Below are 131,753 nucleotides of genomic sequence, written 5' to 3' on the forward strand. Positions count from 1 at the left end.
AGCTAATCTTTAATCTCCACTGCTGCAACATCCACGCAACTTCCATCAGCTAATCTGTAATCTCCACTGCTGCAACATCCACGCAACTTCCATCAGCTAATCTGTAATCTCCACGGCTGCAACATCCACTCAACTTCCATCAGATAATCTGTAATCTCCACGGCTGCAACATCCACTCAACTTCCATCAACTAATCTGTAATCTCCACTGCTGCAACATCCACTCAACTTCCATCAACTAATCTGTAATCTCCACTGCTGCAACATCCACTCAACTTCCATCAGCTAGTCTGTAATCTCCAATGCTGCAACATCCACTCAACTTCCATCAGCTAATCTGTAATCTCCACGGCTGCAACATCCACGCAACTTCCATCAGCTAATCTGTAATCTCCACGGCTGCAACATCCACTCAACTTCCATCAACTAATCTGTAATCTCCACGGCTGCAACATCCACTCAACAACTTCCATCAGCTAATCTGTAATCTCCACGGCTGCAACATCCACTCAACAACTCCCATCAGCTAATCTGTAATCTCCACGGCTGCAACATCCACTCAACAACTTCCATCAGCTAATCTGTAATCTCCACGGCTGCAACATCCACGCAACAACTCCCATCAGCTAATCTGTAATCTCCACGGCTGCAACATCCACGCAACAACCTCCATCAGCTAATCTGTCATCTCCACGGCTGCAGCATCCACTCAACTTTCATCAGCTAATCTTTAATCTCCGCGGCTGCAACATCCACTCAACAACTTCCATCAGCTAATCTGTAATCTCCACTGCTGCAACATCCACTCAACAACTTCCATCAGCTAATCTGTAATCTCCACTGCTGCAACATCCACTCAACTTCCATCAACTAATCTGTAATCTCCACTGCTGCAACATCCACTCAACTTCCATCAGCTAGTCTGTAATCTCCACTGCTGCAACATCCACTCAACTTCCATCAGCTAATCTGTAATCTCCACGGCTGCAACATCCACGCAACTTCCATCAGCTAATCTGTAATCTCCACTGCTGCAACATCCACGCAACTTCCATCAGCTAATCTGTAATCTCCATGGCTGCAACATCCACGCAACTTCCATCAGCTAATCTGTAATCTCCACTGCTGCAACATCCACTCAACTTCCATCAACTAATCTGTAATCTCCACTGCTGCAACATCCACTCAACTTCCATCAGCTAGTCTGTAATCTCCACTGCTGCAACATCCACTCAACTTCCATCAGCTAATCTGTAATCTCCACGGCTGCAACATCCACGCAACTTCCATCAGCTAATCTGTAATCTCCACGGCTGCAACATCCACGCAACTTCCATCAACTAATCTGTAATCTCCACTGCTGCAGCATCCACTCAACTTCCATCAGATAATCTGTAATCTCCACTGCTGCAACATCCACGCAACTTCCATCAGCTAATCTGTAATCTCCACTGCTGCAACATCCACTCAATTTCCATCAGCTAATCTGTAATCTCCACGGCTGCAACATCCACTCAACTTCCATCAGATAATCTGTAATCTCCACGGCTGCAACATCCTCTCTACATCAGCTAATCTGTAATCTCCACGGCTGCAACATCCACGCAACTTCCATCAGCTAATCTGTAATCTCCACTGCTGCAACATCCACGCAACTTCCATCAGCTAATCTGTAATCTCCACGGCTGCAGCATCCACTCAACTTCCATCAGCTAATCTGTAATCTCCACGGCTGCAACATCCACGCAACTTCCATCAGCTAATCTGTAATCTCCACGGCTGCAACATCCACGCAACTTCCATCAACTAATCTGTAATCTCCACGGCTGCAACATCCACGCAACTTCCATCAGCTAATCTGTAATCTCCACGGCTGCAACATCCACGCAACTTCCATCAGCTAATATGTAATCTCCACGGCTGCAACATCCACGCAACTTCCATCAGATAATCTGTAATCTCCACGGCTGCAACATCCACGCAACTTCCATCAGCTAATCTGTAATCTCCACGGCTGCAACATCCACGCAACTTCCATCAGCTAATCTGTAATCTCCACGGCTACAGCATCCACGCAACTTCCATCAGATAATCTGTAATCTCCATGGCTGCAACATCCACTCAACAACTTCCATCAACTAATCTGTAATCTCCACTGCTGCAACATCCACTCAACTTCCATCAACTAATCTGTAATCTCCACTGCTGCAACATCCACTCAACTTCCATCAGCTAGTCTGTAATCTCCACTGCTGCAACATCCACTCAACTTCCATCAGCTAATCTGTAATCTCCACGGCTGCAACATCCACGCAACTTCCATCAGCTAATCTGTAATCTCCACTGCTGCAACATCCACGCAACTTCCATCAGCTAATCTGTAATCTCCATGGCTGCAACATCCACGCAACTTCCATCAGCTAATCTGTAATCTCCACTGCTGCAACATCCACTCAACTTCCATCAACTAATCTGTAATCTCCACTGCTGCAACATCCACTCAACTTCCATCAGCTAATCTGTAATCTCCACGGCTGCAACATCCACGCAACTTCCATCAGCTAATCTGTAATCTCCACGGCTGCAACATCCACGCAACTTCCATCAACTAATCTGTAATCTCCACTACTGCAGCATCCACTCAACTTCCATCAGATAATCTGTAATCTCCACTGCTGCAACATCCACGCAACTTCCATCAGCTAATCTGTAATCTCCACTGCTGCAACATCCACTCAATTTCCATCAGCTAATCTGTAATCTCCACGGCTGCAACATCCACTCAACTTCCATCAGATAATCTGTAATCTCCACGGCTGCAACATCCTCTCTACATCAGCTAATCTGTAATCTCCACGGCTGCAACATCCACGCAACTTCCATCAGCTAATCTGTAATCTCCACTGCTGCAACATCCACGCAACTTCCATCAGCTAATCTGTAATCTCCACGGCTGCAGCATCCACTCAACTTCCATCAGCTAATCTGTAATCTCCACGGCTGCAACATCCACGCAACTTCCATCAGCTAATCTGTAATCTCCACGGCTGCAACATCCACGCAACTTCCATCAACTAATCTGTAATCTCCACGGCTGCAACATCCACGCAACTTCCATCAGCTAATCTGTAATCTCCACGGCTGCAACATCCACGCAACTTCCATCAGCTAATATGTAATCTCCACGGCTGCAACATCCACGCAACTTCCATCAGATAATCTGTAATCTCCACGGCTGCAACATCCACGCAACTTCCATCAGCTAATCTGTAATCTCCACGGCTGCAACATCCACGCAACTTCCATCAGCTAATCTGTAATCTCCACGGCTACAGCATCCACGCAACTTCCATCAGATAATCTGTAATCTCCATGGCTGCAACATCCACTCAACAACTTCCATCAACTAATCTGTAATCTCCACGGCTGCAACATCCACTCAACTTCCATCAGATAATCTGTAATCTCCACGGCTGCAGCATCCACTCAACTTCCATCAGCTAATCTGTAATCTCCACGGCTGCAGCATCCACTCAACTTCCATCAGCTAATCTGTAATTTCCACTGCTGCAGCATCCACTCAACTTCCATCAGCTAATCTGTAATCTCCGCGGCTGCAACATCCACGCAATTTCCATCAGCTAATCTGTAATCTCCACGGCTGCAGCATCCACTCAACTTCCATCAGATAATCTGTAATCTCCACTGCTGCAACATCCACGCAACTTCCATCAGCTAATCTGTAATCTCCACGGCTGCAACATCCACGCAACTTCCATCAGCTAATCTTTAATCTCCACTGCTGCAACATCCACGCAACTTCCATCAGCTAATCTGTAATCTCCACTGCTGCAGCATCCACGCAACTTCCATCAGCTAATCTGTAATCTCCACGGCTGCAACATCCACTCAACTTCCATCAGATAATCTGTAATCTCCACGGCTGCAACATCCACTCAACTTCCATCAACTAATCTGTAATCTCCACTGCTGCAACATCCACTCAACTTCCATCAACTAATCTGTAATCTCCACTGCTGCAACATCCACTCAACTTCCATCAGCTAGTCTGTAATCTCCACTGCTGCAACATCCACTCAACTTCCATCAGCTAATCTGTAATCTCCACGGCTGCAACATCCACGCAACTTCCATCAGCTAATCTGTAATCTCCACGGCTGCAACATCCACGCAACTTCCATCAACTAATCTGTAATCTCCACTGCTGCAACATCCACGCAACTTCCATCAGCTAATCTGTAATCTCCATGGCTGCAACATCCACGCAACTTCCATCAGCTAATCTGTAATCTCCACTGCTGCAACATCCACTCAACTTCCATCAACTAATCTGTAATCTCCACTGCTGCAACATCCACTCAACTTCCATCAGCTAGTCTGTAATCTCCACTGCTGCAACACCCACTCAACTTCCATCAGCTAATCTGTAATCTCCATGGCTGCAACATCCACGCAACTTCCATCAGCTAATCTGTAATCTCCACGGCTGCAACATCCACGCAACTTCCATCAACTAATCTGTAATCTCCACTGCTGCAGCATCCACTCAACTTCCATCAGATAATCTGTAATCTCCACTGCTGCAACATCCACGCAACTTCCATCAGCTAATCTGTAATCTCCACTGCTGCAACATCCACTCAATTTCCATCAGCTAATCTGTAATCTCCACGGCTGCAACATCCACGCAACTTCCATCAGCTAATCTGTAATCTCCACTGCTGCAACATCCACGCAACTTCCATCAGCTAATCTGTAATCTCCACGGCTGCAGCATCCACTCAACTTCCATCAGCTAATCTGTAATCTCCACGGCTGCAACATCCACGCAACTTCCATCAGCTAATCTGTAATCTCCACGGCTGCAACATCCACGCAACTTCCATCAGCTAATCTGTAATCTCCACGGCTGCAACATCCACGCAACTTCCATCAGCTAATCTGTAATCTCCACGGCTGCAACATCCACGCAACTTCCATCAGCTAATATGTAATCTCCACGGCTGCAACATCCACGCAACTTCCATCAGATAATCTGTAATCTCCACGGCTGCAACATCCACGCAACTTCCATCAGCTAATCTGTAATCTCCACGGCTGCAACATCCACGCAACTTCCATCAGCTAATCTGTAATCTCCACGGCTACAGCATCCACGCAACTTCCATCAGATAATCTGTAATCTCCATGGCTGCAACATCCACTCAACAACTTCCATCAACTAATCTGTAATCTCCACGGCTGCAACATCCACTCAACTTCCATCAGATAATCTGTAATCTCCACGGCTGCAGCATCCACTCAACTTCCATCAGCTAATCTGTAATCTCCACGGCTGCAGCATCCACTCAGCTTCCATCAGCTAATCTGTAATTTCCACTGCTGCAGCATCCACTCAACTTCCATCAGCTAATCTGTAATCTCCGCGGCTGCAACATCCACGCAATTTCCATCAGCTAATCTGTAATCTCCACGGCTGCAGCATCCACTCAACTTCCATCAGATAATCTGTAATCTCCACTGCTGCAACATCCACGCAACTTCCATCAGCTAATCTGTAATCTCCACGGCTGCAACATCCACGCAACTTCCATCAACTAATCTTTAATCTCCACTGCTGCAACATCCACGCAACTTCCATCAGCTAATCTGTAATCTCCACTGCTGCAACATCCACGCAACTTCCATCAGCTAATCTGTAATCTCCACGGCTGCAACATCCACTCAACTTCCATCAGATAATCTGTAATCTCCACGGCTGCAACATCCACTCAACTTCCATCAGCTAATCTGTAATCTCCACGGCTGCAGCATCCACTCAACTTCCATCAACTAATCTGTAATCTCCACTGCTGCAACATCCACGCAATTTCCATCAGCTAATCTGTAATCTCCACGGCTGCAACATCCACGCAACTTCCATCAGATAATCTGTAATCTCCACGGCTGCAACATCCACGCAACAACTTCCATCAGCTAATCTGTCATCTCCACGGCTGCAACATCCACTCAACTTCCATCAGCTAATCTGTAATCTCCACGGCAGCAACATCCACGCAACTTCCATCAGCTAATCTGTAATCTCCACGGCTGCAACATCCACTCAATTTCCATCAGCTAATCTGTAATCTCCACGGCTGCAACATCCACGCAACTTCCATCAGATAATCTGTAATCTCCACGGCTGCAACATCCACGCAATTTCCATCAGATAATCTGTAATCTCCACGGCTGCAACATCCACGCAATTTCCATCAGCTAATCTGTAATCTCCACGTCTGCAACATCCACGCAACTTCCATCAGCTAATCTGTAATCTCCACGGCTGCAACATCCACGCAACTTCCATCAGATAATCTGTAATCTCCACGGCTGCAACATCCACGCAATTTCCATCAGCTAATCTGTAATCTCCACGGCTGCAACATCCACTCAATTTCCATCAGATAATCTGTAATCTCCACTGCTGCAACATCCACTCAACTTCCATCAGCTAATCTGTAATCTCCACTGCTGCAACATCCACTCAACTTCCATCAGTTAATCTGTAATCTCCGCGGCTGCAACATCCACGCAACTTCCATCAGCTAATCTGTAATCTCCACTGCTGCAACATCCACGCAACTTCCATCAGCTAATCTGTAATCTCCACGGCTGCAACATCCACTCAACTTCCATCAGCTAATCTGTAATCTCCACTGCTGCAACATCCACTCAACTTCCATCAGATAATCTGTAATCTCCACGGCTGCAACATCCACGCAACTTCCATCAGCTAATCTGTAATCTCCACTGCTGCAACATCCACGCAACTTCCATCAGCTAATCTGTAATCTCCACGGCTGCAACATCCACGCAACTTCCATCAGATAATCTGTAATCTCCAGGGCTGCAACATCCACGCAACTTCCATCAGCTAATCTGTAATCTCCATGGCTGCAACATCCACTCAACTTCCATCAGATAATCTGTAATCTCCACTGCTGCAACATCCACGCAACTTCCATCAGCTAATCTGTAATCTCCACTGCTGCAACATCCACTCAACTTCCATCAGCTAATCTGTAATCTCCACGGCTGCAACATCCACTCAACTTCCATCAGCCAATCTGTAATCTCCACGGCTGCAACATCCTCTCTACATCAGCTAATCTGTAATCTCCACGGCTGCAACATCCACGCAACTTCCATCAGCTAATCTGTAATCTCCACTGCTGCAACATCCACGCAACTTCCATCAGCTAATCTGTAATCTCCACGGCTGCAGCATCCACTCAACTTCCATCAGCTAATCTGTAATCTCCACGGCTGCAACATCCACGCAACTTCCATCAGCTAATCTGTAATCTCCACGGCTGCAACATCCACGCAACTTCCATCAGCTAATCTGTAATCTCCACGGCTGCAACATCCACGCAACTTCCATCAGCTAATCTGTAATCTCCACGGCTGCAACATCCACGCAACTTCCATCAGCTAATCTGTAATCTCCACTGCTGCAACATCCACGCAACTTCCATCAGCTAATCTGTAATCTCCACGGCTGCAACATCCACGCAACTTCCATCAGCTAATCTGTAATCTCCACGGCTACAGCATCCACGCAACTTCCATCAGCTAATCTGTAATCTCCACGGCTGCAACATCCACGCAACTTCCATCAGCTAATCTGTAATCTCCACTGCTGCAGCATCCACGCAACTTCCATCAGCTAATCTGTAATCTCCACTGCTGCAGCATCCACGCAACTTCCATCAGCTAATCTGTAATCTCCACTGCTGCAACATCCACTCAACTTCCATCAGGTAATCTGTAATCTCCACGGCTGCAACATCCACGCAACTTCCATCAGCTAATCTGTAATCTCCACTGCTGCAACATCCACTCAATTTCCATCAGATAATCTGTAATCTCCACGGCTGCAACATCCACGCAACTTCCATCAGCTAATCTGTAATCTCCACTGCTGCAACATCCACGCAACTTCCATCAGCTAATCTGTAATCTCCACGGCTGCAACATCCACGCAACTTCCATCAGATAATCTGTAATCTCCACGGCTGCAACATCCACGCAACTTCCATCAGCTAATCTGTAATCTCCACGGCTGCAACATCCACTCAATTTCCATCAGATAATCTGTAATCTCCACTGCTGCAACATCCACTCAACTTCCATCAGCTAATCTGTAATCTCCACTGCTGCAACATCCACTCAACTTCCATCAGATAATCTGTAATCTCCGCGGCTGCAACATCCACGCAACTTCCATCAGCTAATCTGTAATCTCCACTGCTGCAACATCCACGCAACTTCCATCAGCTAATCTGTAATCTCCACGGCTGCAACATCCACTCAACTTCCATCAGCTAATCTGTAATCTCCACTGCTGCAGCATCCACGCAACTTCCATCAGCTAATCTGTAATCTCCACTGCTGCAGCATCCACGCAACTTCCATCAGCTAATCTGTAATCTCCACTGCTGCAGCATCCACGCAACTTCCATCAGCTAATCTGTAATCTCCACTGCTGCAACATCCACTCAACTTCCATCAGCTAATCTGTAATCTCCACGGCTGCAACATCCACGCAACTTCCATCAGCTAATCTGTAATCTCCACTGCTGCAACATCCACTCAACTTCCATCAGCTAATCTGTAATCTCCACGGCTGCAACATCCACGCAACTTCCATCAGCTAATCTGTAATCTCCACTGCTGCAACATCCACGCAACTTCCATCAGCTAATCTGTAATCTCCACGGCTGCAACATCCACGCAACTTCCATCAGCTAATCTGTAATCTCCACGGCTACAGCATCCACGCAACTTCCATCAGCTAATCTGTCATCTCCACGGCTGCAACATCCACGCAACTTCCATCAGCTAATCTGTAATCTCCACGGCTACAGCATCCACGCAACTTCCATCAGCTAATCTGTAATCTCCACGGCTGCAACATCCACGCAACTTCCATCAGCTAATCTGTAATCTCCACGGCTGCAACATCCACGCAACTTCCATCAGCTAATCTGTAATCTCCACGGCTGCAACATCCACGCAACTTCCATCAGCTAATCTGTAATCTCCACGGCTGCAACATCCACGCAACTTCCATCAGATAATCTGTAATCTCCACTGCTGCAACATCCACTCAATTTCCATCAGATAATCTGTAATCTCCACGGCTGCAACATCCACGCAACTTCCATCAGCTAATCTGTAATCTCCACGGCTGCAACATCCACTCAACTTCCATCAACTAATCTGTAATCTCCACTGCTGCAACATCCACGCAACTTCCATCAGCTAATCTGTAATCTCCACGGCTGCAACATCCACGCAACTTCCATCAGATAATCTGTAATCTCCACGGCTGCAACATCCACGCAACTTCCATCAGCTAATCTGTAATCTCCACTGCTGCAACATCCACTCAACTTCCATCAGCTAATCTGTAATCTCCACTGCTGCAACATCCACTCAACTTCCATCAGATAATCTGTAATCTCCGCGGCTGCAACATCCACGCAATTTCCATCAGCTAATCTGTAATCTCCACTGCTGCAACATCCACTCAACTTCCATCAGATAATCTGTAATCTCCACTGCTGCAACATCCACGCAATTTCCATCAGCTAATCTGTAATCTCCACGGCTGCAACATCCACTCAACTTCCATCAGCTAATCTGTAATCTCCACTGCTGCAGCATCCACGCAACTTCCATCAGCTAATCTGTAATCTCCACTGCTGCAGCATCCACGCAACTTCCATCAGCTAATCTGTTATCTCCACTGCTGCAGCATCCACGCAACTTCCATCAGCTAATCTGTAATCTCCACTGCTGCAACATCCACTCAACTTCCATCAGCTAATCTGTAATCTCCACGGCTGCAACATCCACGCAACTTCCATCAGCTAATCTGTAATCTCCACTGCTGCAACATCCACTCAACTTCCATCAGATAATCTGTAATCTCCACTGCTGCAACATCCACGCAATTTCCATCAGCTAATCTGTAATCTCCACGGCTGCAACATCCACTCAACTTCCATCAGCTAATCTGTAATCTCCACTGCTGCAGCATCCACGCAACTTCCATCAGCTAATCTGTAATCTCCACTGCTGCAGCATCCACGCAACTTCCATCAGCTAATCTGTTATCTCCACTGCTGCAGCATCCACGCAACTTCCATCAGCTAATCTGTAATCTCCACTGCTGCAGCATCCACTCAACTTCCATCAGCTAATCTGTAATCTCCACGGCTGCAACATCCACGCAACTTCCATCAGCTAATCTGTAATCTCCACTGCTGCAACATCCACTCAACTTCCATCAGCTAATCTGTAATCTCCACGGCTGCAACATCCACGCAACTTCCATCAGCTAATCTGTAATCTCCACTGCTGCAACATCCACGCAACTTCCATCAGCTAATCTGTAATCTCCACTGCTGCAACATCCACTCAACTTCCATCAGCTAATCTGTAATCTCCACTGCTGCAGCATCCACGCAACTTCCATCAGATAATCTGTAATCTCCACGGCTGCAACATCCACGCAACTTCCATCAGCTAATCTGTAATCTCCACGGCTACAGCATCCACGCAACTTCCATCAGCTAATCTGTAATCTCCACGGCTGCAACATCCACGCAACTTCCATCAGCTAATCTGTAATCTCCACGGCTACAGCATCCACGCAACTTCCATCAGCTAATCTGTAATCTCCACGGCTGCAACATCCACGCAACTTCCATCAGCTAATCTGTAATCTCCACGGCTGCAACATCCACGCAACTTCCATCAGATAATCTGTAATCTCCACGGCTGCAACATCCACGCAACTTCCATCAGCTAATCTGTAATCTCCACGGCTGCAACATCCACGCAACTTCCATCAGCTAATGGGGCGTTATACTTTTGTGTAATGGACCTTAAGAGGTTAATACACGTGGAACCTCTGACTACCGAATTCCAGCTCTTGTGAGCACATATATCCCATAAGGACTATACTCCTTTGTTTCCCACCACTGGAGGACATTTCATGTACAGTACATATAGGGGACATTTCCTGTACAGTACATATAGGGGACATTTCCTGTACAGTACATATAGGGGACATTTCCTGTACAGTACATATAGGGGACATTTCCTGTACAGTACATATAGGGGACATTTCATGTACAGTACATATAGGGGACATTTCATGTACAGTACATATAGGGGACATTTAATGTACAGTACATATAGGGGACATTTCCTGTACAGTACATATAGGGGACATTTCATGTACAGTACATACTGTATAGGGGACATTTCATGTACAGTACATATAGGGGACATTTCCTGTACAGTACATATAGGGGTTACAGCGCAGTCCAACTTTATTTAAACTTTTTGGGGATTTTCCCACTGTTGTGTGTTTATTGATTGTTTTCCGGTGGGATCAGAGACTTGTAACTGCAGCATTGCCAGGGGTCCATATTACACAAGGACAACGTTCTATCGGACCCATTCTGTACGGTACCACGCCTGCTTCACTGCGGGTCTCAGTTTAAGTAGTCACAGGAACATTATATTCCTTATTGGAATTTATTCCGTTTTTTTAGTTTTTTCTTTTAATAAAATGCTGTGTTTTATATATACAGTACCTGGTTCTTTTGCTCATTCAAGAAACTTGGCACACCACGCACATCCATTTCATTTCTATGAGCCTAAGTGCCCCCTACATTTTTTACATACTTCACTATGAGATTTTGTGCCGTTTTTCTCCTTTTCTTATCCAAATAAACCACATTTTATTTCACTGCCTTGTTTTACCTTGTGTCCGATCCCTTAAATATAAATATTTTTAAAGACCTGGTCTCCCGAGACACTCACTGTCTGTTATCCGGACCTGTTACCGGACTCACTCACGTGGGGTGTTTGCAGCCACGTTTGAAGAAGCCGGGTTTCAAGTAGCATACAGTGCTGGGGTTTAAAAGGGAGGTGGGAAGACTATTGAATTACTGATCATCTTTTTCTTCTCTTCTCAGGTGAAACCATATTTGAATTGTCTGTCTCCAAATCATCCCCACTTTTGACACTTGGGCAGGACAACACCCTTTTTAGAAAAGCCATCTGTTTTAATGTCCCTCACGTGTGTTAATTAAGTTTTCTGGGTTGAACTTAATTCAGTCAGGTGACATTTTAGACCTATAAAACTGAAAACCCAGCAGCCTGTGCTGTTTGCAGCCAGGTTTGAAGTAGCATACAGTGCTTTGGTTTAAAAGGGAGTTCAAAAGGAGCGAAAAAGTGGACAACCCCCGCCGGCCCTGACTCCTGCATCTGATCTACGCTGGAAAGGAGGACGTTATCTATCCCAGACTGCGCCTCTCAGCGCGTTACTATCGCTGTGATGCCGCCGCTGCTATTTATATTTGCTGTGACCTCACTTCTTCTCACATTATGCACTTCCTTCCACCAGCCTCAGTATGTCTCTAACTCTATTCATATATCTCCATCTCTCCTTCCTTCCTTCCCCACTTCTCTGTTCACATGAACTCCTTTCTTACCTGCGCCCTCTGTCACCACACAGCTATACCCCCTGCACTAAAACACACCCCTACAAATCATCCTCGCACATCCTCTTTCTATCCATGCTTCTCCTCCTCGCTTCTGGGGATATCTCTCCCAATCCTGGTCCCTGCCTTATTTCTACTTGCTCTCGTCCTCGCCTCCCACATGCAACTTCTACTCCTTCTGGTGTCAACCCCTCCAACCTCATACCCATCCCCTGCCACCCTCCCTCCTCTCTCCCTTTCTCCTGTGCCCTTTGGAATGCTCGCTCCCTCTCTAACAAGTTCCTCTCTGTGCATGACTTCTTTCTCTCTCACTCCCTGCTTCTCTTTGCTATAACTGAGACCTGGCTCACTCAGTCTGACTCTGCTCTGGAAGCTGCCCTCTCCTATGGTGGCCTTTCCTTCTCCCACACTCCGCGCCCTGATGGCCGGGGTGGAGGCGTGGGGCTCCTGCTCTCCTCTCTCTGCTCACCCCCCACTATTTCCTCACTCACTAACTCACCCCCACTATTTCCTCACTCACTAACTCACCCCTCACTCTTTCCTCACTCACTAACTCACCCCCACTATTTCCTCACTCACTAACTCACCCCCACTATTTCCTCACTCACTAACTCACCCCCACTATTTCCTCACTCACTAACTCACCCCTCACTCACTAACTCACCCCCACTATTTCCTCACTCACTAACTCACCCCCACTATTTCCTCACTGACTAACTCACCCCCACTATTTCCTCACTCACTAACTCACCCCACTATTTCCTAACTCACTAACTCACCCCCACTATTTCCTCACTCACTTACTCACCCCTCACTCACTAACTCACCCCCACTATTTCCTCACTCACTAACTCACCCCCACTATTTCCTCACTGACTAACTCACCCCCACTATTTCCTCACTCACTAACTCACCCCACTATTTCCTCACTCACTAACTCACCCCCACTATTTCCTCACTCACTAACTCACCCCCCACTATTTCCTCACTCATTTACTCACCCCTCACTCTTTCCTCACTCACTAAATCACCCCTACTATTTCCTCACTCACTAACTCACCCCCACTATTTCCTCACTCACATACTCACCCCTCACACTTTCCTCACTACTGTATTTCTCCTTCTGCCTCACACTTTCCGTTCTCACCCCCTGCTCTACATTACTTTGAGTGCTACTTCCTCCCTGTGACTCTCCAGTCCCTCTCTCTTACCACGCCTGCCTCTTCTCCCTCTATCCAGGGTCCCTCGGGGTTACTGTCAGTGGCAGGATAATGAGCGGGCGAGGCGGAGATTTCCAGCTCATTAGCTGTAGTTATGGCTGTTTAGTTCAGCAGCTCAGAGCCCAGGTGTGTGTGCTCCTCAGGCCCCTGGGGACTGGCAGGCCCAGAGCTCGGCATCGTTGCTAAGATTCACCTTGAGCTGCACAGTTCATGCAGCACGTCCTAAAACAGCACAGCCCCGGCCACCTCAGGTAGGGGGTTCAGTAGTGCATACGGGTGCCAGGTAGACCCTGGGTCACCGGCCACTGCAGCAATGAATACCTTGACCCATATGATGTCCCATCGTGTGGAGAGGCTGAAGGAAGAGGCAAAGATGGAAAAGGAGGAGATCCAAGCATGGAGCAAGCCCATGGAAAACACTGTAAATCCCAGGTATACGGGAGAGAGAAATGCATAGTGTGAGAGGAGAGAGGCGCAGAGGGTAAGGAGAGGGAGGCATGGGAACGTATGGGCTGCATTCAATATGCTCTGAGGATGTCGTCTCCCGTGCTGGAGAAGAGGTCTGCTCCATTCTAATGAAAGGGAATAAGATCTTCTCCGGCATGGGGAAAACGGTTTCACAGCCTATTGAATAAGGGCCAGATTGTGAAGGAGAGAAAGCAGAATGGAAATGGAAAAGGGGAGGTAAATGGGGGGCGACACAGGCAGGACGAGGTCGGAACTAATTGGGGACAGAGAGAGTTGTAGAGTGAAAGAAAGCTAGAGAAAGAATGATGGGGAGGAAGAGTGGCAGAGGGTGAGGAGGAAGAGTGACAGAGGGTGAGGAGGAAGAGTGACAGAGGGTGAGGAGGAAGAGTGACAGAGGGTGAGGAGGAAGAGTGACAGAGGGTGAGGAGGAAGAGTGGCACAGGGTGAGGAGGAAGAGTGGCACAGGGTGAGGAGGAAGAGTGGCAGAGGGTGGGGAGGAAGAGTGGCACAGGGTGGGGAGGAAGAGTGGCAGAGGGTGAGGAGGAAGAGTGGCAGAGGGTGAGGAGGAAGAGTGGCAGAGGGTGGGGAGGAAGAGTGGCAGAGGGTGGGGAGGAAGAGTGGCAGAGGGTAGGGGAGGAAGAGTGGCAGAGGGTGGGGAGGAAGAGTGGCAGAGGGTGGGGAGGAAGAGTGGCAGAGGGTGGGGAGGAAGAGTGGCAGAGGGTGGGGAGGAAGAGTGGCAGAGGGTGGGGAGGAAGAGTGGCAGAGGGTAGGGGAGGAAGAGTGGCAGAGGGTGGGGAGGAAGAGTGGCAAGAGGGTGGGGAGGAAGAGTGGCAAGAGGGTGGGGAGGAAGAGTGGCAAGAGGGTGGGGAGGAAGAGTGGCAAGAGGGTGGGGAGGAAGAGTGGCAAGAGGGTGGGGAGGAAGAGTGGCAAGAGGGTGGGGAGGAAGAGTGGCAAGAGGGTGGGGAGGAAGAGTGGCAAGAGGGTGGGGAGGAAGAGTGGCAAGAGGGTGGGGAGGAAGAGTGGCAAGAGGGTGGGGAGGAAGAGTGGCAAGAGGGTGGGGAGGAAGAGTGGCAAGAGGGTGAGGAGGAAGAGTGGCAAGAGGGTGGGGAGGAAGAGTGGCAAGAGGGTGGGGAGGAAGAGTGGCAAGAGGGTGGGGAGGAAGAGTGGCAAGAGGGTGGGGAGGAAGAGTGGCAAGAGGGTGGGGAGGAAAAGTGGCAAGAGGGTGGGGAGGAAGAGTGACAAGAGGGTGAGGAGGAAGAGTGACAAGAGGGTGAGGAGGAAGAGTGACAAGAGGGTGAGGAGGAAGAGTGACAAGAGGGTGAGGAGGAAGAGTGACAAGAGGGTGAGGAGGAAGAGTGACAAGAGGGTGAGGAGGAAGAGTGACAAGAGGGTGAGGAGGAAGAGTGACAAGAGGGTGAGGAGGAAGAGTGACAGAGGGTGTCTCCTTCTCCCCAGCAACCGAACACGGGCTTGGATCCTTGACCCCTCGGGAGATTGGTACTATTCCTGGCTCAATGTCATGGTCATTCCTGTCACTTACAACTGGGTCATCATCATCTGCAGGTAACAGGACATGTGGTATGGGATAGGGACACAGGAGAGACACATGAACATCACTGCAGGTAACAGGACATGTGGTATGGGATAGGGACACAGGAGAGACACAGGAATATACCTGCAGGTAACAGGACATGAGGTATGGGATAGGGACACAGGACATGTGGTATGGGATAGGGACACAGGACATGTGGTATGGGATAGGGACACAGGAGAGACACATGAACATCATTGCAGGTAACAGGACATGTGGTATGGGATAGGGACACAGGAGAGTCACAGGAACATCACTGCAGGTAACAGGACATGAGGTATGGGATAGGGACACAGGAGAGACACATGAACATCACTGCAGGTAACAGGACATGCGGTATGGGATAGGGACACAGGAGAGTCACAGAAACATCACTGCAGGTAACACGACATGAGGTATGGGATAGGGACACAGGAGAGACACAGGAACATACCTGCAGGTAACAGGACATGAGGTATGGGATAGGGACACAGGACATGAGGTATGGGATAGGGACACAGGACATGTGGTATGGGATAGGGACACAGGACATGTGGTATGGGATAGGGACACAGGAGAGACACATGAACATCATTGCAGGTAACAGGACATGTGGTATGGGATAGGGACACAGGAGAGTCACAGGAACATCACTGCAGGTAACAGGACATGAGGTATGGGATAGGGACACAGGAGAGTCACAGGAACATCACTGCAGGTAACAGGACACCTGGTATGGGATAGGGACACAGGAGAGTCACAGGAACATCACTGCAGGTAACAGGACATGAGGTATGGGATAGGGACACAGGAGAGTCACAGGAACATCACTGCAGGTAACAGGACATGAGGTATGGGATAGGGACGCCAGGAACTTTTGTAGTATAACAGTAATTTATTCGTGTCCCCCAGCACAGGGACCGCTCATGCACACGTTGCATTATATTGCATATCGGACAGACATGAATACGGTTCTTCCATCAGTGCCCACTCACTGTAATAAGACCCGTGCTCCCCTCCTTCATGGTTTGGGACATTCCTCCTTGTTATCTCGGTAATTCTAGACCCATTGGGGATCCTAGTGGGTCCTGTATACTGTACGTTACCCCAATACTTTTAGTCTTTATGGCACCCGGGAACGCTCGTTACTGAGGCCCTCTGTCGCATGCCATTTTTATACTTTGAGACTTATACTGGACTCCCTTAGTCTTCTCCTGGGAACCTAATTAACAAGAGCACTATCCTTGTCTACAACATAAAGTAAGGGGGCCTGGTCTATACTATTACTTTAATAATATGTCTATCTACTCTCCCCGAGGCTCCTCTCTTCTTGTCCTCCTGGAACCTGACCTTCTCGAACCTTCCCCTTCCCTTTTATACTCTCTGTGATGAGATGTGATCCACCGATTCTAATACTCTCTGTGATGTCAAGATCCCATGGCAACCCAGGGTGGGGCCTTACACACCCTAACCATGCTAGTAACCGTTTAGGCGGGGGGTTGCACTTGCAGAAATGCTCTGACAGTGTCACCGTGTAATACGGCGCCTAATCACTGTATTAACCCTTCTTGTCCCCAGGTCCTGCTTCACTGAGATGCAGCACAGATACCTGTCCATCTGGCTGAGCTTGGATTACCTGTGTGACCTCCTCTACCTGATGGACATTATCGCTAACTTCCATACAGGTGAGTATATTCCCGGCAGAGACACTCACACTCCGACCCTAACGCTCAGTTATTGACCTAACGAAGTGTTAACTTAAATGAACGCCTCGTTAAGAGCGAACTGTATCTGCAAAGCTCACTAACGGGTCATTGCGTAGCTATAACGGAGGTTAGTGATTATGATGCAGAAGAGATGTTCCCTGTAACAGCGCATATCCACGGGGCTCCGTTATCGTTATCGCTGCGTTACTTAGGTCAGACGTACAGGGGGTGTTATCTCCCTCCACACTGAAATAGGAGATATGCTGGAGAGGGAGGGAGGGAGGGGGGAGGGAGGGAGAGAGGGGGGAGGGAGGAGGGAGGGAGAGAGAGAGGGAGGGAGGGAGGGGGAATCCTTTTAGCATATATCCTAGGTATCTTCACATGTTGTTGGAAGGTAGATTTTAGGGGATACATACTGTATATATCACTTGGGGTCCTAGCCTCTGGGATTTCTCTCTCTCTCTTGAGACCTCGCTCTCGCTTGAGATTACTAACAGACGTGGTTTTGGCATAAAATTAGCTTTGTGGATTTGCGTTAATCTCGTGGAATATAACGTCTGTTACTGATTTGGATAATATGACGGTACGAGCCCGGAGGTAATGGAGTTCTGTGTATCTGGGCCGCAGTTCTGTACTGTACCTAGGCTAGATCTAGACCCCGCGTCAGACTGAGATTTAGGTATCCAGTACCTTTGCTTTAAAATGATGATACCCCTTTCAGTGCTGCAATATTTAGTTACAATATGCTTTTCTTAATGTCCATTTAACTATTAATTTATCATGTTATTTTGCACATTCAGGTTGCAATGGGAAACTGTAACATGTATCCGGTGCCTTCCAGGACACAGTACATGTATAATGATTACCATGCCCTGGCCCCCTCTGATTCTCTGTCCTCCACCCTAGGGTTTTTGGAAGAAGGTATCCTGGTGACTGATAACATTCAGATTGCCAAACGCTATGTGGTCTCCTCTAAGTTCCGCTGGGACCTGCTGTCCATGCTCCCCACTGACCTCCTCTACATTAAGCTTGGCCTCCATACGCCAGCCGTACGTGTCAACCGCTTCCTGCGCTTCCATCGGCTCTTCGAGGCCTGTGACCGCACTGAGACGCGTGTCTCTTACCCCAATGCCTTCCGCATCTGCAAGCTAATGGCCTACATCTTCGTGGTCATCCACTGGAACAGCTGTGTGTACTTTGCCCTGTCCAGTTACATTGGATTCGGCAAGGATAAGTGGGTCTACCCCAATATCTCAGACCCGGATTTTGGGCGTTTGGGCCGGCAGTATTTGTACAGCTTCTACTTCTCCACCCTCATCCTCACCACAGTGGGGGACATCCCCATGCCCATGCAGGAGGAAGAGTACCTCTTTATGGTGGTGGATTTCCTTATTGCTGTTCTTGGCTTTGCCACCATCATGGGCAGTATGAGCTTGGTCATCTCCAACATGAACAGCGCCGATGCTGCCTTCTACCCAAACTACGACCTGGTGAAGCTGTACCTTAAGATGCACAAAGTCAACAAGAGCTTGAAGAAGACTGTAATCACCTGGTACCAGCATCTTCAGATCAACAAGAAAATGACCAATGAGAACCAGATACTGCAGAACTTGCCGGAAAAGCTGAGGGTGGAGGTGGCGGTCAGCGTCCATATGCCCACCCTCAGCAAGGTCCAAATCTTCCAGAACTGTGAGAAGAGTCTCCTGGAAGAGCTAGTGCTAAAGCTGAAGCCACAGGTCTACAGCCCCGGGGAGTATGTGTGCAAGAAGGGGGACATTGGGCGAGAGATGTACATCATCAAGGAGGGGAAGCTGGCTGTGGTCGGAGACGATGGGGTGACGCAGTTTGCCGTGCTCGGGGAGGGAAACTACTTTGGGGAGATCAGCATTCTGAACATTAAAGGTAACTGAGGGGTGATGGGGTTTGGGGGTTCTCACCAGGAACTTATTGGGAGTTTTTCAATAAATTGTCCTCATCAATGTGCTGTCCCTTCAAAAATAAAATCCTGGGCAAGGCAAAAACGGACGTGTTGTTAGAAATACGCAGGGGATTATTTAGCAGAGACCCCACATGCACGCAGCTCACTCTTATTAGTTATACGAGAAGAAATAGCCGGCCCAGACCTCACTAATGTATATGCAGTTACTAGCACTGTGCTACCGCGTAAACACGGATATGAAAGCATGAGAATGCAACAAAAATGTGTTTCTTACAGCAAAACAGACTGCACGTCTCATTTAAAGTCCCACTAGGTTACCCACATCTACATATATATCGTGAATGTTTAGTTAACATTCAAAAAAATTGTTTTTCATGCTTTTCTTGTTAAAAGATCAACGTAGGATGGGCTGGACGCAATAACTAAGCGAAAGCACTCCACAACTCACCGGGGTAGTGAAAAAATGTAATTTTTTTTTATTAAACTACATTAAAAACAAATTAACAAACTACAACAAAACAGGGGGATGGCACTCCCACGCGTTTCACGCTTCCACAGCGCTTTCTCAAGCAGTTTTCTTGTTAAAAGGCTGTTATTGCCGGTTCAGAGATGTCAACATCTGAGGATTGAAATGAGTGAGATTTCACTTCTGGACCAAAGTGACATTTTAATGAAGAAGTGACGAGTCTTTAGTATTGAGACAGCATCAATGTTTATGAGACGCTGATGCTAAAAAATCAGCAAGACCATATTATACTGAAGCACATAACTACCAAGGTCTGAGAACCCAAATAAAGGAAACCCTTAGCTGCCAGAGGAGATCGCCAATGTATTGATCTGTAATATCGGCCCATTGATCTGTAATATCCATATATTGAGCTGTAATAATCACCTATAGATCTGTAATATCCACCTATAGATCTGTAATATTGGCCCATTGATCTGTAATATCGGCCCATTGATCTGTAATATCGGCACATTAATCTGTAATGTCCGCCTATAGATCTGTAATATCCGCCCATTGATCTTTAATATCCGCCCATTGATCTGTAATATCCACCCATAGATCTGTAATATCCACCTATAGATCTGTAATATCGGCCCATTGATCTGTAATAGCCACCTATAGATCTGTAATATCCGCCTATAGATCTGTAATATCCGCCCCTCTGGCTATAAACAGGACCATGGAATAATTCTGATTTCATACTTTGAATAAATGAAGTCTCTGCTTCTTTGTGCCCCTAGTTTGGTAATTCCCTCACTCCACCTCATATGCTATAGGACTGGGACATATAGGGCCAGAAAGATGTAGTTATTCCCATATACAGGCCATACAGTGAGTGGCAGGGCACAGCCATGTGCGGGTAGCAGGAGGTAACTAATTATCCTGCAGAAATAACACCTGTGCTTTCATACCTGTAATATAAAGACATCCGACCAACACGTGCACTTTATTTCGGCACTGATTTGTGACAATTACATTACTTACACTGTGGTACTTCCATTGCTTACACTGTGGTACTTCCATTACTTACACTGTGGTACTTACGTTACTTACACTGTGGTACTTACGTTACTTACACTGTGGTACTTACGTTACTGACACTGTGGTACTTACGTTACTTACACTGTGGTACTTACGTTACTTACACTGTGGTACTTAGGTTACTTACACTGTGGTACTTACGTTACTTACACTGTGGTACTTTCGTTACTTACACTGTGGTACTTACGTTACTTACACTGTGGTACTTACGTTACTTACACTGTGGTACTTACGTTACTTACACTGTGGTACTTACGTTACTTACACTGTGGTACTTACGTTACTTACACTGTGGTACTTACGTTACTTACACTGTGGTACTTACGTTACTGACACTGTGGTACTTACGTTACTTACACTGTGGTACTTACGTTACTTACACTGTGGTACTTACGTTACTGACACTGTGGTACTTACGTTACTTACACTGTGGTACTTAGGTTACTTACACTGTGGTACTTAGGTTACTTACACTGTGGTACTTACGTTACTTACACTGTGGTACTTACGTTACTTACACTGTGGTACTTACGTTACTTACACTGTGGTACTTACGTTACTTACACTGTGGTACTTACGTTACTCACACTGTGGTACTTACGTTACTTACACTGTGGTACTTACGTTACTTACACTGTGGTACTTACGTTACTTACACTGTGGTACTTACGTTACTTACACTGTGGTACTTACGTTACTTACACTGTGGTACTTACGTTACTTACACTGTGGTACTTACGTTACTTACACTGTGGTACTTACGTTACTTACACTGTGGTACTTACGTTACTTACACTGTGGTACTTACGTTACTGACACTGTGGTACTTACGTTACTTACACTGTGGTACTTACGTTACTGACACTGTGGTACTTACGTTACTTACACTGTGGTACTTACGTTACTTACACTGTGGTACTTACGTTACTTACACTGTGGTACTTAGGTTACTTACACTGTGGTACTTAGATTACTTACACTGTGGTACTTAGATTACTTACACTGTGGTACTTCCATTGCTTACACTGTGGTACTTCCATTGCTTACACTGTGGTACTTCCATTACTTACACTGTGGTACTTCCATTGCTTTCACTGTGGTACTTCCATTGCTTACACTGTGGTACTTCCATTGCTTACACTGTGGTACTTCCATTGCTTACACTGTGGTACTTCCATTGCTTACACTGTGGTACTTCCATTGCTTACACTGTGGTACTTCCATTGCTTACACTGTGGTACTTCCATTGCTTACACTGTGGTACTTCCATTGCTTTCACTGTGGTACTTAGATTGCTTACACTGTGGTACTTCCATTGCTTACACTGTGGTACTTCCATTGCTTACACTGTGGTACTTCCATTGCTTACACTGTGGTACTTCCATTGCTTACACTGTGGTACTTCCATTGCTTACACTGTGGTACTTCCATTGCTTTCACTGTGGTACTTCCATTGCTTTCACTGTGGTACTTCCATTGCTTACACTGTGGTACTTCCATTGCTTACACTGTGGTACTTCCATTGCTTACACTGTGGTACTTCCATTGCTTACACTGTGGTACTTCCATTGCTTACACTGTGGTACTTAGATTGCTTACACTGTGGTACTTAGATTGCTTACACTGTGGTACTTCCATTGCTTACACTGTGGTACTTAGGTTACTTACACTGTGGTACTTAGATTACTTACACTGTGGTACTTAGATTGATTACACTGTGGTACTTACAAACACTTGGCATCAATGAAGAACTCCTGTTGGTCAAAAAAAGCAGCAATATCAAATACTCTGCTTATTTTGTAACATTATTTGAACCCAGTTCTGCTTTGAAAGGTATCACAACCTGCAATGAAGTTATGTAACTCATCCCTAAGAGAAAGCATGACGTAGCTGATTATAAAGATCTCTTAGTCCCTCAAGCTCCTCTCATATCTGATCTGTGACTTTCTGATTAGGTAACACAGCTGGGAACCGGAGAACGGCAAACATAAAGAGCATCGGCTACTCGGACCTGTTCTGCCTCTCCAAGGAGGACCTAAAAGATGCTCTGACCGAGTACCCTGATGCCAAGGCCATCCTGGAGGAGAAGGGGCGTGAGATTCTGATAAAGATGAACAAGCTGGACGAGAGACTGGCGGCCGAGCTCGCGGCCAAACAGCTGGACATAGAGACCAAGGTGAGAAGGCTGGAAGGGAACCTGGATTCCCTGCAGACTAAACTGGCCCGGCTCCTGGCTGAACTGGAGTCCAGCGCTGTGAAGATGTCCCTCAGGATCAACCAACTGGAGTGGGTGACGAATCTGTGGGAGGACGAGCCTCCCGAGGGGTCCGAGGCTATCGCATGAGCTTCTGTAGCTGGTGCATGGACCTGCCGGTGGGACAGGCATGATGGACATATAGGATTTGGTCAATGATGGTATTCTGTGGACGGCAGAGTTAGTTCAGAATTTCATGGGGAGGAAAAGCATCTGGTTTAACCCACAGATTGGGGCCTCCACGCGTGGCACACGAGCCTCGGGAGATGTGGGAGAGAGGAGGTCCGACAGAAACAGAAAACATGCATAATAGTCACACATGAGATACTCGTAGAGTTACAGGTCAGTAATGAAATAAAACTAAGGGAGCAGACACATAGATAAGGTTAGAGTACCATCAATACCCTGGCACACCTAAACGCAGTGAGATTGTATATCCTGATTTTAAGGCCCCGATTTTAAGGCCCCGATTTTAAGGCCCCGATTTTAAGGCCCCGATTTTAAGGCCCCGATTTTAAGGCCCCGATTTTAAGGCCCCGATTTTAAGGCCCCGATTTTAAGGCCCCGATTTTAAGGCCCCGGGGTATTAGACAAGTTTCTTTAATAATGACAAACATCTGAAAACGATTCTCAGAGAGGCCTGGCAGGGAATGCGGGGCGTGGTTTCAGCGTCCGGGTGTAGGGGGCACAGGGATGGGGGAACTGTTTTCAGGGATAAAGTAAAAAAAAAAGATAATGGTTTCCGCTAATGATGAGGACGCTTCCCGTATCAATCAGGGGATTCGCCGAGTATAGTCGCTTTACCTTCCTATTGGTTAGGTATTAAAAGTTCTTTTATAAACTCTCCTAATACATACAGCACTGCATACACCGACAGCAGAATACATATCCATACAGATCCATACAGATCCATACAGATCCATACAGATCCATACAGATCCATACATATGAATTATTTGTACTAAATCCCATCCCCGCAGAGTGATTGCTGGTGTCGCTGCCGCGCTGGTTAGAGGTCATGTGACTGAGGGTCACGCAGCGTGAGGATTCCGTGCGGAACCCGTCGCCGAGCTGTAAAGCACATGACTAGGACACCAGTAGGTGGCAGTATGGAAGCCTCCTAACATACTGTATGCTCTGTACTGTACAGAGAACACATCACAAGCATGTATTTCTATATCCTCCTAACATACTGTATGCTCTGTACTGTACAGAGATAACACATCACAAGCATGTATTTCTATATTCTCCTGTGACAAAGTGATGGTGTGAATAGAAAGGCGCTAGACATTAAAAGTGGTCACTAACTATAAACTGACTAAATAAGTGAAACAAAAATAATTGAACAGTGGTGAATCTTAGTGCAAATAAATGTACAAATAAATGTGATATGAGAAAGGTTGTGAGTCCCTGCCCAAACCCTCCGACGGGGCACGTATACACTCGTCCCCAAATGCCCAAACCCTCCGACGGGGCACGTATACACTCGTCCCCAAATGCCCAAACCCTCCGGCGGGGCACGTATACACTCATCCCCAAATGCCCAAACCCTCCGGCGGGGCACGTATACACTCATCCCCAAATGCAGAAACCCTCCGGCGGGGCACGTATACACTCATCCCCAAATGCAGAAACCCTCCGGCGGGGCACGTATACACTCATCCCCAAATGCAGAAACCCTCCGGCGGGGCACGTATACACTCATCCCCAAATGCAGAAACCCTCCGGCGGGGCACGTATACACTCATCCCCAAATGCCCAAACCCCCCGACGGGGCACGTATACACTCATCCCCAAATGCCCAAACCCTCCGGCGGGGCACGTATACACTCATCCCCAAATGCCCAAACCCTCCGGCCGGGGCACGTATACACTCGTCCCCAAATGCCCAAACCCTCCGGCGGGGCACGTATACACTCGTCCCCAAATGCCCAAACCCTCCGGCGGGGCACGTATACACTCATCCCCAAATGCCCAAACCCTCCGGCGGGGCACGTATACACTCGTCCCCAAATGCCCAAACCCTCCGGCGGGGCACGTATACACTCGTCCCCAAATGCCCAAACCCTCCGGCGGGGCACGTATACACTCATCCCCAAATGCAGAAACCCTCCGGCGGGGCACGTATACACTCATCCCCAAATGCCCAAACCCTCCGGCGGGGCACGTATACACTCATCCCCAAATGCCCAAACCCTCCGGCGGGGCACGTATACACTCGTCCCCAAATGCCCAAACCCTCCGGCGGGGCACGTATACACTCATCCCCAAATGCCCAAACCCTCCGGCAGGGCACGTATACACTCATCCCCAAATGCCCAAACCCTCCGGCGGGGCACGTATACACTCATCCCCAAATGCCCAAACCCTCCGGCGGGGCACGTATACACTCATCCCCAAATGCCCAAACCCTCCGGCGGGGCACGTATACACTCATCCCCAAATGCCCAAACCCTCCGGCGGGGCACGTATACACTCGTCCCCAAATGCCCAAACCCTCCGGCGGGGCACGTATACACTCGTCCCCAAATGCAGAAACCCTCCGGCGGGGCACGTATACACTCGTCCCCAAATGCAGAAACCCTCCAGCGGGGCACGTATACACTCGTCCCCAAATGCAGAAACCCTCCGGCGGGGCACGTATACACTCGTCCCCAAATGCCCAAACCCTCCGGCGGGGCACGTATACACTCATCCCCAAATGCCCAAACCCTCCGGCGGGGCACGTATACACTCATCCCCAAATGCCCAAACCCTCCGGCGGGGCACGTATACACTCATCCCCAAATGCCCAAACCCTCCGGCGGGGCATGTATACACTCGTCCCCAAATGCCCAAACCCTCCGGCGGGGCACGTATACACTCATCCCCAAATGCCCAAACCCTCCGGCGGGGCACGTATACACTCATCCCCAAATGCCCAAACCCTCCGGCGGGGCACGTATACACTCATCCCCAAATGCAGAAACCCTCCGGCGGGGCACGTATACACTCATCCCCAAATGCCCAAACCCTCCGGCGGGGCACGTATACACTCGTCCCCAAATGCAGAAACCCTCCGGCGGGGCACGTATACACTCGTCCCCAAATGCCCAAACCCTCCGGCGGGGCACGTATACACTCGTCCCCAAATGCAGAAACCCTCCGGCGGGGCACGTATACACTCATCCCCAAATGCCCAAACCCTCCGGCGGGGCACGTATACACTCGTCCCCAAATGCCCAAACCCTCCGGCGGGGCACGTATACACTCGTCCCCAAATGCCCAAACCCTCCGGCGGGGCACGTATACACTCGTCCCCAAATGCAGAAACCCTCCGGCGGGGCACGTATACACTCGTCCCCAAATACCCAAACCCTCCGGCGGGGCACGTATACACTCGTCCCCAAATGCAGAAACCCTCCGGCGGGGCACATATACACTCGTCCCCAAATGCCCAAACCCTCCGGCGGGGCACGTATACACTCGTCCCCAAATGCAGAAACCCTCCGACGGGGCACGTATACACTCGTCCCCAAATGCAGAAACCCTCCGGCGGGGCACATATACACTCGTCCCCAAATGCCCAAACCCTCCGGCGGGGCACGTATACACTCGTCCCCAAATGCAGAAACCCTCCGACGGGGCACGTATACACTCGTCCCCAAATGCAGAAACCCTCCGGCGGGGCACATATACACTCGTCCCCAAATGCCCAAACCCTCCGGCGGGGCACGTATACACTCGTCCCCAAATGCAGAAACCCTCCGACGGGGCACGTATACACTCGTCCCCAAATGCAGAAACCCTCCGGCGGGGCACGTATACACTCGTCCCCAAATACAGAAACCCTCCGGCGGGGCACGTATACACTCGTCCCCAAATACAGAAACCCTCCGGCGGGGCACGTATACACTCGTCCCCAAATGCCCAAACCCTCCGGCGGGGCACGTATACACTCGTCCCCAAATGCAGAAACCCTCCGGCGGGGCACGTATACACTCGTCCCCAAATGCAGAAACCCTCCGGCGGGGCACGTATACACTCGTCCCCAAATGCCCAAACCCTCCGGCGGGGCACGTATACACTCATCCCCAAATGCCCAAACCCTCCGGCGGGGCACGTATACACTCGTCCCCAAATGCAGAAACCCTCCGGCGGGGCACGTAGACACTCGTCCCCAAATGCAGAAACCCTCCGGCGGGGCACGTATACACTCATCCCCAAATGCAGAAACCCTCCGGCGGGGCACGTATACACTCGTCCCCAAATGCAGAAACCCTCCGACGGGGCACGTATACACTCGTCCCCAAATACAGAAACCCTCCGGCGGGGCACGTATACACTCGTCCCCAAATGCCCAAACCCTCCGGCGGGGCACGTATACACTCATCCCCAAATGCCCAAACCCTCCGGCGGGGCACGTATACACTCGTCCCCAAATGCCCAAACCCTCCGGCGGGGCACGTATACACTCGTCCCCAAATGCCCAAACCCTCCGGCGGGGCACGTATACACTCATCCCCAAATGCAGAAACCCTCCGGCGGGGCACGTATACACTCATCCCCAAATGCCCAAACCCTCCGGCGGGGCACGTATACACTCATCCCCAAATGCCCAAACCCTCCGGCGGGGCACGTATACACTCGTCCCCAAATGCCCAAACCCTCCGGCGGGGCACGTATACACTCATCCCCAAATGCCCAAACCCTCCGGCAGGGCACGTATACACTCATCCCCAAATGCCCAAACCCTCCGGCGGGGCACGTATACACTCATCCCCAAATGCCCAAACCCTCCGGCGGGGCACGTATACACTCATCCCCAAATGCCCAAACCCTCCGGCGGGGCACGTATACACTCATCCCCAAATGCCCAAACCCTCCGGCGGGGCACGTATACACTCGTCCCCAAATGCCCAAACCCTCCGGCGGGGCACGTATACACTCGTCCCCAAATGCAGAAACCCTCCGGCGGGGCACGTATACACTCGTCCCCAAATGCAGAAACCCTCCAGCGGGGCACGTATACACTCGTCCCCAAATGCAGAAACCCTCCGGCGGGGCACGTATACACTCGTCCCCAAATGCCCAAACCCTCCGGCGGGGCACGTATACACTCATCCCCAAATGCCCAAACCCTCCGGCGGGGCACGTATACACTCATCCCCAAATGCCCAAACCCTCCGGCGGGGCACGTATACACTCATCCCCAAATGCCCAAACCCTCCGGCGGGGCATGTATACACTCGTCCCCAAATGCCCAAACCCTCCGGCGGGGCACGTATACACTCATCCCCAAATGCCCAAACCCTCCGGCGGGGCACGTATACACTCATCCCCAAATGCCCAAACCCTCCGGCGGGGCACGTATACACTCATCCCCAAATGCAGAAACCCTCCGGCGGGGCACGTATACACTCATCCCCAAATGCCCAAACCCTCCGGCGGGGCACGTATACACTCGTCCCCAAATGCAGAAACCCTCCGGCGGGGCACGTATACACTCGTCCCCAAATGCCCAAACCCTCCGGCGGGGCACGTATACACTCGTCCCCAAATGCAGAAACCCTCCGGCGGGGCACGTATACACTCATCCCCAAATGCCCAAACCCTCCGGCGGGGCACGTATACACTCGTCCCCAAATGCCCAAACCCTCCGGCGGGGCACGTATACACTCGTCCCCAAATGCCCAAACCCTCCGGCGGGGCACGTATACACTCGTCCCCAAATGCAGAAACCCTCCGGCGGGGCACGTATACACTCGTCCCCAAATACCCAAACCCTCCGGCGGGGCACGTATACACTCGTCCCCAAATGCAGAAACCCTCCGGCGGGGCACATATACACTCGTCCCCAAATGCCCAAACCCTCCGGCGGGGCACGTATACACTCGTCCCCAAATGCAGAAACCCTCCGACGGGGCACGTATACACTCGTCCCCAAATGCAGAAACCCTCCGGCGGGGCACATATACACTCGTCCCCAAATGCCCAAACCCTCCGGCGGGGCACGTATACACTCGTCCCCAAATGCAGAAACCCTCCAACGGGGCACGTATACACTCGTCCCCAAATGCAGAAACCCTCCGGCGGGGCACATATACACTCGTCCCCAAATGCCCAAACCCTCCGGCGGGGCACGTATACACTCGTCCCCAAATGCAGAAACCCTCCGACGGGGCACGTATACACTCGTCCCCAAATGCAGAAACCCTCCGGCGGGGCACGTATACACTCGTCCCCAAATACAGAAACCCTCCGGCGGGGCACGTATACACTCGTCCCCAAATACAGAAACCCTCCGGCGGGGCACGTATACACTCGTCCCCAAATGCCCAAACCCTCCGGCGGGGCACGTATACACTCGTCCCCAAATGCAGAAACCCTCCGGCGGGGCACGTATACACTCGTCCCCAAATGCAGAAACCCTCCGGCGGGGCACGTATACACTCGTCCCCAAATGCCCAAACCCTCCGGCGGGGCACGTATACACTCATCCCCAAATGCCCAAACCCTCCGGCGGGGCACGTATACACTCGTCCCCAAATGCAGAAACCCTCCGGCGGGGCACGTAGACACTCGTCCCCAAATGCAGAAACCCTCCGGCGGGGCACGTATACACTCATCCCCAAATGCAGAAACCCTCCGGCGGGGCACGTATACACTCGTCCCCAAATGCAGAAACCCTCCGGCGGGGCACGTATACACTCATCCCCAAATGCAGAAACCCTCCGGCGGGGCACGTATACACTCGTCCCCAAATGCCCAAACCCTCCGGCGGGGCACGTATACACTCGTCCCCAAATGCAGAAACCCTCCGGCGGGGCACGTATACACTCATCCCCAAATGCCCAAACCCTCCGGCGGGGCACGTATACACTCGTCCCCAAATGCAGAAACCCTCCAGCGGGGCACGTATACACTCATCCCCAAATGCAGAAACCCTCCGGCGGGGCACGTATACACTCGTCCCCAAATGCCCAAACCCTCCGGCGGGGCACGTATACACTCGTCCCCAAATGCAGAAACCCTCCGGCGGGGCACGTATACACTCATCCCCAAATGCCCAAACCCTCCGGCGGGGCACGTATACACTCATCCCCAAATGCCCAAACCCTCCGGCGGGGCACGTATACACTCATCCCCAAATGCAGAAACCCTCCGGCGGGGCACGTATACACTCATCCCCAAATACCCAAACCCTCCGGCGGGGCACGTATACACTCGTCCCCAAATGCAGAAACCCTCCGGCGGGGCACGTATACACTCGTCCCCAAATGCCCAAACCCTCCGGCGGGGCACGTATACACTCGTCCCCAAATGCAGAAACCCTCCGGCGGGGCACGTATACACTCGTCCCCAAATGCCCAAACCCTCCGGCGGGGCACGTATACACTCGTCCCCAAATGCCCAAACCCTCCGGCGGGGCACATATACACTCGTCCACCAAATGCCCAAACCCTCCGGCGGGGCACGTATACACTCGTCCCCAAATGCCCAAACCCTCCGGCGGGGCACGTATAAACTCATCCCCAAATGCCCAAACCCTCCGGCGGGGCACGTATACACTCGTCCCCAAATGCAGAAACCCTCCGGCGGGGCACGTATACACTCGTCCCCAAATGCCCAAACCCTCCGGCGGGGCACGTATAAACTCATCCCCAAATGCCCAAACCCTCCGGCGGGGCACGTATACACTCATCCCCAAATGCAGAAACTCTCCGGCGGGGCACGTATACACTCGTCCCCAAATGCAGAAACCCTCCGGCGGGGCACGTATACACTCATCCCCAAATGCCCAAACCCTCCGGCGGGTCACGTATAAACTCATCCCCAAATGCCCAAACCCTCCGGCGGGGCACGTATACATGCGTCCCTAAATGCAGAAACCCCCCCGGCGGGGCACGTATACACTCGTCCCCAAATGCAGAAACCCTCCGGCGGGGCACGTATACACTCATCCCCAAATGCCCAAACCCTCCGGCGGGGCACGTATACACTCGTCCCCAAATGCCCAAACCCTCCGGCGGGGCACGTATACACTCGTCCCCAAATGCCCAAACCCTCCGGCGGGGCACGTATACACTCGTCCCCAAATGCAGAAACCCTCCGGCGGGGCACGTATACACTCATCCCCAAATGCCCAAACCCTCCGGCGGGGCACGTATACACTCGTCCCCAAATGCCCAAACCCTCCGGCGGGGCACGTATACACTCGTCCCCAAATGCCCAAACCCTCCGGCGGGGCACGTATACACTCGTCCCCAAATGCAGAAACCCTCCGGCGGGGCACGTATACACTCGTCCCCAAATACCCAAACCCTCCGGCGGGGCACGTATACACTCGTCCCCAAATGCAGAAACCCTCCGGCGGGGCACATATACACTCGTCCCCAAATGCCCAAACCCTCCGGCGGGGCACGTATACACTCGTCCCCAAATGCAGAAACCCTCCGACGGGGCACGTATACACTCGTCCCCAAATGCAGAAACCCTCCGGCGGGGCACATATACACTCGTCCCCAAATGCCCAAACCCTCCGGCGGGGCACGTATACACTCGTCCCCAAATGCAGAAACCCTCCGACGGGGCACGTATACACTCGTCCCCAAATGCAGAAACCCTCCGGCGGGGCACATATACACTCGTCCCCAAATGCCCAAACCCTCCGGCGGGGCACGTATACACTCGTCCCCAAATGCAGAAACCCTCCGACGGGGCACGTATACACTCGTCCCCAAATGCAGAAACCCTCCGGCGGGGCACATATACACTCGTCCCCAAATGCAGAAACCCTCCGGCGGGGCACGTATACACTCGTCCCCAAATACAGAAACCCTCCGGCGGGGAACGTATACACTCGTCCCCAAATGCCCAAACCCTCCGGCGGGGCACGTATACACTCGTCCCCAAATGCAGAAACCCTCCGGCGGGGCACGTATACACTCGTCCCCAAATGCAGAAACCCTCCGGCGGGGCACGTATACACTCGTCCCCAAATGCCCAAACCCTCCGGCGGGGCACGTATACACTCATCCCCAAATGCCCAAACCCTCCGGCGGGGCACGTATACACTCGTCCCCAAATGCCCAAACCCTCCGGCGGGGCACGTATACACTCGTCCCCAAATGCCCAAACCCTCCGGCGGGGCACGTATACACTCGTCCCCAAATGCAGAAACCCTCCGGCGGGGCACGTATACACTCATCCCCAAATGCCCAAACCCCCCGACGGGGCACGTATACACTCGTCCCCAAATGCAGAAACCCTCCGGCGGGGCACGTATACACTCATCCCCAAATGCCCAAACCCTCCGGCGGGGCACGTATACACTCATCCCCAAATGCAGAAACCCTCCGGCGGGGCACGTATACACTCGTCCCCAAATGCCCAAACCCTCCGGCGGGGCACGTATACACTCGTCCCCAAATGCAGAAACCCTCCGGCGGGGCACGTATACACTCATCCCCAAATGCCCAAACCCTCCGGCGGGGCACGTATACACTCGTCCCCAAATGCAGAAACCCTCCAGCGGGGCACGTATACACTCATCCCCAAATGCAGAAACCCTCCGGCGGGGCACGTATACACTCGTCCCCAAATGCCCAAACCCTCCGACGGGGCACGTATACACTCGTCCCCAAATGCCCAAACCCTCCGGCGGGGCACGTATACACTCATCCCCAAATGCCCAAACCCTCCGGCGGGGCACGTATACACTCGTCCCCAAATGCAGAAACCCTCCGGCGGGGCACGTATACACTCATCCCCAAATGCAGAAACCCTCCGGCGGGGCACGTATACACTCGTCCCCAAATACAGAAACCCTCCGGCGGGGCACGTATACACTCGTCCCCAAATGCAGAAACCCTCCGGCGGGGCACGTATACACTCGTCCCCAAATACAGAAACCCTCCGGCGGGGAACGTATACACTCGTCCCCAAATGCCCAAACCCTCCGGCGGGGCACGTATACACTCGTCCCCAAATGCAGAAACCCTCCGGCGGGGCACGTATACACTCGTCCCCAAATGCAGAAACCCTCCGGCGGGGCACGTATACACTCGTCCCCAAATGCCCAAACCCTCCGGCGGGGCACGTATACACTCGTCCCCAAATGCCCAAACCCTCCGACGGGGCACGTATACACTCGTCCCCAAATGCCCAAACCCTCCGGCGGGGCACGTATACACTCGTCCCCAAATGCCCAAACCCTCCGGCGGGGCACGTATACACTCATCCCCAAATGCCCAAACCCTCCGGCGGGGCACGTATACACTCGTCCCCAAATGCAGAAACCCTCCGGCGGGGCACGTATACACTCGTCCCCAAATGCCCAAACCCTCCGGCGGGGCACGTATACACTCGTCCCCAAATGCAGAAACCCTCCGGCGGGGCACGTATACACTCGTCCCCAAATGCCCAAACCCTCCGGCGGGGCACGTATACACTCGTCCCCAAATGCCCAAACCCTCCGGCGGGGCACGTATACACTCGTCCCCAAATGCCCAAACCCTCCGGCGGGGCACGTATACACTCATCCCCAAATGCCCAAACCCTCCGGCGGGGCACGTATACACTCATCCCCAAATGCCCAAACCCTCCGGCGGGGCACGTATACACTCGTCCACCAAATGCCCAAACTCTCCGGCGGGGCACGTATACACTCGTCCCCAAATGCAGAAACCCTCCGGCGGGGCACGTATACACTCGTCCCCAAATGCCCAAACCCTCCGGCGGGGCACGTATACACTCGTCCCCAAATGCAGAAACCCTCCGGCGGGGCACGTATACACTCGTCCCCAAATGCCCAAACCCTCCGGCGGGGCACGTATAAACTCATCCCCAAATGCCCAAACCCTCCGGCGGGGCACGTATACACTCGTCCCCAAATGCCCAAACCCTCCGGCGGGGCACGTATACACTCGTCCCCAAATGCAGAAACCCTCCGGCGGGGCACGTATACACTCGTCCCCAAATGCAGAAACCCTCCGGCGGGGCACGTATACACTCGTCCCCAAATGCAGAAACCCTCCGGCGGGGCACGTATACACTCGTCCCCAAATGCAGAAACTCTCCGGCGGGGCACGTATACACTCGTCCCCAAATGCAGAAACCCTCCGGCGGGGCACGTATACACTCATCCCCAAATGCCCAAACCCTCCGGCGGGTCACGTATAAACTCATCCCCAAATGCCCAAACCCTCCGGCGGGGCACGTATACATGCGTCCCCAAATGCAGAAACCCCCCCGGCGGGGCACGTATACACTCGTCCCCAAATGCAGAAACCCTCCGGCGGGGCACGTATACACTCATCCCCAAATGCCCAAACCCTCCGGAGGGGCACATATACACTCGTCCCCAAATGCCCAAACCCTCCGGCGGGGCACGTATACACTCGTCCCCAAATACCCAAACCCTCCGGCGGGGCACGTATACACTCATCCCCAAATGCAGAAACCTTTTCTCTCACAATCCAGAGGGAGCATAAAGGGAGAAAAAACAGCAATGCACAGCGATCCAAGTGTGCACAGCGATCCAAGTGTGCACAACGATCCAAATGTGCACAACGATCCAAGTGTGCACAGCGATCCAAGTGTGCACAACGATCCAAGTGTGCACAGCGATCCAAGTGTGCACAACGATCCAAGTGTGCACAGCGATCCAAGTGTGCACAGCGATCCAAGTGTGCACAGCAATCCAAGTGTGCACAACGATCCAAGTGTGCACAGCGATCCAAGTGTGCACAGCGATCCAAGTGTGCACAGCGATCCAGTGTAGATGACATTAATATGTGAATGGATTCAGATATTGTCCTGGCTCTTCTGTATCGCCTACTCACAAGATTCACGTGGTAATTAGGGCAACGCCAGTAAACTGCGATATGTGTATTCTTCTAGTCAGGTGAGGCTGTGCTTCAGCTCAAAATACAGCGAGGAGAAGGGACGCAAAGAATAGAAATATAGCGCAGATCAATACGGTGAAAGGTAAATATTTATGTAAAATTTAAAAAATGGGCACTTACAAAAAGCAAATTAATAACAGCATATATCACTATTGTGAAAGCAGGGGGATCACCCAGGGCCGTGGCTCACCACACCGCCTCCGCTGGACGCTTGTTGTATTCAAATGGACGCTCCTTGTGTAGTTTTTTTGCCTCCCGATCACTTGCAGGGGCTCAACTCCGTCGCGGTCTCCGGGATGATGCGTCACTTCCGGTTTGGCTTCAGTGGGCCGTTGGAAGTGCGTCTCTCTATGGCAATAGGGGGTTAATCATGTCACTAATAAAGGCATTATACCCGGCAGATTAACCCTAAATCGCATTGGGACTGAACGGGTTAACTGTATGTGCACCACACTGATATGTTTTCCACTACACCATCTTTGTTGTACCCATTTTGCAGCTCAATCCCTAGCTGCAGTAATAGAAATGTATGTGAACTGTGCCAATTGGTTTTGCGACACATGGGGGAGCTGCGAGTGCTAAACCAAGCGCTGATTGAAGAAGCATGGCTGTGTATGGGTGACTGCTTTGAAACATAGGTATCACTTTCCAAGCTCTCAACCTCGTACCGCAAGGTTAATTGAGTAAGTGGTTTGCGGTTTAGCTGAATTGGTTTTCTGTCAAAATGTATCAGTTCCCTTGTTAGCTTCATAACTTGAAAGGGGGAAAGTAAATTGACGTGAGAATGGGGTTAAACCGCAAACCACATCATAGCCCGTTCAATTAAGTAAGCTAACTCGCATTAAGAGTGAGCTGGCACTCTAATTTTTGGAATGCAGCTAAGAATAAAGAAACCATAAACACACATATAAAGTTTATTGTAGTGGCATAAGCAGAACATACTTTATTAATAAACTGTATTGTACTGATGGTTTTAAATGTACAAGACGGGAGTTTTTTTCTGTCAGCTCGGGAATAAATTCGTTGACATGCAAGTATGTTAAGGATGAATGAACTGAGGGATTTCTCAACTCCGGACCTCAAAGGCACCCTGCAGAGGGGTGTCTCAATGTCTATGAGAAGTCCGGATTTGAAAAGCCTCAGCAATCCTAGGTGTTAGGATGACCGGGATATTTTAAGTGCCAGATACCGGTGTAAAATATGCGTACTTCCCACTTGGTGGCCAAACCCCAGACTCGGTGTCGCCAGGTAAGGGGAGGGTCCCGATATGCTAATGAGCCAAGGTGTGACGTTAGCGCCTGCTCCGTGCAAACCGGGGCGCAATTTCTACCCTTTCTGCAGACTACTGGCAAGTCGGGGATAGGTGGGAGAAAGGTTCCCACGGGCGGGATTAGTTATGCATGTAAGGTATAGGTCCCTCAACCCTATAAAAATGCCTGCTGGCCAGACCCTAGGAGATTCACCTAAGATTCACCTGATTTGACCAAGTTCCAGTGTCAGCGGTTCCGGAGTGTGAAGGGTTAATTTACATCACAACGAAGATTTACACCCTCTTCTGGAATTCGTTAGAGCTAAGGGTTCCCGATCGAACCCTGTAAGGACTGAACACACTTTTCCCTGTTGGCGGAAATATAGGGGTGGCAACTTGTGCCCCTAGCCAGGAATTACTACACGGATCCTTTTGCGCACCCGCTAGCATGCGTGCAGGGGTGCCCAGAGACTTTGTTTCATTCCAACGACAATTGATTTCATTCCCCCATCCCAATCGTGTTTTATTAAGTGTATATTGTGAAGATTCTGTGAAGATAAATTACAATTTATTTTACTCAACTTGTGTGCTCACTGCAGAATCCCAGTATTAAGGTGTGCATAAGACCTGGTCTCCCGTGACAGGCTTATTTACTGGTGGCAGCGGTGGGACGCTGACTGAGCCTATGGTATAGTCTCCTGCGGGATTCTATAACATAGTGGGGGAAACTCGTAGATTGCGTGCTCTCCAGACAAGGGGTAATTTACACACACTTCACAAGAGCACGAGATAATTCACGTTGCCAGATGATCCCAGGAGGGGGACGAGAACGGAGCACAGCCATGCAATAAAGGGTAATCCGGGGCTACAGCATGGTGCTAATGAAAAAAATCTTTAATGAGCACAAGACAACATGGTGCAGACAAAATAAAAAAAACACTCTGACGCGTTTCACGCGGTACACAGCGCTTCGTCTCTGACACGTTTACATTGAGTAATTTCAGAAAATAGGCAGATGGGCACACTGAGGGACACAAACTAGTTTATTAATAACCCCAATAGTAGGATCAGAACAGACATATCCACAATATAACACGCAAAAAACGTTAAAAACGAAATCAATGGGCTAGGAGGGGGACAGGAACACAACGTATCAACACTGTGCAGCCTAAAGTGAGGGTCTGGACTAGCGTGAGTGAGGTGAGTCTATCCAGCAACCTGTCAGGGCTCTGGCAGTGTTTGTGGCCCTCCCTCAAGGGAGTTGTGTGAAAGACTATACCTCTTACTTCATTAGGGAGTAAGGGAAGAGCAAGGACAGCTTCTAGGGCCCTGACTAGGAGTGGTGTCCAGGGACTTCCTTTGGGTTGGCAACCTGAGATAAGTGGCTAGACGACCGGCCACTATGATGGGCGGCTGTCCATGTATGTTGACAATAAAGGATGCCAAAGAAAGAGATCGCTTCTGTCCTGTGTGTGGAGTCACTTGGGAAGAAGGTGCACATAGAGGTTCTCTTTCAGAGACTCCTCCCTGCTACGCTGGGGGTCTGGAAGAGATGGAGGCGCTGTACCATGAGTGAGTATAACTCAGCAATACCTCATAAACCAGTCCTGATGCTTTTCCCCATAATACCATCAAGCGGGAGACTCAGGAGTCATGTAAGCCAGCAGGTGCACCACACTAGTATGCCATGTAACAGGGATAAGAGTCCACATAGGGGGGGCAATATGAGATTGGCCCAGGCAAACACCGTTACAACATATACACTTGTTCAATTGTAAATAACATGCTTGGGTCCAATGTAACTATATGTGCATACTTAATCAATCATTGCAGGTGTTACACACCAAGTCATTAGCTGAAGGGAGGTTTAAATAGTACCCTCCTTCAGCTGACGTCACACTCCTTGAGAAAGAGCAGTCTTGCTCGAAACGCGTGGGAGGAGGATTCCCATTTTTGTTCGTGTCTAGTATCCTTTTTTATGTAGTTTAAATAAAAGGTTTTTATTTTATTCTTGCTGGTGAGTCTCAGTACATATCAGGAGTGGCTGCTGCATCGATTTTTCTTCTTCTCCTATTTAGAGTTCCCTGCACCTAGGCAAGTCTAGTTTCCGACCCCAGACCCCCAGTAAGTGTGTCTTTCTACCCTAGACCCCCAGTAAGTGTGTCTTTTCATCTGTATTTTGTGTTCTATTGTGTGTAAGCGAATTTGTGCGAATTCATTTCCATTTATTTCATTACCTTGTTTTGCTCATTGAATGATCCCAGTTAAAAAGGTGCAAACTGCCTGGTCTCCTGTGACAATATTGAGGATGTAGCTGCTTTGCAGATGATTTAATCACTTTAAAATCACTTTGAAAGCCAATGAAGTTGTCACGCTTCTTGCAAACCGTTTTTAAGTGACAGAGCGGCCGTTTAGCCCAAGGTCCGTGTAATGGAGAGCAGGATACACAGGTCAGTTTTCCAGTGTCCTTCACTAGCTCATAAAGTAGAAGTGATGGTGGTTGTGCGTGGAACGCGGTGAGACACCCGATACCGCCCCGCGCGCCCTCCCCCGTGTTATCCCAACACCTGATGGCTTTAGCATTGGTCCTTGGAGGTTATATATATAGATGCAGGACCGATAAGGCAGCATCAGTTCCAGGATGTAACGGAGACAGAGGCTTCTAACTAACCCCCGGCTCCACGCGGACAGAAACCGTCTGTAAAGTCAGCGGGCGGGAGACGAAATAATATCCCCCAGGGATGGGCTCAACTTAACTCCTTCACTGCCACACACTGCAGAATCATAGAATGACACGCAGGGTGCTGGGACAGGCGCTGGCAGGGAAGGGGTTACAGGACAGGCCCACATGGATGGGAAGAAAACTCGTATCTTTTATTTTTTGGTAGAGAAATGTCACTTTGTTTTGGGTTAAAAGTTGTGCTTTTCAGCTGGGACTCTTAACCCTTTCTCTGCCAGAGGATAGGACGAGTACAGCCGGTCCCTGTCTCCACCCTCAGCCCACGCTGCAGCATACTGTCCCGTCTCCTTATTTACCCTGAAACCACGGACAGACCGGGGGGTGCCGCTCTGTTCTTCCGGATCGCCGGGATCACAGCGGCCTATCCTTACACTGTAGTACTGTGTTTACCACCACTTCTGCTGGGAGGCAGTTGCATGTAACTACTGCTTTGTTTGTCAGTCGATAAGACGTTTCTCCCTTCTCCCATCGCTGTGCAGTGTATTACTGGCCTTTTTGGTGGTGAATGGGGTTAAATAGAAAAGGCATTAATAACAGATCTATTATCACAGTCATTCATTCCCTTTCCTCCTAGGTGCGGCTACAGTTTTAACTTTTCTTCTTATATCCTGCATGTAAATTATATATACCCCTTACTCCACTCCTCCTCATCCACCTGTCTTCCCCCCATCCTCACACCCCTCCTTTCCTCGGATCCCCCCTGTCCTCACATCTCACCTGTCCTCCCCCCTCACATGTCCTCATCAACCCTCCCCCATCTCCATATCCTCACCCCCATCTCCATATCCTCACCCCCCTGTCCTCATATCCTCACCAACCTGTCTTCATATCCTCACCCCGTCCTCATTTCCTCACCCACATGTCCAAATCATCACCCCCGTCCCCATATCCTCACTGCCCTGTTCTCATTTCCTCACCCCCTTCTCCATATCCTCACCCCCCTGTCCTCATATCCTCACCCCCATCCTCATACCCTCACCAACCTGTCTTCATATCCTCACCCCCCCCCGTCTTCATATCCTCATCCCCCTGTCCTCATATCCTCACCCCCCGGTCCTCATACCCTCACCAACCTGTCCTCATATCCTCACCCCCATCCTCATACCCTCACCAACCTGTCTTCATATCCTCACCCCCCCCGTCTTCATATCCTCATCCCCCTGTCCTCATATCCTCACCCCCCGGTCCTCATACCCTCACCAACCTGTCCTCATATCCTCACCCCCCATGTCCTCATATCCTCACCCCCCTGTCCTCATATCCTCACCCCCGTCCTCATATCCTCACCCCCCTGTCCTCATATCCTCAACCCCCCGTCTTCATATCCTAACCAACCTGTCCTCATATCCTCACCAACCTGTCTTCATATCCTCACCCCCCCCGTCCTCATATCCTCACCCCCCCGTCCTCATATCCTCACCCCCGTCTTCATACCCTCACCAACCTGTCTTCATATCCTCACCCCCCCCGTCTTCATATCCTCATCCCCCTGTCCTCATATCCTCACCCCCCGGTCCTCATACCCTCACCAACCTGTCCTCATATCCTCACCCCCATCCTCATACCCTCACCAACCTGTCTTCATATCCTCACCCCCCCCGTCTTCATATCCTCATCCCCCTGTCCTCATATCCTCACCCCCCGGTCCTCATACCCTCACCAACCTGTCCTCATATCCTCACCCCCCTGTCCTCATATCCTCACCCCCCCGTCCTCATATCCTCACCCCCCTGTCCTCATATCCTCACCCCCCTGTCCTCATATCCTCACCCCCCCGTCTTCATATCCTCATCCCCCGGTCCTCATATCCTCACCAACCTGTCCTCATATCCTCACCAACCCGTCTTCATATCCTCACCCCCCTGTCCTCATATCCTCAACCCCATCCTCATACCCTCACCAACCTGTCTTCATATCCTCACCCCCCCCGTCTTCATATCCTCATCCCCTGTCCTCATATCCTCACCCCCCGGTCCTCATACCCTCACCAACCTGTCTTCATATCCTCACCAACGTGTCCTCATATCCTCACCCCGTCCTCATACCCTCACCAACCTGTCCTCATATCCTCACCCCCGTCCTCATATCCTCACCCCCCTGTCCTCATATCCTCAACCCCCCGTCTTCATATCCTCATCCCCCGGTCCTCATATCCTCACCAACCTGTCCTCATATCCTCACCAACCTGTCTTCATATCCTCACCCCTGTCCTCATATCCTCACCCCCCCATCCTCATATCCTCACCCCCCGTCTTCATATCCTCACCCCTGTCCTCATATCCTCACCCCCTGTCTTCATATCCTCACCCCGTTCTCATTTCCTCACGCCCCTGTCCTCATATCCTCACCCCCTGTCCTCATATCCTCACCCCCCCATCCTCATATCCTCACACCCCTGTCCTCATACCCTCACCAACCTGTACTCATATCCTCACCAACCTGTCTTCATATCCTCACCCCTGTCCTCATATCCTCACCCCCGTCTTCATATCCTCACCCCGTTCTCATTTCCTCACGCCCCTGTCCTCATATCCTCACCAACCTGTCTTCATATCCTTACCCCCCTGTCCTCATATACTCACCCCCCTGTCTCCATATCCTCACCCCCCTTTCATCATATCCTCACCCTCCTGTCCTCATATCCTCACCCCGTTATCATATCCTCACCCCCCATGTTATCATATCCTCACCCCCCATGTTATCATATCCTCACCCTCCTGTCTTCATATCCTCACCCCCCCGTCTTCATATTCTCACCCCCATCCTCATATCCTCACCCTCCTGTCTCCATATCTGTCACTGGAGACCAGGTTTCTTAACACCTTTTTATTACCGGGATCATTGATTGAGCAAAACAAGATGGTAAAATAAATGGAAATGTATTTCTCGTAGAAGACAACACACAAAGTTACACAATTCAAGTTAAACACACTTACTGGGAATGGGGCTAACGAATAAATCCATTTTCGGAACGAAATTCCTTAAGATCACCTTTTTAGAGCACTTTCCAGTTTTCGGCGTGCAATGCCAGACGCGACTGCTACGTTCTAAACAGCGGGACTTAGAAACTTTTCTCACTCAAAATCTCTGAAGCCGGCTCGCGTCTATTCAGTTCTGAGCATCTTTGAATTTGCCGCTGTTGGTTTGGCGCTTGGAATCTGCGCTCCTGATTGGCTGCAAGTTTTCTTAAGGGATTCAGGGTCCCATTCACAAACCAGAACAGCCTATCAGAGCGTGTGAATTCTCCTGCAGCCAATCACCGATTTGCCGGTATTATAAAGCCGGGTGGGCACCTTTTTTCAGTCTGTAAAGGGACATGCACCAACCTGGCACCTCTGCCTCTTTGCATACTGAGCCCACCCGCTGCCCAGGCTCCGCAGACTCTGGACTCTGGGATCTGGCAAATGGTTGCCGGAGAGCCCTGTGTTAGCCCAGGATGCGGGTTCTCAAGCAGAACTGCAGTACCCCTCCTGTTCTAACACCTTGGCATCCCTGAGGCTTTCAAGTCCGGACTCCGCACAGACCCAGAGGCACAAAGCTTGGTAGCCACCTGGTCCCTCGGAATCCAGGACTTGGAAATCCCACAGTTCATATACAGGTTACATATATATATATATATATATATACACATTAAACTATAACCATTTAATAAAATATATTGTGTCCGGTTTCTGTGTGCTACAAGTTATGAGTTCCTATTCTGGGGTCAGGGGTGGAGTGAGTGGCATTTTAATACCTGCTCAGCCTTATAACCTAGCTGGAGCAGTCCCTTAAACCCTACACTAGGTTCAGTGTACCTGGGTATGTATCGGGGTATCTCTGCTATATTGGGGAACCCCTGCTACACTAGGGATTCCGTGAATAGCTGCAGATATAGTTTAACCCCTTCATACCCATTTACCTGGTCTGGATGATGCTGCAGCAGGAATCCTGGCGGTGCGCCGTAATAACGCTTCCAAAGTCAGAGTTTGGCGGAGCAATGTGCTTGGCTGTATCCAAGAATCTCACTCAATTCCCGGATATAACTCTTGGGGTACCCCATAACTCCGGAACCCCGATACGTAGACACATTCTGTAAAGACTTTCTCCCACAAACCCACCCTGAAACTTACAGCCTAGAAATCTCCCAGTCCCAGCACCACAGTAAAGGCAAAAGTCACTGTCACGGGAGACCAGGTCTTACCTACACATTCATATCGGGATTCTGCACTGAGCACACAAGATGAGTAAAATAAATTGTAATTTATTTCTTTTCAGACAAACACACCAATCTTCACAATATGCACTTAATAAAACACTTACTGGGACGGGGGAAACGAAAACAAATGTCCTTGGGACAAAACAAAGTCTCTGGGCTCCCCAGCACGCATGCAAGTGGGTGCGCACAATGATCCGTGTAGCAGTTCCTGGCTAGGGGCGCAACTTGCCAGCCCTCTATCTCAGCCAACAGGGAAAATTTCGTAACGTCCGTACAGGATTCGTTTGGGAATCCTTAGCTCAAACGAATTCTGGAAGAGGGACGCAATCTTTGGTTACGATGTAGTTAACCCCTCACACTCCGGAACCGCTGACGCTGTAACTTGGACGCTTCTTGGAAAAGCTTAGGTGAATCTCCTTACAAGATGGAACTGATGAATCTAACTTTCTGACTCTCTGCATGACTTTTTAAAAACTTCCCTTGTCCCACCTGTTAACATGTGTGGCCAATCTGTGGCGTGGGAATATCCTCCCTGGCCACTCACATACTTTTGCCAGGTGGATAACTCCTGGCCTCTCTGGCTTCAGAACAGTGACTGAGCATGTGCAACAAAATGTCATCTTCCCCCACTTGACACTCGCATAACTAGACATCTGACAAGCCAAAATGTTCACCTCTCCTCCCCAAGTAACACCATTCAATGTCTCCCCAGACATACCGGAGTCAACTCCACATGATGCTTTGGAAGTCCTAAACTTAAATTATGACTCACTGTACTGGTGAATCCCAAATGTGTCTGCTAACCAAAGGTTTGGCACCTCTACGTCCTGGCCTTTGAGACTGAGATGAGCAGCCCCCTATACTTCCTATGTAAGTGGGGTTCATAGCCATGCTCAATGACTTCCTCGGACATTCCTTCAAACATATCAAGCTTGGGGGATGGTTAAAACCCCTTATTTAAAAACATTGTTACCATACTTCATACATTTAACACATTATATGATTTCCCCCCTGAACCCCTAAACTGGACTCAGGGTACCTGGGCATTATTTGGGTCATGTCCCTTTTATCCAAGGGACCCTGTGTAAGGTTTGGGTATTTATTAACCCCTTGTCCCCATTTTAATAAAACAAACCTCAGTCTTATACACATTCACAGGACTGCAACCAGCAGTTGGCTGCGGAGCTGACACTCTATGCTTTAACTCAAAATTTAACCCCTACAACTCTCTCCACCTTATCCCTGGTGAGTTACGGAACCCCTCACTGGGTCCTGGGGTTCGGGAATATCCCGGGACCTGGAATGTAACCAGTTTTACTGCCCTGGTTTGTGCTGAAGCAGTGGGATTTGGCGGTGAGCTGCAACCTGCGTTCCAAGGAGGATTTTAGCCGGGGGTCTGTGTTCAGGAATCTGGGGGGGGGGGGAATTCCTGAGTACATGTTTCGGGGTAACACGTAACATGGGCCCCCCATCTACCCAAACACACCCTGACAACATTTTACCGTAATGTCACCCCTGAAACTCACGCCCTGCACCCCCCCCGCTGGCTGGCACCCCTGAAACTCACGCCCTGCACCCCCCCGCTGGCTGGCACCCCTGAAACTCACGCCCTGCACATCCCCGCTGGCTGGCACCCCTGAAACTCACGCCCTGCACACCCCCGCTGGCAGGCACTCCTGGAACAGGAAAACCACATACACCTTTATTATACCAACAGTTATATACCCCAATTGGGTTGAAGAGCTGACACTCACAATTGCCCACGGGCACATTTTCATTCATTCATTTTAACTGCAGGTAGCTTCTTGGCTGCAAAACAGGGACAAAAACAATAGTGTAGGGGAAAACATGATATTAGAGTGAAAATACAATTTAACCCCTTCAGACCCAACAGGGATTAGAGTTAACCAGCCGGGCATAATAACTTTATTATTGGCATGGTTAACCCTTCCCGCCACAGTCACCTAAATCTTTATTGTCACAAAATTAGTATACAGTTGCAGTAATACACTTTTGACACCTGGGTCCCAGAGCTGACACTCTAAGACCCTAACACACAGGTCAGGGTTAACCAAGTGGGCTTGACCTTTATTGATGAGTCTGGTTAACCCCTTCACCATCACAATATCCTCACCCCCGTCTCCATATCCTCACCCCCCTGTCTTCATACCCTCACCCCCTGCCTTCCTACCCTGACCCCGTCTCCATATCCTCACCCCCCTGTCCTCATACCCTCACCCCATCGTCTTCATATCCTCACCCCATTGTCTTCATATCCTCACCCCCCTATCATCCTGTTAATGTATTTATGCTTTCTATGAGAATCCTGCACTGTTCTATGTCGCCCTCCTTTGTATAACCCACACCCTCTTACCCAAAGAGCTCACAATCTAATTTATCTCTGTGCCACCAGGTGACTTCAAACCCAATGAGCCCAGAATAATTACTGAGATTCAAAGGAGACAGAACATAAAACACAGACAGAGCTCAGTGCACATCCAGTGAAACTCATACACGGTACAGTGCCTAAATATATATGTATAAATATCTATTAACTAAAATGGTCTTTTAGTTTAACATTTTGGCCAAATTGTTGTAAGCCCTTGAGCCTCTGCACGGCAGACCACATTCTCAAGGGTCCCTAACACTAATATAGATTCTTAATAACCTGTGCAATACCAGGAAGAATGATTTATAATAAATCTGTCAATATTAGTTGCAAAGTTCTAAGTCTGATTGAAGCTTTTATAAACCTGTACATTACCAGGAAAAGCACTCTGTATTAGATTTGTTACAATCATACTGCAAGCAAGCAAGTTCCCCTGAGAGCGGGAGATGCTATGGAGTGAGCTTTTAACCATTTAAATGTGGGAGGGGGTAAGCTTCAATTAGGTAGGAGGTTGCCACCCTCCAATCAGCTAAGACTAGCTGAACAAGAATTGCAAAACATACTGGACACCTAACAAGCTCCTATTGAACCCCCAAAATAACCACAACATATATATAAAAGCATATGAGTGTCACAGAGGAGTGCTACTGAGCATGGCAATATATATTTAAAACCAGAGACAGAACATAAAACACAGACAGAGCTCAGTGCACATCCAGTGAAACCTATACACGGTACAGTGCCTAAATATATATGTATAAATATCTATTAACTAAAATGGTCTTTTAGTTTAACATTTTGGCCAAATTGTTGTAAGCCCCTGAGCCACTGCACGGCAGACCACATTCTCAAAGGTCCCTAACACTAATATACATTCTTAATAACCTGTTTATTACCAGGAAGAATGATTTATAATAAATTTGTCAATATTAGTTGCAAAGTTCTAAGTCTGATTTAAGCTTTTATTAACCTGTACATTACCGGGAAAAGCTCTCAATTTGGCCAAAATGTTAAACTAAAAGACCATTTTAGTTAATAGATATTTATACATATATATTTAGGCACTGTACCGTGTATGAGTTTCACTGGATGTGCACTGAGCTCTGTCTGTGTTTTATGTTCTGTCTCTGGTTTTAAATATATATTGCCATGCTCAGTAGCACTCCTCTGTGACACTCATATGCTTATATATGTTGTGGTTATTTTGGGGGTTCAATAGGAGCTTGTTAGGTGTCCTGTATGTTTTGCAATTCTTGTTCAGCTAGTCTTAGCTGATTGGAGGGTGGCAACCTCCTACCTAATTGAAGCTTACCCCCTCCCACATTTAAATGGTTAAAAGCGCATTCCATAGCATATCCCACTCTCAGGGGAACTTGCTTGCTTGCAGTATGGTTGTGACAAATCTAATACAGAGTGCTTTTCCTGGTAATGTACAGGTTAATAAAAGCTTAAATCAGACTTAGAACTTTGCAACTAATATTGACAGATTTATTATAAATCATTCTTCCTGTTATTACACAGGTTATTAGGAATTTATATTAGTGTTAGGGACCCTTGAGAATGTGGTCTGCCGTGCAGTTGGCTCAGGGGCTTACAACAATTTTGCCAAAATGTTAAACTAAAAGACCATTTTAGTTAATAGATATTTATACATATATATTTAGGCACTGTACCGTGTATGAGTTTCACTGGATGTGCACTGAGCTCTGTCTGTGTTTTATGTTCTGTCTCTGGTTTTAAATATATATTGCCATGCTCAGTAGCACTCCTCTGTGACACTCATATGCTTATATATATGTTGTGGTTATTTTGGGGGTTCAATAGGAGCTTGTTAGGTGTCCTGTATGTTTTGAGATTCAAAAGACTCTGATATGTGCCTTGCATAGGGAAGGGGTTAAACGGGGCTTCAGGAGACACGCAGTGCCACGGGACGCTTCAAGAGACACGGAGTGCCACGGGACACCATTCATGGTAATGGCCACACCACATGTTCCAGGGCAGGAAGGTATCTCATGGAGAAACACCGCTTAGTAAACATGGGAGGTGTTTGTCACGGGAGCGCAGGGATTTACACCTTTATACCGGGGTCATTTATTGAGCAAAACCAAGTAAAACAAATTGCGATTTATTCCAGTGAAACAGACGTACAGAGTGGATTACACATATACAGAGGAAACACACTTACTGGGAGTCTGGGCTACAATAATAACCTTTCCCAGTTTATACACAGTGCAGTAGCACAGAAAACAAAGTCCTTACAAAGTCCTTTAGATGACCGGGACTAAGCCCGGAAAGTCCTGGAACTGATCTCGGCGCGCAGCTCCTGCCGCCACCGCTCCTTCCCCTCCGGAGACGCTGAAATCCCCTGACCGGGAGTGAGTACCTAACATCCTGGTACTCTGTAATGCTCGGCCTACCCACAAGCCAGATAAGACCCCGGGACTGAGGTGGAAAGGCATAATACCACACACCTAACAGTAAATGGGGGCACGGCGTTGTGTGGAAGTAGCGTAGATGGTCTGGGTAACAATAATAGAAAGAGTACCGTACTTGCCAACGCCAATGGTGGAAGGTAAAGTCCGTAAGCCTGGGTCGTGGAGTGGAGAGAGCAGCGTAGTAGAGTGTCCGTAAGCCCGGGTTGTGGAGTGGAGAGAGCAGCGTAGTAGAGTGTCCGTAAGCCGGGGTCGTGGGATGGAGAGAGCAGCGTAGTAGAGTGTCCGTAAGCCCGGGTCGTGGAGTGGAGAGAGCAGCGTAGTAGAGTGTCCGTAAGCCTGGGTCGTGGGATGGAGAGAGCAGCGTAGTAGAGTGTCCGTAAGCCGGGGTCGTGGGATGGAGAGAGCAGCGTAGTAGAGTGTCCGTAAGCCGGGGTCGTGGGATGGAGAGAGCAGCATAGTAGAGTGTCCGTAAGCCTGGGTCGTGGGGTGGAGAGAGCAGCACAGTAGAGTGTCCGTAAGCCTGGGTCGTGGGATGGAGAGAGCAGCGTAGTAGAGTGTCCGTAAGCCGGGGTCGTGGGATGGAGAGAGCAGCGTAGTAGAGTGTCCATAAGCCGGGGTCGTGGGATGGAGAGAGCAGCGTAGTAGAGTGTCCGTAAGCCCGGGGTCGTGGGGTGGAGAGAGCAGCGTAGTAGAGTGTCCGTAAGACTTGGTCGTGGAGTGGAGAGAGCAGCGTAGTAGAGTGTCCGTAAGCCTGGGTCGTGGAGTGGAGAGAGCAGCGTAGTAGAGTGTCCGTAAGCCTGGGTCGTGGGATGGAGAGAGCAGCGTAGTAGAGTGTCCGTAAGCCGGGGTCGTGGGATGGAGAGAGCAGCGTAGTAGAGTGTCCGTAAGCCGGGGTCGTGGAGTGGAGAGAGCAGCGTAGTAGAGTGTCCGTAAGCCGGGGTCGTGGAGTGGAGAGAGCAGCATAGTAGAGTGTCCGTAAGCCGGGGTCGTGGAGTGGAGAGAGCAGCAAAGTAGAGTGTCCATAAGCCGGGGTCGTGGGATGGAGAGAGCAGCGTAGTAGAGTGTCCGTAAGCCGGGGTCGTGGAGTGGAGAGAGCAGCGTAGTAGAGTGTCTGTAAGCCTGGGTCGTGGAGTGGAGAGAGCAGCGTAGTAGAGTGTCCGTAAGCCGGGGTCGTGGGATGGAGAGAGCAGCGTAGTAGAGTGTCCGTAAGCCGGGGTCGTGGGATGGAGAGAGCAGCGTAGTAGAGTGTCCGTAAGCCCGGGTCATGGAGTGGAGAGAGCAGCGTAGTAGAGTGTCCGTAAGCCTGGGTCATGGAGTGGAGAGAGCAGCGTAGTAGAGTGTCCGTAAGCCCGGGTCATGGAGTGGAGAGAGCAGCGTAGTAGAGTGTCCGTAAGCCTGGGTCATGGAGTGGAGAGAGCAGCGTAGTAGAGTGTCCGTAAGCCGGGGTCGTGGAGTGGAGAGAGCAGCGTAGTAGAGTGTCCATAAGCCTGGGTCGTGGGGTGGAGAGAGCAGCGTAGTAGAGTGTCCGTAAGCCGGGGTCGTGGGATGGAGAGAGCAGCGTAGTAGAGTGTCCGTAAGCCGGGGTCGTGGGATGGAGAGAGCAGCGTAGTAGAGTGTCCGTAAGCCGGGGTCGTGGGATGGAGAGAGCAGCGTAGTAGAGTGTCCGTAAGCCGGGGTCGTGGGATGGAGAGAGCAGCGTAGTAGAGTGTCCGTAAGCCCGGGTCATGGAGTGGAGAGAGCAGCGTAGTAGAGTGTCCGTAAGCCTGGGTCATGGAGTGGAGAGAGCAGCGTAGTAGAGTGTCCGTAAGCCCGGGTCATGGAGTGGAGAGAGCAGCGTAGTAGAGTGTCCGTAAGCCTGGGTCATGGAGTGGAGAGAGCAGCGTAGTAGAGTGTCCGTAAGCCGGGGTCGTGGAGTGGAGAGAGCAGCGTAGTAGAGTGTCCGTAAGCCTGGGTCGTGGGGTGGAGAGAGCAGCGTAGTAGAGTGTCCGTAAGCCGGGGTCGTGGGATGGAGAGAGCAGCGTAGTAGAGTGTCCGTAAGCCTGGGTCGTGGGGTGGAGAGAGCAGCGTAGTAGAGTGTCCGTAAGCCTGGGTCATGGAGTGGAGAGAGCAGCGTAGTAGAGTGTCCGTAAGCCGGGGTCGTGGGATGGAGAGAGCAGCGTAGTAGAGTGTCCGTAAGCCTGGGTCATGGAGTGGAGAGAGCAGCGTAGTAGAGTGTCCGTAAGCCGGGGTCGTGGGATGGAGAGAGCAGCGTAGTAGAGTGTCCGTAAGCCTGGGTCGTGGGGTGGAGAGAGCAGCGTAGTAGAGTGTCCGTTAGCAGGGGTCGTGGGATGGAGAGAGCAGCGTAGTAGAGTGTCCGTAAGCCGGGGTCGTGGGATGGAGAGAGCAGCGTAGTAGAGTGTCCGTAAGCCGGGGTCGTGGAGTGGAGAGAGCAGCGTAGTAGAGTGTCCGTAAGCCTGGGTCGTGGAGTGGAGAGAGCAGCGTAGTAGAGTGTCCGTAAGCCGGGGTCGTGGGATGGAGAGAGCAGCGTAGTAGAGTGTCCGTAAGCCCGGGTCATGGAGTGGAGAGAGCAGCATAGTAGAGTGTCCGTAAGCCTGGGTCATGGAGTGGAGAGAGCAGCGTAGTAGAGTGTCCGTAAGCCGGGGTCGTGGGATGGAGAGAGCAGCGTAGTAGAGTGTCCGTAAGCCCGGGTCATGGAGTGGAGAGAGCAGCGTAGTAGAGTGTCCGTAAGCCTGGGTCATGGAGTGGAGAGAGCAGCGTAGTAGAGTGTCCGTAAGCCGGGGTCGTGGAGTGGAGAGAGCAGCGTAGTAGAGTGTCCGTAAGCCTGGGTCATGGAGTGGAGAGAGCAGCGTAGTAGAGTGTCCGTAAGCCGGGGTCGTGGAGTGGAGAGAGCAGCGTAGTAGAGTGTCCGTAAGCCGGGGTCGTGGAGTGGAGAGAGCAGCGTAGTAGAGTGTCCGTAAGCCGGGGTCGTGGGATGGAGAGAGCAGCGTAGTAGAGTGTCCATAAGCCGGGGTCGTGGGATGGAGAGAGCAGCATAGTAGAGTGTCCGTAAGCCGGGGTCGTGGAGTGGAGAGAGCAGCGTAGTAGAGTGTCCGTAAGCCAATGGTCGTGGAATGGAGAGAGCAGCGTAGTAGAGTGTCCGTAAGCCGGGGTCGTGGGATGGAGAGAGCAGCGTAGTAGAGTGTCCGTAAGCCGGGGTCGTGGAGTGGAGAGAGCAGCATAGTAGAGTGTCCGTAAGCCGGGGTCGTGGGATGGAGAGAGCAGCGTAGCAGAGTGTCCGTAAGCCCGAGTTGTGGAGTGGAGAGAGCAGCGTAGTAGAGTGTCCGTAAGCCGGGGTCGTGGGATGGAGAGAGCAGCGTAGTAGAGTGTCCGTAAGCCCGGGTCATGGAGTGGAGAGAGCAGCGTAGTAGAGTGTCCGTAAGCCGGGGTCGTGGGATGGAGAGAGCAGCGTAGTAGAGTGTCCATAAGCCGGGGTCGTGGAGTGGAGAGAGCAGCGTAGTAGAGTGTCCGTAAGCCGGGGTCGTGGAGTGGAGAGAGCAGCGAAGTAGAGTGTCCGTAAGCCGGGGTCGTGGAGTGGAGAGAGCAGCGTAGTAGAGTGTCCGTAAGCCGGGGTCGTGGGATGGAGAGAGCAGCGTAGTAGAGTGTCCATAAGCCGGGGTCGTGGAGTGGAGAGAGCAGCGTAGTAGAGTGTCCGTAAGCCGGGGTCGTGGAGTGGAGAGAGCAGCGTAGTAGAGTGTCCGTAAGCCGGGGTCGTGGGATGGAGAGAGCAGCGTAGTAGAGTGTCCATAAGCCGGGGTCGTGGGGTGGAGAGAGCAGCGTAGTAGAGTGTCCATAAGCCGGGGTCGTGGGGTGGAGAGAGCAGCGTAGTAGAGTGTCCGTAAGCCGGGGTCGTGGGATGGAGAGAGCAGCGTAGTGGAGTGTCAGTAAGCCGGGGTCGTGGGATGGAGAGAGCAGCGTAGTAGAGTGTCCGTAAGCCGGGGTCGTGGGATGGAGAGAGCAGCGTAGTAGAGTGTCCGTAAGCCGGGGTCGTGGGATGGAGAGAGCAGCGTAGTAGAGTGTCCGTAAGCCTGAGTCATGGAGTGGAGAGAGCAGCGTAGTAGAGTGTCCGTAAGCCGGGGTCGTGGAGTGGAGAGAGCAGCGTAGTAGAGTGTCCGTAAGCCGGGGTCGTGGGATGGAGAGAGCAGCGTAGTAGAGTGTCCATAAGCCGGGGTCGTGGGGTGGAGAGAGCAGCGTAGTAGAGTGTCCATAAGCCGGGGTCGTGGAGTGGAGAGAGCAGCGTTGTAGAGTGTCCGTAAGCCGGGGTCGTGGAGTGGAGAGAGCAGCGTAGTAGAGTGTCCGTAAGCCGGGGTCGTGGAGTGAGCAGCGTAGTAGAGTGTCCGTAAGCCTGGGTCGTGGAGTGGAGAGAGCAGCGTAGTAGAGTGTCCATAAGCCGGGGTCGTGGAGTGGAGAGAGCAGCGTAGTAGAGTGTCCGTAAGCCGGGGTCGTGGAGTGGAGAGAGCAGCGTAGTAGAGTGTCCGTAAGCCGGGGTCGTGGAGTGGAGAGAGCAGCGTAGTAGAGTGTCCGTAAGCCGGGGTCGTGGGATGGAGAGAGCAGCGTAGTAGAGTGTCCGTAAGCCGGGGTCGTGGGGTGGAGAGAGCAGCGTAGTAGAGTGTCCGTAAGCCCGGGGTCGTGGGGTGGAGAGAGCAGCGTAGTAGAGTGTCCGTAAGCCGGGGTCGTGGAGTGGAGAGAGCAGCGTAGTAGAGTGTCCGTAAGCCGGGGTCGTGGAGTGGAGAGAGCAGCGTAGTAGAGTGTCCGTAAGCCGGGGTCGTGGGATGGAGAGAGCAGCGTAGTAGAGGGTCCGTAAGCCGGGGTCGTGGGATGGAGAGAGCAGCGTAGTAGAGTGTCCGTAAGCCGGGGTCGTGGAGTGGAGAGAGCAGCGTAGTAGAGTGTCCGTAAGCCTGGGTCGTGGAGTGGAGAGAGCAGCGTAGTAGAGTGTCCGTAAGCCGGGGTCGTGGGATGGAGAGAGCAGCGTAGTAGAGTGTCCGTAAGCCCGGGTTGTGGAGTGGAGAGAGCAGCGTAGTAGAGTGTCCGTAAGCCTGGGTCGTGGAATGGAGAGAGCAGCGTAGTAGAGTGTCCGTAAGCCTGGGTCGTGGAGTGGAGAGAGCAGCGTAGTAGAATGTCCGTAAGCCCGGGTCATGGAGTGGAGAGAGCAGCGTAGTAGAGTGTCCGTAAGCCGGGGTCGTGGGATGGAGAGAGCAGCGTAGTAGAGTGTCCGTAAGCCGGGGTCGTGGGATGGAGAGAGCAGCGTAGTAGAGTGTCCGTAAGCCGGGGTCGTGGGATGGAGAGAGCAGCGTAGTAGAGTGTCCGTAAACCGGGGTCGTGGAGTGGAGAGAGCAGCGTAGTAGAGTGTCCGTAAGCCGGGGTCGTGGGATGGAGAGAGCAGCGTAGTAGAGTGTCCGTAAGCCGGGGTCGTGGGATGGAGAGAGCAGCGTAGTAGAGTGTCCGTAAGCCGGGGTCGTGGGATGGAGAGAGCAGCGTAGTAGAGTGTCCGTATGCCGGGGTCATGGAGTGGAGAGAGCAGCGTAGTAGAGTGTCCGTAAGCCGGGGTCGTGGGATGGAGAGAGCAGCGTAGTAGAGTGTCCGTAAGCCTGGGTCATGGAGTGGAGAGAGCAGCGTAGTAGAGTGTCCGTAAGCCTGGGTCATGGAGTGGAGAGAGCAGCGTAGTAGAGTGTCCGTAAGCCGGGGTCGTGGGGTGGAGAGAGCAGCGTAGTAGAGTGTCCGTAAGCCGGGGTCATGGAGTGGAGAGAGCAGCGTAGTAGAGTGTCCGTAAGCCGGGGTCGTGGGATGGAGAGAGCAGCGTAGTAGAGTGTCCGTAAGCCGGGGTCGTGGGGTGGAGAGAGCAGCGTAGTAGAGTGTCCGTAAGCCGGGGTCGTGGAGTGGAGAGAGCAGCGTAGTAGAGTGTCCGTAAGCCGGGGTCGTGGAGTGGAGAGAGCAGCGTAGTAGAATGTCCGTAAGCCCGGGTCGTGGGGTGGAGAGAGCAGCGTAGTAGAGTGTCCGTAAGCCGGGGTCGTGGGATGGAGAGAGCAGCGTAGTAGAGTGTCCGTAAGCCGGGGTCGTGGAGTGGAGAGAGCAGTGTAGTAGAGTGTCCGTAAGCCGGGGTCGTGGGATGGAGAGAGCAGCGTAGTAGAGTGTCCGTAAGCCTGGGTCGTGGAGTGGAGAGAGCAGCGTAGTAGAGTGTCCGTAAGCCCGGGTTGTGGGGTGGAGAGAGCAGCGTAGTAGAGTGTCCGTAAGCCGGGGTCGTGGAGTGGAGAGAGCAGCGTAGTAGAGTGTCCATAAGCCGGGGTCGTGGAGTGGAGAGAGCAGCGTAGTAGAGTGTCCGTAAGCCGGGGTCGTGGGATGGAGAGAGCAGCGTAGTAGAGTGTCCGTAAGCCGGGGTTGTGGAGTGGAGAGAGCAGCGTAGTAGAGTGTCCGTAAACCGGGGTTGTGGAGTGGAGAGAGCAGCGTAGTAGAGTGTCCGTAAGCCGGGGTTGTGGAGTGGAGAGAGCAGCGTAGTAGAGTGTCCGTAAGCCTGGGTCATGGAGTGGAGAGAGCAGCGTAGTAGAGTGTCCGTAAGCCGGGGTTGTGGAGTGGAGAGAGCAGCGTAGTAGAGTGTCCGTAAGCCGGGGTCGTGGAGTGGAGAGAGCAGCGTAGTAGAGTGTCCGTAAGCCGGGGTCATGGAGTGGAGAGAGCAGCGTAGTAGAGTGTCCGTAAGCCGGGGTCGTGGGGTGGAGAGAGCAGCGTAGTAGAGTGTCCGTAAGCCGGGGTCATGGAGTGGAGAGAGCAGCGTAGTAGAGTGTCCGTAAGCCGGGGTCGTGGGATGGAGAGAGCAGCGTAGTAGAGTGTCCGTAAGCCGGGGTCGTGGGGTGGAGAGAGCAGCGTAGTAGAGTGTCCGTAAGCCGGGGTCGTGGAGTGGAGAGAGCAGCGTAGTAGAGTGTCCGTAAGCCGGGGTCGTGGAGTGGAGAGAGCAGCGTAGTAGAATGTCCGTAAGCCCGGGTCGTGGGGTGGAGAGAGCAGCGTAGTAGAGTGTCCGTAAGCCGGGGTCGTGGGATGGAGAGAGCAGCGTAGTAGAGTGTCCGTAAGCCGGGGTCGTGGAGTGGAGAGAGCAGTGTAGTAGAGTGTCCGTAAGCCGGGGTCGTGGGATGGAGAGAGCAGCGTAGTAGAGTGTCCGTAAGCCTGGGTCGTGGAGTGGAGAGAGCAGCGTAGTAGAGTGTCCGTAAGCCGGGGTCGTGGAGTGGAGAGAGCAGCGTAGTAGAGTGTCCATAAGCCGGGGTCGTGGAGTGGAGAGAGCAGCGTAGTAGAGTGTCCGTAAGCCGGGGTCGTGGGATGGAGAGAGCAGCGTAGTAGAGTGTCCGTAAGCCGGGGTTGTGGAGTGGAGAGAGCAGCGTAGTAGAGTGTCCGTAAACCGGGGTTGTGGAGTGGAGAGAGCAGCGTAGTAGAGTGTCCGTAAGCCGGGGTTGTGGAGTGGAGAGAGCAGCGTAGTAGAGTGTCCGTAAGCCTGGGTCATGGAGTGGAGAGAGCAGCGTAGTAGAGTGTCCGTAAGCCGGGGTTGTGGAGTGGAGAGAGCAGCGTAGTAGAGTGTCCGTAAGCCGGGGTCGTGGAGTGGAGAGAGCAGCGTAGTAGAGTGTCCGTAAGCCGGGGTCGTTGGGGCTTGTCAGAGTAGGGCGAAGAGCGGAGGAGCGGCCCGGGGAAGAGCCTGATAGGATAGAAGGGCCTGGGGCCTGACAGAGCGGGAGCAAGGAAGTGCGTGATGTGCGTGCCGCGTCAGTGGAGTTAGGCACCCGGCGCCAGTAAATTGAGGCCTGGGTATGAGCGCGCCCGTAGGGGTGACGCGCGCGACCCGGAAGTGTGGGAGCAGCCGTGGAGGGGGCCGCAAGGAGCGAGGCACGCTGCCGGGGATCCTGGGCGGCATGCAGAAAAGGTAAGGAGGCGCTGGAAGCGGGTAAACCCGCAGCGCGGATCCTTACATACTCTTTTCGGCGTGTAGTTCCAGCCGCGGCCGCTACGTTCTATTCTCAGAACTTGGCCCCGAAAAGTGGGACAGAAAATGTCTCGCCTTGAAACTTCTGAAGCCGGCGCGCGTCTATTTCTCCCAGAGAATCTTTTGGTCGGTTCAAATCTGCCGCTGCTGTCTTGGCGCTTAGAATCTCCTGAGCTGATTGGCTGCTCGGTTTCTTATAGGATTTCAGTCCCATTCACAGAATAGCTCAGCCAATCAGAGCGTGGGAATTTTGGCACCAGCCTATAAGCAATTTGCCGGTACTCTGAAGCTGGGAGGGCACGGATTTCAATTCTGCAAAGGGGCATGCGCCAACCTGGCACCTCTGCCACTTAGCATATTGAACCCCCAGCCATGCCAGAGTCTGGGGGGGGGGGGCAAATAGTCGCCTGAAAGCCCTTATTCATGTCAGGATGTGGGTACTCAAGGAGAACTGCGGTACTCCGCCCGCCCTAACACCTTGGCAGTTCTGTGGCTTTCAAGTCCGGGACACGAGCAGACTCAGTGGCACCAACTTGATAACCTGCTGGTCTCTCGGAACCACGGACTTACTGTAGAAATCCCCAGCTCATATACAGTGCACCAAGCATTATACATCTTAAACATACTGTATTAATTTAATAAAATATACTTAGATACTGTGTGTAACATCAAGGTGTAACATTTAAGTGTGTGGGGTTAATCTTTGAGCTATAATCTCTGGATGTTTTCTTTCTATATCTTTAATCATGGATGCATTCTGACTATCCGGACTAACATTCTGACTTATTTCCTCAAACAGGTATGTGTGAGCTGGACTCTACTATCAATAGCTACAGAGTGTAAAATGTATTAATTGGTATGTTTCCTTCAATCAATTTGCAAGATCCTAAAATTTAATTAACAATTTGGTGTGTCTGAGTTGATTAGGCAGACGCGTCCCTTAATTGTTTGTCAATGTGGCTGTGTTTTAGAATACTTAAGGCAGGATACCTTGGCTGTGAGCCATATGGCGGTGTAACATCAAAGTGTAACATTTAAGTGTGTGCAGTTAATCTTGGAGTAAGTGTAACATTTAAGTTTGTGGAGTTAATCTTGGAGTTGAAATTGGAGGTGAAGATTGGAGGAAGATCTGGACTCTGAGAACTGTGAGAACTTTACTTTCTAAAAGCTGTGATTATTTGTACTCTTCCTATCCTCCAATAACTGGGAAGTCTCTCCTCCTGTTTCTCACTATGCCCTCCGTATTGCTTTTTCCTTCGTGAATGTCCCTGTTCTCTACAACTTCCCCACTCCCCACTGCACCATTATTTATACACCTCTCTCCCAACAACTTCTTTACCCCTCAATAAAAACACCCACACAAATCCTCTATTCACACCCTCTATCTACTCCTTCCTGCTGCTGGGGATCTCCCCTAAGCCTGAAGCCAGACATACACACCTGATCTCACCCACGCCTCCCTGCCACCTCTTCCCCTGTACATGGTGTTAACCTTTTCATTTAACACTGACTAACCTTATAACTCACCCCACAAATCAAGCACCCCAATAGCCGGCACTCCTGGCTACTGTCCCACAGTCACTTATTCCACCCATTGTGGCCAAGCACACCCATCTACAGCACTTATTCCCTAACTTGCTGTCTCTGTAAGTTTCCCCTCAAACCTCTTAGATTGTAAGCTCTTCGGGGCAGGGATTTTCTTTCCCTTTGTCTGATTTTGCTGCACTTATTGTATTATTATAATTCCCTGTACTGTATTCTTTGTGAAGCGCTGAGTACACGTTTGGCGCTATATAAATAAAGACACACAATACAATACTGTGTCTTGCTAAAAATGCCTAAGTCCTTCTTTGGTGTCAGGGATAGAATAAGAATTTATACCCTATATTCTGACTAGCCATATCCCTGCCATACTGCAAAACCTGACTTTACACAAAATAAACCTTGCAGCTGTACCTTTCTGGTCTGTACTGAAGCAGGGACTCCTGGTGGTGAGCTGCAAGAACGTTTCCAGGGTAGGATTTTGACCGGAGCTTTGTGCTTCAATGTATCCGAGAATCTTACCTGATTCCTGGCTACATTTTTGGGGTCTCCAGTAACTCAGGGACCCCGCTAAATAGCCACAATCTGTAAAGACATTCTCTGCAAACCCCACCCTGAACCCCCCAACCCCGCAATCTCTGCTCGCTGGCACCCCCTTCCCCCCCCCCCCCCCCAGCAATCTCTGCTCACTGGCACCCCCCCCCCCCCCCAGCAATCTCTGCTCGCTTGCACCCCTGGAAAGGCAAAAACATAATAATTCTTTATTGTCGCACATTTTACATACAATGCACAGCAGTATATACATGACAGCCAGGTCCAAGAGCTGACACTCTAGGACCCCAAAACATGGATCAGGGGCAACCAAGTGGGCTTAACCTTTATTAGTGAGTCTGGTTACCCCCCTCACCGTCACAGTGTTACAGAACTGGCCACATAACCAGGACTGGCTTTCTGCATCCCACTTCCAAGGCCAGCAGTGAGGGGGTTAACTCCTATCACGTCTCTGGCACGGTTCTCTCCATTCCTCCCGGTCATCGTTCTCCGCTGGGACCTGAGTACCCCTGACCCAGGCTTCACGGTCACTGCCAGCAGAGCTGGGTGCAGTGCTGCAGAGCGGCCAGTGGAGGGAGCTCCCCCGCTATATAACCAGTATCCTCAGTGAATGTAGTGTGTATAAAGGAATATCTGTGCTTATACACAGGCACATCCCCACATCTCCCACACACACAGCGTATCCCAGTCACTGGCTGCTCACTGCACAGGGAGACACCGGAGGGGGGACCTGTTACTGAGCCACACGGGGGTCCCGGCTCCATGCAGCGGGGGAGGCAAGCTAGTGGGACAGGGGTAAGAGGGCAGAACTGCGAGAGAAAGTGAGGCGGAGGGGCAGAGAGAGAGGGGGCAGGAGTGTGAGAGAGGCAGAGGGGCAGAGAGAGAGAGGGGGCAGGAGTGTGAGAGAGGCAGAGGGGCAGAGAGAGAGAGGGGGCAGGAGTGTGAGAGAGGCAGAGGGGCAGAGAGAGAGGGGGCAGGAGTGTGAGAGGGGCAGAGGGGCAGAGAGAGAGGGGGCAGGAATGTGAGAGAGGCAGATGGGCAGAGAGAGAGAGGGGGCAGGAGTGTGAGAGAGGCAGAGGGGCAGAGAGAGAGAGGGGGCAGGAGTGTGAGAGAGGCGGAGGGGCAGAGAGAGAGGGGGCAGGAGTGTGAGAGAGGCGGAGGGGCAGAGAGAGAGGGGGCAGGAGTGTGAGAGAGGCGGAGGGGCAGAGAGAGAGGGGGCAGGAGTGTGAGAGAGGCGGAGGGGCAGAGAGAGAGGGGGCAGGAGTGTGAGAGAGGCGGAGGGGCAGAGAGAGAGAGGGGGCAGGAGTGTGAGAGTGTCCGCTCCGCAGCGCAGAGCTCACTGCCAGGGTTATCTTACAATACATTAGGGGTACCCGGTAAATCCCCAGGAGAGAGATATAAGGAAGCGGGGGATGTGACCGGGGGTGGCAGGTGGGACTGAGGCTGGACCAGACCCTGGAGCCGGTACGGTGACAGTTTGGGGACACGGTCGGATTGGAAGGGGACATCACTTAGCTCGGAGGTACGTGGCTCAGATCCGGAGATGGACAACCTGAGGCTCTCGGCGAACTCTACCGCTCTGCAGGAGCTGCTGTGCCGGCATGGCAACCTCACCGGGAACCTCACCGGCGGCTGGAACCTGAGCTGTGATCTCCGGGACCGCAGGAAGGTCCTGAGCTCTGCAGGTGAGCAGGAGATGGAGGCGCTGCCCCCGGGCATATCCCCAGCTCTTCCAGTGTTATACTGTATGTCCTGCTGTCCCATGCTCTCATATATCTATATATCTATATATATATATCTATAGCCAGTGTTATACTGTATGTCCTGCTGTCCCATGCTCTCATATATCTATATATCTATATATATATATCTATAGCCAGTGTTATACTGTATGTCCTGCTGTCCCATGCTCTCATATATCTATATATATATCTATAGCCAGTGTTATACTGTATGTCCTGCCGTCCCATCTCTCATATATCTATATATATCTATATAGCCAGTGTTATACTGTATGTCCTGCCGTCCCATCTCTCATATATCTATATATATCTATATAGCCAGTGTTATACTGTATGTCCTGCCGTCCCATGCTCTCCTATATCTATATATATCTATATAGCCAGTGTTATACTGTATGTCCTGCCGTCCCATCTCTCATATCTATATATATCTATATAGCCAGTGTTATACTGTATGTCCTGCCGTCCCATCTCTCATATATCTATATATATCTATATAGCCAGTGTTATACTGTATGTCCTGCCGTCCCATCTCTCATATATCTATATATATCTATATCCAGTGTTATACTGTATGTCCTGCCGTCCCATCTCTCATATATCTATATATCTATATATATCTATATCCAGTGTTATACTGTATGTCCTGCCGTCCCATGCTCTCCTATATCTATATATCTATATATATCTATATCCAGTGTTATACTGTATGTCCTGCCGTCCAATCTCTCATATATCTATATATATATATCTATATCCAGTGTTATACTGTATGTCCTGCGTCCCATGCTCTCCTATATCTATATATATCTATATAGCCAGTGTTATACTGTATGTCCTGCCGTCCCATGCTCTCCTATATCTATATATCTATATATATCTATAGCCAGTGTTATACTGTATGTCCTGCCGTCCCATGCTCTCCTATATCTATTGTGACAAACGGCTTACTCCGGGGCTCCGTCGTTTGTCCGGGACTGTTTAGAACACGGTCTTTTAGGGTAGGTTAAATGATGAGGCGTCACGTACTGTTCCTTTAAACAGGCTATGCCTGGTTTATTCAGTCCCAGGCACTGAGACTGCCACAGTGCATACAACAGAAAACAGATCAAAACAAAAGCTGCTCATCTGAGCGATAACTTAACTTAGATATCCCTGACTCAGGGTTGGAAGTGGCTTTTCCACTCCCAACAACAAAACAAGGTACTTTTGCAGTCTTACACAAATGAACAGAAAGATTGAACCTGTTTGAGGAAGAGGCTTCTCCCCTCTGTAGTTCAGCAGCCTTCCAGCCTCCTGGCTCTTGTGGAGAGACCAGAGCAAACAGGAAAACAGTCTTACATACCTGATTCCTAATTAGCATGACAGGTGACAGAAATCAGGCAGCAGACAAACTCTGGTCTGGATCTCTCATCCCTCAGTTCCAGCGCTTGCCAAACTGTGGGATGGAGTGTATGTATTATAAGGCTGCACTCCCAGGCCAAACAGGATAGAAACTGTTTAGTATCCTGGGAGCCCTATATACGGAATTTATTACCATCCCCTGGTTTCTGTCACATATCCTCCCCCCCAGCTCAGACCTCGAGGGATGAGCGACCATGGATATTAGGGAGTGCATCCTTGACAACCCGTCAGCATTGCCATGTTTGTGCCCTGACCTGTGTTCCACAGAAAATTTAAAGGGTTGTAGGCTTAGGAACCACCTGGTCACTCTAGCATTCTTTTCCCTGTTTTGACACATCCAGGTAAGGGGTGCATGATCTGTGACCAACCGGAATTTTCTCCCCAACAGGTAGTATTTGAGCGTCTCTACAGCCAACTTTATTGCGAGACACTCTTTCTCTACTATGGAGTAATTTTTCTCCTGGGGATTTAGTTTCCTACTTAAATAAAGGATGGGGTGCTCCTCACCTTGAGATTCCTGGGAGAGTACCGCCCCCAGCCCTACCTCAGATGCGTCGGTTTGGACTACGAACTCTTTGGAGAAGTCAGGTGTGACCAACACTGGTTGGGCACAGAGAGCTTCTTTCAGGCTTCTAAAGGCTTGTTCGGTTTCGGGGGACCACTTTACCATTAGTGGTCCTCTTGCTTTTGTGAGGTCAGTTAGTGGGGTTGCCTTAGTTGCAAAATTGGGAATAAACCTTCTATAGTACCCAATTAACCCCAAAAAGGTCCTTACTTGTTTTTTTGTAACTGGCCTTGGCCAATTTTGTATCGCCTCCACTTTGAGTGTTTGGGGTTTGAGTAAACCTCTGCCAATAGAATATCCCAGATACTTGGCCTCCTCCAGACCAATAGTGCATTTAGCGGGGTTAGCAGTTAGTCCAGCAGACCGGACTGCGTCAAGCACAGCTTGGACCTTTGGAAGGTGGGATTGCCAATCTTCACTATGGATTACCACATCATCCAGGTAGGCGGCAGCATACCGAGCATGTGGTTTTAAAATTTTATCCATCATTCTTTGGAATGTGGCGGGAGCTCCATGTAAGCCAAAAGGCAACACCTTATACTGAAAGAGGCCGTCTGGGGTTGAGAAGGCTGTCTTTTCTTTTGCCCTTTCTGTGAGGGGAACCTGCCAGTACCCTTTTGTTAGGTCTAGGGTTGTGAGATATCGGGCTTTGCCCAGTCTCTCTACAAGTTCATCTACCCTGGGCATAGGATAAGTATCAAATTTTGACACCGCGTTTAGTTTCCGGTAGTCATTACAAAACCTTGTTGTACCATCTGGCTTTGGGACTAAGACTATAGGGCTGTTCCACCCACTTTGGGATTCCTCAATTACACCTAGTTTTAGCATTTTTTTAACCTCTAAACTTATAGCCTTTCTTTTGGCCTCTGGGATTCGGTACGGTTTAAGGTTAACTCGGACCCCCGGTTCAGAGACTAGGTCATGTTCAATTACGCTAGTTCTACCTGGCCGTATAGAGAAGATTTCTTTGTTTCTTCTCACTAAATTCTGAACCTCTCGTTTCTGATGAACAGACAGGGTTTCAGCTATGCTAACCTCTGGGTCAGTTTCTTGATTCTCTGACGGACCTGGGGGTACTAGGGTTAACAAGACTTCTCTATCTTTCCAGGGCTTGAGTAGGTTTATATGGTAAATTTGCTCAGGTTTCCTCCTACCTGGCTGTCTTACCTTATAATTTACTTCTCCCACTCTTTCCAAGACCTCATATGGCCCATGCCATTTAGCAAGGAATTTACTCTCCACGGTGGGAACCAGAACTAGTACCCTATCACCTGGAAAAAAAATTCTGACCCTAGCACCCTTATTATACGTATTCCTCTGTGCTTCTTGAGCTTTCTCCATGTGTTCCCTCACTATGGGTAGGACTGCAGCAATGCGGTCCTGCATCTGGGCAACATGCTCTATTACACTTCTGTAAGGGGTAACCTCGTGTTCCCAAGTCTCTTTGGCTATATCCAGTAAGCCCCTTGGGTGTCGGCCATACAATAGTTCAAACGGGGAGAAGCCTGTGGATGATTGGGGAACTTCCCTAATGGCAAATAACAGGTACGGTAACAAACAATCCCAGTTTTTCCCATCTTTATCAACCGCCCGCCGTAACATGCTCTTTAAGGTTTTATTGAACCTTTCCACTAAACCATCTGTTTGTGGATGATAGACTGAGGTTCTGAGATGCTTGATTTTTAGGAGTTTACATAGCTCTTTTGTTACTTGGGACATAAATGGTGTTCCCTGGTCAGATAGAATCTCTTTAGGAATCCCGACCCGGGAAAACAGAACTACTAACTCTTTTGCTATGTTTTTAGCAGACGTGCTACGTAGGGGAACTGCCTCCGGATATCGGGTGGCATAATCTAATATTACCAATATATGCTGATGTCCCCTAGCAGACTTTATTAGGGGTCCTACTAGATCCATAGCAATCCGGTCAAATGGTACCTCTATTATGGGAAGGGGTACCAATGGGCTGCGGTACGCCTTGAACGGGGCGGTGATCTGACATTCTGGGCATGAGGAACAATAATTCGTAATTTCTGCCAGAACCCCAGGCCAATAGAAGCTTCGGAGAACCTTTTCTTTTGTCTTTTCCACCCCTAGGTGTCCCCCCAATGGATGACTATGTGCGAGGTGTAATACTACGTTACGGAATGTCCGTGGTACCAACAATTGTTTAGTTGTAACTGATTTCCTTTTATCAACCCGATATACTAGGTCGTTCTCTACCTCGAAGTAGGGGTAAGCAAGTGACCTATCTGGTTGGCCAGGAGTACTATTCTGGTCCCGTATATTTCCCCTTGCTACCGCTAATGTGGGGTCCTCCCACTGGGCCTTCTTAAAACTCCCAGGACTGACCTCTAGGTCAGCGAGGGTCTTATCCGGTTCTGGGGTGGTAAGTGTCTGCTCAACATCTTGATTTGGGGTATTCCCTACCAAAGTAGTGATGGGGAAGGGAATTTTACAGCACTCCTCCTTTTCCCCCTTCTTATTTGGGCCCTCGTCAACCTCCATTTCTGAAAAAGGGAAAGGATTTGTTTCTTCTAATACTTCGTTATGGTCCGCTATTGAACTCTGGGCGCTATTCTGAGCGGGGGACCACATTTTTAGAAAATGGGGAAAGTCGGTCCCTATTAACACATCATGTGCCAGTTTGGGTACAATACCCACCTTGAAATCTAAAGAACCAAACTCTGTTTAAAAAAAAACATCAACAGTGGAATATTCATGATTATCCCCATGTATACAACAAATTGCCACTCTTTGTGAACTGTTTCCCTGTTTCTTCTTAATGGGCAAGAGGTATTCGGACACTAGTGTGACCATGCTCCCAGAGTCAAGAAGTGCCCGAACCCTCTTACCATTAACCTTTACAAATGCCCACAGATGGTTATTCAAGGGGTCCTCTGGGCTAGGGCCCATACATTGGGACAACAGCGAATAAGGTTCCACGCTGTTGCATTGCATGGGCTCATCATTTAGTGGGCAGATTTTTGCTGTGTGGCCCCTCTCATGACAATTTACACATTTAGGTACATAGTCTGTGTCCCACTTAGAGCCTTTTCCCGGCTCCCCATGTTGGCTATTGCCCTTAGTGTGCGAACCACTGTTGCTGGTGCTGCGTGAAGGTGGTCGCCGCTCTTCAGCGCCCCTTAACCCCGGTACCCTTTTACCGTCTCTGGAAGAGTCCTGGAACCTCGGGTAGTGGGGTTGCTCCACGACTGTGGGTTGCGGGTGCTCTTCTGCTGCATTGTACCTTTCTACGAGGGCCACAAGCTCATCCGCATTGTGGGGGTCACTCCGACTGACCCAACGGCGTAAGGCAGAGGGAAGTTTCCTCAAGAACTGGTCCATGACCAACCGTTCCACGATGTGGCTGGCTGAGTTGATCTCGGGTTGTAGCCACTTCCGGGCGAGGTGGATGAGGTCATACATCTGGCTTCGGGTGGCCTTATCCATCGTGAAGGACCATGCGTGAAACCTTTGGGCGCGAACAGCCGTGGTTACGCCGAGGCGGGCGAGGATCTCGAACTTCAATTTTGCATAGACGTTAGCTTCGGCTGGCTCTAGATCAAAGTAAGCCTTCTGGGGTTCGCCGCTTAGGAAGGGTGCGATTAGACCAGCCCACTCAGCTTCTGGCCATCCCTCTCTCTGTGCCGTGCGTTCAAACGTGAGAAGATAGGCTTCCACATCATCCGAGGGTCCCATCTTCTGAAGGTAGTGGCTTGCCCTGGTCATTTTCGGAACTTGGGCAGCCACTGCCAGTGGAAGGTTACTGATAGTCCCCCTCAGGATCTCGAGTTCCTGCTGTAAGCCCTGAGCGAACCGCTGTTGCTCCTCTCTCAGCAAGCGGTTTGTCTCTTGCTGGTTTGCATTCGCGTTTTGCAGGGCTTCATTCGTCTGTTGCTGGTTTGCATTCGCCTGTTGCTGGTTGGCATTAATCTCTTGCTGGGCTATTAGCAGCTGTTGCTGGGCTGCATTCGTCTGCTGCTGGTTTGCATTAGTTTCTTGCTGGGCTATTAACAGCTGTTGCTGGGTTTCATTCGCGTCTTTCTGGGCAGCGACATTGCGTACCAGCGCACCCACCACGTCTTCCATCTTGTTTGCAGAGGATGAAAAAACTTTTTTTTTTTTTCTTTCAAAGTTCTTTAACCCGCAGACCTTTTAGTGCTCTGTGCCCGCATTCTCCACCATATGTGACAAACGGCTTACTCCGGGGCTCCGTCGTTTGTCCGGGACTGTTTAGAACACGGTCTTTTAGGGTAGGTTAAATGATGAGGCGTCACGTACTGTTCCTTTAAACAGGCTATGCCTGGTTTATTCAGTCCCAGGCACTGAGACTGCCACAGTGCATACAACAGAAAACAGATCAAAACAAAAGCTGCTCATCTGAGCGATAACTTAACTTAGATATCCCTGACTCAGGGTTGGAAGTGGCTTTTCCACTCCCAACAACAAAACAAGGTACTTTTGCAGTCTTACACAAATGAACAGAAAGATTGAACCTGTTTGAGGAAGAGGCTTCTCCCCTCTGTAGTTCAGCAGCCTTCCAGCCTCCTGGCTCTTGTGGAGAGACCAGAGCAAACAGGAAAACAGTCTTACATACCTGATTCCTAATTAGCATGACAGGTGACAGAAATCAGGCAGCAGACAAACTCTGGTCTGGATCTCTCATCCCTCAGTTCCAGCGCTTGCCAAACTGTGGGATGGAGTGTATGTATTATAAGGCTGCACTCCCAGGCCAAACAGGATAGAAACTGTTTAGTATCCTGGGAGCCCTATATACGGAATTTATTACCATCCCCTGGTTTCTGTCACACTATATATATCTATATCCAGTGTTATACTGTATGTCCTGCCGTCCCATGCTCTCCTATATCTATATATCTATATCCAGTGTCCTGCCGTGGTGTTACCATTCCGTCCTGTCCCACTGGGGTACCCCCTGCTCCGCTCCATTTCCCATTCTGTCCCACTGGGGTACCCCCTGCTCCGCTCCATTTCCCGTTCTGTCCCACTGGGGTACCCCCTGCTCCGCTCCATTTCCCGTTCTGTCCCACTGGGGTACCCCCTGCTCCGCTCCATTTCCCGTTCTGTCCCACTGGGGTACCCCCTGCTCCGCTCCATTTCCCGTTCTGTCCCACTGGGGTACCCCCTGCTCCGCTCCATTTCCCGTTCTGTCCCACTGGGGTACCCCCTGCTCCGCTCCATTTCCCGTTCTGTCCCACTGGGGTACCCCCTGCTCCGCTCCATTTCCCGTTCTGTCCCACTGGGGTACCCCCTGCTCCGCTCCATTTCCCGTTCTGTCCCACTGGGGTACCCCCTGCTCCGCCCCATTGTGCTGTAACATGTTCTGTTATATTTTACGCTCCGTGCCACATTGTAGCGCGGATGTGGGCGCCGTTATTACGCTCACTGTCGCCCGATAACGTGTTACCCCCGGTGCCAGGTTTAACCTGTTATTGTGCGGTAGTCACAGTCATTAGGGGAAGCCGGCACTTGTAACACCGTGAGATTGTGCTAATTAATTTCTGTACGTTCTGCGCTATTTCCAGCTCTAATATATCACCGCGCTATAATAATCTATACTGAACCGTTATCGTACTATGAACATGTTACTACAGTATGTATCCTGAGCCATTCTATACCAGTATATATACTGTGCCGGGCCATGTTACTATGTATCCTGAGCCATTCTATACCAGTGTATATACTGTGCCGGGCCATGTTACTATGTATCCTGAGCCATTCTATACCAGTTTATATACTGTGCCGGGCCATGTTACTACTGTATGTATCCTGAGCCATTCTATACCAGTATATATACTGTGCCGGGCCATGTTACTATGTATCCTGAGCCATTCTATACCAGTGTATATACTGTGCCGATCCATGTTACTATATATCCTGAGCCATTCTATACCAGTGTATATACTGTGCCGGTCCATGTTACTATATATCCTGAGCCATTCTATACCAGTGTATATACTGTGCCTGTCCATGTTACTATGTATCCTGAGCCATTCTATACCAGTGTATATACTGTGCCGATCTATGTTACTATATATCCTGAGCCATTCTATACCAGTGTATACAGTATACTGTGCCGGTCCATGTTACTATGTATCCTGAGCCATTCTATACCAGTATATATACTGTGCCGGTCCATGTTACTATGTATCCTGAGCCATTCTATACCAGTGTATATACTGTGCCGGTCCATGTTACTATGTATCCTGAGCCATTCTATACCAGTGTATATACTGTGCCGATCCATGTTACTATATATCCTGAGCCATTCTATACCAGTGTATATACTGTGCCGGTCCATGTTACTATACATCCTGAGCCATTCTATACCAGTGTATATACTGTGCCTGTCCATGTTACTATGTATTCTGAGCCATTCTATACCAGTGTATATACTGTGCCGATCTATGTTACTATATATCCTGAGCCATTCTATACCAGTGTATATACTGTGCCGGTCCATGTTACTATGTATCCTGAGCCATTCTATACCAGTATATATACTGTGCCGGGCCATGTTACTATGTATCCTGAGCCATTCTATACCAGTATATATACTGTGCCGGTCCATGTTACTATATATCCTGAGCCATTCTATACTAGTATATATACTGTGCCGGTCCATGTTACTATATATCCTGAGCCATTCTATACCAGTATATATACTGTGCCGATCCATGTTACTATATATCCTGAGCCATTCTATACCAGTATATACTGTGCCGGGCCATGTTACTATGTATCCTGAGCCATTCTATACCAGTATATATATATACTGTGCCGGGCCATGTTACTATGTATCCTGAGCCATTCTATACCAGTATATATACTGTGCCGGTCCATGTTACTATGTATCCTGAGCCATTCTATACTAGTATATATACTGTGCCGGTCCATGTTACTATGTATCCTGAGCCATTCTATACCAGTATATATATACTGTGCCGGTCCATGTTACTATATATCTTAATATATATTTGTGAAAGCACTGTATGCCTGTCTGCATCTCCTGTGTCCCTAGGGGAAATCTCATTGGTCCCTTGGGCCGCCCGCCCCCGCACCTCTCATTGGCCTGAGGCGGAGTGACACACACACACACACACACACACACACACACACACACACACACACACACACACACACACACACACACTCTCTCTCCCCCTCTGTCCCGTCCCCCCACCATCCCCCCCATCACGTGCGCCGCCCTGCACCGTTTCCGGACGGAGGGGAAGTGCGGCCCTCCTACCCCAGGCTCCGGACGGAGGGGAAGCGCAGCCCTCCTACCCAAGCCGCCAACGTTCCCATACCTCCCCGGCGCTATCTCCCCCTCCTCCCGCCCAGGTAAGTCACACCACTGCGCGTCCCGCCTCAGCTTATGGCGCCAGTGATTCACCTATTTCAGCCGCGCAGCCTCGCGCCTCAGGCCCCAGGCCCACACAGGAACACACAGGCCCCAGGCCCACACAGGGCGCTTCCTGCCGCCAGCTGCACGCGCCTCAGTCAGCCGGGCAGCACATCGGTGGACCAAGCGATCATCCGGGGGGGGTTGGGGGGGAGAGCGCGTCGGGGGGAACAGGCGAGTGAGCCCCGAGTCACGGGGAACGGGGGGGCGAAGAGCGAGCCCCGAGTCATCGGGGAACCAAGAAGGGGGAGCGGTCAGCCGCCGAGCCAGCGGGGGGACGGACGCCCAGACGGGGGGGCATGCGGATACATACATTATGACAATACATACGCCCCCTGCTCTCCACCCCCTTTCCCCCCTCCCCCACTCCCCTTTCCCCCCTCCCCTTTCCATCCTCCCCCACTCCTCTTTCCCCCCTTTCCCACTCCCCTTCCCCCCCCCACTCCCCTTTTCCCCCCCAATCCCCTTCCCCCCCCCAATCCCCTTCCCCCCCCCACTCCCCTTTCCCCCCCCACTCCCCTTTCCCCCCCCCACTCCCCTTTCCCCCCCCCACTCCCCTTTCCCCCCCACTCCCCTTTCCCCCCCACTCCCCTTTCCCCCCCACTCCCCTTTCCCCCCCCACTCCCCTTTCCCCCCCACTCCCCTTTCCCCCCCACACCCATTTCCCCCCCACACTCCCCTTTCCCCCCCACTCCCCTTCCCCCCCCACTCCCCTTTCCCCCCCCCCACTCCCCTTTCCCCCCCACTCCCCCTTCCCCCCCCCACTCCCCCTTCCCCCCCCACTCCCCTTTCCCCCCCACTCCCCTCCCCCCCCCACTCCCCTTTCCCCCCCCCACTCCCCTTTCCCCCCCACTCCCCTTTCCCACCCACTCCCCTTCCCCCCCCACTCCCCTTTCCCCCCCCACTCCCCTTTCCCCCCCCACTCCCCTTTCCCCCCCACTCCCCTTCCCCCCCCACTCCCCTTTCCACCACCCCCACTCCTCTTTCCCCACCCCCACTCCCCTTCCCCCACTCCCTTTTCCCCGCCCCCATGCCCTTTTCTCCACCCCCACTCCCCTTCACCCCCCACTCCCCTTCACCCCCCACTCCCCTTCACCCCCCACTCCCCTTCACCCCCCCACTCCCCTTTCCCTGCCCCCACTCCCCTTCCCCGCCCCCACTCCACTTTCCCCACACTCCCCTTTCCCCCCCCACTCCCCTTTCCCCCCTCACTCCCCTTTCTCCCCCCACTCCCCTTTCCCCCCACTCCCCTTTCCCCCCCCCACACCCATTTCCCACCCCACTTCCCTCCCCCCCCCACCCCCTTCCCACCCCACTCCCCTTTCCCCCCCACTCCCCTTTCCCCCCCCACTCCCCTTTCCCCCCCCACTCCCCTTTCCCCCCCCACTCCCCTTTCACCCCCACTCCCCTTTCCCCCCCACTCCCCTTTCCCCCCCACTCCCCTTTCCCCCCCAACTCCCCTTTCTCCCCCCACTCCCCTTTCCCCCCCACTCCCCTTTCCCCCCCCCACTCCCCTTTCCCCCCCACACCCATTTCCCCCCCCCCACTCCCCTTTCCCCCCCACTCCCCTTCCCCCCCCACTCCCCTTTCCCCCCCCCCACTCCCCTTTCCCCCCCCACTCCCCCTTCCCCCCCCACTCCCCTTTCCCCCCCCACTCCCCTTTCCCCGCCCCCACTCCCCTTCACCCCCCCACTCCCCTTCACCCCCCCCACTCCCCTTCCCCCCCCACTCCCCTTTCCCCCCCCCCCCACTCCCCCTTCCCCCCCCACTCCCCCTTCCCCCCCCACTCCCCCTTCCCCCCCACTCCCCTTTCCCCCCCCACTCCCCTTTCCCCCCCCCACTCCCCTTTCCCCCCCCACTCCCCCTTCCCCCCCCACTCCCCTTTCCCCCCCACTCCCCTTTCCCCGCCCCCACTCCCCTTCACCCCCCACTCCCCTTCACCCCCCACTCCCCTTCACCCCCCCACTCCCCTTCACCCCCCACTCCCCTTCACCCCCCACTCCCCTTCACCCCCCCACTCCCCTTCACCCCCCACTCCCCTTTCCCCACCCCCACTCCCCTTCCCCGCCCCCCCTCCCATTTCCCCCCCCACTCCCCTTTCCCCCCCCCTCCCCTTTCCCCCCCACTCCTATTTCCCCCCCACTCCCCTTTCCTCCCCCCACTCCCCTTTCCCCCCACTCCCCTTCCCCCCCACCCCCCTTTCCCAGCCCCCACTCCCCTTTCCCAGCCACCACTCCCCTTCACCCCCCACTCCCCTTTCCCAGCCCCCACTCCCCTTTCCCAGCCACCACTCCCCTTCACCCCCCACTCCCCTTCACTCCCCCACTCCCCTTCACCCACCCACTCCCCTTTCCCTGCCCCCACTCCCCTTCCCCGCCCCCACTCCCCTTTCCCCCACCCCTCCCCTTTCCCCCACCCCTCCCCTTTCCCCCACCCCTCCCCTTTCCGCCACCCCTCCCCTTCCCCACCCCTCCACTTTCCCCCCACCCCTCCCCTTTCCCCCCCTCCCCTTTCCCCACCCTTCCCCACCCCTCCCCTTTCCCCCCCCACTCCCCTTTCCCCCCCCACTCCCCTTTCCCCCCCCACTCCCCTTTCACCCCCACTCCCCTTTCCCCCCCACTCCCCTTTCCCCCCCACTCCCCTTTCCCCCCCAACTCCCCTTTCTCCCCCCACTCCCCTTTCCCCCCCACTCCCCTTTCCCCCCCCACTCCCCTTTCCCCCCCACACCCATTTCCCCCCCCCACTCCCCTTCCCCCCCACTCCCCTTCCCCCCCCACTCCCCTTTCCCCCCCCCACTCCCCTTTCCCCCCCCACTCCCCCTTCCCCCCCCACTCCCCTTTCCCCCCCCACTCCCCTTTCCCCGCCCCCACTCCCCTTCACCCCCCCACTCCCCTTCACCCCCCCACTCCCCTTCCCCCCCCCACTCCCCTTTCCCCCCCCCCCACTCCCCCTTCCCCCCCCACTCCCCCTTCCCCCCCACTCCCCTTTCCCCCCCCACTCCCCTTTCCCCCCCCCCACTCCCCTTTCCCCCCCCACTCCCCCTTCCCCCCCCACTCCCCTTTCCCCCCCACTCCCTTTCCCCGCCCCCACTCCCCTTCACCCCCCACTCCCCTTCACCCCCCACTCCCCTTCACCCCCCCACTCCCCTTCACCCCCCACTCCCCTTCACCCCCCACTCCCCTTCACCCCCCCACTCCCCTTCACCCCCCACTCCCCTTCACCCCCCACTCCCCTTCACCCCCCCACTCCCCTTCACCCCCCACTCCCCTTCACCCCCCACTCCCCTTCACCCCCCCACTCCCCTTCACCCCCCACTCCCCTTTCCCCACCCCCACTCCCCTTCCCCGCCCCCCCTCCCATTTCCCCCCCCACTCCCCTTTCCCCCCCCCTCCCCTTTCCCCCCCACTCCTATTTCCCCCCCACTCCCCTTTCCTCCCCCCACTCCCCTTTCCCCCCACTCCCCTTCCCCCCCACCCCCCTTTCCCAGCCCCCACTCCCCTTTCCCAGCCACCACTCCCCTTCACCCCCCACTCCCCTTTCCCAGCCCCCACTCCCCTTTCCCAGCCACCACTCCCCTTCACCCCCCACTCCCCTTCACTCCCCCACTCCCCTTCACCCACCCACTCCCCTTTCCCTGCCCCCACTCCCCTTCCCCGCCCCCACTCCCCTTTCCCCCACCCCTCCCCTTTCCCCCACCCCTCCCCTTTCCCCACCCCTCCCCTTTCCCCCACCCCTCCCCTTTCCGCCACCCCTCCCCTTCCCCACCCCTCCACTTTCCCCCCACCCCTCCCCTTTCCCCCCCTCCCCTTTCCCCACCCTTCCCCACCCCTCCCCTTTCCCCCCCCTCCCTCCCCTTCCCCATCCCTCCCCACCTCTCCCCTTTCCCCCCCTCCCCTTTCCCTCCCCTTTCCCCCCCCTCCCCTTTCCCCCCCCTCCCCTTTCCCCCCCTCCCCCTTTCCCCCCTCCCCTTTCCCCCCCTCCCCTCCACTCCCCTTTCCCCCCACTCTCCCCCTCTCTGCTCCCCTTCCCCCCCTCATCGTATTACATTTTATTCCATCTTTCTTTTCCAACATTATTTTCCAACCTTTACAACAAATAGTCACCTATTGTTGTACCACCTCCTATTGCTGGCTGGGACCCGGGACGAAGGGGACACTCACCGCACACAGGGAAGCTGGGAGCGGGAAGGCAGTCAGTCACGTGTGCGCTTCACAAAGCGGAAGCCCCGCCCCCGGCTTCCTCTGACATGCTGCGACCAATCCCCTGCGGGTCGGCCGGCATTTTAAGTCCCGCCCCCAGCAGCATCATTCATCATTCATCCAATTCTAAGTCCCGCCCCCGGCATTCTCCATCACTCAGTCTCCCCGGCAGCATTCACACACACAAAATACTTACCGGCCGCCGCATTCTCCTCACCGCCGCTGCCCCGCAATACCGGGACCAGGGACAAAAACCGGGACAAAAACCGGGGCAGACTTAAACCGGTACAGGCCTCAAAAAACCGGGACTGTACCGGTAAAACCGGTACGAATGGTCACCCTATATATAATGGTTATTAAATAATTAGGAATAGGGCAAGATACTAAGTGGGTGAGGAGGGAGAGAGAGATGGGGGGGGGAGAGTCGGGGGAGGGGGAAAGGGAGAGAGGGGAGAGGGGGAGGGGACAGGATGGAGAGGGGGGAGAGAGGAGGGGGAGGAGATACAGTAGGGAGAGGGGGACAGGACGGAGAGAGAGAGCGGAGGGGAAGGGAGAGAGGGGACAGGATGGAGCGATGTGAGAGAGAGGAGGGGGGAGAGGAGGGGGGGAGAGAGAGCGGAGGGGGTTAGAGGGGGAGGAGGGGGAGATGATGGGGGAGAGGGAGAAAAGCTTTTTATAGCACTTTCTTATTAGAATAATTTATTTATAACGTGCTACCTTGTCCTCAGCTCTTTGCTGTGCCTGTCTTTCCCTGACGTTAACCCTGTCCACGCTGGCTCGTTGGACAGGAGCTGTGAGTGTGAAGCATGATGGGAGATAATCTCGTAGCACGCGCCTGTGTTGCGCCGGAGTCGGAGAATTCTCTTTATATAACACAGAATGATTCAGTATAGTGTGTGGGGTATTCTGTATTCATTATTATCTCTCTGCTTAGGGCTCTGGTGGCTTTTCCGATACAAAACCATTTAAGACATAAAAATGGCGGCAAATATGACTTAAATTACTGGCGCCCCACGCTGTACTAAGCGTGGGTTATACCGTGTGTGTCAGATAAATAGATCAGCGACGCTCAGACCTGCGCAGTAAGGAGGAGAGAAACCGCGCGGTGTTATTCTGTACGGAAACCTTGTATGGAAAGTGAAACAATCGGAGCCTCAGCGAGCGTTACTCACACCGCGTTACTCACACCGCGTTACTCACAGCGCGTTACTCACACCGCGTTACTCACACCGCGTTACTCACACCGCGCTACTCACACCGCGTTACTCACACCGCGTTACTCACAGCGCGTTACTCACACCGCGTTACTCACACCGCGTTACTCACACCGCGTTACTCACACCGCGTTACTCACACCGCGTTACTCACACCGCGCTACTCACACCGCGCTACTCACACCGCGTTACTCACACCGCGTTACTCACACCGCGTTACTCACACCGCGCTACTCACACCGCGCTACTCACACCGCGTTACTCACACCGCGTTACTCACACCGCGCTACTCACACCGCGCTACTCACACCGCGCTACTCACACCGCGTTACTCACACCGCGCTACTCACACCGCGTTACTCACACCGCGCTACTCACACCGCGTTACTCACACCGCGTTACTCACACCGCGTTACTCACACCGCGCTACTCACACCGCGTTACTCACACCGCGCTACTCACACCGCGTTACTCACACCGCGTTACTCACACCGCGTTACTCACACCGCGCTACTCACACCGCGTTACTCACACCGCGCTACTCACACCGCGTTACTCACACCGCGCTACTCACACCGCGTTACTCACACCGCGTTACTCACACCGCGTTACTCACACCGCGTTACTCACACCGCGTTACTCACACCGCGTTACTCACACCGCGTTACTCACACCTCGTTACTCACACCGCGTTACTCACACCGCGCTACTCACACCGCGTTACTCACACCGCGTTACTCACACCGCGTTTACTCACACCGCGTTACTCACACCGCGCTACTCACACCGCGTTACTCACACCGCGTTACTCACACCGTACGGCTGCGTCCAGGGTGAGTCCAGCCGGGCGGAGGCGCGCTGAGGCTGAGGGAAAGTGGGTGCTTTCTCTGACCTTAGACCGCGCCGTCCGGGGGCGTGTCAGGGGGGGGGGGGGGGCTGCGACGTCACGGAGCTGGTTCGCCTTCATTGGGCAAACCGCTCCCGTGTCCGGCCCCCCCCGCTCTCCCGTGACCGGCCCCCCCCGCTCTCCCGTGTCCGGCCCCCCCCGCTCTCCCGTGACCGGCCCCGCTCTCCCGTGTCCGGCCCCGCTCTCCCGTGACCGGCCCCCCCCGCTCTCCCGTGACCGGCCCCGCTCTCCCGTGTCCGGCCCCCCCCGCTCTCCCGTGACCGGCCCCGCTCTCCCGTGTCCGGCCCCCCCCGCTCTCCCGTGACCGGCCCCCCCCGCTCTCCCGTGACCGGCCCCGCTCTCCCGTGTCCGGCCCCGCTCTCCCGTGACCGCCCCCCCCCGCTCTCCCGTGACCGGCCCCGCTCTCCCGTGTCCGGCCCCCCCCGCTCTCCCCGTGACCGGCCCCGCTCTCCCGTGACCGGCCCCCCCCGCTCTCCCGTGACCGGCCCCCCCCGCTCTCCCGTGTCCGGCCCCCCCCGCTCTCCCGTGACCGGCCCCCCCCGCGCTCCCGTGTCCGGCCCCGCTCTCCCGTGACCGGCCCCCCCCGCTCTCCCGTGACCGGCCCCCCCCGCTCTCCCGTGACCGGCCCCGCTCTCCCGTGACCGGCCCCCCCCGCTCTCCCGTGTCCGGCCCCGCGCTCCCGTGACCGGCCCCGCGCTCCCGTGACCGGCCCCCCCCGCTCTCCCGTGACCGGCCCCGCTCTCCCGTGACCGGCCCCGCTCTCCCGTGTCCGGCCCCGCTCTCCCGTGACCGGCCCCGCGCTCCCGTGACCGGCCCCCCCCTGCTCTCCCGTGTCCGGCCCTGCTCTCCCGTGACCGGCCCCCCCCGCGCTCCCGTGACCGGCCCCCCCCGCTCTCCCGTGACCGGCCCCGCTCTCCCGTGACCGGCCCCGCTCTCCCGTGTCCGGCCCCGCTCTCCCGTGACCGGCCCCGCGCTCCCGTGACCGGCCCCCCCCCTGCTCTCCCGTGACCGGCCCTGCTCTCCCGTGACCGGCCCCCCCCCGCGCTCCCGTGTCCGGCCCCTGCGCTCCCGTGACCGGCCCTGCTCTCCCGTGACCGGCCCCCCCCCGCGCTCCCGTGTCCGGCCCCCGCGCTCCCGTGACCGGCCCTGAGCTCCCGTGACCGGCCCCCCCCCGCTCTCCCGTGACCGGCCCCGCGCTCCCGTGACCGGCCCTGCTCTCCCGTGACCGGCCCTGCGCTCCCGTGACCGGCCCTGCGCTCCCGTGACCGCCCCCCCCCCCGCGCTCCCGTGACCGGCCCCGCGCTCCCGTGACCGGCCCCTGCGCTCCCGTGACCGGCCCCCCCCCGTGCTCCCGTGTCCGGCCCCGCGCTCCCGTGTCCGGCCCGCTCTCCCGTGACCGGCCCCCCCCCTGCTCTCCCGTGTCCGGCCCCTGCGCTCCCGTGACCGGCCCCGCTCTCCCCGTGTCCGGCCCCTGCGCTCCCGTGACCGGCCCCCCCCGCGCTCCCGTGTCCGGCCCCTGCGCTCCCGTGACCGGCCCTGCTCTCCCGTGTCCGGCCCCTGCGCTCCCGTGACCGGCCCTGAGCTCCCGTGACCGGCCCCGCGCTCCCATGACCGCCCCCCCCCCCGCGCTCCCGTGACCGGCCCTGCGCTCCCGTGACCGGCCCCTGCTCTCCCGTGTCCGGCCCCTGCTCTCCCGTGTCCGGCCCCGCGCTCCCGTGTCCGGCCCGCTCTCCCGTGACCGGCCCCTGCTCTCCCGTGTCCGGCCCCGCGCTCCCGTGTCCGGCCCGCTCTCCCGTGACCGGCCCCTGCTCTCCCGTGTCCGGCCCCTGCTCTCCCGTGTCCGGCCCCGCGCTCCCGTGTCCGGCCCGCTCTCCCGTGACCGGCCCCTGCTCTCCCGTGTCCGGCCCCTGCGCTCCCGTGACCGGCCCCCCCCCGCGCTCCCGTGACCGGCCCTGCGCTCCCGTGACCGGCCCCGCGCTCCCGTGTCCGGCCCTGCTCTCCCGTGACCGGCCCCCCCCCCGCGCTCCCGTGACCGGCCCTGCGCTCCCGTGTCCGGCCCCGCGCTCCCGTGTCCGGCCCTGCGCTCCCGTGTCCGGCCCTGAGCTCCCGTGACCGGCCCCTGCGCTCCCGTGTCCGGCCCCTGCGCTCCCGTGACCGGCCCCCGCGCTCCCGTGACCGGCCCCCCCGCGCTCCCGTGACCGGCCCCCGCGCTCCCGTGACCGGCCCCGCTCTCCCGTGACCGGCCCCGCTCTCCCGTGACCGGCCCTGCTCTCCCGTGACCGGCCCCCCCCTGCTCTCCCGTGACCGGCCCCTGCTCTCCCGTGACCGGCCCCCCCCCGCGCTCCCGTGACCGGCCCTGCTCTCCCGTGACCGGCCCCCCCCGCGCTCCCGTGTCCGGCCCCTGCGCTCCCGTGTCCGGCCCCCCCCTGCTCTCCCGTGTCCGGCCCCTGCGCTCCCGTGACCGGCCCTGCTCTCCTGTGACCGCCCCCCCCCCCGCGCTCCCGTGACCGGCCCCGCTCTCCCGTGTCCGGCCCCTGCGCTCCCGTGACCGGCCCCCCCCCGCGCTCCCGTGTCCGGCCCCCCCCGCGCTCCCGTGACCGGCCCCCCCCCCGCGCTCCCGTGACCGGCCCCTGCTCTCCCGTGTCCGGCCCCTGCGCTCCCGTGACCGGCCCCTGCTCTCCCGTGTCCGGCCCCTGCGCTCCCGTGACCGGCCCTGCTCTCCCGTGTCCGGCCCCTGCTCTCCCGTGTCCGGCCCCTGCTCTCCCGTGTCCGGCACCTGCGCTCCCGTGTCCGGCCCCGCGCTCCCGTGTCCGGCCCGCTCTCCCGTGACCGGCCCCCCCCGCTCTCCCGTGTCCGGCCCCTGCGCTCCCGTGACCGGCCCCTGCGCTCCCGTGACCGGCCCCCCCCCGCGCTCCCGTGACCGGCCCTGCGCTCCCGTGACCGGCCCCTGCTCTCCCGTGTCCGGCCCCTGCTCTCCCGTGTCCGGCCCCTGCGCTCCCGTGACCGGCCCCGCTCTCCCGTGTCCGGCCCCTGCGCTCCCGTGACCGGCCCCCCCCCCGCGCTCCCGTGTCCGGCCCCTGCGCTCCCGTGACCGGCCCTGCGCTCCCGTGACCGCCCCCCCCGCGCTCCCGTGACCGGCCCCCCCCCCCGCGCTCCCGTGACCGGCCCCCCCCCTGCTCTCCCGTGTCCGGCCCCCGCGCTCCCGTGACCGGCCCTGCTCTCCCGTGACCGCCCCCCCCCCCCGCTCTCCCGTGTCCGGCCCCTGCGCTCCCGTGACCGGCCCCCCCCCCCGCGCTCCCGTGTCCGGCCCCGCGCTCCCGTGACCGGCCCTGCGCTCCCGTGACCGGCCCCTGCTCTCCCGTGACCGGCCCCGCGCTCCCGTGACCGGCCCTGCTCTCCCGTGACCGCCCCCCCCCCCCGCTCTCCCGTGTCCGGCCCCTGCGCTCCCGTGACCGGCCCCCCCCCCCGCGCTCCCGTGTCCGGCCCCGCGCTCCCGTGACCGGCCCCTGCTCTCCCGTGACCGGCCCCTGCTCTCCCGTGACCGGCCCCGCGCTCCCGTGACCGGCCCCTGCTCTCCCGTGTCCGGCCCCGCGCTCCCGTGACCGGCCCCTGCTCTCCCGTGTCCGGCCCTGCGCTCCCGTGACCGGCCCCTGCTCTCCCGTGACCGGCCCTGCGCTCCCCGTGACCGGCCCCGCGCTCCCGTGACCGGCCCCTGCTCTCCCGTGTCCGGCCCCGCGCTCCCGTGACCGGCCCCTGCTCTCCCGTGTCCGGCCCCGCGCTCCCGTGACCGGCCCTGCGCTCCCGTGACCGGCCCCTGCTCTCCCGTGACCGGCCCCGCGCTCCCGTGACCGGCCCCGCGCTCCCGTGACCGGCCCCGCTCTCCCGTGACCGGCCCTGCTCTCCCGTTTCCGGCCCCTGCGCTCCCGTGACCGGCCCCTGCTCTCCCGTGACCGCCCCCCCCCCGCGCTCCCGTGTCCGGCCCGCTCTCCCGTGACCGGCCCCCCCCTGCTCTCCCGTGTCCGGTCCCTGCGCTCCCGTGACCGGCCCTGCTCTCCCGTGACCGCCCCCCCCCGCGCTCCCGTGACCGGCCCCCCCCGCGCTCCCGTGACCGGCCCCTGCTCTCCCGTGTCCGGCCCCGCTCTCCCGTGACCGGCCCCTGCTCTCCCGTGACCGGCCCCTGCTCTCCCGTGTCCGGCCCCGCTCTCCCGTGTCCGGCCCCTGCTCTCCCGTGTCCGGCCCCTGCGCTCCCGTGACAGGCCCCGCAGCAGCAGCTCTCGTCGCTCAGTACTCGCCACGAGTACCGGTCCCGCAGCAGCAGCTCTCGTCGCTCAGTAATCGCCACGAGTACCGGTCCCGCAGCAGCAGCTCTCGTCGCTCAGTACTCGCCACGAGTACCGGTCCCGCAGCAGCAGCTCTCGTCGCTCAGTACTCGCCACGAGTACCGGTCCCGCAGCAGCAGCTCTCGTCGCTCAGTACTCGCCACGAGTACCGGTCCCGCAGCAGCAGCTCTCGTCGCTCAGTACTCGTCACGAGTACCGGTCCCGCAGCAGCAGCTCGTGTCGCTCAGTACTCGCCACGAGTACCGGTCCCGCAGCAGCAGCTCTCGTCGCTCAGTACTCGTCACGAGTACCGGTCCCGCAGCAGCAGCTCTCGTCGCTCAGTACTCGCCACGAGTACCGGTCCCGCAGCAGCAGCTCTTGTCGCTCAGTACTCGCCACGAGTACCGGTCCCGCAGCAGCAGCTCTTGTCGCTCAGTACTCGCCACGAGTACCGGTCCCGCAGCAGCAGCTCGTGTCGCTCAGTACTCGCCACGAGTACCGATCCCGCAGCAGCAGCTCTTGTCGCTCAGTACTCGCCACGAGTACCGGTCCCGCAGCAGCAGCTCGTGTCGCTCAGTACTCGCCACGAGTACCGGGCCCGCAGCAGCAGCTCTCGTCGCTCAGTACTCGCCACGAGTACCGGTCCCGCAGCAGCAGCTCTCGTCGCTCAGTACTCGCCACGAGTACCGGTCCCGCAGCAGCAGCTCTTGTCGCTCAGTACTCGCCACGAGTACCGGTCCCGCAGCAGCAGCTCTCGTCGCTCAGTACTCGCCACGAGTACCGGTCCCGCAGCAGCAGCTCTCGTCGCTCAGTACTCGCCACGAGTACCGGTCCCGCAGCAGCAGCTCGTGTCGCTCAGTACTCGCCACGAGTACCGGTCCCGCAGCAGCAGCTCTCGTCGCTCAGTACTCGCCACGAGTACCGGTCCCGCAGCAGCAGCTCTTGTCGCTCAGTACTCGCCACGAGTACCGGTCCCGCAGCAGCAGCTCTCGTCGCTCAGTACTCGCCACGAGTACCGGTCCCGCAGCAGCAGCTCTCGTCGCTCAGTACTCGCCACGAGTACCGGTCCCGCAGCAGCAGCTCTCGTCGCTCAGTACTCGCCACGAGTACCGGTCCCGCAGCAGCAGCTCTCGTCGCTCAGTACTCGCCACGAGTACCGGTCCCGCAGCAGCAGCTCTCGTCGCTCAGTACTCGCCACGAGTATCGGTCCCGCAGCAGCAGCTCTCGTCGCTCAGTACTCGCCACGAGTACCGGTCCCGCAGCAGCAGCTCTCGCCGCTCAGTACTCGTCACGAGTACCGGTCCCGCAGCAGCAGCTCTTGTCGCTCAGTACTCGCCACGAGTACCGGTCCCGCAGCAGCAGCTCTTGTCGCTCAGTACTCGCCACGAGTACCGGTCCCGCAGCAGCAGCTCTCGTCGCTCAGTACTCGCCACGAGTACCGGTCCCGCAGCAGCAGCTCTCGTCGCTCAGTACTCGCCACGAGTACCGGTCCCGCAGCAGCAGCTCTCGTCGCTCAGTACTCACCACGAGTACCGGTCCCGCAGTAGCAGCTCTCGTCGCTCAGTACTCGCCACGAGTACCGGTCCCGCAGCAGCAGCTCGTGTCGCTCAGTACTCGCCATGAGTACCGGTCCCGCAGCAGCAGCTCGTGTCACTCAGTACTCGCCACGAGTACCAGTCCCGCAGCAGCAGCTCTCGTCGCTCAGTACCTGCCACGAGTACCGGTCCCGCAGCAGCAGCTCTTGTCGCTCAGTACTCGCCACGAGTACCGGTCCCGCAGCAGCAGCTCTTGTCGCTCAGTACTCGCCACGAGTACCGGTCCCGCAGCAGCAGCTCTTGTCGCTCAGTACTCGCCACGAGTACCGGTCCCGCAGCAGCAGCTCTCGTCGCTCAGTACTCGCCACGAGTACCGGTCCCGCAGCAGCAGCTCTCGTCGCTCAGTACTCGCCACGAGTACCGGTCCCGCAGCAGCAGCTCTCGTCGCTCAGTACTCGCCACGAGTACCGGTCCCGCAGCAGCAGCTCTCGTCGCTCAGTACTCGCCACGAGTACCGGTCCCGCAGCAGCAGCTCTCGTCGCTCAGTACTCGCCACGAGTACCGGTCCCGCAGCAGCAGCTCCCGTCGCTCAGTACTCGCCACGAGTACCGGTCCCGCAGCAGCAGCTCTTGTCGCTCAGTACTCGCCACGAGTACCGGTCCCGCAGCAGCAGCTCTTGTCGCTCAGTACTCGCCACGAGTACCGGTCCCGCAGCAACAGCTCTCGTCGCTCAGTACTCGCCACGAGTACCGGTCCCGTAGCAGCAGCTCTCGTCCCTCAGTACTCGCCACGAGTACCGGTCCCGCAGCAGCAGCTCGTGTCGCTCAGTACTCGCCACGAGTACCGGTCCCGCAGCAGCAGCTCTCATCCCTCAGTACTCGCCAGGAGTACCGGTCCCGCAGCAGCAGCTCTTGTCGCTCAGTACTCGCCACGAGTACCGGTCCCGCAGCAGCAGCTCTTGTCGCTCAGTACTCGCCACGAGTATCGGTCCCGCAGCAGCAGCTCTCGTCGCTCAGTACTCGCCCCGAGTACCGGTCCCGCAGCAGCAGCTCTTGTCGCTCAGTACTCGCCACGAGTACCGGTCCCGCAGCAGCAGCTCTCGTCGCTCAGTACTCGCCACGAGTACCGGTCCCGCAGCAGCAGCTCGTGTCGCTCAGTACTCGCCACGAGTACCGGTCCCGCAGCAGCAGCTCTTGTCGCTCAGTACTCGCCACGAGTACCGGTCCCGCAGCAGCAGCTCTCGTCGCTCAGTACTCGCCACGAGTACCGGTCCCGCAGCAGCAGCTCTCGTCGCTCAGTACTCGCCCGAGTACCGGTCCCGCAGCAGCAGCTCTCGTCGCTCAGTACTCACCACGAGTACCGGTCCCGCAGCAGCTCTCTTATCGCTCAGTACTCGCCACGAGAACCGGTCCCACAGCAGCAGCTCTCGTCGCTCAGTACTCGCCACGAGTACCGGTCCCGCAGCAGCAGCTCTTGTCGCTCAGTACTCGCCACGAGTACCGGTCCCGCAGCAGCAGCTCTCGTCGCTCAGTACTCGCCACGAGTACCGGTCCCGCAGCAGCAGCTCGTGTCGCTCAGTACTCGCCACGAGTACCGGTCCCGCAGCAGCAGCTCTCGTCGCTCAGTACTCGCCACGAGTACCGGTCCCGCAGCAGCAGCTCTCGTCGCTCAGTACTCGCCACGAGTACCGGTCCCGCAGCAGCAGCTCTCGTCGCTCAGTACTCGCCACGAGTACCGGTCCCGCAGCAGCAGCTCGTGTCGCTCAGTACTCGCCACGAGTACCGGTCCCGCAGCAGCGCTCTCGTCGCTCAGTACTCGCCACGAGTACCGGTCCCGCAGCAGCAGCTCTTGTCGCTCAGTACTCGCCACGAGTACCGGTCCCGCAGCAGCAGCTCTCGTCGCTCAGTACTCGCCACGAGTACCGGTCCCGCAGCAGCAGCTCTCGTCGCTCAGTACTCGTCACGAGTACCGGTCCCGCAGCAGCAGCTCGTGTCGCTCAGTACTCGCCACGAGTACCGGTCCCGCAGCAGCAGCTCTTGTCGCTCAGTACTCGCCACGAGTACCGGTCCCGCAGCAGCAGCTCTCGTCGCTCAGTACTCGCCACGAGTACCGGTCCCGCAGCAGCAGCTCTCGTCGCTCAGTACTCGTCACGAGTACCGGTCCCGCAGCAGCAGCTCGTGTCGCTCAGTACTCGCCACGAGTACCGGTCCCGCAGCAGCAGAGAGGGGTTTAAGCGAGTCTTGCTCCCCCACGTAGTATTCGGGTATGGAGAGGACATAGAATCCATTGTTTAAATGAGTATTGTTTGCGATTGGATTTGCCGGTTTCCCTTATTTGAGACTAGTGTGTGTAATAATAATATGAGGAACTAATAAAATACTAATTATTGTTCTATTTGTAGCCCTGTTTCCCCCTTGTTCTGGGAGGTTCTGGGAGGTTCTACAGTCTACGCTGTTAGTGTGGTACAATAGTACGCAGTGTCACGCCGCAGTGTCACGCCGCGCTCACCACGAACTGGACTAAGACCCGCGGGCTGATGTGGGGATGTATAAGCACCGACCTACAACCACGCGGTCCGGTGTGCGTAATCCAAGTCGCGTTGCCGAGTCAGGGTAGTCAAGGTACTTGCCGTGGTTCGGTGTTGGAGAGTAGAGAGTGATAGATGTCCGTAAGCCGTGGTCCAGCGGGAGAGAGGGTAGAATGGTCGAGGTACGCAGCACAAATAGCAAGAACAAAAGAACCGACAGCAGCGAGCACAACGCATAACCCAAAGTTTATGCTCAGCAATGACGGAGTGGGAGAGCCCAGTATAAAAAGGGCAAGGAGCTGCCCCTGCCGTGGGATGCGCCCGAGGGGTGGGGCTTCACGGTGGCCGTGGGATGCGCCCGAGGGGTGGGGCTTCACGGTGGCCGTGGGATGCGCCCGAGGGGTGGGGCTTCGCGTGGCCGTGGGATGCGCCCTAAGGGTGGGGCTTCACGGTGGCCGTGGGATGCGCCCGAGGGGTGGGGCTTCGCGTGGCCGTGGGATGCGCCCGAGGGGTGGGGCTTCTTGGTGGCCGTGGGATGCGCCCGAGGGGTGGGGCTTCGCGGTGGCCGTGAGATGCGCCCTAAGGGTGGGGCTTCGCGTGGCCGTGGGATGCGCCCGAGGGGTGGGGCTTCGCGGTGGCCGTGGGATGCGCCCGAGGGGTGTGGCTTCGCTGTGGCCGTGGGATGCGCCCGAGGGGTGGGGCTTCGCGTGGCCGTGGGATGCGCCCGAGGGGTGGGGCTTCACGGTGGCCGTGGGATGCGCCCGAGGGGTGGGGCTTCGCGTGGCCGTGGGATGCCCCGAGGGGTGGGGCTTCACGGTGGCCGTGGGATGTGCCCGAGGGGTGGGGCTTCGCGGTGGCCGTGGGATGCGCCCGAGGGGTGGGGCTTCACGGTGGCCGTGGGATGCGCCCGAGGGGTGGGGCTTCGCGGTGGCCGTGGGATGCGCCCGAGGGGTGGGGCTTCGCGGTGGCCGTGGGATGCGCCCGAGGGGTGGGGCTTCGCGGTGGCCGTGGGATGCGCCCGAGGGGTGGGGCTTCGCGGTGGCCGTGGGATGCGCCCGAGGGGTGGGGCTTCGCGGTGGCCGTGGGATGCGCCCGAGGGGTGGGGCTTCGCGGTGGCCGTGGGATGCGCCCGAGGGGTGTGGCTTCGCGGTGGCCGTGGGATGCGCCCGAGGGGTGGGGCTTCGCGGTGGCCGTGGGATGTGCCCGAGGGGTGGGGCTTCGCGGTGGCCGTGGGATGCGCCCGAGGGGTGGGGCTTCTTGGTGGCCGTGGGATGCGCCCGAGGGGTGGGGCTTCTTGGTGGCCGTGGGATGCGCCCGAGGGGTGGGGCTTCGCGGTGGCCGTGGGATGTGCCCGAGGGGTGGGGCTTCTTGGTGGCCGTGGGATGCACCCGAGGGGTGGGGCTTCACGTGGCCGTGGGATGCGCCCGAGGGGTGGGGCTTCGCGGTGGCCGTGAGATGCGCCCGAGGGGTGGGGCTTCTTGGTGGCCGTGGGATGCACCCGAGGGGTGGGGCTTCACGTGGCCGTGGGATGCGCCCGAGGGGTGGGGCTTCGCGGTGGCCGTGAGATGCGCCCGAGGGGTGGGGCTTCTTGGTGGCCGTGGGATGTGCCCGAGGGGTGGGGCTTCTTGGTGGCCGTGGGATGCGCCCGAGGGGTGGGGCTTCGCGGTGGCCGTGGGATGTGCCCGAGGGGTGGGGCTTCTTGGTGGCCGTGGGATGCACCCGAGGGGTGGGGCTTCACGTGGCCGTGGGATGCGCCCGAGGGGTGGGGCTTCTTGGTGGCCGTGGGATGCACCCGAGGGGTGGGGCTTCACGTGGCCGTGGGATGCGCCCGAGGGGTGGGGCTTCGCGGTGGCCGTGAGATGCGCCCGAGGGGTGGGGCTTCTTGGTGGCCGTGGGATGTGCCCGAGGGGTGGGGCTTCGCAGTGGCCGTGAGATGCGCCCGAGGGGTGGGGCTTCGCGGTGGCCATGGGATGTGCCCGAGGGGTGGGGCTTCACGTGGCTGTGAGATGCGCCCGAGGGGTGGGGCTTCACGTGGCCGTGGGATGCGCCCGAGGGGTGGGGCTTCGCGTGGCCATGGGATGCGCCCGAGGGGTGGGGCTTCGCGGTGGCCGTGGGATGCCCCGAGGGGTGGGGCTTCGCGGTGGCCGTGGGATGCGCCCGAGGGGTGGGGCTTCGCGGTGGCCGTGAGATGCGCCCGAGGGGTGGGGCTTCGCGGTGGCCGTGGGATGCCCCGAGGGGTGGGGCTTCGCGGTGGCCGTGGGATGCCCCGAGGGGTGGGGCTTCTTGGTGGCCGTGGGATGCGCCCGAGGGGTGGGGCTTCGCGTGGCCATGGGATGCGCCCGAGGGGTGGGGCTTCTTGGTGGCCGTGGGATGCGCCCGAGGGGTGGGGCTTCGCGGTGGCCGTGGGATGCCCCGAGGGGTGGGGCTTCGCGGTGGCCGTGGGATGCCCCGAGGGGTGGGGCTTCTTGGTGGCCGTGGGATGCGCCCGAGGGGTGGGGCTTCGCGTGGCCGTGGGATGCGCCCGAGGGGTGGGGCTTCTTGGTGGCCGTGGGATGCACCCGAGGGGTGGGGCTTCGCGGTGGCCGTGGGATGCGCCCGAGGGGTGGGGCTTCTTGGTGGCCGTGGGATGCGCCCGAGGGGTGGGGCTTCGCGGTGGCCGTGGGATGCGCCCGAGGGGTGGGGCTTCGCGGTGGCCGTGGGATGCGCCCGAGGGGTGGGGCTTCGCGGTGGCCGTGGGATGCGCCCGAGGGGTGGGGCTTCACGGTGGCCGTGGGATGCGCCCGAGGGGTGGGGCTTCGCGGTGGCCGTGGGATGCGCCCGAGGGGTGGGGCTTCGCGGTGGCCGTGGGATGCGCCCGAGGGGTGGGGCTTCACGTGGCCGTGAGATGCGCCCAAGGGGTGGGGCTTCGCGGTGGCCGTGAGATGCGCCCGAGGGGTGGGGCTTCGCGGTGGCCGTGGGATGCGCCCGAGGGGTGGGGCTTCGCGGTGGCCGTGAGATGCGCCCGAGGGGTGGGGCTTCGCGGTGGCCGTGGGATGCGCCCGAGGGGTGGGGCTTCGCGGTGGCCGTGAGATGCGCCCGAGGGGTGGGGCTTCGCGGCGGCCGTGAGATGCGCCCGAGGGGTGGGGCTTCGCGGTGGCCGTGGGATGCGCCCGAGGGGTGGGGCTTCGCGGTGGCCGTGAGATGCGCCCGAGGGGTGGGGCTTCGCGGTGGCCGTGGGATGCACCCGAGGGGTGGGGCTTCGCGGTGGCCGTGGGATGCACCCGAGGGGTGGGGCTTCTTGGTGGCCGTGGGATGCGCCCGAGGGGTGGGGCTTCGCGGTGGCCGTGGGATGCACCCGAGGGGTGGGGCTTCGCGGTGGCCGTGGGATGCGCCCGAGGGGTGGGGCTTCGCGGTGGCCGTGGGATGCACCCGAGGGGTGGGGCTTCGCGGTGGCCGTGGGATGCACCCGAGGGGTGGGGCTTCGCGGTGGCCGTGGGATGCACCCGAGGGGTGTGGCTTCGCGGTGGCCGTGGGATGCACCCGAGGGGTGTGGCTTCGCGGTGGCCGTGGGATGCGCCCGAGGGGTGGGGCTTCGCGGTGGCCGTGGGATGCGCCCGAGGGGTGGGGCTTCACGGTGGCCGTGGGATGCGCCCGAGGGGTGGGGCTTCGCGGTGGCCGTGGGATGCGCCCGAGGGGTGGGGCTTCGCGGTGGCCGTGGGATGCGCCCGAGGGGTGGGGCTTCGCGGTGGCCGTGGGATGCGCCCGAGGGGTGGGGCTTCGCGGTGGCCATGGGATGCGCCCGAGGGGTGGGGCTTCACGTGGCCGTGAGATGCGCCCAAGGGGTGGGGCTTCGCGGTGGCCGTGAGATGCGCCCGAGGGGTGGGGCTTCGCGGTGGCCGTGGGATGCGCCCGAGGGGTGGGGCTTCGCGGTGGCCGTGGGATGCGCCCGAGGGGTGGGGCTTCGCGGTGGCCATGGGATGCGCCCGAGGGGTGGGGCTTCACGTGGCCGTGAGATGCGCCCGAGGGGTGGGGCTTCGCGGTGGCCGTGAGATGCGCCCGAGGGGTGGGGCTTCGCGGTGGCCGTGAGATGCGCCCGAGGGGTGGGGCTTCGCGGTGGCCGTGAGATGCGCCCGAGGGGTGGGGCTTCGCGGTGGCCGTGGGATGCGCCCGAGGGGTGGGGCTTCGCGGTGGCCGTGAGATGCGCCCGAGGGGTGTGGCTTCGCGGTGGCCGTGGGATGCGCCCGAGGGGTGGGGCTTCGCGGTGGCCGTGGGATGCGCCCGAGGGGTGGGGCTTCGCGGTGGCCGTGGGATGCGCCCGAGGGGTGTGGCTTTGCGGTGGCCGTGGGATGCGCCCGAGGGGTGGGGCTTCGCGGTGGACCTTACAAGGAGATCTTGAGCTGTCTGTGTTGTTGTTGAGACCAGGACAGGCTTTTGGGTTATTTTTCTGTAGTTCTTCTCGGGTACTCTGAGCATCCAGCTCTAGTGGGCTCCGGATATCAGCCCCCACCACGGCATCCTTCCCCCCCTGTCCTATGACTGGCACTCGGACAGGGAATATAGTAGAACCAGGACCCTTTATTAGCAGCACATTATACAGCCACTGCAACTCTTCCTACAGTGCTGTAGGTGAGGGGACCGCCGGCAGCGGTGCGTAGGGAAAGAGGTTTGCGCCCCCCTGTTCTAGAGGGTGCCTACCCTGAAAGTAGGGGCAATGAGTCTTGATGTTCCCCAGGCCGGCGCCTGGGGTGGGCCAGCTCATCCTCGCAATGGGAGACTGACAGCCCATGCTCTCTCCTTTCTCTCCAGAGCAGGACTGAACTAAATTTAGAACACTCCCCTGATTAGGGTCAGAGAGGACGGGCTCAGGGTCTAGACCTATACTGATAGGCTTACCCAGGCCATGAGTCACCACCTCACCTCTGTCCATCACAGAGGAGCCTGAAGGGGGACAAAAACCCACTGATTAACCTGTTAATGCCCTGAACTTATTAGGGACTTACATAGCAGGGGGAAAGACAGGTAGAATAGACTTACCATGTTACATACTGTTAACCACATGAGTGCTGAAGGGGTCAGCAACATGTAGTTTAGCAGCAGTGAAAGGGTGTTTGTTTAAATGTAACTGTCACGGGAGACCAGGACTAATACCCGGGATCAATATCGCCAGACAGACACGGGAGACCAGGACTAATACCCGGGATCAATATCGCCAGACAGAACACGGGAGACCAGGACTAATACCCAGGATCAATATCGCCACACAGAACACAGGAGACCAGGACTAATACCCAGGATCAATATCACCAGACAGAACACAGGAGACCAGGACTAATACCCAGGATCAATATCGCCAGACAGAACACGGGAGATCAGGACTAATACCCGGGATCAATATCGCCAGACAGAACACGGGAGATCAGGACTAATACCCGGGATCAATATCGCCAGACAGAACACGGGAGACCAGGACTAATACCCAGGATCAATATCGCCAGACAGAACACGGGAGATCAGGACTAATACCCGGGATCAGTATCGCCAGACAGACCACAGGAGACCAGGACTAATACCCAGGATCAATATCGCCAGACAGAACACGGGAGAGCAGGACTAATACCCGGGATCAATATCGCCAGACAGACACGGGAGACCAGGACTAATACCTGGGATCAATATCGCCAGACAGATACGGGAGACCAGGACTAATACCCGGGATCAATATCGCCAGACAGAACACGGGAGACCAGGACTAATACCCGGGATCAATATCGCCAGACAGATACGGGAGACCAGGACTAATACAGGGATCAATATCGCCAGACAGAACACGGGAGACCAGGACTAGTACCAGGGATCAATATCGCCAGACAGAACACGGGAGACCAGGACTAATACCAGGGATCAATATCGCCAGACAGAACACGGGAGAGCAGGACTAATACCTGGGATCAATATCGCCAGACAGATACGGGAGACCAGGACTAATACAGGGATCAATATCGCCAGACAGATACGGGAGACCAGGACTAATACCCGGGATCAATATCGCCAGACAGAACACGGGAGACCAGGACTAATACCCGGGATCAGTATCGCCAGACAGATACGGGAGACCAGGACTAGTACAGGGATCAATATCGCCAGACATACACGGGAGACCAGGACTAATACCCGGGATCAATATCGCCAGACAGAACACGGGAGACCAGGACTAATACCCGGGATCAGTATCGCCAGACAGATACGGGAGACCAGGACTAGTACAGGGATCAATATCGCCAGACATACACGGGAGACCAGGACTAATACCCGGGATCAATATCGCCAGACAGACACGGGAGACCAGGACTAATACCCGGGATCAATATCGCCAGACAGAACACGGGAGACCAGGACTAATACCAGGGATCAATATCGCCAGACAGACACGGGAGACCAGGACTAATACCCGGGATCAGTATCGCCAGACAGACACAGGAGACCAGGACTAATACCAGGGATCAATATCGCCAGACAGAACACGGGAGACCGGGACTAATACCCGGGATCAATATCGCCAGACAGACACGGGAGACCAGGACTAGTACCAGGGATCAATATCGCCAGACAGAACACGGGAGACCGGGACTAATACCCGGGATCAATATCGCCAGACAGACACGGGAGACCGGGACTAATACCAGGGATCAATATCGCCAGACAGACACGGGAGAGTTTATCAAATTAATTTATTGGAAAAACATATCCACAACTATACAAAAGACACGAACATCACACATCACACATACCCAACTGGGGACACTGGGGGGTACCCTGCCTAACTAGTCACAGGGACCTATACCCAACTGGGGACACTGGGGGGTACCCTGCCTAACTAGTCACAGGGACCTATACCCAACTGGGGACACTGGGGGATACCCTGCCTAACTAGTCACAGGGACCTATACCCAACTGGGGAGACTGGGGGGTACCCTGCCTAACTAGTCACAGGGACCTATACCCAACTGGGGACACTGGGGATACCCTGCCTAACTAGTCACAGGGACCTATACCCAACTGGGGACACCCTGCCTAACTAGTCACAGGGACCTATACCCAACTGGGGACACTGGGGGGTACCCTATACTGGGGGATAAACTGCCTAACTAGGGACCTACTGGCAGAGATTTCCACTGTTCTCTCTCTTTGCCCAGTGCCTACAGGACTGGTTTTCAGGCCTGAGACCAGCACTGGATTGGACACTGCAGTCTCTCTCTTTCACAGCCACACCTCTGTAACTCTCTGCAGGGTCTGTCTGCTGGGGGTCTCCCTCCCTGTCTGCTAGGGGTCTCCCTCCCTGTCTGCTAGGGGTCTCCCTCCCTGCCTGCCAGGGGTCTCCCTCCCTGCCTGCTAGGGGTCTCCCTCCCTGCCTGCTAGGGTTCTCCCTCCCTGCCTGCCAGGGGTCTCCCTCCCTGCCTGCTAGGGGTCTCCCTCCCTGCCTGCTAGGGGTCTCCCTCCCTGTCTGCTAGGGGTCTTCCGGCCCTGATTGGTGGGTAGGAAGGTGCTGCCTACATGCCCAGGCCCTGATTGGTGGGTAGGAAGGAGCTGCCTACATGCCCAGGCCCTGATTGGTGGGTAGGAAGGTGCTGCCTACATGCCCGGCCCTGATTGGTGGGTAGGAAGGTGCTGCCTACATGCCAAGGCCCTGATTGGTGGGTAGGAAGGTGCTGCCTACATGCCCGGCCCTGATTGGTGGGTAGGAAGGTGCTGCCTACCTTCCCAGGCCCTGATTGGTGGGTAGGAAGGTGCTGCCTACATACCCAGGCCCTGATTGGTGGGTAGGAAGGTGCTGCCTACATGCCCGGCCCTGATTGGTGGGTAGGAAGGTGCTGCCTACATGTCCGGCCCTGATTGGTGGGTAGGAAGGTGCTGCCTACATGCCCAGGCCCTGATTGGTGGGTAGGACGGTGCTGCCTACACGCCCAGGCCCTGATTGGTGGGTAGGAAGGTGCTGCCTACATGCCCGGCCCTGATTGGTGGGTAGGAAGGTGCTGCCTACATGCCCGGCCCTGATTGGTGGGTAGGAAGGTGCTGCCTACATGCCCAGGCCCTGATTGGTGGGTAGGAAGGTGCTGCCTACATGTCCGGCCCTGATTGGTGGGTAGGAAGGTGCTGCCTACATGCCCGGCCCTGATTGGTGGGTAGGAAGGTGCTGCCTACATGCCCAGGCCCTGATTGGTGGGTAGGACGGTGCTGCCTACCTGCCCAGGCCCTGATTGGTGGGTAGAACTGCAACATAACATTTGCAACAATTCTCCTGCAAACATATTAACCCCGGATTCCTGAGGTGCTGGAACCAAGTAAAGACATACATATATATACATAACATATAATTCTAACTGAATAAGAAATAATATTTCAGTGTGATATCTATCTGTACGTCTGTACATATATGTGTACATCTATATATCTGTATATCTACTATCGGTATATCTATCTAACTGTATATCTATCTATCTATCTATCTATCTATCTATCTATCTATCTATCTATCTATCATAATTGGTGGCCAGAATAGTTTACGCCGCCTCAGACCTGCCTTTGGGGAAATACGTCTGACTTCCTGTCCACATCAACGCAAACACAGAGGAAGACGCAATTTGCTGAACGTTTCCACGTCCAAATTGTATAAAAGATATTTTTTACCCAATTCATTTTTTTTATTTTTTAAATCTACCCCTGCAGGGAGGCAAAGGGCTTATACTTTATATTCAAGGTTCAAAAGCCTAAAGTGGAAGGATTTCGTGAGTTTTTGCTACATCAGCTCAAGGTTCAGAAAAGCCGGATTAATATTCCATTCGAAGCATCTTCTGAGATAAATGGAGATAAGGACCTGTTTTATGAACATTAAAGAGTCTATTAAAAGTGCCTGCCTTCTCCACACTGCGGAGATGTAATCAGCTTAGACGAGCTATAAAACAATTTATTCATACAAAGGGATACAGCCGAGTTACTTCATTTACAAGAGAAAATCCTGGATATACTGTAATTCCAAAGAGGGAGGGTTACCCCTGCCCGAGGAAGAGAGAGAACTCGCGAAAGCGTGTCTTATAATATCAATTGTTACTCCAAATAAAAATCTCACCTAATACTGAAGTACTCATCTACTCTGCGCTACTGGACTAGCACGGCTATTTCTACTTAATTATGTGTAGTAACACAGGAGGGAGAGGGAGGAGGGGTATTTAACCTTTTATAGGACCAACAAGTATTAGATATGTTACACGCTTTCCAACCTCTCAGGGTCCTTCATCAGGTGTGCCAGAAATACAGAAACACAATATAATATACAGTGTGTGTAAGAGGGATATCTGGTCACAATGGATATTGACAGGAAGTGTGAGATAAGATGAGATGCCTGGTGTGTGTGAAAATTAGCAGAGACATACTGTAGAGCGCCTTTATCTTTTGAAATGTAAAGGCGACCTAGACATTAAGGAGATGTGAGCGAGAGTGGGAGGTGGGAGGTGAGTGAGTGTGTAGGGGGAATGGGAGGGGGTGGTGAGCGAGTGTCTGGGGGGAATGGGAGGGGGTGGTGAGCGAGTGTGTGGGGGGAGGTGACAGAGGAGGTGAGTGGGACACGATAGTGACTGAGAAAATATCTATCACTATAAACACCACTATAACTAAAGAGGTTTTTAAATTGATTGATATTGTCATGATAATGTCATGAGATATTAGGTATTTTAATCCCATTGGTGCTTAAGGGGTTAATGAGCTACAGTTTAACGTTTAAAATACAAAAGTTGTGGTCTGTCTTGTCAGGGATCTGTGGGAGTTCAAAAGGGCTTGATTGAAGTTGGGTGTGAGAAGTACACAGAGTGGGTTTATTGTATGTTAGCACCTTTTTGCCGGCCTAGTGGGACAAGCTGATATAGTCTTGATAAACCAATAATGGGCTTAACCTTTATTGGGATAATATAAACAGCTGTGTGATGCTCCATACTCCAGACGTAAAAAAAATCGCTTCCTTAAGCATGAGTGGGTAAACTGCATTGGTGAAATACCCTCCAAGGATATAATAATATACCACACTTCTTCCCTGTTACAATGCAAAAGTATCCACAAATTACCGAATAGCTGGTCCACATTCCACTTGCACTGCGGTGAGAATCAACACTTTCTAGTGTCCAGTCACATAAACATCGGAATGGATTTGATAGAAGTATAAAACAAGAGAATAATAACTCATGTTTGTGCGGGTATAATCCTTATGGTGTGTCCATCAGTCCCAGGGTATAGGTGTGCCTCCGTCCATCAGTCCCAGGGTATAGGTGTGCCTCCGTCCATCAGTCCCAGGGTATAGGTGTGCCTCCGTCCATCAGTCCCAGGGTATAGGTGTGCCTCCGTCCATCAGTCCCAGGGTATAGGTGTGCCTCCGTCCATCAGTCCCAGGGTATAGGTGTGCCTCCGTCCATCAGTCCCAGGGTATAGGTGTGCCTCTGTCCATCAGTCCCAGGGTATAGGTGTGCCTCCATCCATCAGTCCCAGGGTATAGGTGTGCCTCCGTCCATCAGTTCCAGGGTATAGGTGTGCCTCCGTCCATCAGTCCCAGGGTATAGGTGTGCCTCCGTTTTCCAGCAGCTTGTAGATGAGAGGACAGAAAAACAAAGCGCGACTGCACCAACCAAAGGTGGAGGTAACTAACGGGTTAAATCGTGTGCGTGCCCAATAAAAAACAATTTATTGGATCCAAGTAAAAACAGCTACATAGAGGGGTACACGAGACCCCCACCAACGCATTTCGACCATTGGTGTTTCTCAAGGTGTACGACACCTTTATTGGGAGCCAGGTTACCCACTCACTGTCACCCTCAATCTCGCAGATATTTGGTGGTTTATAGCATATTCCCACAAACATTTTCTTAATACTTTTACCTCCACTGCTAATTTCTATCCACAAAGACTCTACATTTTCATCATTCCCTTCATAGACATCATCCCTTATAATAGGTTTTAGATCCGGTTTAACATATAAACATACTCCACCTCCCCTTCTATTTGTTCGATCCTTCCGAAAAAGGGAATAACCCTCTAAATTAACTGTCCAGTCATGAGTTTCATCCCACCATGTTTCAGTAATGCCGATGATATCATACTGCTCCCTTGCAGCTATTAATTCAAGCTCCCCCATTTTATCTTTCAGGTGAGTGTGAAATGAGGGGGGGGGGGGAGAGAGAGAAATACAGAAAAAGGACCAGAAACAAAAGGTGGAACTAAGCGGATGTGGAATAGCTCAAAAAGACTAATGGCCGGTGCACTAAACTCTGTTAGGTTATTTAAAGTAACTTTAACTAGATATGCGCGATATTTTGACCAATATTTGAATTGCCCAGGAGTTCCAGACCCTTCAAACAACACATTGAGACACCTGTGCACAAAAAATAGCCCACCTGAGATAATGTACATACCGGGGACACCTGAGATAATGTACATACCTGGGACACCTGAGATAATGTACATACCTGGGACACCTGAGATAATGTACATACCTGGGACACCTGAGACAATGTACATACCTGGGAGACCTGAGATAATGTACATACCTGGGAGACCTGAGATAATGTACATACCTGGGACACCTGAGATAATGTACATACCTGGGACACCTGAGATGCCTGTGATACTTTAGATACCTGAGATGCCTGAGATACTTTAGATACCTGTGATGCCTGGGATACCTGAGATACTTTAGATACCTGGGACACCTGAGATAGTTTAGATACCTGGTATACCTGAGAGATATGCTCATAGGAGTAATTGAAATATACTTTGCATATCCTATTACCATATATCCCAGGTATCTCAGGTGGGCTCCTTCTCCTTGTTTGAAGGTGGGTAATATATAGAGAGATTTAACCTGACATTATTTAGGTCATACCTAAAGGTGGCATTAATCCCATCCAGGCCCCGAAATATGGGCACATTTTAGTTACCTGAGGTATATGCAAATCTTGATATGCAAATTGTATTTACATGACACATTAGTTTATATCCCAGGTGTGTTCCTTTTTGTGCACAGGTATTTCTCCATGTTCGGAAAGGTACATATAGTACTTCGGACGGTAGTAAAATAGGAGATTCCTCTCTCTCTCATAAAGAGTAAATAGAGGGAAAAGGGAGAATAGTTAAAGAAAGATGGGGAGATAGAGAGAGCGGTGAAGGTTAGAGAGGGGGACGAAAAGGTTTTAGGATAGTCAGAGAGAAATATGAAAAAAGGTCAAGTGCTGGTGGGTAATTTATAGCCCATCTGGGGTACTTCTCGTCCCTTTGTACTTCAACTGTGTCTTGATGTCACCAGGAGATTGACCGGTCGTCTTGTCCTCCTTTTAGATCTAAGCTCCTGGGTGAGGATCCTGCTCTACTGCATCATCTTCCTGCTTAGTGTCTTTGGCAACACCCTCATCATCATCGTTCTGGTGATGAATAAACGCCTTCGCACCGTCACCAACTCCTTCCTGCTCTCGCTGGCTGTCAGTGATCTCATGGTGGCCGTCGTGTGCATACCCTTCACCCTCATCCCCAATCTCATGGGCAACTTCATCTTTGGAGAAGTCATCTGCAGAGCAGCTGCCTACTTCATGGGTGAGGCTCATGGGAGAGGACCAGTCTATGTATCTTCTGTCTCTTTGTTAAGATGTAAACCTCTGTATGGAGGAACAGACGACATTTGTCGAGGTTCCCTAAAGTGGCCGTGTCATCTGGTAAAGTTTATTTTATCTTTGTGACTTTGTGCTGGAAGTGACAGGGTTAATGTTAAATAGGTTCCCTCTGACTGTGGGGCCACATTTGCTAAGCAGTGCTATTGCATTTGACACCTGGCTGCACTGGTAAGCACCTTATGGATCTTTCACTTCAATAGGCTGTTAGGTGTCTCATGGTAGAGCAGCACTTAGTAAATATGACCCAAGATGTGCTAGAAATCACTTGTGTCATTGTCACATTCTTGTGGATGATGCAGACGTGATGGGCAATAGGTCCTCTAGTCGGTGTGTTGACATTGGGCATGATGAGGTCAGCAGCCCCTTGGTCCCTGTGTCATTATGTTACCCTGGGTTTGAAGTGAAACGTCCAGTGGACCTTTAATCCTCTCATCATTTTGCGGTGGTAATCTCATGGCGCCTCAGGCCTCTTCTATCGCATGTTATACAGAGCTACTACTGGCTGCTTAATGGGCACCATGAAGACGTTTCACCCCAGATAATGGCAGCTTCACTCCTCTCATTTCTCTTTCACTGTAGGTCTCTCCGTTAGTGTTTCCACATTCAACTTGGTGGCAATAGCCATTGAACGCTACAGCGCCATCTGTAACCCACTGAAATCCCGCGTCTGGCAGACCCGCTCCCACGCCTACCGAGTCATCGCTGCCACCTGGATCATGTCTATCATCATCATGATCCCGTACGCTGTCTACAGCATACTTGTCCCCTTCCACATGAAGGACAAGAACAGGCAGGGGTTCAAGTGCCGTATGGTGTGGCCCAATAACCAAGTACAGCAAACATGGTGAGACTTATCTTCCCAACTCTCAAACCTCTGCTTCTTCACCCAGCCGATCTCCTCTCCCTTCTCTCCTCCTATCTTCTCGCCTCCTGTAATATGTCTTGGCTCCTGTTCTCCACTCTTGATTTCTGCGCTTTTATCCTATTCTCTTCCCTCTTGTCATCCTGTTCTCTTGTCTCCTTCACTCCTCCTGTCATCTCTTCTCTTCCATACTCTCCTCCTCCCTCCAGCTTCCCCCCCTGCCCCTCTTTTCTTCTCCGGCGCTTTCCTTCTCTGCTTTCTGCTGCTCTCACATTTTCTTATATCCCTTCACGCTCTTTCTTTCCTTTCTTGCTGTCTTCTGCTCTCCCTTTTGTCACTTCTTTCCTGTCCTTTGTTGTTCCCTCTTCTCCTTTACAATGATCACCTCTCCTCTGCTGTTCCTGACCATACAGTACATACGTACAATCTCTCGGATGGCCGGATGGGGCGTGGAGATGGGTCAGTAAGGGGATTGGTAGACTATCTTTTCTAGCTTTATAGTTTGATGCAGAGCATAGAATGATTACTACATTTATTACAAAGCAGATATGTGAATCCGTGCTTCAGGCCGGGGCACCCCATAACGGGGCCTGTATCTCGGGAAGCAGGGGGTCCCCGGACCTGAAATCAATGCAGTTATTCTCTGGAGACCCCCTGCTCATCTACACTAGTAAGAACATTAAATTAAAATATGTAGTAAATACCAATACACAACCCACCCCCTGTACACCCACATAAAACCATTATTTTTTTGCACACAGGATTAATACCACAGGCCGGCAGGGGTCACCGGGTGGTCCCCACGGGTGTCCGCAGGCCCCTCAGGGCGCCACGGTGGGTTTCCATGGGTGTCTGGGGGCCCTCGGGATGTCCCTGCTAGGCTCCGTGGGCCTACAGGTGTCATCACGGGTGGTCCCTGTGGGTGTCTGGGTGTCCCCAGGTTGCCCCACGGGTCTCTGGGGGCCCTCGGGTGGTTTCCACGGGTGTCTGGGGGACCACAGATGGTTCCCATGGGTGTCTGGGGGCCCTCGGGTAGTCCCTGCAGTTGTCTGTGGGGTCCCTGGGTGGTCCTTCCAGGTGTCCGGGGGTCCTCAGGTGGTCCTCATTGGCGTCCGGGGGTCCTCAGGTGGTCCACGTGGGTCCTCAGGTGGTCCCTGTGGGTCCCCTGCTGGCCTGCGGTACCATTCCTGTATTTAAAAAAACTAAATCATAGCCGATATTTCAATACATACACCTCTCCCCCCCCCCACCCACCAAACACACACAGAACAGTAATGTGCAAAAGAACTACTATCCAGATATGGCTGTGCTTCATTTCCCTTTAACATGACGTCACCCAGCTGCGACCGCTACGTTCGATTGTAGAAAGACGGGACTTGGTCTCTGCGAGGCAGACTTTCCTAGCTTCAAAACGAAGCCGGTCGCTCTGTCATTCGCAACCGAGCAACTGTGAAAAATCCGCCCTAGCTTCACCGTCACAAGTCACTGGATGGTCTGGTTCTCTGCCTCGGCCCTCACCTTACCTACACTCCGCAAAGCTATCCTTAGTATGGAGGTAGGAGGAACGACCAATCAGAGCGTGGGAACCCTATCCCACTAGCCAATAGAAACTGGGGCCCGTCTCTTGGCTGACCTCAGAGGAAGTGGGTGTGCAAAGCCAGCCCGGGATGGCCTGTGGGCGGGACATACAAATTGACCAATGGGAAACGCCCCAACATTCTGCCGCTTCCCCCAGTCAACCCATTACCACCTATTAGACAGGCTCCACTGAGTCTGGCTGACCGGAGGGTCCTCCCCGCAGCGGGTCTCTGTTCTCCGAACTCAGTACTCCGCCCCGCCCCGGCCACTTAGCACCCCGACACCTCTCAACATCCAAGTCTCCTCTTTGAACTACGGACTCTATGCAGACTTGTATGGGGGACACTGGGCAGGCCCGGTGTAATTCCACCCGCGTACCGGCAAATCATGCCTGCTCGCCGGGGAGAATGAAGGTACTACCGGCAGCTCCGGCCCCCGAACTCCTGCAAACAAAATAATTGTATTCTTACCCAAAGCTCCACAGTGCAGGGACTGCGCCTGCAAACATGTCTCTGTAACGCGCTGTGTAAAACTAGCAGCGCCATGCAAGAACATGATAAAAATATATATATCCCACCTTAAACTTACACACAGAACGCATCATGAGTCTGGGGAAAGGGAACATGGGAAGGCACAGGATGGGGACAGGCACAGGATGGGGACAGGCACAGGATGGAAAGGGACAGGCACAGGAAGGAAGGGGGCAGACAGGAAGGGGACAGACACAGGAAGGAAGGGGACAGACACAGGAAGGAAGGGGACAGGCACAGGATGGAAGGGGACAGGCACAGGAAGGAAGGGGACAGGCACAGGAAGGGGACAGGCACAGGATGGAAGGGGACAGGCACAGGATGGAAGGGGACAGACACAGGAAGGAAGGGGACAGACACAGGAAGGAAGGGGACAGGCACAGGAGGGAAAGGGGACAGGCACAGGAAGGAAGGGGACAGGCACAGGAAGGAAGGGGCAGTCACAGGAAGGAAGGGGGCAGTCACAGGAAGGAAGGGGATAGTCACAGGAAGGAAGGGGGCAGTCACAGGAAGGAAGGGGATAGTCACAGGAAGGAAGGGGGCAGTCACAGGAAGGAAGGGGGCAGTCACAGGAAGGGGAAAGTCACAGGAAGGAAGGGGGCAGTCACAGGAAGGAAGGGGGCAGTCACAGGAAGGAAGGGGGCAGTCACAGGAAGGAAGGGGGCAGTCACAGGAAGGAAGGGGACAGGCACAGGGAGGAAGGGGACAGTCACAGGATGGAAGGGGACAGACACAGGAAGGGGACAGACACAGGAAGGAGACAGACACAGGAAGGAAGGGGACAGACACAGGAAGGAAGGGGACAGACACAGGAAGGAAGGGGACAGACACAGGAAGGAAGGGGACAGACACAGGAAGGAAGGGGACAGACACAGGATGGAAGGGGACAGACACAGGAAGGAAGGGGACAGACACAGGATGGAAGGGGACAGACACAGGATGGAAGGGGACAGACACAGGATGGAAAGGGACAGACACAGGAAGGAAAGGGACAGACACAGGGAGGAAGGGGACAGACACAGGAAGGAAGGGGGCAGTCACAGGAAGGAAGGGGACAGACACAGGAAGGAGACAGACACAGGAAGGAAGGGGACAGACACAGGAAGGAAGGGGACAGACACAGGAAGGAAGGGGACAGACACAGGAAGGAAGGGGACAGACACAGGAAGGAAGGGGACAGACACAGGATGGAAGGGGACAGACACAGGAAGGAGACAGACACAGGAAGGAAGGGGACAGACACAGGAAGGAAGGGGACAGACACAGGAAGGAAGGGGACAGACACAGGAAGGAAGTGGACAGACACAGGATGGAAGGGGACAGACACAGGAAGGAAGGGGACAGACACAGGATGGAAGGGGACAGGCACAGGATGGAAGGGGACAGACACAGGAAGGGGACAGACACAGGAAGGAAGGGGACAGACACAGGAAGGAAGGGGACAGACACAGGAAGGAAGGGGACAGACACAGGAAGGAAGGGGACAGACAGGATGGAAGGGGACAGACACAGGAAGGAAGGGGACAGACACAGGATGGAAGGGGACAGGCACAGGATGGAAGGGGACAGACACAGGAAGGGGACAGACACAGGAAGGAAGGGGACAGACACAGGAAGGAAGGGGACAGTCACAGGAAGGAAGGGGACAGACACAGGAAGGAAGGGGGCAGTCACAGGAAGGAAGGGGACAGACACAGGAAGGAGACAGACACAGGAAGGAAGGGGACAGACACAGGAAGGAAGGGGACAGACACAGGAAGGAAGGGGACAGACACAGGAAGGAAGGGGACAGACACAGGATGGAAGGGGACAGACACAGGAAGGAAGGGGACAGACACAGGAAGGAAGGGGACAGACACAGGAAGGAAGGGGACAGACACAGGAAGGAAGGGGACAGACACAGGATGGAAGGGGACAGACACAGGATGGAAGGGGACAGGCACAGGAAGGAAGGGGACAGACACAGGAAGGAAGGGGACAGACACAGGAAGGAAGGGGACAGACACAGGAAGGAAGGGGACAGACACAGGAAGGAAGGGGACAGACACAGGAAGGAAGGGGACAGACACAGGATGGAAGGGGACAGACACAGGAAGGAAGGGGACAGACACAGGATGGAAGGGGACAGGCACAGGAAGGGGACAGACACAGGAAGGGGACAGACACAGGAAGGAAGGGGACAGACACAGGAAGGAAGGGGACAGTCACAGGAAGGAAGGGGACAGTCACAGGAAGGAAGGGGACAGGCACAGGAAGGAAGGGGACAGACACAGGATGGAAAGGGACAGGCACAGGGAGGAAGGGGACAGTCACAGGATGGAAGGGGACAGACACAGGAAGGGGACAGGCACAGGAGGGGGTAGGGGGGCTTCCTCGCAGCCCCCCTGGTCAAGGGTAACAGTAATTATAAAATACAGAATGGATAAGTAAGTCTGTGTCCCGGCAACCCATATCCAAGTGTGATAGAGCTATATCGTACTGTGGCGTTTATTTCCGCGGTATATTTAACCTTGGCGTATATTTACGCGGTATATTTAACCTTGGCCTTTATTTACGCGGTATATTTAACCTTGGCGTTTATTTACGCGGTATATTTAACCTTGGCGTTTATTTACGTGGTATATTTAACCTTGGCGTTTATTTACGCGGCATATTTAACCTTGGCGTATATTTACGCGGTATATTTAACCTTGGCGTTTATTTACGTGGTATATTTAACCTTGGCGTTTATTTACGCGGTATATTTAACCTTGGCGTTTATTTCCGCGGTATATTTAACCTGGACGTTTATTTCCGCGGTATATTTAACCTTGGCGTTTATTTCCGCGGTATATTTAACCTTGGTGTTTATTTACGCGGTATCTTTAACCTTGGCGTTTATTTACGCGGTATATTTAACCTTGGTGTTTATTTATGCGGTATCTTTAACCTTGGCATTTATTTACGTGGTATATTTAACTTTGATGTTTGTTTACGTGGTATATTTAACTTTGATGTTTGTTTACGTGGTATTTTTTTACCTTGGCGTTTATTTCCGCGGTATATTTAACCTTGGCGTTTATTTATGCGGTATATTTAACCTTGGCGTTTATTTATGCGGTATATTTTACCTTGGCGTTTATTTCCGCGGTATATTTAACCTTGGTGTTTATTTACGCGGTATATTTAACCTTGGCGTTTATTTATGCGGTATATTTTACCTTGGTGTTTATTTCCGCGGTATATTTAACCTTGGTGTTTATTTATGCGGTATATTTAACCTTGGTGTTTATTTACGCGGTATATTTAACCTTGGTGTTTATTTACGCGGTATATTTAACCTTGGCGTTTATTTATGCGGTATATTTTACCTTGGCGTTTATTTCCGCGGTATATTTAACCTTGGTGTTTATTTACGCGGTATATTTAACCTTGGTGTTTATTTATGCGGTATATTTTACCTTGACGTTTATTTACGCGGTATATTTAACCTTGGAGGTTTTTTTTACGTGGAATACTTTACCTTGCGTTTATTTGCGTGGAATACTTTACCTTGCGTTTATTTGCGTGGAATACTTTACCTTGCATTTATTTCCGCGGTATACTTTACCCAGACGTACAGTATACGGTACCCTCTATATAGGTAGGAAAGCGTTCGTATTACGGTTTTCATGTATGACCGGGGCAGTAGGAAATAAAGAATCGGGAAGAATTTCACGTGTAACATGTCACGTGTAACATGTCACGTGTTCCTACTCTGGGCTGTTACTGAACGGGAAATAAGTAATACCGGGAAGTCGCTTATCAGAGGTTACAGACGCCGGCTCATAAAACATGTATTCACCTCTAAGCCATGCGCAGAAATTACCACGCGCAGAAATTACCACGCGCAGAAATTACCCTGCGCAGAAATTACCCTGCGCAGAAATTACCACGCGCAGAAATTACCCTGCGCAGAAATTACCACGCGCTGAAATTACCCTGCGCAGAAATTACCACGCGCAGAAATTACAATGCGCAGAAATTACCATGCGCAGAAATTACCATGCGCAGAAATTACCATGCGCAGGCAGACAGGCGAATTAACACTTTCCCTGCCTAACGATCCCGGGTGTCCCCGACGGCAGAGAACGTGTCTGCCAATAACTCAGATTACGTTTTTCAGACCTCTGTATTTTATCTGCGGAGGATTGGAAGTCAGCACAATATCAGGCTGAGATGTATACACATCGCGGGGATAATGACTGTGGTTTTCCTTTCAGTCTGTGCCACAGGAATCTGCCACGTTTCCGTGGCCAAATGCCATTAAAAAGATTAGCAAGATTTACACAAACGGCCCTGGCACAAACTGACATCTTTAATCTGCGGATTTTGAAATTTAGCCAAAATATATCAATAATACACCTTCTCTGTGAGTAATTAGCGCGTGATCTGCACTAGTACGCCCCTGAATCGGCGATACCTGCCAGTAATGTCATACTTTGATGCCTCCTAGCCTTTAGGTTGTGGTATGTGTGAATGTATGAGGGTAGTTTGTGGTATGTGTGAATGTATGAGGGTAAGTTGTGGTATGGGTGAATATCTGAGGGTAGGTTGGGGTATATGTGAATGTATGAGGGTAGGTTGTGGTATGTGTGAATGTCTGAGGGTAGGTTGTAATATGTGTGAATATCTGAGGGTAGGTTGTGATATGTGTGATTGTATGAGGGTAGGTTGTGGTATGTGTGAATGTATGAGGATAGGTTGTGGTATGGGTGAATATCTGAGGGTAGGTTGTAATATGTGTGGATATCTGAGGGTAGGTTGTGATATGTGTGATTGTATGAGGGTAGGTTGTGGGTGTGTGAATATCTGAGGGTAGGTTGTAATATGTGTGAATATCTGAGGGTAGGTTGTGATATGTGTGATTGTATGAGGGTAGGTTGTGGTATGTGTGAATGTATGAGGATAGGTTGTGGTATGGGTGAATATCTGAGGGTAGGTTGTAATATGTGTGGATATCTGAGGGTAGGTTGTGATATGTGTGATTGTATGAGGGTAGGTTGTGGGTGTGTGAATATCTGAGGGTAGTTTGTGGTATGTGGGAATGTATGAGGGTAGGTTGTGGTATGTGTGAATATCTGAGGGTAGGTTGTGGTATGGGTGAATATCTGAGGGTAGTTTGTGGTATGTGTGAATGTATGAGGGTAGGATGTGGTGTATGTGTGAATGTATGAGGGTAGGTTGTGGTATGTGTGAATATCTGAGGGTAGGTTGTGGTATGGGTGAATATCTGAGGGTAGTTTGTGGTATGGGTGAATGTATGAGGGTAGGTTGTGGTGTATGTGAATGTATGAGGGTAGGTTGTGGTGTGTGTGAATGTATGAGGGTAGTTTGTGGTATGTGTGAATATCTGAGGGTAGGTTGTGGTATGGGTGAATATCTGAGGGTAGTTTGTGGTATGTGTGAATGTATGAGGGTAGGTTGTGGTGTATGTGAATGTATGAGGGTAGGTTGTGGTGTGTGTGTGAATATATGAGGGTAGTTTGTGGTATGTGTGAATGTATGAGGGTAGTTTGTGGTATGTGTGAATGTATGAGGGTAGGTTGTGGTATGTGTGAATGTATGTGGGTAGATTGTGGTATGGGTGAAGGTATGAGGGTAGATTGTGGTATGGGTGAATATCTGAGGGTAGTTTGTGGGATGGGTCAATATCTGAGGGTAGGTTGTTGTGTGTGTGAATGTATGAGGGTAGTTTGTGGTATGTGTGTGAATGTCTGAGGGTAGGTTGTGGTATGAGTAAAAGTATGAGGGTAGGTTGTGGTATGTGTGAATGTCTGAGGGTAGGTTGTGGTATGAGAGAAAGTATGAGGGTAGGTTGTGGTATGTGTGAATGTCTGAGGGTAGGTTGTGGTATGAGTGAAAGTATGAGGGTAGGTTGTGGTGTGTGTGAATGTCTGAGGGTAGGTTGTGGTATGAGTGAAAGTATGAGGGTAGGTTATGGTATGAGTGAAAGTATGAGGGTAGGTTGTGGTGTGTTAATGTCTGAGGGTAGGTTGTGGTATGAGTGAAAGTATGAGGGTAGGTTGTGGTATGTGTGAATGTCTGAGGGTAGGTTGTGGTATGTGTGAAAGTATGAGGGTAGGTTGTGGTATGAGTGAAAGTATGAGGGTAGTTTGTTGTATGTGTGGACATGTATGTATGTCTTTATTGATATACAGTAGCGCCATTAATGTACATAGCGCTTCACAGCAGTAATACACGTGACAATCACATAAATAACAAATAATACAAATAACAGATCATGGGAATAAATGCTACAGACATAAACGTAACATTTCGGAAGAGGAGTCCCTGCCCCGAGGAGCTTACAATCTAATTGGTAGGTAGGGAGAACGTACAGAGACAGTAGGAGGGAGTTCTGGTAAGTGCGTCTGCAGGGGGCCAAGCTTTATGTATCATGTGTATAGTATTAGCCACAGTGATATTCATATGCTTCTTTAAGCAAGTGGGTCTTAAGGTGCATCTTAAAGGTGGATAGAGAGGGTGCTGGTCGGGTATTGAGGGGAAGGGCATTCCAGAGGTGTGGGGCAGTCAGTGAAAAGGGTTTAAGGCGGGAGAGGGCTTTAGATACAAAGGGGGTAGAAAGAAGACATCCTTGAGCAGAACGCAAGAGTCGGGATGGTGCATAGCGAGAAATTAGGGCTGAGATGTAAGGAGGAGCAGAGGAGGGTATAGTGAGATATTAGGGCTGAGATGTAAGGAGGGGCAGAGGAGGGTATAGTGAGATATTAGGATGAGATGTAAGGAGGGGCAGAGGAGGGTATAGTGAGATATTAGGGCTGAGATGTAAGGAGGGGCAGAGGAGGGTATAGTGAGATATTAGGATGAGATGTAAGGAGGGGCAGAGGAGGGTATAGTGAGATATTAGGGCTGAGATGTAAGGAGGGGCAGAGGAGGGTATAGTGAGATATTAGGGTGAGATGTAAGGAGGGGCAGAGGAGGGTATAGTGAGATATTAGGGCTGAGATGTAAGGAGGGTATAGTGAGATATTAGGGCTGAGATGTAAGGAGGGGCAGAGGAGGGTATAGTGAGAAATTAGGATGAGATGTAAGGAGGGGCAGAGGAGGGTATAGTGAGATATTAGGATGAGATGTAAGGAGGGGCAGAGGAGGGTATAGTGAGATATTAGGGCTGAGATGTAAGGAGGGGCAGAGGAGGGTATAGTGAGATATTATGGTGAGATGTAAGGAGGGGCAGAGGAGGGTATAGTGAGAAATTAGGATGAGATGTAAGGAGGGTATAGTGAGATATTAGGGCTGAGATGTAAGGAGGGGCAGAGGAGGGTATAGTGAGATATTAGGATGAGATGTAAGGAGGGGCAGAGGAGGGTATAGTGAGATATTAGGGCTGAGATGTAAGGTGGGGCAGAAGAGGGTATAGTGAGATATTAGGGTGAGATGTAAGGAGGGGCAGAGGAGGGTATAGTGAGAAATTAGGGCTGAGATGTAAGGAGGGGCAGAGGAGGGTATAGTGAGATTATTAGGGCTGAGATGTAAGGAGGGGCAGAGGGGGGTATAGTGAGATATTAGGGTGAGATATAAGGAGGGGCAGAGGAGGGTATAGTGAGATATTAGGGTGAGATGTAAGGAGGGGCAGAGGAGGGTATAGTGAGAAATTAGGGCTGAGATGTAAGGAGGGGCAGAGGGTATAGTGAGATTATTAGGGCTGAGATGTAAGGAGGGGCAGAGGGGGGTATAGTGAGATATTAGGGTGAGATATAAGGAGGGGCAGAAGGGTGGAAAGCTTTAAAAGTGAGGAGGAGAATTGAGTGCGAGATGAGTGAGTTTTGAGGGGGGATTTTTTGCAGCTTCCCCCAGTCTTGTTGGAGCAGAATGTGGAGCCACCTGACCATGCCGAGCTCCACACGTATAGTGACCTCCCGTGTCTCTGCTCACAGGTATGTCCTCCTCCTTATCGTCCTCTTCTTCATCCCGGGGGTGATGATGATCGTGGCCTATGGACTGATCTCCCGCGAGCTCTACCGAGGGATCCAATTTGAGATGGACCTGAACAAGGAAGCCAAAGGTCTTACACTTATTAGTATTATATTACATGTTTCATCTTATTATTTATTTACAAGGCATATTTCTAGGAGGGGGGGGGGGTGTCAGATGTTATATATATACTGTATATGAATCAAATCTATACATTTCCATATATATGAATATTAAGATGTAACATAGAGCCTCATATAGAAAATGACTAATATTTCACACTAATACAGATGGTATTTGTCTTGCTAAGGAGTTATAATGTGGGAGGGGGTTTGTATAGTGCATTACAGATGGTATTTGTCTTGCTAAGGAGTTATAATGTGGGAGGGGGTTTGTTTAGTGCATTACAGACGCTCCAGGGGACTCACACAACCTGGCAATATTTGAGAAAGTGTCTTACAATTTTGTCTGAAGATCCTTGTTTTGTGACGGCTGTGCTGGGACGTGCGAGTCTCTGGTGGGTCGTGTGTCTTGTTAAAGAGCAGGGACACACGGACAATCCTCATGGAACGAGGCGAGTAAGCCATTCGTGGGTATTATTATACTGTACTAGCTGAGAGACCCGGCGTTGCCCGTGATGTGAACCGTGAATAATTATGTGTTAATGTAGTGTAATAATGTGTACAGAAATTGTTGTGGTGGTAGGGGTGTGTTGACGTGTTGTTGTGTGTGGTGTATGAGCACAGGAGGGTTGTGTGAGAGTGTTGTGTGGGTGAGGGCGTGTTGTGTGTGTGACTCGAGTGTTGTGTGATGTGTATCAGCACAGGAGTGGTGTGTGTGTGAGTGTTGAGTGTTGTTTTGTTTAATGTATTTTGTGTGTGTGTGTGTGTGTGTGTGTGTATGTGTATGTGTGTTGTGGGTGATTGTTGCTTGTGTGTGTGTGGTGTATGGTTGAATGTGTGGTGTGTGGGTGGATGAGTGAGTGTGGGTGTGTGGTTGAGTGTGTGTGATGTTGAATAGTGTGTTAGTTAGTGGTTGTATTTTTTGTGTGGTGTGGGTGGATGACTGAGTGTGTGCTGGGTGTGTGATTTTTGTGTGTGTGATTGAGTGTGGTGTGGGTAGTTGAGTGAGTGTGGGGTGTGTGGGTGAGTGTGGGGTGTGAGTGTTGTTGGTGTAGTGTTGTTTTGTGGGTGTGTGTTGGTCAGTGTTGTGTGTGTATGAGATGATTATTGTTGCATAAAAGTACAGATAGGGGCTAATTAGCATTGTGTGCGTAATTGATGTTATTGGAAGGAAAAGGCGACGGGGTGTGTGAGGTGTGGTGGTAGTGGAGGTATTGTGTTGTGTTGTTGTAGATGTTTTAGTGGTGTGTTTGTGTTGTTTGGAAGGGTGTTGTGGTGTTTGAGGTGCAAGAGGGGGGGCATAGACGTGTAAATTGTCATTGTATGTAGTGTGTGTGGTATGATTGTGAAGTTGAGGTGTGTTTCCATAGTTGAGTGTGTTGTGGGGGTAGGGATGTGTTAAATAGTTGTTGTGTGTGGTGTATGAGCACAGGAGGGTTGTGTGTTGTGTGGGTGAGGGAGTGTTGTGTGTGATTTGAGTGTTGTTTGATAGTTGTGTGTATGTGTGCGAGTGTGGTATGGGTGTTGTGTGTGTGTGTGTAGAGTGTTTGTGTCAGAAATTACACAGATGGCAGAATATTTTTTGTTAAAATATATTTTATTATTTATTGTTTGAGGTGATTTTGTGTTGTGTGTGTGTTTATGGGCAGGTTTTGGTGTGTGGCGGGTTCATGTTCCAGGGGAGAGGTGTTCCAGAGCACTTAATGTGCATTGTGTTGATTTTGGAGTGTTTGGGGGTGGTGGGGGGGGCATCCGTGCGACGGGAGTGTTTGGGGGGTGTTGGGGGGGGGCATCCGTGCGACGGGAGTTTGGGGGGTGGTGGGGGGGCATGCGTGGGACGGGAGTGTTGGGGGGGGGGGGCATCCGTGCGACGGGAGTTTATTAGTGTGGTGCTGGGAGTTATGTGTATGTGGTGCTGGGTTTGGTGTGTATGTAGTGTTGGCGCTCCACGTGCGCGCTGGGATGAGGGCCCTGAACGGAGGTAGTGAGAGAGGGTTTGTGGGGTGTTGTGGTGTACGGGAGTTATTTGTGGGGGGGCATCCGGGCGACGGGTGGGGGGGGCATCCGTGCGACGGGAGTGTTTGGGGGGCATCCGTGGGACGGGAGTGTTTGGGGGGTGGTGGGGGGGCATCCGGGCGACGGGAGTGTTTGGGGGGGGGGTGGGGGGGCATCCGGGCGACGGGAGTTTATTAGTGTGGTGCTGGGAGTTATGTGTATGTGGTGCTGGGTTTGGTGTGTATGTAGTGTTGGCGCTCCACGTGCGCGCTTGGGATGCGGGCCCTGAACGGAGGTAGTGAGAGAGGGTTTGTGGGGTGTTGTGGTGTACGGGAATTATTTGGGGGGGGGGGCGCATCCGGGCGACGGGAGTGGTTGGGGGGGCATCCGGGCGACGGGAGTGTTTGGGGGGCATCCGTGGGACGGGAGTGTTTGGGGGGTGGTGGGGGGGCATCCGGGCGACGGGAGTGTTTGGGGGGGGGGGGGTGGGGGGGCATCCGGGCGACGGGAGTTTATTAGTGTGGTGCTGGGAGTTATGTGTATGTGGTGCTGGGTTTGGTGTGTATGTAGTGTTGGCGCTCCACGTGCGCGCTTGGGATGCGGGCCCTGAACGGAGGTAGTGAGAGAGGGTTTGTGGGGTGTTGTGGTGTACGGGAATTATTTGGGGGGGGGGCGCATCCGGGCGACGGGAGTGGTTGGGGGGGCATCCGGGCGACGGGAGTGGTTGGGGGGGGTGGGGGGGCATCCGGGCGAAGGGAGTGGTTGGGGGGGCATCCGTGGGACGGGAGTGTTTGGGGGGGTGGGGGGGGGCATCCGTGGGACGGGAGTGTTTGGGGGGGGTGGGGGGGGCATCCGGGCGACGGGAGTGTTTGGGGGGGGGGGTGTTGTTTGGCATCCGGGCGACTGGGAGTGTTTGGGGGGGGGGGGGGGCATCCGTGCGATGGGAGTTTATTAGTGTGGTGCGGGCGGTATACAGGTGTGTATGTATTGTTGGCGCTCCACGTGCGCGCTTGGGATGCGGGCCCTGAACGGAGGTAGTGGGGTGTTGTGGTGTACGGGAGTTATTTGTGGGGGGGGGCATCCGGGCGACGGGAGTGTTTGGGAGGGGGGTGGGGGGGCGGTATGCAGGAGGGTTTGTTGTGTAGATTGAAACACGGATGTGGCAGCAGGGTGAAGGCGAGATGTGTGGTCCGTGGAGGTGGTTTTTGTGGTGCATAAAGCAGACATGTGTGAGGAGGTGTATTAGAATGGAATGAGTGCTATGTCATATAGTGAAGCATTGATGTTGCAGGAGTGTTAAGGTGATGTGTGAGGCCCTACCGGGAGATGTGTGGCGTGCTTCGTGGTGTGCATTGGTAGGGGGGGGGTTGTTAACAGGTGGTGTGTTGTTCTTTGATGGTGCGGTGTGTGTTCCATGATGGTGCGTTGTGTGGAGGTGGGGTGAGCGTGCGGTGTTGTGTGAGGGTGGGTAGTGTTGCAGTGGTGAAAAGAATATATATATAGCTAAGAGTCTGTACCTGATTCCGCAGTTGTTTTGGTTGAGAGGTGAGAGCTGTGAAGAGCAATGAGGGTTAGGTGCTGTGAAGCGTTACCAAATCTCCCAGAGAACTGAGGTTTAGGTGCTGTGAAGCATTCCCAAAGGTCAGTGAGGGCTGGGAGAGTGTGGCAGTGGTGTTGGTGTGTTTGGTGTGTTGGGCGCAGGCCAATGAGAGGGGTGTGGGGCCAAGGGAGCAATCTCATTGGGCTGAGTCAGTGGTGTGAGGTGTGCGGGGGCGGGTGGGCCAAGGGAGCAATGTCATTGGCCTGAGGCAGGTCCAATGGGATTGCCGCTAGGGACACAGGGAGACACATACAGACCCGGACACATAGGACACTTTCAGAAATATATAGTAGATGTAACCCCTTTGCTTTCAGAAGGGACAACAACGGATTGTATTGCAGACCCCTCTGGTTGTGAAGGGGTTACATTTAGTTGATGCTTGGTCGAGCACAATCACGTTTAACCTAGCTATGACCTTTGGCCTTAGTAGACCTGGGGAAGGATGAGGGGGCTGGAAGTGCTGGGAAGATGAATCACTTTTATGGAACCAGCCCTGAACTAAGCAAAATCACAACGTGTCTTAGTCATCCAATGTATAGAAACATGGGGATTGTGCAGGCGTAGAGGAGCTGGGATAAGCAATCATGTGCTGCACTTTATACACTAACCATGCCATTCTTTCTTTCTTTATGTATTATTCATTATTTATAAGATGTTTTTGCAGGAAATAATACATTGAGAATTACCTCTCGTGTTCACGTATGTGCTGCGCACACAACCATGATGCATTCAATTTGCAGATGTTTCATGAACCGGTAGAGATAATGTGTATGATTATGGGCATAAGTAACAGTTACAAACAAGGTTCAAATTGTGTTAGTAGAGGTAGGACAGACCTGCAATGTGCTGTGTTAGAAGAGGTAGGACAGACCTGCAATGTGCTGTGTTAGGAGAGGTAGGACAGACCTGCAATGTGCTGTGTTAGAAGAGGTAGTACAGACCTGCAATGTGCTGTTAGGAGAGGTAGTACAGACCTGCAATGTGCTGTGTTAGAAGAGGTAGGACAGACCTGCAATGTGCTGTTAGGAGAGGTAGGACAGACCTGCAATGTGCTGTATTAGGAGAGGTAGGACAGACCTGCAATGTGCTGTGTTAGGAGAAGTAGGACAGACCTGCAATGTGCTGTGTTAGAAGAGGTAGGACAGACCTGCAATGTGCTATGTTAGAAGAGGTAGGACAGACCTGCAATGTGCTGTGTTAGAAGAGGTAGGACAGACCTGCAATGTGCTGTGTTAGGAGAGGTAGGACAGACCTGCAATGTGCTGTGTTAGAAGAGGTAGGACAGACCTGCAATGTGCTGTGTTAGAAGAGGTAGTACAGAACTGCAATGTGCTGTGTTAGAAGAGGTAGGACATACCTGCAATGTGCTGTGTTAGAAGAGGTAGGACAGACCTGCAATGTGCTGTGTTAGAAGAGGTAGGACAGACCTGCAATGTGTTGTGTTAGATTTTACCCAACCCAGTAAGCATGCAGTGAACGGCAGCAAACAGCAGACACCCTTTGGTTGCTCTTTGGCTGTCCGCCTTTGGGGCGATGCAGGTGTTGACTGAAGGGGTTCCGAATAAATTCAGCTGGTCTTTGTAATTCCTCTGCCCAGAGCCACAAACCGTGTAGGGATTTGGCTGACAAAACACATTGCAGCAATTCTGGATGTTAACCCTTAGCACACTGGTTCTGTGCAGAGGGGAGCAGCTTTTTGGGAACCCTTTCAGATGTCCGCCTTTGGGGCGATGCAGATGTTGGCTGAAGGGGTTTTGTAATATCCATAAGATTAAGGTCACACTAGATCTAATTGAAAGGACAATATGTGATCATGGGGATATTAAACATCTTCTTCCTTGGCAGCTCACAAAAATGGAGTGGTGACATCTTCGGCAGCTGCCAACAGTGATGAGGGAGACGGTTGCTATATACAGGTCTCTAAACGTCGCAACACCATGGAGATGTCCACCCTGACTCCCAGTGGCTGCACCAAGATGGACTGCACACGTATTAACAACTCGGAGGCCAAGCTCATGGCCAAGAAGCGTGTGATCCGCATGCTCATCGTCATCGTGGCCATGTTCTTCATATGCTGGATGCCCATATTTGTAGTGAACACTTGGAAGGCCTTTGACGAGAAGCTAGCCTTCCGGGCCCTGACCGGGGCTCCCATCTCTTTCATCCACCTCCTGTCGTACACGTCTGCTTGTGTCAACCCCCTGATCTACTGTTTCATGAACAAGCGCTTTCGCAAAGCATTTCTGGGCACGTTTGCAAGCTGCATTAAGCCGTGCCGGCGTTTTCGTGACCCAGAGGAGGACATAGTGGCCACTGGAGTATCTATCTCCAAATTCAGCTACACTACTGTAAGCAGCTTGGCTCCCTCCTGAGTTTCATCCACTTACTTCAGGACTGAGGAGCGTCCCTCGGAGACAGAGACCATCGGGACAGGTCTACTCTCCATGGCATCACGTGAAATGTATACCATGGAATGCAGTTTTATTGAAGTGTTAGATGTATTGATTTCACAGTTGTGTGTGATCCCCACAGGTCTCACCCCCTCTCCACTCACCCCAAACTGTGCGCAAACGCACCCTTCTCTTCCCAGCTACACTTTATTACTGCCGAGTTTAAAATGAGTGAGTATAGTGGAATCTGTAGCTTGAAAGAAGTTAAATCTTTAATTGGTTTACAAAAATGTCTCGGTATTAAAGGTTTAATCTGCGGGGGGCGGATTTCGCTTTCTCGCCTTTTCTAAAATAACTCTAACCGTACCCATCACTGGAGACGTTTGGGAGGTGTGGGTGCGGAGTGTGGAGAAGGAGGCACTTTGACCTTTTATTGTTTCACTTGGTTGTCTTCAGTCTTCATTTCGATGGAGCATAAAGTATCGTAGGAAGCCGAGACAGTGTGATGGGGAATGTACCTGATGTGTCTTTTCCTGGAGGTGTTGTCTGGTTTATTTATATGCTCAGAATTGCTTTTCCCTAAAAGATGTCTCTGGCACGTTAGGAGATACATTGTGTGTAGTGAGAATCCTTCATGTTGTGGCTATTGATCCCTTCCCCATAGTGTCCGTGTGATGGGTGGGTGGGTTCCTCCCGGGGCTATAATGAGTGTCCATCCTCTCTATAGATGTGGGTTTGGGGTAATGGCTCGTTCCTCTCTTACCACTGAATAATAATGTGCCAATGAAGGATTTAATATTGGATACACTCTTATTCCACACACCGTTTGGGAGACGTGATAAATCCCTCGTGCAGTCAGGACAGGGGCAACGCCACGTGATAAATCCCTCGTGCAGTCAGGACAGCGGCAACGCCAGTCCTCAGGGGCACTCAGCCGCTCAGGTTTTAAGGACATCCCTGCTTCAGCACAATTGACCCAGCCAGTGTTTCTGTCATTGAGCCACTTGCGCTGAAGCAGGGATATCCTGAAAACCTGACTTGTTGGGGGCCCAGGGGGCTGGTGTTGGCCACTTTAGTTTTGGGGTTTAAAAAAAGTCAGGATATTTTTCTTAGAATAACGGACATTGCTTTTCCCTTTTTCTCCCAATCACAAACCTCGTGTTAAATATTGATATTTATAAACAGTGACCAATCTTGGAATGAATGCCGCATTATTATTATTATTATTATTAATATCATTACTACAGACGCAGCCGGAGTATCAGAACTCTGCCCGGGAGATCCTGGGGCAGCTCGCAGTAATTGCCTCAACATTGCTGTGAGATTCTTAATGGCCCATCGGATACACACAGCGGGGGTCCCTGCTCTCACACAGCGGGGGTCCCTGCTCTCACACAGCGGGGGTCCCTGCTGCTCTCACACAGCGGGGGTCCCTGCTGCTCTCACACAGCGGGGGTCCCTGCTGCTCTCACACAGCGGGGGTCCCTGCTGCTCTCACACAGCGGGGGTCCCTGCTGCTCTCACACAGCGGGGGTCCCTGCTGCTCTCACACAGCGGGGGTCCCTGCTGCTCTCACACAGCGGGGGTCCCTGCTGCTCTCACACAGCGGGGGTCCCTGCTGCTCTCACACAGCGGGGGTCCCTGCTGCTCTCACACAGCGGGGGTCCCTGCTCTCACACCGCGGGGGTCCCTGCTCTCACACCGCGGGGGTCCCAGCTCTCACACCGCGGAGGTCCGTGCTCTCACACCGCGGGGGTCCGTGCTCTCACACAGCGGGGGTCCCTGCTCTCACACAGCGGGGGTCCGTGCTCTCACACAGCGGGGGTCCGTGCTCTCACACAGCGGGGGTCCCTGCAGTCCCATTCTGCCCTGCTGCTCTCACACAGCGGGGGTCCCTGCTGCTCTCACACAGCGATGGTCCCTGCTCTCACACAGCGGGGGTCCCTGCTGCTCTCACACAGCGGGGGTTCCTGCTGCTCTCACACAGCGGGGGTCCCTGCTGCTCTCACACAGCGGGGGTCCCTGCTGCTCTCACACAGCGGGGGTCCCTGCTGCTCTCACACAGCGGGGGTCCCTACTGCTCTCACACAGCGGGGGTCCCTACTGCTCTCACACAGCGGGGGTCCCTACTGCTCTCACACAGCGGGGGTCCCTACTGCTCTCACACAGCGGGGGTCCCTGCTCTCACACAGCGGGGGTCCCTGCTCTCACACAGCGGGGGTCCCTGCTCTCACACAGCGGGGGTCCCTGCTCTCATACAGCGGGGGTCCCTGCTCTCACACAGCGGGGGTCCCTGCTCTCACAACGGGGGTCCCTGCTCTCACACAGCGGGGGTCCCTGCAGTCCCATTCTGCCCTGCTGCTCTCACACAGCGGGGGTCCCTGCTGCTCTCACACAGCGATGGTCCCTGCTCTCACACAGCGGGGGTCCCTGCTGCTGCTCTCACACAGCGGGGGTCCCTGCTGCTCTCACACAGCGGGGGTCCCTACTGCTCTCACACAGCGGGGGTCCCTACTGCTCTCACACAGCGGGGGTCCCTACTGCTCTCACACAGCGGGGGTCCCTACTGCTCTCACACAGCGGGGGTCCCTGCTCTCACACAGCGGGGGTCCCTGCTCTCACACAGCGGGGGTCCGTGCTCTCACACAGCGGGGGTCCCTGCAGTCCCATTCTGCCCTGCTGCTCTCACACAGCGGGGGTCCCTGCTGCTCTCACACAGCGATGGTCCCTGCTCTCACACAGCGGGGGTCCCTGCTGCTCTCACACAGCGGGGGTTCCTGCTGCTCTCACACAGCGGGGGTCCCTGCTGCTCTCACACAGCGGGGGTCCCTGCTGCTCTCACACAGCAGGGGTTCCTGCTGCTCTCACACAGCGGGGGTCCCTGCTCTCACACAGCGGGGGTCCCTGCTGCTCTCACACAGCGGGGGTTCCTGCTGCTCTCACACAGCGGGGGTTCCTGCTGCTCTCACACAGCGGGGGTCCCTACTGCTCTCACACAGCGGGGGTCCCTACTGCTCTCACACAGCGGGGGTCCCTACTGCTCTCACACAGCGGGGGTCCCTACTGCTCTCACACAGCGGGGGTCCCTACTGCTCTCACACAGCGGGGGTCCCTACTGCTCTCACACAGCGGGGGTCCCTGCTCTCACACAGCGGGGGTCCCTGCTCTCACACAGCGGGGGTCCCTGCTCTCACACAGCGGGGGTCCCTGCTCTCACACAGCGGGGGCATTTAGAAGGACACTGGATTGCTACAGCATAAAGATCAGTACTGCCCAAAGAAACCCATAATGCACTGCCAAAGCTGCACTGTAATACCCCAGGTATGTCCCGGGGGGGTAATGCTGTGTGTAATGTGACGTTACTGTGTGTGTGTTACTTGCAGTGGCCAAAGTTCCACAGAGAACCTTCTGGAAGTCTGCCGGAAATAGGCAGCGCAGCTCTTCTGAACACGTGGACACATCTGTATAGACACTATTTACATATATATATATATTTATATGTTTATAGCAAATGTTGCTGTGAGAACAGAAGGAGAGATCATTTGTAAGATATAATGCTCTTATTCGAAAGAATAAATGCGAGTTTGTTTGTAAATAAAAGGTATTGATACTCCGCCCCCGTGTGTATCGTTGCACTGTGTCTGTGTCTGTTACACTCAGTTACTGCAAAGGGGCTAGAGAGCTGGACTGTGCGCTTTCTGGGGTTATCCCAACGCATGCGTTACACACAGCGACGCTGCAAGTATAGTGTGCGTTACACACAGCGACGCTGCAAGTATAGTGTGCGTTACACACAGCGACGCTGCAAGTATAGTGTGCGTTACACACAGCGACGCTGCAAGTATAGTGTGCGTTACACAAAGCGACGCTGCAAGTATAGTGTGCGTTACACACAGCGACGCTGCAAGTATAGTGTGCGTTACACAAAGCGACGCTGCAAGTATAGTGTGCGTTACACACAGCGACGCTGCAGGTATAGTGTGCGTTACACACAGCGACGCTGCAAGTATAGTGTGCGTTACACACAGCGACGCTGCAAGTATAGTGTGCGTTACACACAGCGACGCTGCAAGTATAGTGTGCGTTACACACAGCGACGCTGCAAGTATAGTGTGCGTTACACACAGCGACGCTGCAAGTATAGTGTGCGTTACACAAAGCGACGCTGCAAGTATAGTGTGCGTTACACACAGCGACGCTGCAAGTATAGTGTGCGTTACACACAGCGACGCTGCAAGTATAGTGTGCGTTACACACAGCGACGCTGCAAGTATAGTGTGCGTTACACACAGCGACGCTGCAAGTATAGTGTGCGTTACACAAAGCGACGCTGCAAGTATAGTGTGCGTTACACACAGCGACGCTGCAAGTATAGTGTGCGTTACACACAGCGACGCTGCAAGTATAGTGTGCGTTACACAAAGCGATGCTGCAAGTATAGTGTGCGTTACACACAGCGACGCTGCAAGTATAGTGTGCGTTACACACAGCGACGCTGCAAGTATAGTGTGCGTTACACACAGCGACGCTGCAAGTATAGTGTGCGTTACACACAGCGACGCTGCAAGTATAGTGTGCGTTACACAAAGCGACGCTGCAAGTATAGTGTGCGTTACACACAGCGACGCTGCAAGTATAGTGTGCGTTACACACAGCGACGCTGCAAGTATAGTGTGCGTTACACAAAGCGACGCTGCAAGTATATTGTGCGTTACACACAGCGACGCTGCAAGTATAGTGTGCGTTACACAAAGCGATGCTGCAAGTATAGTGTGCGTTACACACAGCGACGCTGCAAGTATAGTGTGCGTTACACACAGCGATGCTGCAAGTATAGTGTGCGTTACACACAGCGACGCTGCAAGTATAGTGTGCGTTACACACAGCGACGCTGCAAGTATAGTGTGCGTTACACACAGCGACGCTGCAAGTATAGTGTGCGTTACACAAAGCGACGCTGCGAGTATAGTGTGCGTTACACACAGCGACGCTGCAAGTATAGTGTGCGTTACACACAGCGACGCTGCAAGTATAGTGTGCGCTGTATAGTGTGCGTTACACAAAGCGATGCTGCAAGTATAGTGTGCGTTACACAAAGCGATGCTGCAAGTATAGTGTGCGTTACACACAGCGACGCTGCAAGTATAGTGTGCGTTACACAAAGCGATGCTGCAAGTATAGTGTGCGTTACACACAGCGACGCTGCAAGTATAGTGTGCGTTACACACAGCGACGCTGCAAGTATAGTGTGCGTTACACAAAGCGATGCTGCAAGTATAGTGTGCGTTACACACAGCGACGCTGCAAGTATAGTGTGCGTTACACACATTACACACAGCGACGCTGCAAGTATAGTGTGCGTTACACACAGCGACGCTGCAAGTATAGTGTGCGTTACACAAAGCGATGCTGCAAGTACAGTGTGCGTTACACACAGCGACGCTGCAAGTATAGTGTGCGTTACACAAAGCGATGCTGCAAGTATAGTGTGCGTTACACACAGCGACGCTGCAAGTATAGTGTGCGTTACACACAGCGACGCTGCAAGTATAGTGTGCGTTACACAAAGCGACGCTGCAAGTATAGTGTGCGTTACACACAGCGACGCTGCAAGTATAGTGTGCGTTACACACAGCGACGCTGCAGGTATAGTGTGCGTTACACACAGCGACGCTGCAAGTATAGTGTGCGTTACACACAGCGACGCTGCAAGTATAGTGTGCGTTACACACAGCGACGCTGCAAGTATAGTGTGCGTTACACAAAGCGACGCTGCAAGTATAGTGTGCGTTACACACCAGCGACGCTGCAAGTATAGTGTGCGTTACACACAGTGACGCTGCAAGTATAGTGTGCGTTACACACAGCGACGCTGCAAGTATAGTGTGCGTTACACACAGCGACGCTGCAAGTATAGTGTGCGTTACACACAGCGACGCTGCAAGTATAGTGTGCGTTACACACAGCGACGCTGCAGGTATAGTGTGCGTTACACAAAGCGATGCTGCAAGTATAGTGTGCGTTACACACAGCGACGCTGCAAGTATAGTGTGCGTTACACAAAGCGATGCTGCAAGTATAGTGTGCGTTACACAATGCTGCAAGTATAGTGTGCGTTACACACAGCGATGCTGCAGGTATAGTGTGCGTTACACACAGCGATGCTGCAAGTATAGTGTGCGTTACACACAGCGATGCTGCAGGTATAGTGTGCGTTACACACAGCGACGCTGCAGGTATAGTGTGCGTTACACACAGCGATGCTGCAAGTATAGTGTGCGTTACACACAGCGACGCTGCAAGTATAGTGTGCGTTACACACAGCGACGCTGCAAGTATAGTGTGCGTTACACACAGCGACGCTGCAAGTATAGTGTGCGTTACACACAGCGACGCTGCAAGTATAGTGTGCGCTGTATAGTGTGCGTTACACAAAGCCCGCCACGCCCCCCCTGCAAGTATAGTGTGCGTTACACACAGCGACGCTGCAAGTATAGTGTGCGTTACACACAGCGACGCTGCAAGTATAGTGTGCGTTACACACAGCGACGCTGCAAGTATAGTGTGCGTTACACACAGCGACGCTGCAAGTATAGTGTGCGTTACACACAGCGACGCTGCAAGTATAGTGTGCGTTACACAAAGCGACGCTGCCAAGTATAGTGTGCGTTACACACAGCGACGCTGCAAGTATAGTGTGCGTTACCAACAGCGAACGCTGCAAGTATAGTGTGCGTTACACAAAGCGATGCTTGCAAGTATAGTGTGCGTTACACAATGCTGCAAGTATAGTGTGCGTTACACACAGCGATGCTGCAGGTATAGTGTGCGTTACACACAGCGATGCTGCAAGTATAGTGTGCGTTACACACAGCGATGCTGCAGGTATAGTGTGCGTTACACACAGCGACGCTGCAGGTATAGTGTGCGTTACACACAGCGATGCTGCAAGTATAGTGTGCGTTACACACAGCGACGCTGCAAGTATAGTGTGCGTTACACACAGCGACGCTTGCAAGTATAGTGTGCGTTACACACAAGCGACGCTGCAAGTATAGTGTGCGTTACACACAGCGACGCTGCAGGTATAGTGTGCGTTACACACAGCGACGCTGCAAGTATAGTGTGCGTTACACACAGCGACGCTGCAAGTATAGTGTGCGTTACACAAAGCGACGCTGCAAGTATAGTGTGCGTTACACACAGCGACGCTGCAAGTATAGTGTGCGTTACACACAGCGACGCTGCAAGTATAGTGTGCGTTACACAAAGCGATGCTGCAAGTATAGTGTGCGTTACACACAGCGACGCTGCAAGTATAGTGTGCGTTACACACAGCGACGCTGCAAGTATAGTGTGCGTTACACAAAAGCGATGCTGCAAGTATAGTGTGCGTTACACACAGCGACGCTGCAAGATATAGTGTAAGATAAACAGGAGCAAGTATAGTGTGCGCTTACACACAGCGATCGCTGCAAGTATAGTGTGCGTTACACACAGCGACGCTGCAAGTATAGTGTGCGTTACACACAGCGACGCTGCAAGTATAGTGTGCGTTACACACAGGCGACGCTGCAAGTATAGTGTGCGTTACACAAAGCGACGCTGCGAGGTATAGTGTGCGTTACACACAGCGACGCTGCAAGTATAGTGTGCGTTACACACAGCGACGCTGCAAGTATAGTGTGTCGGGCTGGTATAGTGTGCGTTACACAAGCGATGCTGCCAGTATAGTGTGCGTTACACAAAGCGATGCTGCAAGTATAGTGTGCGTTACACACAGCGACGCTGCAAGTATAGTGTGCGTTACACAAGCGATGCTGCAAGTATAGTGTGCGTTACACACAGCGACGCTGCAAGTATAGTGTGCGTTACACACAGCGACGCTGCAAGTATAGTGTGCGTTACACAAAGCGATGCTGCAAAGTATAGTGTGCGTTACACACAGCGACGCTGCAAGTATAGTGTGCGTTACACACGATTACACACAGCGACGCTGCAAGTATAGTGTGCGTTACACACAGTGAACGCTGCAAGTATAGTGTGCGTTACACAAAGCGAGCTGCAAGTACAGTGTGCGTTACACACAGCGACGCTGCAAGTATAGTGTGCGTTACACAAAGCGACGCTGCAAGTATAGTGTGCGTTACACACAGCGACGCTGCAAGTATAGTGTGCGTTACACACAGCGACGCTGCAAGTATAGTGTGCGTTACACAAAGCGACGCTGCAAGTAAGTGTGCGTTACACACAGCGACGCTGCAAGTATAGTGTGCGTTACACACAGCGACGCTGCAAGTATAGTGTGCGTTACACACAGCGACGCTGCAAGTATAGTGTGCGTTACACACAGCGACGCTGCAAGTATAGTGTGCGTTACACACAGCGACGCTGCAAGTATAGTGTGCGTTACACACAGCGACGCTGCCAAGTATAGTGTGCGTTACACACAGCGACGCTGCAAGTATAGTGTGCGTTACACACAGCGACGCTGCAAGTATAGTGTGCGTTACACACAGCGACGCTGCAAGTATAGTGTGCGTTACACAACAGCGACGCTGCAAGTATAGTGTGCGTTACACAAAGCGACGCTGCAAGTATAGTGTGCGTTACACACAGCGACGCTGCAAGTTATAGTGTGCGTTACACACAGCGACGCTGCAAGTATAGTGTGCGTTACACACAGCGACGCTGCAAGTATAGTGTGCGTTACACACAGCGACGCTGCAAGTATAGTGTGCGTTACACACAGCGACGCTGCAAGTATAGTGTGCGTTACACACAGCGACGCTGCAAGTATAGTGTGCGTTACACACAGCGACGCTGCAAGTATAGTGTGCGTTACACACAGCGACGCTGCAAGTATAGTGTGCGTTACACACAGCGACGCTGCAAGTATAGTGTGCGTTACACACAGCGACGCTGCAAGTATAGTGTGCGTTACACACAGCGACGCTGCAAGTATAGTGTGCGTTACACACAGCGACGCTGCAAGTATAGTGTGCGTTACACACAGCGACGCTGCAAGTATAGTGTGCGTTACCCACACGCTGCAAGTATAGTGTGCGTACACACAGCGACGCTGCAAGTATAGTGTGCGTTACACACAGCGACGCTGCAAGTATAGTGTGCGTTACACACAGCGACGCTGCAAGTATAGTGTGCGTTACACAAAGCGGACGCTGCAAGTAAGTGTGCGTTACACAAAGCGACGCTGCAAGTATAGTGTGCGTTACACACAGCGACGCTGCAGGTATAGTGTGCGTTACACACAGCGATGCTGCAGGTATAGTGTGCGTTACACACAGCGACGCTGCAAGTATAGTGTGCGTTATACACAGCGACGCTGCAAGTATAGTGTGCGTTACACACAGCGACGCTGCAAGTATAGTGTGCGTTACACACAGCGACGCTGCAAGTATAGTGTGCGTTACACACAGCGACGCTGCAAGTATAGTGTGCGTTACACACAGCGACGCTGCAAGTATAGTGTGCGTTACACACAGCGACGCTGCAAGTATAGTGTGCGTTACACACAGCGACGCTGCAAGTATAGTGTGCGTTACACACAGCGACGCTGCAAGTATAGTGTGCGTTACACACAGCGACGCTGCAAGTATAGTGTGCGTTACACACAGCGACGCTGCAAGTATAGTGTGCGTTACACACAGCGATGCTGCAAGTATAGTGTGCGTTACACACAGCGACGCTGCAAGTATAGTGTGCGTTACACACAGCGACGCTGCAAGTATAGTGTGCGTTACACACAGCGACGCTGCAGGTATAGTGTGCGTTACACACAGCGACTGCTGCAGGTATAGATGTGCGTTACACACAGCGACGCTGCAAGTATAGTGTGCGTTACACACAGCGATGCTGCAAGTATAGTGTGCGTTACACACAGCGATGCTGCAAGTATAGTGTGCGTTACACACAGCGACGCTGCAAGTATAGTGTGCGTTACACACAGCGACGCTGCAAGTATAGTGTGCGTTACACACAGCGACGCTGCAAGTATAGTGTGCGTTACACACAGCGACGCTGCAAGTATAGTGTGCGTTACACACAGCGACGCTGCAAGTATAGTGTGCGTTACACACAGCGACGCTGCAAGTATAGTGTGCGTTACACACAGCGACGCTGCAGGTATAGTGTGCGTTACACCAGCGATGCTGCAGGTATAAGTGTGCGTTACACACAGCGACGCTGCAAGTATAGTGTGCGTTACACACAGCGACGCTGCAGGTATAGTGTGCGTTACACACAGCGACGCTGCAGGTATAGTGTGCGTTACACACAGCGATGCTGCAAGGTATAGTGTGCGTTACACACAGCGACGCTGCAAGTATAGTGTGCGTTACACACAGCGACGCTGCAAGTATAGTGGGTGCGTTACACACAGCGACGCTGCAAGTATAGTGTGCGTTACACACAGCGACGCTGCAAGTATAGTGTGCGTTACACACAGCGACGCTGCAAGTATAGTGTGCGTTACACACAGCGACGCTGCAGTATAGTGTGCGTTACACACAGCGACGCTGGCAAGTATAGTGTGCGTTACACACAGCGACCGCTGCAAGTATAGTGTGCGTTACACAAAGCGATGCTGCAAGTATAGTGTGCGTTACACACAGCGATGCTGCAAGTATAGTGTGCGGTACACACAGCGACGCTGCAAGTATAGTGTGCGTTACACACAGCGACGCTTGCAAGTATAGTGTGCGTTACACACAGCGACGCTGCAAGTATAGTGTGCGTTAACACAGCGACGCTTGCAAGTATAGTGTGCGTTACACACAGCGACGCTGCAAGTATAGTGTGCGTTACACACAGCGACGCTGCAAGTATAGTGTGCGTTACACACAGCGACGCTGCAAGTATAGTGTGCGTTACAACACAGCGACGCTGCAAGTATAGTGTGCGTTACACACAGCGACGCTGCAAGTATAGTGTGCGTTACACACAGCGACGCTGCAAGTATAGTGTGCGTTACACACAGCGACGCTGCAGGTATAGTGTGCGTTACACACAGCGACGCTGCAAGTATAGTGTGCGTTACACACAGCGACGCTGCAAGTATAGTGTGCGTTACACCACAGCGACGCTGCAAGTATAGTGTGCGTTCACACAGCGATGCTGCAAGTATAGTGTGCGTTACACCACAGCGACGCTGCAAGTATAGTTGCGTTACACACAGCGACGCTGCAAGTATAGTGTGCGTTACACACAGCGACGCTGCAAGTATAGAGTGCGTTACACACAGCGACGCTGACAAGTATAGTGTGCGTTACACAAAGCTATGCTGCAGGTATAGTGTGCGTTACACACAGCGACGCTGCAGGTATAGTGTGCGTTACACACAGCGACGCTGCAGGTATAGTGTGCGTTACACACAGCGACGCTGCAAGTATAGTGTGCGTTACACTCAGCGACGCTGCAAGTATAGTGTGCGTTACACACAGCGACGCTGCAAGTATAGTGTGCGTTACACAAAGCGATGCTGCAAGTATAGTGTGCGTTACACAAAGCGACGCTGCAAGTATAGTGTGCGTTACACACAGCGACGCTGCAAGTATAGTGTGCGTTACACACAGCGCCGCTGCAAGTATAGTGTGCGTTACACAAGCGACGCTGCAAGTATAGTGTGCGTTACACACAGCGACGCTGCAAGTATAGTGTGCGTTACACACAGCGCCGCTTGCAAGTATAGTGTGCGTTACACACAGCGACGCTGCACGTAATAGTGGTGCGTTATACACAGCGACGCTGCAAAGTATAGTGTGCGTTATACACAGCGACGCTGCAAGTATAGTGTGCGTTACCACACAGCGACGCTGCAAGTATAGTGTGCGTTACACACAGCGACGCTGCAAGTATAGTGTGCGTTACACACAGCGACGCTGCAAGTATAGTGTGCGTTACACACAGCGACGCTGCAAGTATAGTGTGCGTTACACACAGCGACGCTGCAAGTATAGTGTGCGTTATACACAGCGACGCTGCAAGTATAGTGTGCGTTACACACAGCGACGCTGCAAGTATAGTGTACGTTACACACAGCGACGCTGCAAGTATAGTGTGCGTTACACACAGCGACGCTGCAAGTATAGTGTGCGTTACACACAGCGACGCTGCAAGTATAGTGTGCGTTACACACAGCGACGCTGCAAGTATAGTGTGCGTTACACACAGCGACGCTGCAAGTATAGTGTGCGTTACACACAGCGACGCTGCAAGTATAGTGTGCGTTACACACAGCGACGCTGCAAGTATAGTGTGCGTTACACACAGCGACGCTGCAAGTATAGTGTGCGTTAAACACAGCGACGCTGCAAGTATAGTGTGCGTTACACACAGCGACGCTGCAAGTATAGTGTGCGTTATACACAGCGACGCTGCAAGTATAGTGTGCGTTACACACAGCGACGCTGCAAGTATAGTGTGCGTTACACACAGCGATGCTGCAAGTATAGTGTGCGTTACACACAGCGACGCTGCAAGTATAGTGTGCGTTACACACAGCGATGCTGCAAGTATAGTGTGCGTTACACACAGCGACGCTGCAAGTATAGTGTGCGTTACACACAGCGACGCTGCAAGTATAGTGTGCGTTACACACAGCGACGCTGCAAGTATAGTGTGCGTTACACACAGCGACGCTGCAAGTATAGTGTGCGTTACACACAGCGACGCTGCAAGTATAGTGTGCGTTACACACAGCGACGCTGCAAGTATAGTGTGCGTTACACACAGCGACGCTGCAAGTATAGTGTGCGTTACACACAGCGACGCTGCAAGTATAGTGTGCGTTACACACAGCGACGCTGCAAGTATAGTGTGCGTTACACACAGCGACGCTGCAAGTATAGTGTGCGTTACACAACGCTGCAAGTATAGTGTGCGTTACACACAGCGATGCTGCAAGTATAGTGTGCGTTACACACAGCGACGCTGCAAGTATAGTGTGCGTTACACACAGCGACGCTGCAAGTATAGTGTGCGTTACACACAGCGACGCTGCAAGTATAGTGTGCGTTACACACAGCGACGCTGCAAGTATAGTGTGCGTTACACACAGCGACGCTGCAAGTATAGTGTGCGTTACACACAGCGACGCTGCGAGTATAGTGTGCGTTACACACAGCGACGCTGCAGGTATAGTGTGCGTTACACAAAGCGACGCTGCGAGTATAGTGTGCGTTACACACAGCGACGCTGCACGTATAGTGTGCGTTACACAAAGCGATGCTGCAAGTATATTGTGCGTTACACACAGCGACGCTTCAAGTATAGTGTGCGTTACACACAGCGACGCTGCAAGTATAGTGTGCGTTACACACAGCGACGCTGCAAGTATAGTGTGCGTTACACACAGCGACGCTGCAAGTATAGTGTGCGTTACACACAGCGACGCTGCAAGTATAGTGTGCGTTACACACAGCGACGCTGCAAGTATAGTGTGCGTTACACACAGCGACGCTGCGAGTATAGTGTGCGTTACACACAGCGACGCTGCGAGTATAGTGTGCGTTACACACAGCGACGCTGCAAGTATAGTGTGCGTTACACACAGCGACGCTGCGAGTATAGTGTGCGTTACACACAGCGACGCTGCGAGTATAGTGTGCGTTACACACAGCGACGCTGCGAGTATAGTGTGCGTTACACACAGCGACGCTGCGAGTGTAGTGTGCGTTACACACAGCGACGCTGCGAGTATAGTGTGCGTTACACACAGCGACGCTGCGAGTATAGTGTGCTTTACACACAGCGACGCTGCGAGTATAGTGTGCGTTACACACAGCGACGCTGCGAGTATAGTGTGCGTTACACACAGCGACGCTGCGAGTATAGTGTGCGTTACACACAGCGACGCTGCGAGTATAGTGTGCGTTACACACACCGACGCTGAGAGTATAGTGTGCGTTACACACAGCGACGCTGCGAGTATAGTGTGCGTTACACAAAGCGACGCTGCGAGTATAGTGTGCGTTACACAAAGCGACGCTGCGAGTATAGTGTGCGTTACACACAGCGACGCTGCAAGTATAGTGTGCGTTACACAAAGCTATGCTGCAAGTATAGTGTGCGTTATACACATTACACACAGCGACGCTGCAAGTATAGTGTGCGTTACACACAGAGACGCTGCGAGTATAGTGTGCGTTACACACAGCGACGCTGCAAGTATAGTGTGCGTTACACACAGCGACGCTGCAAGTATAGTGTGCGTTACACAAAGCGACGCTGCAAGTATAGTGTGCGTTACACAAAGCGACGCTGCAAGTATAGTGTGCGTTACACACAGCGACGCTGCGAGTATAGTGTGCGTTACACACAGCGACGCTGCAAGTATAGTGTGCGTTACACACAGCGACGCTGCAAGTATAGTGTGCGTTACACACAGCGATGCTGCAAGTATACTGTGCGTTACACACAGCGATGCTGCAAGTATAGTGTGCGTTACACAACGCTGCAAGTATAGTGTGCGTTACACAAAGCGACGCTGCAAGTATAGTGTGCGTTACACACAGAGACGCTGCAAGTATAGTGTGCGTTACACACAGCGACGCTGCAAGTATAGTGTGCGTTACACAAAGCGACGCTGCAAGTATAGTGTGCGTTACACACAGCGACGCTGCAAGTATAGTGTGCGTTACACACAGCGACGCTGCAAGTATAGTGTGCGTTACACACAGCGACGCTGCAAGTATAGTGTGCGTTACACACAGCGACGCTGCAAGTATAGTGTGCGTTACACACAGCGATGCTGCAAGTATACTGTGCGTTACACACAGCGATGCTGCAAGTATAGTGTGCGTTACACACAGCGATGCTGCAAGTATAGTGTGCGTTACACACAGCGACGCTGCAAGTATAGTGTGCGTTACACACATTACACACAGCGACGCTGCAAGTATAGTGTGCGTTACACACAGCGACGCTGCAAGTATAGTGTGCGTTACACACAGCGACGCTGCAAGTATAGTGTGCGTTATACACAGCGACGCTGCAAGTATAGTGTGCGTTACACAAAGCGACGCTGCAAGTATAGTGTGCGTTACACACAGCGACGCTGCAAGTATAGTGTGCGTTACACACAGCGACGCTGCAAGTATAGTGTGCGTTACACACAGCGACGCTGCAAGTATAGTGTGCGTTACACACAGCGACGCTGCAAGTATAGTGTGCGTTACACACAGCGACGCTGCAGGTATAGTGTGCGTTACACACAGCGACGCTGCAGGTATAGTGTGCGTTACACACAGCGACGCTGCAAGTATAGTGTGCGTTACACACAGCGACGCTGCAAGTATAGTGTGCGTTACACACAGCGACGCTGCAAGTATAGTGTGCGTTACACACAGCGATGCTGCAAGTATAGTGTGCGTTACACACAGCGACGCTGCAAGTATAGTGTGCGTTACACACAGCGATGCTGCAAGTATAGTGTGCGTTACACACAGCGTTACACAAAGCGATGCTGCAAGTATAGTGTGCGTTACACAAAGCTATGCTGCAAGTATAGTGTGCGTTACACACAGCGACACTGCAAGTATAGTGTGCGTTACACACAGCGACGCTGCAAGTATAGTGTGCGTTACACACAGCGACGCTGCAAGTATAGTGTGCGTTACACACAGCGACGCTGCAAGTATAGTGTGCGTTACACACAGCGACGCTGCAAGTATAGTGTGCGTTACACACAGCGACGCTGCAAGTATAGTGTGCGTTACACACAGCGACGCTGCAAGTATAGTGTGCGTTACACACAGCGACGCTGCAAGTACAGTGTGCGTTACACACAGCGACGCTGCAAGTACAGTGTGCGTTACACACAGCGACGCTGCAAGTATAGTGTGCGTTACACACAGCGACGCTGCAAGTATAGTGTGCGTTATACACAGCGACGCTGCAAGTATAGTGTGCGTTACACACAGCGACGCTGCAAATATAGTGTGCGTTACACACAGCGACGCTGCAAGTATAGTGTGCGTTACACACAGCGACGCTGCAAGTATAGTGTGCGTTATACACAGCGACGCTGCAAGTATAGTGTGCGTTACACACAGCGACGCTGCAAATATAGTGTGCGTTACACACAGCGACGCTGCAAGTATAGTGTGCGTTACACACAGCGACGCTGCAAGTATAGTGTGCGTTATACACAGCGACGCTGCAAGTATAGTGTGCGTTACACACAGCGACGCTGCAAGTATAGTGTGCGTTACACACAGCGACGCTGCGAGTATAGTGTGCGTTACACACAGCGACGCTGCAAGTATAGTGTGCGTTACACACAGCGACGCTGCAAGTATAGTGTGCGTTACACACAGCGACGCTGCAAGTATAGTGTGCGTTACACACAGCGACGCTGCAAGTATAGTGTGCGTTACACACAGCGACGCTGCAAGTATAGTGTGCGTTACACACAGCGACGCTGCAAGTATAGTGTGCGTTACACACAGCGACGCTGCAAGTATAGTGTGCGTTACACACAGCGACGCTGCAAGTATAGTGTGCGTTACACACAGCGACGCTGCAAGTATAGTGTGCGTTACACACAGCGACGCTGCAAGTATAGTGTGCGTTACACACAGCGACGCTGCAAGTATAGTGTGCGTTACACACAGCGACGCTGCAAGTATAGTGTGCGTTACACACAGCGACGCTGCAGGTATAGTGTGCGTTACACAAAGCGATGCTGCAAGTATAGTGTGCGTTACACACAGCGACGCTGCAGGTATAGTGTGCGTTACACAAAGCGATGCTGCAAGTATAGTGTGCGTTACACACAGCGACGCTGCAAGTATAGTGTGCGTTACACACAGCGACGCTGCAAGTATAGTGTGCGTTACACACAGCGACGCTGCAGGTATAGTGTGCGTTACACACAGCGACGCTGCAAGTATAGTGTGCGTTACACACAGCGACGCTGCAAGTATAGTGTGCGTTACACACAGCGACGCTGCAAGTATAGTGTGCGTTACACACAGCGACGCTGCAAGTATAGTGTGCGTTACACACAGCGACGCTGCAAGTATAGTGTGCGTTACACACAGCGACGCTGCAGGTATAGTGTGCGTTACACAAAGCGATGCTGCAAGTATAGTGTGCGTTACACACAGCGACGCTGCACGTATAGTGTGCGTTACACACAGCGACGCTGCAAGTATAGTGTGCGTTACACAAAGAGATGCTGCAGGTATAGTGTGCGTTATACACAGCGACGCTGCAAGTATAGTGTGCGTTACACACAGCGACGCTGCAAGTATAGTGTGCGTTACACACAGCGACGCTGCAAGTATAGTGTGCGTTACACACAGCGACGCTGCAAGTATAGTGTGCGTTACACACAGCGACGCTGCAAGTATAGTGTGCGTTACACACAGCGACGCTGCACGTATAGTGTGCGTTACACACAGCGACGCTGCAAGTATAGTGTGCGTTACACAAAGAGATGCTGCAGGTATAGTGTGCGTTATACACAGCGACGCTGCAAGTATAGTGTGCGTTACACACAGCGACGCTGCAAGTATAGTGTGCGTTACACACAGCGACGCTGCAAGTATAGTGTGCGTTACACACAGCGACGCTGCAAGTATAGTGTGCGTTACACACAGCGACGCTGCAAGTATAGTGTGCGTTACACACAGCGACGCTGCAAGTATAGTGTGCGTTACACAAAGCGATGCTGCAAGTATAGTGTGCGTTACACACAGCGACGCTGCAAGTATAGTGTGCGTTACACACAGCGACGCTGCAAGTATAGTGTGCGTTACACACAGCGACGCTGCACGTATAGTGTGCGTTACACACAGCGACGCTGCAAGTATAGTGTGCGTTACACACAGCGACGCTGCAAGTATAGTGTGCGTTACACACAGCGACGCTGCAAGTATAGTGTGCGTTACACA

The 131,753-nt window shown here is 53.5% G+C and overlaps 2 protein-coding genes across 3 annotated transcripts; both read left to right on the forward strand.

Annotated features, from left to right (window-relative positions):
- Positions 1-13,926: 13,926 nt before the first annotated feature.
- CNGA4 (cyclic nucleotide gated channel subunit alpha 4) lies at positions 13,927-23,725 on the forward strand. The gene is made up of 5 exons (XM_075580514.1): positions 13,927-14,241; positions 15,733-15,840; positions 17,426-17,532; positions 18,460-19,455; positions 22,997-23,725. The coding sequence occupies exons 1-5, from the start codon at positions 14,123-14,125 to the stop codon at positions 23,383-23,385; spliced, it is 1,719 nt and encodes a 572-aa protein (XP_075436629.1). The 5' UTR covers positions 13,927-14,122; the 3' UTR covers positions 23,386-23,725.
- Positions 23,726-58,924: 35,199 nt separating this feature from the next.
- LOC142473321 (cholecystokinin receptor-like) lies at positions 58,925-117,444 on the forward strand. Of its 2 annotated transcripts, XM_075580544.1 has the most exons (6): positions 58,925-59,966; positions 96,474-96,725; positions 97,382-97,646; positions 107,692-107,819; positions 113,291-114,711; positions 114,753-115,157. In XM_075580544.1, the coding sequence occupies exons 1-5, from the start codon at positions 59,825-59,827 to the stop codon at positions 113,815-113,817; spliced, it is 1,314 nt and encodes a 437-aa protein (XP_075436659.1). In that variant the 5' UTR covers positions 58,925-59,824; the 3' UTR covers positions 113,818-114,711; positions 114,753-115,157. The 2 variants fall into 2 exon arrangements, with proteins under 2 accessions (XP_075436659.1, XP_075436658.1); XM_075580543.1 differs by lacking the exons at positions 58,925-59,966; positions 96,474-96,725; positions 97,382-97,646; positions 107,692-107,819 and having other exon boundaries at positions 113,819-114,711; positions 114,753-117,444.
- Positions 117,445-131,753: the final 14,309 nt, after the last annotated feature.

The sequence above is a fragment of the Ascaphus truei genome (assembly GCF_040206685.1).
Source record: "Ascaphus truei isolate aAscTru1 chromosome 3 unlocalized genomic scaffold, aAscTru1.hap1 SUPER_3_unloc_10, whole genome shotgun sequence".
In the NCBI taxonomy this organism is placed as follows: domain Eukaryota; kingdom Metazoa; phylum Chordata; class Amphibia; order Anura; family Ascaphidae; genus Ascaphus; species Ascaphus truei.

Coding starts and splice junctions, on each gene's coding strand:
- CNGA4 (XM_075580514.1), top strand. CDS start 14,123: ATGAATACCTTGACCCATATGATGTCCCATCGTGTGGAGAGGCTGAAG. Junction 14,242..15,732: donor GAAAACACTGTAAATCCCAG/GTATACGGGAGA, acceptor CCTTCTCCCCAG/CAACCGAACACGGGCTTGGA. Junction 19,456..22,996: donor CAGCATTCTGAACATTAAAG/GTAACTGAGGGG, acceptor CTTTCTGATTAG/GTAACACAGCTGGGAACCGG.
- LOC142473321 (XM_075580543.1), top strand. CDS start 115,166: ATGGCCCATCGGATACACACAGCGGGGGTCCCTGCTCTCACACAGCGG.